The sequence below is a fragment of the Rousettus aegyptiacus genome, unplaced genomic scaffold, assembly GCF_014176215.1.
Source record: "Rousettus aegyptiacus isolate mRouAeg1 unplaced genomic scaffold, mRouAeg1.p scaffold_m13_p_1, whole genome shotgun sequence".
In the NCBI taxonomy this organism is placed as follows: Eukaryota; Metazoa; Chordata; class Mammalia; order Chiroptera; family Pteropodidae; genus Rousettus; species Rousettus aegyptiacus.
Genome location: NW_023416284.1, coordinates 112,721,369 through 112,865,547, shown reverse-complemented (window position 1 = coordinate 112,865,547; position 144,179 = coordinate 112,721,369). Strand labels below are relative to the sequence as shown.

The 144,179-nt window shown below is 34.2% G+C and overlaps 1 protein-coding gene and 2 pseudogenes across 9 annotated transcripts; 1 reads left to right on the top strand and 2 right to left on the bottom strand.

The window, feature by feature from the left end:
• Positions 1–27,695: 27,695 nt before the first annotated feature.
• PHF3 (PHD finger protein 3) lies at positions 27,696–96,730 on the bottom strand. 9 transcript variants are annotated; one of them, XM_036219080.1, is made up of 17 exons: positions 96,385–96,488; positions 94,480–94,608; positions 87,636–87,904; positions 60,380–60,541; positions 54,529–56,314; positions 48,490–48,790; positions 45,988–46,174; positions 42,761–42,908; positions 42,524–42,680; positions 41,275–41,391; positions 39,498–39,629; positions 38,781–38,916; positions 35,793–35,988; positions 35,163–35,310; positions 33,158–33,247; positions 30,873–31,068; positions 27,696–30,655 (listed from the first exon to the last, which is right to left on the bottom strand). In XM_036219080.1, the coding sequence occupies exons 2-17, from the start codon at positions 94,515–94,517 to the stop codon at positions 28,491–28,493; spliced, it is 6,228 nt and encodes a 2,075-aa protein (XP_036074973.1). In that variant the 5' UTR covers positions 94,518–94,608; positions 96,385–96,488; the 3' UTR covers positions 27,696–28,490. The 9 variants fall into 9 exon arrangements, with proteins under 9 accessions (XP_036074973.1, XP_036074981.1, XP_036074983.1 ...); XM_036219088.1 differs by having other exon boundaries at positions 45,991–46,174; positions 96,385–96,487; XM_036219090.1 differs by lacking the exon at positions 94,480–94,608 and having other exon boundaries at positions 96,385–96,497.
• On the bottom strand, positions 45,711–45,829 carry LOC118605245 (annotated as a pseudogene).
• On the top strand, positions 53,085–53,203 carry LOC118605548 (annotated as a pseudogene).
• Positions 96,731–144,179: the final 47,449 nt, after the last annotated feature.

Genomic DNA, 144,179 nt, shown 5'->3' with positions numbered 1-144,179 from the left:
CAAAAACACTTAATTTCTAATCTTAGCAGTCCCTTATAATAGCCATTCCTTAAGTAAATATAATATAGGAACTAACAATGTAGAGATAATATTTTATCAACAGTTATCATACTCCAATTGTCTAAGAAAGTTTAATAAAGGAGCAACATAATCATTAAAAACCAAATAACTTTTAAACTAAAATTTGTATTTAAATTAAGTCATCAAAGTCTAGGGTTTAAAAGAGCCTTAAAAATCACTTAGTCCCCATTCTTCCACCTTGAAAGAGGTAAAAATCAAAACCATGAATGAGCAGCACTGGAGATTTAAGTCTTCACACTGCCAATCCAGTCAGTTTTCCAATACACTGAATTGGTTATATTTCATAATCAAAATATGAAAACTAAAAATCACATGAAATAAGTGGAAACTTGTACATTCTATGGTATATAAAATTTGTTAATAAAATGTCCTCATCCTAGTATTTTAAATTGTCTTAATTATTTTAAAGTGTGTGTGTATATCTAAGAAGTCGGTGGCTGGGGGAAGGTTTCTGTCCCAGCATTATAATTTAAGTAGTGAATGAAATTTTATTTCATCTATCTCTTACTCTTAGGATGTCTGGCTAGTGGGAAAAAGTGGTCTTTCAGTTCTTAAAATCATTCTCCTATTTAAAAAAAAAAAAAAAAGGAAAAATCCATTTAAAAACAAGAGAAGGAGAATTCCCAGTTGTCAGATTTTCTTTTTATTAGGGCCCAACACCAAACTCCTTTGGAATTCCACTAAGGTATGGTGCTGCAGTAAGAAAAATATCAAGCCCACTTGAATCCAATGACTTTAAAGGTCACAGTCACCAAAAGTGATTCAAAATATATGATCCTAGTTCTAGAGATACAGGAGTCCACAATATTCACATTGTCTGTCCCATTAACTAGCTAAGACATGTGTTTTTCAAACACTCAAGGGCCCTAAACCAGCTTTAAAAATTAAACTGAAGATGAACGAGGATTGTCAGCAAACAACAGCATCTGGGTTGGATATTTCACAAGGACTATTAATCTTAATTTTTAAAAAAAAAAAAAATCACAACAGCTTAGTCTTTAAAATATTCTGTTCAAGAAGAATTCTGCTTTATAGTTATTTTGTGAGATAGACAACAGGTCCAGTTTCTTTTCTCATACACTCAAATCTTACTCATTTGCTCTTTTCTTCTACGCTATAGCTCTCTTTCCTGTTAGAATTTATGATTTACAACTATACATGTAACATTTGCTGAATCATAAAATCTCTCCTCTCAATTTATTTTCCCCCACATTATGGGTAAATTGCTTTTTTTCTTGGAACGGTTTTATACTAATAAACTCTAGCTATTGTGTATTGTTGACATTTAGCCAAATGAAATTTTGTAACATGTGTGTTTTTAATTTTTAGCCTAGCAAATACTGAAAATGTTTTCTTTTTCTTTTTCTTTTTTTTACATTCTTTCTATCCACAGTGAAATTTTTCTTCCACTCATTTCTTATTCTGTAGGGTAAAGAAACCCAGGCAAATGCTGGAATTTTGAATGGAACAGGCCAGGGTACTTTATGGTTCACCTAGCCTTAGTTTTCATTGAAATTAATTCAAGTTAAAGGAGCAGTGCAATTCTTCAAGCCTTTCTGACACATGGGATGTTACCTGTCAAATCTTTAGTTTTTCTAATAGCAGAGAAATGGATCCATAGCAATATGGATGCCAATTCAGAATCATAACTGTGCCTGTTCTCAGATGCTCATTTCAAGTGCATTCAGCCATGTGCAAATACATAGGTAATGCACGAGCTTTATTCGTAAGAGAAAAAGAACTTCAGTCTTTATTTCCCCAATTTCGATTCCTTCAAAATAATGACATGGTTACATGTGCACCAGATCTTCTATCTCTGAAATTTTATCGCGTTACAAAAAGTAAAAATTAAAAAGGCATTAGCCATGATTCCTAGGAACACGTATTTTAATTCTTTAGTCTTCTTTCTGTGCTTCCAATACAACCAGTAAATCATAAGTGCAACTCACTGAGAAAGTGAATTATATATAATAATGCTAAGGTTCATATGAACATTAAGCTTTTTGAATAAAGGAATAGATGTCGAAGGTAAATCTTGGTAGAAAGAAAGACACAATTGCCATTTCCTAACCTTGGACTTTGGGCAAGTATACTTTCCTAAATATCAGGCCTCTCACATTTGAAAAAGGGATGTATAAAGATGTGTTTTAGGTAAATTTTTGGCCGAAGTCTAGGGACAGTCCATTCTCCTTGCCAAGTCCTAAATTAATGATTACTACTTTTTATAAGGTTGTGAGTGAGAAACTAAAAACTCGAAAAGACAGACATCTATGAGAGAACATCTATGTTCTTCAACAAAGTCCTTTTTATTTTCCATTCAAGGTAACATTATGTAATAAACAAAAACTCAGATTGGATTTTCAGCCCTCTACTGCTAAAGTTTCCTCCCTTGAAATGGTTTACATGGTGTGCTGTAAATACCCTGTTCCTCATCTTAAGGAGGCAGACCAAAAAAAGAAAAAAAAAGTTTGCTTACAATTACTTTCTATGGACATGACTTGGTTGCCTCTTTCCCATCTTCTTTTAAGCTGAGATGATTAATGGTGATGAGATCCAACCACAAACTTTACTTTCTAATTTGGAGAACTGAGAGATAGGCTCCCTCTAGTTTCCAATAGAAATATTAAGAAGTGATAAGCAAACTAAAATTTTCATGACCATAGTGAAAGATATAAAGATTGCAAAAATCTCATTATTTCATTTCCATTGTTGTTGTTGTTGTTGTTAACATCTGTATAATTTATCTTAAGAAAAATAAAAAAAGTAAACCTTCCTGTTCCATGCTTTTCTAGTAACCAAGAAATATCACAAGATATTGGTCATGAAAGCCCTCTGGTCTGAGAGGCAGAATTCTCTGTCTCCTAGAACACCCTCATAAAGGTTATAATGAGGAGTCAGTGAAATAAAGAGACCGGCCCAGTACCTAGCCCTAAATAAGTACTCTATAAATATGAGCCCCTCCTATAGAGGAAAGAAAAAAGTGTTAGATTACACTCATGTTAAATGTAGGCCATGTCCACACAGATATTTAAATTATTTTCATTTTTAAAATATGGGTTAGTTTTAAATAGATTCTTAAGTCAAAATATTTAAGCTTCCTATTATAAAAAGACAAATTTTCTTACATAAAAGGTATAAAAAATTTCAGACTTATGATCAATGTAGTAAAAACAAACTTTTCAAAGTGACCAAATAAAAATTTTTTAAAAATCATTACTCACTCTTTATAGAAGTATAGCAGATTATTACATTTTTTAATAAGTATTTATTGAAAAACCACTTAGGTAGGCAATATGGGGAGATCCAACGCACTATAAGATAGGGTCCCTTCTTTCAAAGAGCTGGCAATTTGGGTGGAGAACAGGCAAAAGTCTGCAAAACTTAAATATGTAACTTAAATAATAGTTGAGGTAAAAGAGGAAGCAATATCCCAGGGTATTGAATGCTTTTACTATTAGACAAATGATACAATACATGCATTACTTTTGGATAGTCGGACATGAATAGTCATTAGAAAGCAATGAAATCAAATCACATATTAAAGAATGGGTAAAAGTCGGATAGACTCATATGCAATGGTGGGATAGCTTACCTAAGAGTGAGACCACTTGAGCAAAACCTGGGGATGAATGAAAGAGTACACTACAAATGTGAATTAATCTCTTCATCTAAAAAGGAAATTTATGCCGGGTAAGTTCCAAATATTAAAATACCTCTGAGAATAGGAGATAAGGGACCAATATAAGGCACACTGGATTAAAACATTATCAGGACTTGCTTACTGAGCTGGAAAGTGTGCCTTTCTCATAGTTGGTGCTCAGATAACACTTCTGAAGTAGCTGATGATTACTCAAGGCTTAGGATCTAGATAACATATGTGCATAATAAGCGCAGTCTCCCAGAGCTTCTGTAAGTCTTTGAGACTCCTAAAACAGCTATTGATCTCCTGACACAAGTTACTTGAATTTATTATTAATGATGCTTCCAAATAGCATCAATGAGAGCTCACAGTAGAAGATACATATATTTGAAAAGTAGCCAAGACAGTGGTAGAAAGATAAAATATGCCCGCCTCCCAAGGAAAGAAAAGAAAGAGAAGAGAAAAGGGAAGATAAGAAAAGGGATTGGGAAGGACCAGAAGAGAAGAACAAGTAAGGCAAAACAAGGCTAGTCTAAAACATGGCATGCTTGGAAGTTGAAGTAAAACATAAAATACTACGGGTTGCTGCTCAATTACTGCCTATGGTTAAAAAAGCATACCAGTTATCATATTAAAGACAGATAACTGTGTCCTGGCACTGGACTCCAATTAAAGTTTTCTACAAGCTCCAAATTTTTTTTTTAAGACAGCAGTTAAACAGCATAATATGTGCTATATTTGATAACAATTTTCTAGAAATGAAGAGACATTATATACGTGGCCATTTTTCATATTGACACACAATGAAGGCTAAAGTCATAAGTTAAGTCATGGTTCTGTAAAGACAATGATGTCAAAGCTAAATGAAAAAAGTGGTTTCTAATGATCTGGCATGTCAATAATTGGGGGTAATAGTGGTCTTGAGAAATTATTTAACAATTTTGTTGGTTCATTAATCTTGGTTATTAATTGTTATCGGTCGAGTTTTTGATAATCAAAGCATAGCAAAAATTAAAAATTAAGATCACTATAGAAGTCCAAGTATCCTGATTATTGATTGAAAAAAATTATTGCATGCTTTACTTTTCAGATTTATAGGTGGCAAAGTTTATGGGTTTTTTTATGCAAATTAAATAGTTTAACTTGGCATTTGCTCAAACTCCCAAATTCTGCTCCGAAAAACATGGAGTAGAACACTTAATCTTAGAAGTTTTTGAAAGCAAGAATCACCAGATGTCTCTAATTATCATAAAACAATCATGTGATTTTATAGAATACTTAAATTTTAAGCAACATGCCATCTTGATTTGTCTCCAAAGATCATTTAGAACAAAATAGCCACCCAAATAATTAAATGAGTTTAACAATTAAAGAGAGTTGTTTAGCAATATCCATCTGGGTGCTAAAAAAAAAAAAAAAAAAAAAAAAGTGTGCCTAAAGGGATGATTTTTATTTCTTCAATAATTGATACTTAACCATTCCTTCTGTTAGCAATTAGCCAACAGGTTCAATTGCTTATTCCCACCACTCCAGCAGACTCTGATAATAATCCAGCAAAGAAAAAAATATATTTAGCTTCCATTTTTGCTACAATAACAAAGTGTGTACTTAATTCATCTAAAATTTGTCAAACTGCTTAACTTGCAATGAAGAGGTAAAGTCTGAAGACTTCACATACTTAAGGATGGAAAAAGAAGTTATTTCCTATCCATTAAATTCTTATTGTGATAAAGCCTTTAAAGAAATATTTACAACCCAGAAAGCCGCGGTGACATCCTATGTACTTATCCATAGACTTTAAGGCACATAATAGATTAATAAATGTTGCAAAAAGTTTTGAATTATTTTTATCTTTTTTTCTTTTCTAACTGAATGAATAGAACAGAGCTGTGGTACAATAGAAGAGCTGTGGCTAAAATCAAAATATTTTGCTTTAAACATAATGAAATGGAGAGTGTAAATGGGGAACCCTAAATCTGTAATTTGTTAAGAACAAAGCAGATATGCATTATGAGGATCATCAGTTTAACCGTATGTGAATATTGAGAACTATTTATTTATTGAATAGACTATGGTTTGAGTCCATCAGAAAAACAATGCTCTAGGAATTAATCTATTGTAGAAGACTTGAAATCCATCACTCAGAACAGGAACATGTGGTAGCAAATGACCTTCAATAGGACTTGTTCGATTTAAAATGATTAAAGAAATGTGATGAAATAAGCAGTTACTGCATTCAGTATAGGGAGGTGATGAAATTTTTAATGGATGAGACATCTTGCAGAACTTTAGGTTTAAAAAAAAAATGTGTGTTTTAAAAGCAAAGATGTGGGTCAGCAAGATGGCTAATCGGGAAACTGTAGGCTCTCCTTCCCCCACAGAGATACCAAGTTAAAAATTTATGGACCATCATTCTTTTGTGAGCGCCCTAGAGACCTGTTGAGAAGCTATATTATCCAGGCCATAACTGTGGATGAACTGATAGAGCTAGAAAATTTTCATTTTGCATGGAAGTAAAAACTGATTCCAGCTAGAATCATCAATGGATATTAAATCTAAGAGGTAATTTTGATGAATAATAGATATTCATGATCTGATAGTATCTCCCCACATATTCCGTATGCATTACAAGAGGGAAAAAAAGCCATAATTATATAATGGAATATTATACAATGGAAAAAAATCAGTCAATACCTTGACCAAAATTAACTTCACCAATGAGGGACAAATAGATATCATGTGCCTCCATATGTGATACCCTAAGAACACATCATTGTCTATGTAGTATTTCAGTCAAGATTGTATAACTTGAATCTAATTATAAGGAAATATCAGTCAAACCTGAAATGATGAGCATTCTTTTCAAAAAGCAGAAGGAGGAAAATATCCTTCAAAAATATCAATGTCATAAAAGACAATGAAAGGCTCTGGAAATGTCCTAAGTTAAAAGACAATAAAGAGACATGACCTAAAAAAAAGAGAGAGAAAAAGAGAGAGAGAGAGAGAGAGAGAGAGAGAGAGACATGACAACTCAATGCACCATCTGAATTTAGATGAGGTTTCTTACTCTAGTGGAAAATATTATAAAGGATAGTATTGGATCAACTGAAAAGTTGGATGTTTAATGTTAGACAAAGGTATAGTATTAATGTTGAATTTATTAAAGATGACAACAGTACTGAGGTTATATAAGAGGATATCTCTAAGTTGTTAGGTATAAAGAGCCATGATTTATGCAACTTATCCTCAAATGATTGAGAAAAAATATCAGATAGATAGATAGCTAGATAGAACTAGATAAAGCTAGATAAAGGGATAGAATAGTAACAAAAGGTGAATTTGGGTACTCTTTGCACTATTTTTATTTTTTCAATTTTTTATAAATTTGAAATAATTTCCAAGTGAGTAAAATATAATTTTAAAAAGAATGTGTTCAATAATTTGATTAAACTGATAATTTTATTCTTAGGTTGGTTTAATATCGTGTTAATAAAGACATTTATGCTCTCATATCATCTGTGAATAATCCTTAAAGAATATTAAGACTTCTTCTCTCAGAGGAAGGAAAATAAGATACAAAATTGAAGAAATTTCTTCATAGCTGATGCTATCATATATCTCATGGGTTTCTTGTGTCAATGTTCTTATCCATTTATAGTAAACAAGAATATGGTAGTTTGTCTTCAGAATATTGACACTAAATGCATTAGTCAAGCTGTGTTTTAGTTTAGCAGAGATTGTTCCATTTAATTATAACATGACAGTTTGTACTTTTGAATATAAAATTTTCTTGTTAACGTTCTTATTTAGTCGTGCAAAAAAAAAAAAAAAAGGTCTCTTTTAATTCATGAGGCCCCAGGTTGACATATGACATAACTAACTGGCATAGGCATTAACCAAATTTACAAACACTGCCCTTTCTCTTATTATTGGATTCTACTATAATTCTGAGATGCCAACCTCAACTATATTAGAGAATCCTCTCAAATTGAAAGGATTTCAAGCCCAACCAATGGTTTGCTTATTTCAAGAAACATTTGATATATGAAACTTCTATGCATCACTATGTAATTTGAAAAATCGTCAGTGTCACTTTAAGGAACTCTTCCTCTAATAATGAAAAAATTAGAACTACCACTCTGAGAAAGACATGCCTAGAGATACATTTTGTAAACATAACTTTACCTAAACATGAACAAATGTGATTAAAACAAAAAAGACTGCATGCATTACAATGTACATTAAGACTATTCTTTTTTTCTGCTGATCTTTATAAACTCTTTGTATTAACCATATTAGGCTAGGTTATGATGCAATAAGAAACAACCCCCAAATCTCAGTAGTTTAACGAACAAAAATTTATTTCTTGCTCACGCTGTGTGTCATCAAAGAGACTTTTCTCAAACTAGCTACTCAGGGACTCAGGTGGATGGAAGCTCATTTTTGACTGATGCTTCTACGATCGCAGAGTATAAGAAAAGGTAAGGCAGCAAATCATACCCTGGTTCTGGCCCAGAAGTGATACGTGTCACTTCTGCTCACATTTCACTGGCCAGAGCAAATCACAAGAGCACTTCTAACCTCAAAAGGTGAGTAAAATAGAAATGTTAGATGAGCAGACTTATTGACTTCCATACTCCCCTATGTCAATAACAAAGATCAGGAGAATATCAGACAAGAATATCTTACAATGGGAATAATTAAGAGGTCTTTTTAATATTTTAGATACCTTTTAAACTTTTTAACCTGGATGGTTAAAAAATAAGTAAAAACCAAGACTATACATCCTGAAATGTTTAATGACTTCTTATGGGAATTCTGTCTTTTGAATTTTCTGAGTTTCAACTATGGGATCCTTAATACAAGCTTTGAAGGATCATGACCATCAGAGAGAGACCCTCAGAGATGATCTGATGACCAACCATACATAAGCACTTAAAGGGACACAGTAAATTAGAGCAGGGGTACAGAGTCCCTGAAGACAATGCACTAAATTATGATCTATTAGTGAATTATGTGCTAATTAGATTTCCATTCAAGTGCAGTCCCACATTTTGAAATTCCAGCGACATAAATTTTAAGAGGATCAAAGTGATCATATTTTGCGAATTTGAAGTTGACTAAAGATACTCTTTGATGTAGCTTCCTCTTGGATTACAGAATGGGGGTATCACCATCACTATCACAATTTTAACAAAAGACCAATACATCTTCTCAATGAAGAAATCTTAACAGCTTTGTTTGCAGCCATTGTTCCAGGGGACAAACTGTGAGATTTATAAATCAGTAAGAACTGCTGCCATGATGGCCCTGGCTCTCGATTCTGAAGCTGCAATCACCCCATGTTACTCTTACTACACCTTTGCTTCCAAACAGGAAACATGTCTTTCCACATAACCTCCTGCTGTGTCTTACTGAGCACATTTTAGCAACGAAATCAGAGAAGCTGCTTCCCTTCTAGTCTGCAGGAAAATATGTCAGCATGTGAGCACAGGAGAGGAACTCAGCCTCCAACATGCAGGCTGTGGTGGGTCAGAGGGCCAGGACAGCATGACTTAGTGGCAGGTGGCTGGGAGGCAAGGGAAGAAACAGAGTTATAGAAAGTGATAATAACACATTTTCTAGCAAATGAGAGTTTACAAAGCCCTGTGTCATCTCACCTAATCCTGAGAACCTGAGGTAATTCTATTATCAATGCTGTTTCATAAGTGAGGAAATAGAGGATCAGACGTGTCAGGCGACTGACAGTGGGTCACTGTAGGTAGCTAGCAGAGCAAGGGCAGGTTCCCAAAGCACAATAACACAACACAGAGCAAAACGAGTGACACACAGGAGGAACATGTTAAGTGCTACAGAGATCTTCAGCAAAGACTCAGCACTTGAGCTGTGCTTTGAAGAAAAGTAGAATCAGAGGTAGAAAAGAGTATTTATCTGTTTTCTAATTTGGCAGGCATGTGTAGATGCGAATAAACAATTAAAAATCTTAAACTAAAAAGGTCGATTAGGGTCAGAGTTTGGAAATATTTTTGTGTCCAGTTAGGGATTGGACTACGGACTTACTTTCATAAGTATTAGTACTGCTTATGCCAATGTTTTCATATGTACACTTGGAAGATTATTAAATCAAACTGGACAAGTTTGTAAATCTGGACAAATTTTACTTGATTTTTTATTTGTCCCATCAGATACTCATCAAACCAACTATTCCTAGTGACAAGGCATTTTTGTAATCTTCACTGTACTATTGAAAGAAATTCTGATATCTTTGCTTATTCATAATTCCCAGTGTGATTTTTTCTATATATGTGGAAGATTTTATATAAGAATTATTTGTTAAAAAATAGGTATAACTTGCTGATATAATCATCTTGGCCTAATGTGTTCTAGTGGGATAAATTTAATAACTGATTCAATTGCTTTAATTCTTATAGGTGTGTTCATGTTTTTTTATTTCTTCTTAATTCAATTTTAATAAGTTATATTTCTCTTGGATTTCAATAATTTCTCTTAAATCTTCAAATTTATTGCCATAAAGTTATTCATTAGTATCTCTGATTACCTTTTTAAAAACTGCAGAATCTGTAGTTAAGTCCCTATTTAATTTATAATATAACTTATTTGTTCATTGAAGAGTTGAACACTAAAGCTTGAGTTTAGGAGGTCTGACAAATACCCTGAAGGCAAAACCTGTGTTTGTCATTATACTTATTTATTTAGCTTCTATTTTCTTTTTTCACCTTTTTCCATTTTGTCTCTGAATATTTTTCTTTCTTGCCAGAGGCATCAATTTAACTAAAAAGATGTTTTAAAATAATGTATCCAACACTTCTAGTTGATTTCATGACAGGGATGGGGTTAACTATGTTATGTAGTCTACCATACTACGGGAAACTAAAGACAACTATTAGATTGATTTTAAAGAAACCCTTCTGACAAGTATGAGAAGAAAGCACTAAAAACAGTAGAAGAATGTTAAGCGTGCTGTGAATGGGGGCGCTGCAAATGGAAACATAATCAATTGGGTGCCAAGACTTGAGAAGTCAATACTGCTGGAGCCTGACCGGTGTTGTTGAGGGTAGAGTAGGAACACCAATAATAGTACATTTAGCATGCCAGCTTATAACCCACTCATCCCTCACTCCCAATCAAACAGCAAGATAAAGGTAGAGACGATGATTCTTTTTCCTTATTAAAACTGCACATGGCATTAAAAAAAAAAAAAAAAAAAAAGACAATGTATGCCCAGTATCATGGTAACTCAAAAACATTTCAATTGACAAATTAAAAGTTAAAGTATATTTGAACCTAAACAAAATATAGAGTACACAAATAGGAAAAAATATAATAAAAAATAGAAGCTGCCGAAATATGTTTATAACCAAGGTAGTTTCAGATTTCACATTTTGCTATGTAATACTTGAGAGCACTTTACCTCTTTCAAAATCAAAAATGAGAAAATGATGATGTGTTCACAAAGGATGCTGCCTCCTAATGCCTGAAACATCTGTTCATACCAGCACACACTGCCCCCACCCCCACCCCCACCAAACACACACACACACACTACTGCTGCCTCAAACTCTAGCCTAGTGGTTTCTACCAGTTTCAGACAACCATCCTGCTGGGGACCTCACCCATCACTGCTGGTGACATCAAGGTGCTATAGTTCAACTGTGGATTTTTTGCAGGAGTATGGAGACATCTCTTCCTTTTTATGTTGTGCTTGGTTTCAAGAGTATTCAAATGGTATACTTCATTGAACCTCAGTGTCTTCCAGAACATTTAGTAAAAAATGACTCCTCTAGCATTTTTAATTGCAGCTGCCTCTGTTTTCCCATGAGGGATTTGGGTATATATAGGCATACAACTAGCAGACCAATCCAATTGGCAAATATTGTACAGCCCACAAGATCTGCCCTGCTTTTACATCTGACAACTTGGAGTCTTGGTTATTAGGCAAACTTGTCTGCCTGACTCTTTTTTTGAGATACGTAACCTAGAAAACTTCTCAGTCTCTTATACAGATAGATTTCTGGCAGACACTGCACCATTTCACCAGATACACCCAACAGACATGAAAGCCATCAGAAAATAAAGCTTAGATTCAAGCTAATACTCCTGCAAAACTATATTTGACTTCTAACTAGCATCCTGGAAAAAATCTTAGCCTTTATTAACTCAGAGGTTATTTGAATCACTATGCAATAAGATATTACATTGACTGTTGTCTAAGAGTTTCAGCTCAGATCCCAAAGCTGAGAACAATAGTTGTCATTTATACTCACATGTCTATAAAAGAGTTTATGGATAATGAGGTATAACTATACACCTACTGAAAGAAACTAAAAGTTAAAAAAATAGTGACAATACCAAATGCTGTGTGGCTAAATCTCTTACACATTCCTAGTGAGAATGTAAAATGGTCAGTCACTCTAGAAAATAATTTAACAGTTTCTAATAAAACTAAACATATACTAAGCATACAACCTAGAAATCACACTCCTGGATATTTATACAAAAGAAATGAAAACTTATGTCCACACAAAAATATGTACATAAATGTTTATACTGGCTTTATTGTAATAGCCCCAAATTGGAAACAACCCAAATGTCCTTCAATGGATGAATGATCAAACAAACTGATATATCTATACCATGGAATGCTAATCAGAAATTTAAAAAGGTGCAAACTATTGATACATGGAGCAATTCAGATGGATTTCAATCAAGAGCATTATGCTGAGTGAAATGGGGTGATAAACGATCCATATCAAATCTGTCAAAATCTGACACTCCTGGCCCATCATTCATTCCCAGCTTATGAGAGAAAGAGAGAGAGAGAGAGAGAGAGAGAGAGAGAGAGAGAGAGAGAGAGAGAGAGAGAGAGAGAGAAAGGAAGGAAGGAAGGAAGGAAGGAAGGAAGGAAGGAAGGAAGGAAGGAAGGAAGGAAGGAAGGAAGGAAGGAAGTCCCTAAGTCCCTCCTACCAAGTCCGGCCTTTTCAATAAATCATCACATGTCCTTCTATCTTTCTCTTGATCTTTGATAATATGCCAACCTGTGCTCTCCTTGAAGCTATCTTCACTCATGCTAAAAATGTCTTCCTCTGATGTCCCGCCCATATCACCTAGTCTTAAGAGTTTTGAAGAGATATCTTTACTCAAAAATATTGCTTGTTTCACAAATCTATGGATTCCCTAAATCGGATAGTGGATCACTGCAGTCCAAGTGTGTCCATCTCACCAGTCAGCCCATACTGCTATCTTTTTCATCAGATCCTGCTGTCCTAGTTCCAGTCAATGCCATAGTTGTTAAACAGTGGTAAATATAAATATTAGTAATTTCTCTGTGGGTCCTGTTTATAGGAAATCAGATCATGAAAGTGGTGGCTATGAGTGCAGCTTATGTAATTTGGAAGTCTCCTGAATTATTAGCTATTATTCCTCTGAGAAAGCCATCCCTTCTGAAACTGCTCCCCCACACTGACAACCCTAGAGGCTGTTGGCCAAAGCCCAGTAGATCATTTGTCCAAGAAGAGAGGTATTGGTGTTTTCTTCTTACTTAATCTACATTGATTAGTAAAGTTTCCTAAAGATGATTCACAGTCAAATGATTGGATGAGTCACTGGAAAACCTGGACCCTTCCCAAATTCTACCTCAAAGTGAACAATAGCAGAAATGTTCTGCAGCTAATTTAGAGATGATAGCTATGACTTACTGAATCAGAGTTCGTATAGCTTCTACCTGTCTCCACAGGCAGATCCACTCACATCAGAACTTTCGGTACTCTACTTAAGCTATAAAAATTTAATGTACAAAATCATCATAATTCAGCAATAAAGGGTATCAATGGGATAGATAATCACTAAAACAGGCAAATATGTGCTAACGTCAAAATTTCATAAAGATAAACTATTGAGTGAAAAACATAGGTTATGCATAGTTTATATATAATATGGTTTCATTTATGTGAAGTAAAGCAGGTACTACTAGATACACATATTAATTGCATGTGCGCTGAAAACTGAAGTCTTACTACATGGTCAAAAAACTGTTAACAGTCTACGGCCATGCCACGCTGAACATGCCCAATCTCCTCTGATCTCGAAAGCTAAGCAGGATCAGGTCTGGTTAGTACTTGGTTGGGAGACTGCCTAGGAAGACCAGGTGCTTATAGGCTTTAAAAAAAAAAAAAAAAATGTTAACAGTGGTTCCTGAGAATGAAGAGAGGAGAAAGAATGATAAAATTTCATCTTTTTACTTTACACTTCTATATTGTTTAAATATTTATGACTTTGGTAATTCTTACAAAAACAATTTCAAAAGAACACTCACTTTTTAAACCATCCTTCTACTCTCAAAATAAATTCTAATAGTTTTTACGAAAATATGGTCTAAATAACGCTTGTCAGAAACACCTGGGTATTTATTAAAAATGTACTTCTTAAACCCTTTCTCAGCTTTAATAAATCAAATCCTCTAGGAGTGAGGTACAGGACTTTGCATTCTTGGCGACCACATCGCATGATTCTGACCTCTACCATTCTGAATTGCAGTAAGTCAGAATGAATGATGTAGTCGCTTAAAAATCAACAAATGCCAATATCTCTTGGACAAACACCCACTAGCTTCCCAGCAATCTAAAGTGAAAGACCACAGCTAGTATAGGCCTGTTCCAAAGGGAGAAAAAGTGAAATATCTAGATTAATGGCTCAAGGCTTGTGGTGAACCAGCACATTCTTAAGCACTGTCATATTATAAAATGAGGAAAAAAGGAATATAGATTTCATAAAGAGATAAAAACTGCCAAATGTGGATACTTTCCTTCTTCCTCTCACAATTTCCATCTAGTCAATTATACACAGAAGCAGCAAGTAATTAATAGCTGATGAACTATAAGTCGGTATAACGATTTTACTTCAATTCATATTGAAATTAATCTTCTCATACTTAAATATAAAGTGAAACCCAAGTGTTAGCAGTTTCTGAAGAGATATGGACCTAAGTTATTGTCAGGTAAACTGACATTTATTTCCATTTATATAATCACTTAAAATGTATATTGACCTGATTATACTTTATATTATAATCAGAAATATAGAAACTGAATAATTCATATATTGATGACTTCTATCTTCCACTATTTGAATCATCTTTATGAAAGCATTATTAATCTAAGACTTTCCCTGGAAGTTCATATTCTTCATATAAGAATAAGACATTCTCAGAATCGATGCATCTGATGCCTCTCTATAATGCAATTTAGAGCAGAGGATTTGTGTCACACAGTACCAGCCAAAAAGATCATAGTTACCAGAAGTAATAGAAGGCTTTTCAATAACTGGCCTACTGTTAGAGGGATTAGAATAGAGTTACCAAGATTCAATATATATTCATTCAGCTAGGAGCAACTCTTGGAAGATAAGGTAAGTGCTTAAATGACAAAATTGTAAGTTTACTGCATTTACGAGTAATACTGTTTTTTTTTTTTAACTTGGGTTTTGTTTTTGTTTTGTTTTTTAGCTTTATCTATAAGCGATCCATCTTTCAGAAGCCATGAATTATCCTGGATGTCTTTTTCTTCTTTTCATATTCGAAAAAAGACACATATTCAATTGCAGTTTCAGCCTCTTTCTGCAGATGGCATCCTATTTTATGTTGCGCAACACTTAAAAGCACAGTCAGGTAAAGTTGGCAGGATCTTTGATTGCAGGGGAAAAGAAATCCTAATGAATTTTTGATAGCCTATTAATAGGTGAGGAAGTATTCTTAATTTTTTAAATCACCTAGCCTATAAAAATGTAAACACTTGATACTTTTATGTTCTATCGTCACTGCAAGTATTTGTTTATGAATTGAGTCCCTAAATATAAATGTTAATATTAATAACTTTTTGGGAATTAAATTTAGCAAAATTCAAATATAACATATGCTCGACTTTATAACAATCTCATAAAAAAAAAAGGTTGAAGCCACACACACGAAAAAAGTTTGAAGCTATGCATGATAGTTCTATGTTAAAAGGGACAAAATATGCCTATATAAGATAAAGAAGGCACACCTGATATATTTCCAGTAAATTCGTCCATATTTACAGTTTCAAATTTTTTTAAGTTGTTCTGTCTTCTAATGGTAAAAAACCTAGGATCTGGATCCTTAAATATGTTTAAAAAATTAATTAAAAAAATTTAACTCTAAAAGTTGCATAATTATAAAATGATATAGAATAAAAAGATCCAAGTACTATGCTCATTTTAAAAATTGATATTTGAGTATTATTCTTGATTTTCATTTTCATAATATCTTTCTCCAGAACTTTGACAAAGACACTTCCATGTAGTTACATTTCTACAGAAAAATATTTTTAAAATTTTACATTTAGGCTTTTCTTTCATCTTGTTTCTCAGAACGTGAATATTGAGAAATAGTTAAGTTGGTTTATTTTGTTTCTCATAGTAAAGAACACAAAAAAATGTGCCCTGATTTTCACAATCTAATCTAAGGAGTTCTTTTAAAAGTGTTCTAATATGTTATTAGTTCAGAGAATTAGACCAAGGTGGTTCCATCTCAATGTACTGGTGAAATAATTTCAAGGAGAAAAGATGATAACTTCAATGAAAGAAGGTAACATGGTTGAGCTACAAAATATACTTAGAAGAGATATGTTTTTCTGAGAGTTGATATTTGGCTTTAAAATTATGATTAACTTAAATCTCTGTGGAAATGCTAAATGTGAGAATCATGTACAAACAGAAAATTTCTATTTAGAAACCAAGAGACAGTAAAAGTAATCAGCTTTAGTTATATTGCTCATCAAAAAAAAAAAAAAAACACTCAAGGTTAACTTTTGTATGCTAAGAGCAGAAAATTTAGGATATACAGGACTGCAACAGGCCAAGAATGTTGTACTATCGTTTTAGAATCAGTACACTGGATATGTTTGTGTTTATATATATATAATTAAAAGCTCATACAGATTAACACACATAAGAGGTAAAAACACATTTTTTTACATGTTATTAAATAGCACTGTATTTCAGTTGATGAAAGTCAAGATTTTCATCTTTTTTTTTCTGCCATTAGACACTATTCACAAAGAGAGCTAAAAATAGATTAGTTTCATTGGTGCTGAATGTAACCTATATGTAAGAAAATTATGAAAACTTTAAAATATTAAAAATCTAAGCTCTCCATTCATACACTTAGATTAATCTAAGGGTAATCACCAGATGAAAGGTATAAACTTATTTATTAGCAATCAAGCGGTATAATCAAGTGATGAAGTATGTTTCATTTAAATTTGCATAAAATACAGGTGACTGTCCCGTACTCTGTACTGTCTTGAAGAGCTACATTTTATGTAAACATTACCAAGTCTTCTAGTTGATCTTCTGCTAAGAGGAACTATTAGTAAAAAATGCCCAAACAACTTAACACGCAGTATCAACAATCACAAACTTAGATTTTCAGCAGCCAATTAGGTTTCATATGTGCAAAACCAAATTCTCAATTAAGATTTCTGTGTGCCTTTAGAGGTAAATAATTTGAATAATCCTAAATAGTGCAAAATTTAAACCAAAACAATAATTTGAAAATTATCCTAGTTGATTTTAGATCTCTGACTTTGGAAGAGATTTTAAAGAGATAAAACTTCAGCACCAGTTCATCTGTTTCAGCTAAATATTTAATACCTTAAAATGAGTGTTTGACACAAAAATTATCAGTGGTAAGCACAAATTAGTCAGATAGCTGAATTCATCTTAATATTGTCATAATCCTCCCAAATGTGTTTTTAAAAAGCCTAGTTGTCTACAATGTGAAGTTAAAGCATATTCAAACAACAAAACAATAAGCTAATATTATCTTTGCTCTTCTTTTCTAGAGGAAAAAAAAAAGCATATCAAATTTCCCTAGTAAGCTGTGTCCGTAGTCTCTTCTCAGTGTTAGGTCCTATGAGGTTTCTTTGGTATATGATGCATGGTGGGAGCAGCAGGTGATGGGGGTGTAGATAATGGCAGCACAGGGGTGCCGGGAGGGGAGAGCCCTGGGCATGGTTAAACAGACATTAAATAGCCAAAGTGAATTCATTTATGATCTTCATTCCATTTATGAGCTCTTTCTTTTAAGGCCTGTCCACTAGTGGTATACTTTTAATATGCATTTACCCTAATAATAGGCAGGATCCATAATCCATGACTGCAACACCGTATTCTAGTTAAGTAAAATAAAAGGGCTGCATGACAAAAAGCTGCCCATATGGCTACAAGAACAATTTTAGCTTCCAGGGCCACAGAGGAAGAGAAACGCCCCCCCACCTTTTTTTTTTTTTTTTTTTGGCAGTTTTTCTTCAGAGAAGAATGTACCAGCAAAGCAGTATTAAAATAAGCTCTCTTTGGCAGAAGCTGTTCTCCTTGCTCTTTCTTCTACTTGGCAACTTGACCAGTGATATTACAGATCACAGCTTTAGCTTTCCTGATCATTTTTTAGATATCTTTTATTTCGATGTAGCTGTTCGTAATAAGGACACTATAACACAAGTAAATAAAACTTCCTCCATAATCATGTGAGAATTGATTTGTGTCTACTTGCAGACCACAAAATATATTCAGAGCATTATAAATTTTTAAAATTTCCAGTTTCTTATGGTATAAAATATTTAAAGGATTCGATCTGTATTTTTTTTTCTTACACATCTCAAAAGCTTATAATGCTGCTTTTTCTTTAGACTTAAAATGTTGTTCATGTTAGAAAATATGGGAATAAACTGAATTTCTTCCTTTGGGGGGATTATTTATTTATTTATTTATTTATTTATATATCATTATAGGAAAGATGGGGGGTTTTTTAGCCTAAAACTAGTATTTGAGAAATAGAGTCATCTCACTCCACAACTATAGAAAAATATTTTTGCTTAATTCCACAGTTATTGAGCGCCTAGTAAATGTGCAAGGCACTATGTTAGGTGCTGGAGTAAACCATGAGGCCAAATCAGATACCTACCCCACTCTCCTGAAGCTTACAAGATAATGAATGAGGCAGCTATTAATCAAATATGTAATGACATAGATGTTCACTAGAAACTCTCTATGAGAAAAATGATTAAAGCAAGTGAGCCATCCTTTGCATGGTTTCATATACTTTTCTCAGGTAGAAATGAGAGCTACTAGGTCTCGTGACCATCCTAGACCACAAGGGGGAGTAGAAGGAAAGGACATTATTTGTAGAAAGGTGGTGAGACAGCTTGACACTGAGGAAGGAAGAAGAGGAAAGACTGGCACATTTCAAGAAATCTATCTGGAAAAGAAAAGGAAAGAAATTTATAGTGGTTGTAAAATAGTGGGGAGGGAAAATGCTGTTTTGGGGAATATTCTTGCAGGATTTATGTAAACCACTTTACTACCCTCTTGAAGCAATCTTACATTGAAGGGTTACATCCTTTTTCTAGACATGTAGTTGCATTCACTTTTCCTCTGAATGCCTCATTAAAATTCCATACACATGCTAGGTCACATTTCTTCACACATGACTGAACGAGGTAAATATTGTGAAGGAGAGAAACCTAGTGCTTTAATAAGCACTACTAGAAAATAAAAACCTGACCAACTCTGGGGAATTAAGAAAGACTTCTCTGAGGATGTGGCATTTGATCTGAGACCCCAAAGATGGGTAGGAGTTACCTAGATGAGGTGGAATGGGGTGGAAGAGTGTTCCAAAAAGGAAAAGAAAACAACATGCACAAAGGTTCTGAAACAAGATGAAACTCTAACAAGGGCAGTGTTGCTGGAGAGGCCGGGAACCTGCAGAGCCTTTATATATCTGTTAAAGATTATAAGTTCTTATCCCAATGACATTGAATACCATTAAGAGTAGTATAATGATGACACTTTCATTTGAAAAGATCATTTTAGTACAGTGTAGATGAGAAAATCAATTGGAAAGGAAGAATGGGGAGGCTCTTAAAATAGATGAAACTAGAGATGATAGCGAATTTAACTACAGTGGCAGGAGAGAAGTGGGCGGAATCAAGACGTTTAAAATGAACCAAAATGCTAATAAATCTGATTAGAGACCTTTCTTTGATCATGTATGGATCAAAGAAAGGATGGAATCAAGGATCACACCTAGATTTTGGGTTCAACGAACTGGATGGATGAGGGAGTGACTTCACTGAGCTTGGGAAGACTGGAAAAGGCCAGGTGTAAGGGAGGAAGTTCACAAACTGAGATGTGAACTTTGGAGCTTGAGATACCTTTAGAACACCCAAGCAGAAATTCCAACCAGGGTTCTGTATACTTGTAGACAGAACTTGATACCAAGGGCATGGCAGAAATTTTGGAGGGCATAAATATCATGTTTTCATAGCACCACTAACTGCTCTTATTTCTCTTGCCTACCTCCCCAATCTGTCAAAAACGATCTGTTTGAAGTAAAACATGTTACTTATTTTTACACCTTCACCCTTAACGAAAATTATTAAAGGAAAACCTCACTTTAACTCAGCACTACAATAGATTCATTCAGTGGGAAGTATTTACAACTAGGAAAAATTTATGCAGTCGATTTGGAAACAAAAGAATACAGTGTGTGGATGAATGCATATGCACATATTTTGATCTGTAAATGGGAAGAAAATTCTCTAACATAATTGTGACCAAGACGTGTTACCTTCTTTTCTAAAACCAACACTTATTCAAGTGGCCACAAAGAGCAAGTTTTTAATGGAGTAACATTTTACTGTTACTAATTAAACTGTTTTTTTTCTCAACAGGTGATTTTTTATGTATCTCTTTAGTAAATGGTTCTGTTCAATTTCGCTACAACCTTGGTGACAAAACAATCATTCTAGAAACTCTCCAAAAAGTAACTATTAATGGAAGCAGTTGGCATGTGATTAAAGCGGGAAGAGTTGGTGCAGATGGCTACCTGGATCTGGATGGGATAAATGTAACAGAAAAAGTCAACAACGTTAAAATGAACTTCCTGGACACAAATACTGACTTCTATATTGGAGGAGTGTCATCCTTAAATCTTGTAAATCCCATGGCAATTGCAAATGAACCTGTAGGTTTTCAAGGCTGTGTCCGAGGAGTTATAATAAATAATCATGAATTACAATTAACTGAACTAGGAGCAAAAGGTGGCTCAAATGTAGGTGACTGTGATGGGACAGCCTGTGGGTACAATGTGTGCAGAAATGGGGGTGACTGTATAGTAAATGGCACAACTTTTACTTGCAGATGTTTGCCACACTGGACTGGAAATACATGTGACCAGTCCGTGTACTGTTTGAATAACCGTTGTCTCCATCGATCTCTATGTATACCTGACCAATCATTCTCTTACACTTGTTTGTGTACTTTGGGTTGGGTGGGTAGGTATTGTGAGAAAAAAATTTCATTTTCAACTGCAAAATTTACGGGTAATTCGTACATTAAATACATTGATCCAAATTACAGAATAAGAAATCTTCAGTTCACTACCATATCCTTAAATTTCAGTACTACTGAAAGAGAAGGCTTACTTGTATGGATAGGAAAAGCTCAAAATGAAGATGATGATTTTCTGGCTATTGGGCTCCATAATCAGACCTTGAAAATAGCAGTTAACTTAGGAGAAAGCATCTCTGCAAGTATGATTTATAGCAATGGCATATTATGTTGTAATAAATGGTACCATATTATTATAATTCAAAATCAGACTCTTATTAAGGCCTACTTAGATGACAGTCTAATTCTCTCTGAGGATATTGATCCATGCAAAAAATTCGTTGCTCTAAACTATTATGGTATTAGTTATCTAGGAGGCTTTGAATATGGTCGAAAGGTAAATATTGTTACTCAAGAGATTTTTAAAAGAAATTTCGTTGGTAAAATTAAGGATGTATTTTTCCAGGATTCAAACAAAGTTGAGTTAATTAAATCAGAAGGGTACAATGTTTATAATGGAGATGAACAAAATTAGGTTACACAAATACCAGAGATTTTAATATACAAAATAGATATGTAACTATAGTTATTTTGGTAGTTATCTTTTGGCATTGTTTACTGTAAATCAACTGTTGACTATTACCTGAAATAGTCCAAATGTTAACCTATCTTTTTAAATAGGCATTAAACATAATCAAAGAAAGATGTTGGTCATTTTTCCTACATTCGATTCATCTGTAAATATGTTGATAACTAAGTTTTCATTCCATCAGTTCATCCGTGAATTGTTTTTAAATTAAATTTAGGTGGAAATGAATTAGTGGTACAAAGAAACATAATAAAAGTTACTAACCAAAGGAAAAATTAAAATTATATAAGGAAACATAACCATATTCTATTATGTGGATCAGCTATGACTATTTACATGATTGCAATGTGAAATTTGAATATGGACTTAAGCCAAAAATTATTGTGTGAATGTGGGAAGGCAGAAGGTGGGGAAAGGAGAGTTGGCTGGTGCAAGTTAAATCCTTACCTTCCACAGCAAGTCATCAAGATATTAGATTTTTTTGTAACCCTTTTTTTTTAAAATAGTATATACACATACAGTTATGAAGGCAAATATCCTAAGAAATGTCTAAAAAAATTGAAACTAGTTACTTCTGGAGAGAAGAGTAGTACAGATACTGTTTTGTTGTTGTTGTTGTTGTTGATAAACCTTATAGAATTATTTGATTTTTCAAGCCATGTACTTATCAAACTGATAAAATTTAAAAATTAAACTTTATGTTTTTCAAGTCTACAGGTCTCAAAATTCAGCACAAACCAGGTTCTAAATAATGGCATTGGAAATTATTGTCCTGATAACATCTGTACCATTAAAAACTTGAGAGTCCATTTTGCCCAAACACTAATTATTGACATAATTGTGAATAATACTTTCACCTCTACCCCACTCCACCATTGCACATCAGGAGGTAGTTATTGCTGTTGTTGTTACTTAGCATTTTCGGTTTGATATTCATGTCAATTTGCAATCAAGAAAGCAACTGACAACACATGACTGATACAAAGCACTAGTAAGTAGAACTAAGAGGGAAAAAAATCTTGGTAATAAGCAGCACACAAAGTTTAAAAGGAAAGACATGTAATTATATATTAAATGGAGAAAAGACGACAAAAAGACTGGTGCAAGAGTTAACTTCTCAATGCTATTAATAAGCAAAATCTATCTGTGAAGATACCACTGTATACAAAAAAACTAGGTAAACAATTCATCATTCGAAAAACTTTACAGATTTTTTCGCCTTATTTTTGCCACTCCACTGCAATCAAAAAACTGTAGACATTCTTGGAAAGCAGAGAACCAAAGAACTTTGGCACCATTCGATAGGACACGAATTGTTCCCAGACATCCTATGCCTAGTAACATTAGAAAGCATTACAAAATAGTCATGGGGGATGTAAAGTACAGCATAAGGAAAATAGTCAATAATGTCGTCACAACTAGGTATGGTGTCAGATAGGTATTAGATTTGTTGGTGTGATTGCTGTAAATTATATATCTAATCATTTATATAAGGTACCCCTGAAATATATGCTAGCTGTAATCGAAAAATTAAAAAATATTAAAATGTGAGGAAAATGTAAAGTAGAATTGCAGAATGTCTGTACATTGATTCAAGGTTTTTTTTCTTGTTTAACAGAAACCACAACTCTACAAGATAGCTCTTTCCAATATTTCCTTTAAAATTTGACCTAAATTATTTTGGTCTATACCATTTCATTTAGCTCTGTAGAGTTCTCTATTTTTATGTGAAGGGTCCTGAAACTAAAACCTTTGAGAATTGTTGCTTTCAAGTGGCTTCTCACAGCTGCAAATTTGCACTGATCAGATTACTTGCCTTCCACACTACACTGCAAGCTCCAAGAGTTAGAGGTTAATGGTATTGCCCACCACTGAATTCCAAGAACTCAGAAAATGCCTGCAGAATAGGAACAAAATACTGAAAACTGCTACCTAGAGATTCTCGATAAGTGAAAATGACTTGAAGTTCTTTTAATCTTAAAACCCCAAATTTCATGCATTCATTTCTGCTATCCTAGTGATAACGGTGTTGAAAATGTTCTGTGATATGCTTTTCCAGCACAAAATAATTTATACAGAAAGACCTTTAAGATACTTTTACTATGAATGTCATGTTTCTGAAAGTGTTGAATGTGAACAGGAGTATTTTTTAATTTTTAAAATTGTCAAAATATCAAGGTTGGGAGACGGCAGTATTTACCTTTTGAACACTCCTTTTAAAGAATAAGTTCCTGGGGGGAAAATCAAAGTATTTGGAGATACTGGGAGTTATGAGGATCCATTGTACACCTGCTGGAGTTTCCTCCCATGACTTTCTTCTGCAACTTATAAGATGAACAGTGGACTCATGTTTTTAAAGCATTTCTAGCTATTGACCCAGTATTTTCAACTCATCCATTTACATACGCTCTTGCTCCATACATGAATTACCTAAATTCTTTATGAAATAGGAATCAAAGAATTAGGATGTTTGGCACCTTTTTAAAAGAAGTAACCACTTTTGCTCATGATTTGATTTGGGAGACAAAAGTTGAGATGATTTTGTATGTTGCCCTTCAGTCATTAGACAATGGTGAGCTGACCAGTGTATTAGAGGGATCTGAGGAGCTGGTAATAGTTCAACTGGTATACTCAAATGTTAAAATTACTTGTTTTCCTCCGATCTGGTTCATTAGCAAGCTCCTATTAATGCATTTAAACTTGATTCATAGCCTTCTTTAAAAAAAAAAAAAACTATATTAAAAATTAAGGACAGCTGAATATAAATTTACCAATTAACAAGTACTTTTATAGGTCAACACACACAACACACAAATACGTTAATATCCATCTAAGTTTACTTTCCACTCCATTTTCTTCTCTATTGAAATTTTTCATAACTTTTGAATATTTACTATGGCTTTAGGTGTTTTTTTAACTCCAAAAACGTAAGATTAATTCATCCACCACTAAACTACAATTAGTGAGTCAAGAGCTGTGGCGTAGAATGCCCCCACCCTAGATTGCTCACATCCTAAACCCTAGAACCTGTGAATACATGGTTACAGGGCAATGGAAATTAAGGTCACAGATGGTATTTAGGTGCTGATCAGTAGCCCTTAAAATAAGGAGATTATTTTGGATTATCTGGGTGGGCCCAAGTAATCTCAAGGGCCCTTAAATGTGGAAGAGAGAGGCAGAAGGCAGGATCAGAAATGGCAACATGAGACTCAGCCCTGAAGGGAATCAAAGTTCTGCCACCCTGAAGCTGCCTTTTGGGATACTGATTTCAAGTTTAAGAAACAAGACTCAGAACCTAGCTTTGATCCCTTTGACCCTCCCTTCCTTTCCTGCCCAAGAGATTCAGGCAGAAAAACCTGCTTTGGGATGGAAATCTTAGGACTTCTGTCTTAGCCTAAATAGCTCAATTTTAATTAAGTATGGTAAACAAGAGGGCTTCAGGAAGGGCCCCATTAGCTGGATACCCCACGTGTCTCATAGTTGCCTAGCAAAACTTTGCCTGCCATTTGTGTTCCACTCTTCCTATCTGTAAATAGCTCATTCTCACTTTGAAAGTCTAAGATCCCGTCCTCCTCCACCCTCACCTATTTTTTCCTTTGTCTAAAATGTCTTATATACCAATGTTGTCAATCTTTGGAATTTTCGTGTTTTTCATGTTTACATGAATTCCCCATATCCGTGTATTAAAAATTCTATTTTATCCTGTTCTCGTTAATTTATTAGCCCAACTAGAACTTTGAAGGTGGGAGAAAAGGTATTCTTTCTTTTTAGTCCTCACAGACCCGTGTTGATTTTTCAGATGGAGAAAGGGTCCATGAGGCAAGGAGTGTATGGCCTCTACAAGCTGAAAAAGGCAAGGAAATATCCTCACCCTGAAGCCTCCAGAAATGGAATGTACCCTTATGACAGGCTGATCTCAACCCACTAAGATCCATATCAGACTTCTACAGAAGTGTAAGGTAATAAGTTTGTGTGGTTTTAAGCCACTATGTTTATAATTTGTCACAGCAACAATAGAAAATAAAACTGAAGAATACAAATTTGAAATGAACATAAACTTTGCAAATCTGTACACAGGTCTTTGGCTGTATCATCTTGCTCGCTTTGAGGACTTGGGTTGCTATGTGAAGGGTTTCAGACAGGTTGGTAGAATGGGGAGAAAGAGGCCTGTGAAAGGTATATACAATAATCAAGCTTTTGTCTCCCTCTCCTGTTCTCAATTCTCAGAGCACAACTGCCACACATACTAACTTTGAAGAAAAATAGAATTGAGCTAGGATTCCAGCTGATGAACACTGTTTGACCTGGGGTAAGTTATCAACTTTCCTAAAAACCAGTTTCCTCAGCTCTAAGATAAATCTTCACTTTTCAAGCACACCAAAGCTTATATAAAGTGCTCTACATGACACAAGGTTTACAATACAGAGGGCTGGCGAAGGCTTTCTTACAGCAGATTAAAAGGGGTGAACTAAAGGTACTGAGACACCTTGGTATGTTTTATTTAAAATAGGTATGTATAAACTGTATTAAGATGGTTCTAAATTTTAAAAAACATCAATTTTTTTAAAGACCAAGTTTTCCTTAAAACAGGAAAACAAAGAGAAATTTTCATGTAACTCACCAGTTTGTATCAGGCTGGCTGGAGGTGAGATTTAAGACTGAGAATGGCTTTGGATCTACTCCTCACTGAAAATTTTTCTCATTTCCCTTTCTTTCCTTCCAAGTTAAAACCTTGAACAGTAAATATGCTCATACTTTCCCTACTCACCACAATATTTCAGTCAACCAAGGATTAAGAGACCTGGTTCAAGTACTTTGTAGCCCTGTAATCCCAGGAGATGGTCATCACTATTTGAGGTCCATATGGGATATATCAAGATCCAACTAGATATGAAGAATTTTAAAGTACGCATCACAAAAATATGTGGAAGAAACTATTGGCTAAGAGGCAATCAAAACCTGACTTACAGGCTTTCTTCCACTGGTTAACCCAAGCAGATAAAATCAGTGAAAGCAGATTTACTGACAATATGCATATTTGAAATCAAAACGCTAATTTTGGCTTTTGGGGGGGGGACGGGGGGAGTGAGAAAAATTTAAAACCATATCTTCATAATGGTGCATCAGATAGTGACTGACCTTAAGCTTTGTTTGCAGATTAACTTGTTTTCTAATAAGTTAGTTTACAAAAGATCAAAATTAAACAAATTTTATTTAAACACAAGTCCTCTAAGAACTTTTATGATGATAAACTTCAGAGGAAAATGACCAAAAAAGGTGCTGATGTTGAAATTAGACAAAATGTTTGGGTAATTTCTACTCCTCTCTTCGGTGAGGACGGTGAACTGATTCTATTTCAAAATCTATTTTTAACTCTAATCTTTAGGCTTTTTAGGAAATTAAACTTCAACTTAATTTTGTAAGGCCATTTATATTTTTCTTCAATACAGATAAATAAAAATATGGTTTGTTTTTTTGGTCTCTAGTGTATCATTTTGGTAGCTACTGCTTTAAATTATATCAATCAATACAATATGTAGTTTAAGTAGTAAATAAATTTAGATTTGGATTAATAATCGCCTCCATGTGCTTTCTATTTAAAGCAAAACTAGCATATGAAACTGCAGTTACCCCTCTCTCCCAAAAATTTAGGGAGAATTACACATTTTACAGAAAGATTCAAAACACATTTCTCATAAACGAAGTTCTTAACAATGATTAATTAGTCAGTGTACCAAATTTTGATGGTATCAAGTTTTCAGAAACATATCTATAAAGTGGGCGATAACTGCAGTTTTTTCACTGGCAGTTCTAAATTCTAGTCTCTTCAGAACTACATAATTTACCTCAATAGCCTATAATCTAAGATGAAAAAATTGTTTTTCCCCTTATCTAATGACTGATATAGATATCTATGTCCGTATGCTGTTGGCTGAGTAAAAGAACAATGTCTGAAGGTAATTAAAGCTTTTAAGAAATTCTTTTACTACTGAATTTCAAATCACACACACAAAATAGGTGAGAAATTCTTTTATCATATTTAGAATCAAAATATCCCTTAAAATATTTACATTTTACAGTAAAAAGGATAGCAAAACACAAGATCATGTACAAGCTTAAGTATTCAAGTTTCTGAAGAGCCAAAAAAAAAAAAAAGGAAAATAATGGCCTACCACAAAGCTATAGTGTATATGGTAATAAATGCCTTCAATGAGTGCAGATTAAAGCAGTAAATGTCCTCCTTGGGCTTCTGATTCTTGGTCAAAAACTGCTCAACTAACTGATTAATATAATCTGATTATGAAGTTGCTTGCCTTTTTGTTGCTTCTCTACAGTTTCTTTAAAAACAGTGCAATTTAAAACAAACTTACAGAGCACACATTACTCTCAAATTAGTCATATAAAGAACATTCACTAGAGGCAGTAAATATATTCCATAGTTAACCATATTTACCAATTAAGGAATAAAACTAAAATTTCTAAGCCTTTATTGCGTATTAATAAAACAAATCTTTGAATATACAGCAATGTAAAACTTTTAAAAATATCAAATTCCTATAGCTAGAGACAGTTGGTATGAAGGGATGATGAGCACTGGTACAGAGCACTCTGCACCAACACACAGGATTTATTGTTCTGCAAACCACCAATATTAAAAATTTAAAAGATGGCACAATCCTAGCAGGCAATCATAAAGTTTTTAAGATACAATATTTAACAGTTACTTAAATGTAATCCTGAAGCAGCCTGCAAATTTTACCTTTTGCTTTTAGCTCTGTCAGTGTGGTCCCTATCTTTGTGATACCTGTCTCTGTCCTTTTCTCCTTCTCTATGTTTACTTTTCTCTCGTTCTTTGTCCTTTTCATGGTCTTCACTTTTAGGTTTATCTGGTTTCTTGTCTACATTCCTACTATCTCTGCTTGCTTTTCCATCTGCTCCTCGATCACTGTGTGATAACCGTGACCTCTCTTTATCTTTGTGCCCTTCCTCCCTGCTTTTTCTGTCTCTGTCCTTGTCTTGGGTTCTGTCTCTGCGTCTATGCCTTTCAGATTCCTGCTCCCATTCCTTTTCATGTCGCTCTCTTTTCAAGTGGTGCGAATCACTATAAAATCTCTGGCGATCTCCTTTGCCCCTATTAAATTGCCTATCCAGTTGCTGTTGGTCTTGCCTAGCCCAAGGGTCACTATGACGCCTTTCTGGTCTTCGAATGTCTTTAACCTGGTAAAAATTTTGTGGGCCTATATACCTTGATGTTTGTGAAAGGGGACCCATCATACGTTGAGGCTGGCCTGTCAAATGAACAACAGGTGGCCAGGGAACCATGGGATTTTGAGGAAAGCCAAAGCCTGGAGGGGGAAGTAATGGAGGTGGCAAATGTGGTGGAAATCCAAACATGCTTTGTGGGGGGAAATTAGGAGGCCCTGGAAATGGAAATCCAGGGGTGTTAGACTTGAGATGCTGAAGGTTGGGTTGCTGTGGCCTCATGGGTGAAAAGTTTGTACTCGTTCTGGGGCTGGTGCTTCTGGAAGTAAAGCTGATGCTTTTAGAAGAAAATTCTGATTGATTTGTGTTTCCAGCTTCAAAATGAGATGACGTTGCTGCTGCTCCTCTTCGAAATGCGTGCACAGTTTCAATATTTTGCATTAAAATATCCTCCTGTAAGGGTTTTACTTGTTCTGTTTGAGAAGTATGTATGTTTTCTACTGATGCCGAGTTTTGTGCAACCCCTGAATTATCACTCTGCTGAACACATGAGTTTTTCTCTGCAGAAGGCAACTTTTCCTCTGCATTGATTTGTTCTGTTAGGAGCTCCTTGTGTGACAGACCAGGCAGGCTGAGTTTTTCTTCATTCCGGCAACTATCTCCATCTTTGCTTTCTGGAGCAGTTATCTGCTGACTCCGTCCTGCTGCTTGCCTAGGATCCCTTTTCAAATTGATAAACTGTGGAGACCTTGCCGTACTAGCAACCGGATTTTCATTACAACTCACACTGCCATCTACATTTCCTTTTCCTACATTAGACCTGCATGGAGAACTAGTATTTGAAGTCTGATTATCTTGCAAATTATTCTCTTGATCTTGTGGCAGCTGTCTTTTTAATGTTCTTTCTTTACTCTCCACAGTTTCCTCTTGTTTTGACTGAATTGATAAATTTGTTAAGAATACTTCTGTTGAAACATCTGGTGGTTTACCTCTGAGACTAAGACTCGGCAAAGGTCCCGGAGTAATGGAAGAGGACCCCGTTACTGAAGTTTCTTCTACTAGTACCGAGTTACCTGTAGATTCTGAAAGATTATCTACCTTAACCTTTACCTCCTTGGCTTCACCATCAGTTACTTCCACTTTCTCTATTATCTCAGCTTTGGAACTGGCTTGCTCATTTATAAATGGAATTTCTTTAAGGGTATTTTGTTCTACCATTGACTGAGACTGTTCATATACTTGACCAGTAGTACCCAAAAGGCTCTGAAGTATATCGTCCACAGGAAGAGGTTTATTTGCTAATTCCAGAGTAGAAGGTTGATTTTCCCAACCAATCAATACCCCAGGAAGGAATCTTAAAGGTTTTGGTGGCTCCTGTTTGGCGACTTCCACTAAAGGTTCCATTACTGCTGGAAGGTCTTCCTGAAGAGTTTGCTGAGGTTTATTTCTCTGCTTGTGTAATACAGTTGTAAAAGAATTAAAAAAGTCATTTTCTTCTTCTGCTGCTTCCTCTGTGGAAATGTCTATTTTAGTTTTTTTATCAGGTGGCAATGCCATTGGTACACTTTCAGGATTCTCAGCAGTATGACTAGCACTAGCACCAGCACCAGTACTAGCACTAGTACTAGCACTAGCACCAGCACTAGCACTGTGCTGTCGCTTTAGTTTTTGACGAATAATTAAGCCCAACAACAGATTAGGTCTGTGTAGTTCAAGCCCTGCGTAAAATCAAAAACATCAATTAAGTTACTTTCAGTTATTATAACAAAGGGTAAGTTTTTGTATCTAATTTATTATAAGCTATTAAATGGGTGGCTTTCCCTGTCAAGTCAGCTCCAGAGGCCTGGATCCCAAGAAAGAAAGCAGAGTCAATTTTTTGACTCTGGTCCCACCTCCCACTTTTATTCACACACTGTTATTAAAATATATACCTACCGGGTCCATCAAAAGGCACAAGAGGGTGTGGAATTTTATCTGTGGCACCCAAGGGAATAAGGTACATATCTTTAACCTGCTTCATGTTGTTAGCAGCTACTCCATATCGCTTTCTACTACTGAAGTATGCAAACAGCAAAGTATAAGAAATTTGATCTTCTTCAGTTACGGGTGTGAAGCGAACCACACAAATTTCCTATTCAAGAAAATAAATGGTTGTTTAAAACAATAACCTAAACAACAATCGGTTTTGAACATCATTTCTCAACTAGTAATAATCTACTGAATTTTATAATGATGGTTACAAAATAACAAGATTTACCAACTTAAATGCAGATAAGAACACTAAAAGTAAACAACTCTTAGGAAAAGATCTTTGCTCACCCATTGATGGATTTATCTGAAAATATCCCATAAGAAATTGAGTCCCAAGGTAATTAATGTGTTCAAGGTGACACACTTCTCAGTGCCAGAGAAGATATCTGAATCCAAAAGTCTTTTGATATCTATCTATATTATATCCTTATTTCTAATGTTATTATCTCCACAGAGGACTGCCTATGTTCTCAGCGTACTGCAAATTAATAGCATCTACCACTGCCACCCTACAATGTACATATATACACAAACAACCAGATCCACCGATAATCCAATCTATAGGGACTAATTTTAGGAATAAACAGGCTGGGTGAAAAGACCTCAAAAACACATAGGCTATATATTTTGTAAAATCATTTGGCTTACTCAGGAACTAATCTGCTTGCCTTTAGGTTCCTGGCTTTGTTTCAGATAATAAAGAGAGTCCCAATTTGATATTAATTTGGTAATGTAAAAAAAAAGATGTTTTTTCCTGAAGGTACATAGTCAAAATATAGAGAGCCAGATCTGTTGCAAAGTTTAAACTGATGCAAGATCCTACAGGAAACATGTGAATGAGCTGAACTATGGCTCTACCTCTTATAAAAAAAATCTGTCATCTTAATTGTCCTCTTTTAGAGGTAACAACTATTATAATGTTTCAGTAAGTTCAAGATGGAGGCATAAAATAAAGTGTTGGGCAGTAATACATGGATAGATCAAGAGTAATTCCCAAAATATCCAAGAGTAAAACTTCTAATACTTCCCCATGACTTTTGCTATCATGAGAAAGTGACAGAAAATAAATACGGTAAATTTTGTATAGTGCTTCAAAGTTTATGTGTATTCTAACACTGTCAGTTTAAATTCTAAAATCTATTTTGGGAAAAAAATATTCTTTTCAGTTTAAGATTATGTATTTTGGATTACTTCTAATCTTACTAGAGGCTTCTAATAATTTTAAAGAGATAAAAAGTTAATGTTTTCTCATCCAAGATTTATTTTTTAAGTGTCTCTAATATGCTAGGTATTATCCTTGGAGGGGAAAATGATTTCTTCTGACAATTATTTTTTCCTGTGTAGTAGTGTTCTATTATTTAAGAAATGATAGAAAGTAGAGAGAGAGAGAGAGAAATATTATTGTGATAGAGGCTATTAATTATCTCCCAGTAGGTATTCTCCTTCTTTCCTCCTACTACAAAGAGAAGCCCTTAACTTTTTAGCTGGGTACATGGCCATCCAATAGATTACATTTCCAGAGATTATACTTCCCAGCCTTCTTAGAGGCTATGTAAGGCTATGAGACTAAACTCTTACCAATGGAAGATAAAGGAAGTGAAATGGTAACTGGAATTTCTAGGTCTTGCTTTAAAAACAATTGTATAGACATTCTTTGTATTTTCCCATTTGGTGTTAAGTTAGCTTTGAACATGTCTGACTGGCAAAGATACTTAGAACCAGCAAAACAACAAGAGAGAAGAAGGCTGGTCCCTTAATGATCTTGTAGAACCAGAGTCATTGAACCACCCTGAATGAATGACCTACCTAACAAAAAACAAACCATATTTTTTGGGACATTATATTTTAAGACTTCTTTGTTACAGTGGCTTACTTAGCCTATGCCCTAACTAAAACCAATGTCTATAATCAAAGCAAGGCAAAAATTCCAGGATGAATCTCAATATTTACTCTAAAATATTTCTTATAAAACACTGACTGAAGTCACTGAGAAAGCATACCATAAAGTGGAGGGGTACCCAGAAATGTTTTGAGCCTTAGCAAATGGCTTTAGCTCAGTTTTGTTAGGCATATTCTTTAGATTTAGAATTTGTACTGGTTCCCTCCCAGGAGACCTAGCATAAGAACTCTTAATGGTTTACTTTTCAAATATTCTCTCAGCCTTGTATAATGAAAAAAGTTTTCCTTACCTTCGTTCCTGATGCTTTAATTTTTTCCACATAATCCCAAACTGTCTGAGGTGATATTCTGCCACCTACTTGAATACTATCTGGTAGATCCTGTGGTAAAAAAATGGTGATCAATGTATACAGAATACATTTATTATAATATTCATGATTCATACAAATTTAGCTCTATGACTAATTTAAAATGGTAAAAAATAAATAAAATGATTATGAAATGTATCTGAGAACGTAAGAATGCAGAGAGACAGCAATTAGGCTTTACCTCAAATGTCAATTCCCAATTACTGAGATGAAACCCCAAAATAAAGAAACAACCTTAGGTCATGTCAGTTCTCAGCAGGAAGGGCAGGCACAGGAAAGAAAAGTAGTGGCAAGCATACCAAAGTGACAATCCAGCAAGAATACAACAGCTTCAAGAATATCAGGGGAGATTGTCTTTCCCCTCCCACCTCCCACCTTTTTTTTTGTTCTGGTGTTAGTGGGCAGGGATATGCCTTAATCAGTAACAGCTGATTTCAGAAGTTAAGTTTGATAACAGGGTATATTTTTGCACAGAAAAGGAAAACATTGAATAACATGTTTCATTTTTTTTAACAGACACAATTTTCCTGAAAACAGTTGATTACATATGAAATCAATTAAGAACTGTGCCATTAGGAATATTTCAAACTTTAATCAGTATACTTTCATTTTTCATGAAGACTTAGAAAAATCACAAAAAATATAATTAATTAATATTAAATTAGTTTATTTAAATTATTAATTGCTTTAAATATTTTTGGGGGGGTTGTCCCAAGCAAACTAAAATACATACAAAGTGGAAGAGGAATTCTGGAAAACAATCACATAGAAACTGACTCAGAAAGGGGAATAATAATTATGTTTAAAATCAAAAGGGTTCCAAAGTTCAGGACTTAATTCTTCATTTTAAAAAAGTGTTATGTTCACCATGGACTGATGAAAGAGTGAATTTCTAAACAGATTTGTTCAAAAAGAAGAGTATCGCCCATTTATAAAATTGACATTTCTAAAAAATTATTTGCCAAGAAAAACTATAAATAATAATTAGGTTGTTTATTAATCAAAAACACAACTGCTAAACCGATTAACATTAGATAAGCAACATTACATTGAGTTAAACTAATTTCGGCCTAATTCGAATGCATTCTTATGGTAATCTTAAAAAGAACAATCATATATATGATTTAGGGTTTCTGAAATATTAAAAAAAAATTTATAATTTTTGCCTTTATGGTCTCTGGACTGAGAATAGAAAAGGTTAATGTTAAATATGGACATAATAGCAAAATATAATCTCAACAAAAATACAGTACATTGAGTACTGACTTATTTTTCTTCTGTATAAACAGAAAAATACACTTTCTCAAAAATAGTTCAAATAATGTAATGTCTTACTTATCATAACACTACATCTGCGTATTTTCCATAAATATTGCACAATTAGTTCCTTCCCATTTCCTCAGATATAAAACCAAACAAGGGTACCACTGCAGCAACTATGGTCATTGGTCTCATGCGAATGTCAACTAGCTGTGAAGTTTCAACTATAGTCTAGATCTTGTTCACGGAAATAGGCAGGGAAGAAATATACTCATGAACCTGGGGAAGCATAAGTAGTAGGGAAATTAGAAGGCCTGTTAATAATGAAAAACCTTCTTAAAGGCAATAGTATGTATTTAAAGAAAAACTTGGATATCCATGCAGACTCTCACTAATTTTAATTATGTGACATAGTGAAATAATAAGTACATCTTGGAGAGTAGGACAAGTGGATTTAACATTTTCAGGGCACAGTTCTAAAACTCCATTTGGGAACTCATAATTCCATTAATTGACTGGTTTAAGGATCATTGTCAATAAATACTTATTATGAGTGAAAATACTTATTATTTAATATTTTTATTATTTTATTATGTTGTTTCCTTGCCTACTGCTTTCAGAAACACATACTTCAATCCAGGCACAAGGGCAGAAAAGTTAACAGTACCTCTGTCAAGTATTCAGGGGAACCAGACACTGGGTAGGCTTTGGTAACAAATTTTGCCACAGAAGGCATGTTGATAAAACCTTTCCAGATGAAGTTCAATCGAGCCAGGAATGTAGATTCAACTTCAACAGTTCCAGGCATCTCTGGACTAAAAAATGACATTAAAAAGTTTTCAGCCTAAAGATATAATCATAAATAAATGCATTTTCTACTAAGTCACCAATTATTTCTATTTTAGCACAGCAAGAAAGCCAAATAAAGGCTACTGATTCAAGAGTTTACAGTTTCACTTTATAAAATTATACTCATATTTGGACAGTTGGCTTAGGTGAACTAACGTCCAGAGAAGTGCAAACAATTTTTTTTCAATAGCCTTTCTCCTGTCTCCTAAGACTAACATAAATTAAGGGAGTCTTAAAGTCAAGTCCCTATCCATTCAAATCTCTGAACTAACTTTCACAGTCTTGTGCTTTTATCTCAATTAGTTTAAAGTATAAGAAGGTACAATTACTTTGTCAAAAGAAAGGTTCCTAAGATATACATTGCTTTTCATTTTTGAAGACCTCCAAGTATAAGTCGGCAAAATATATGTAGTGATTATTGGAGAAATTATGACTAAGAGAAAATTACCGTGGAGCAGGAGAGAATGTTGACTTCGGAGATTCTTGTTTCTCCTCCTCAAAGAATTCAGAAGCCAAAATATTTGAGGTTGAAGACAATGCATCTGCTATACTTTCTGCCTCATTGTCTGAATGTTTTCGAGATACTCCAACAACAACTTTCACTTTTTTTGGAGAAAGATCATCTACAGGTGGTGCCATTCGACCTAAAGCCAGAAGACACCAAAATAAACTATTTTTGAGGGTGGTTCCATAGAGTAGTGGTTAGCACGTCTACTTTACATGCAAAAGGTCCTGGGTTTGAGCCTCAGTGGAGCCATGGACCATAGCCCCAGTGCACCAGGACCCAGGTGTGCGCCGTGAGTGCGTGGGAAGAGACGCCCTGCCTTCAGTGATCTACTTCTTAAGCGGAGACGGCAATATTCGTAGGTCAGGGGTGGAAGTGTGTGTGTGTGTGTGTGTGTGTGCGCGCGCGCGCGCGCACGCGCGCGTGTGGCGGGGGCGGGGTGTTGGTTTAAAAAATAACAAAAATTTAAAAATGAACTATTTTTGCAAACCAAAATGTCTATAACTTAGTTTACCTTCATTTCTAAAGTTATTCAGTTTCCCTCACTGAATTGTTGTATAACCATACATTTCCTGAGGTAATTTTTAACCATCATCATTTCTCATACTGAGTTACATTACACCTCTCTTACTGATGTGAAAAATTAGGAAAAGAGGATGCTAAGCAACTCAGACAAGCTGAAATGGAAACATTTTAGCCAGAACCTAAAATAGGTTTCTTGATTCCCTAAAGATTTTTTTAATTAAATTACACCAAATTTCAAGTCTTGATAAATAACTTGAGGAACTGAGTAAAACAAATCTGTATCCTATTTTGTGTTACACATAGCAGCAGTTCATGACATATAGGCATAGTGCAGTGCTACTTAGTTACTAAACATGAAAAATATTAGTAAAGTTTAGCAAATGACATTGGCTTTCATCTACAGCAACAAGAAGGATAAAAATCACTCGAACGTTCTGAAAACAGGTCAGGTCTAGGAATATTTAACCAATGTTTTTGTGTGCTACTATTAAATATACTGAAATATTCCCATGGGGATGATTAAAATTAACAGAAATAACTATGAATATTTTTATTAAGATTTTTCCCAGATAAAACAACTAAATGGGTATACTTAAAATACTATTATACCATGGATAGCTTTCTTTAGAATTAACAATGTCTAAAAACACTCTGCCCTTTTAGTCTTTGCCATCGTACAGAATGCAAAATATGTGAATATACTTAATTTTGAAAAGATATAATTATTTTTATTACAGAAAAATTACTTAACTTATAATACAATGATGGAGAGCAGCCTATCAACTAACCTAAAGAATTTTTCATGTTATCGATCAAGGTATGTATCATTCTTTTAGCATACTACAAGAAAAAATTAAAATTGAAAGCCACATCTCTAGAGTCTTAAAAACTCTTGATCCTCTATCTTTACCAATAAACTAAATATAAATTTAAACTTCCTGAACACATCCCCTTTTCTCAGGCCCTAATCCAGTCAATCTCCAACATCAGTCAATATTATCTAACTTAATTTTCTCAAAGCTCCTACTTATTTCCATCTCCAATACTACCACACTAATGAAAATATCATCATCTCCCACTTGGACTTTAAAGCTTCCTCTTATCCAGTCTCCCTCTTTTCTCTACTGGCTTCTTCCACTGTAATCTCTACTCAAAGTCAGAGATATCCTCATAAAATTCCAATGTTATCATGTCGTTCCCCTGCTAAAAATGCTTTAGTCACTCACTATCCATTGCTTTTAGATAAAAGACCAAAATCTTTAATGTGGTCTACAAAAGTAGCTTTTTAGCATTTTTGATCATGATCTCTAAAGTAATATATCATGATCCATTACTTGCATTACTTAGAAGAGTATCTGTGCATCTGCATATACACTTTATGTATGTGTGTGTGTGTGTGTGTGTGTGTATATGCATATATGTGAGAACTTTGTTATGAATAACTAAAACTAAAGTTTCAAAAAACTGTACTTATCTTTCTAAGTACAGTTCACCGTAATATTTACTATTCTGTTTTTGTTTGTTCTTGAAATAAACAAACTTAGCTAGCCACTAAGTAGATTTCACTACTAGTATTAAGTTACAACCTGAAGTCTAAAAGGCAATATCTATAAGATAAGATACTATGAAATCTGATTTCTCAATACCTCTTCAAACAAAGCATGTGCGTCTTTCCTTCTCGAATTCAATTCAAACACATGCCATCCCCAGTATTTAGACTAGTCTTCTCTCTTTGCAGGCACACTATTCAGCCTGCAAATCTCAGCTTAAATGTCAATTCCTCAGTCAAGCACTCTCTAACACTGCCCCGCCCCCACCTCCACAGTCTAGGCTGGGTCTTCCTGCTACCCAAAGACATTTATAACAACTATACTTTTGTAACTAAAATCATCACCTGCCTTTCTTTCTCATTAACTATACAGTTTCTCTCAAAGCCTGGATAACATCTGACTTTTTCACCACTATATTCCCTGCACCAGAAAAGTACCTAGGGGAAGGAATAAGAACTCAATAAGCATTTATGGAATAAATGACTGAAGATAAGAATACTAGAAAAAGGTAATTTGATTTCTTTCATTTGTTATATATAATAATAATACAATATAAATGTTATTTCACCCCTTCACTTAGTAAACAACAGTACCATCACCACTGCCTACAATTTCTGATGTCCATTTAATGATTAAATTTTAGTTATCTGACCCTGAGTTGGTAAGTTCAGATCTTATTAAATACAATTAATTCTAGATAGTAAATACACCATAGTTTCAAAACTGTACACCAACTCTGAAAAAAATGTGCTACTCATCAAAGGGAGTGGGTGGTTGCTTCACTACCAATACTAGGAAAACAGTAGCCCCTCTCCAAATGACAGCAACATTTTAGGAAGAAAATATTTCCATTTACCTATGCAAATTTTGCAGTTAAGATCAAAAAGATGCTGTCTGTGCTGACTAGTAGTATCTTTGGACATGGAGTCAACCTCTTCTTTTTGTTTCTCAGATCCTTCTATCTTCTCCAATGACTTATTAGCTGTAGGTTCCTGACAAAAGTGAGAGTAAAATTAGTTTTAGCAGATAAAATTTGGCCTCGATTATTAAAATCAACTTATATTTCATAGTGACATTTTTCCAGTATGAAACTGTTCCATTCATAAGTTTTTCACCATTTCTTTAAAAAATAAATGTAGGTAATAACTGACTTAAAATAAAGCAAAACTTAAACAATCCTCATTCTTCATGGCATTTAACAAGATTTCATATTATTTTCTCATTGATATTTGAAAATAAGAAGCTGCGCCAGCTCTCAAACCTACAGTCCACCTAACAAAGCACCTACAGATTTTGAGGTCTACTAAGAAATTTGCTAAGTCATAGAGACCCTAGGAATCTACATTTTAACAAGTGCTTAACAGATGCCTGTGGAGCACATAGTCTGCATACTAGATAGAGAAATAATACTTTAACCACTCTCAAAAAACCATTGAACAAATAAAATAGGCTACTTTAAAATATATACGTTTTTTAAATTCTCCTTTCTACTTTAAGAACATTAGGCAAATAAACCTTTTCTGAATCTTCATGCGTTGAGCACTATAAAACATGACAGTTTTATTATCTTTACCTGAATCTCCATGGGTGCCTCCTGTTCTTTCATTGGAGCATCACTTTCAATTTCTATTTCGCCTTTATGAGTTATTTTTGTGATTGGCCGTCTTTCTACTTCTCTCTGCTCTTTCTCAATCATCTCTATGGTCTAACAGGAAATATTTTAAAAGAATACTTTACAATTAAAAATATAGTGCCAAATGTACAATTTTACATAATAAGAGCTTATCTAAAAATAGAAAGCATCATTATAGATGATTTTTAATCTTTAGGTGGTCTCTCAAACAACAAACATATACTGAGTACTTACATATACCAGAGATGATTTGGAGTGCTGGGGTTAAAAGAACTGGACCCCATGTTATAGCCTTGAGAAGTTCACATGTACATTAACTAGAGGCACCTGAAGTATGATATAATTTGCTAAATGATAAAACATGATATTTAAAATCTGCTTTCCAATTTAGTATTTTAGCAGCTGCCACAGAGACCTGAAAACTGACTTCTACTTAGATTCCTAACTTGATGTTCTAAGATTCCATACAACTGTATGAAGTTTACTTACTCAAAACATCAAAAATTATCAGGTAGTCCAATATCAGTTGTCTCCTGACTGAGTATACTTTATCGCAATCATAATTCACAGTTGAACAACCTCAGCAACAGAATACAGTAATTAAGCAAGTGTAGCAAGAACTAATAAAAGGTAGCTGAGAGTGGAATGGGTTAAGGAATGTAAAGATGGGTCTGGTCATTTATCTTGTCTTAAGTGCAAACCATCCTTTAAAGAAAGAAATGGCCTAAAGAAAAAACGAGCTGGTCTCCAATGCAGATGATACCCCCAGCCAGTTTCAAAGCAGAAGAGAGGGATACGGAGGGGAAAAATAAAAAAGGACATGATACTATTTTCAAAATCAAAGAACAAGAGAAATTACTCAGGGCAAAATTGAAGAAATATGTGAAGCGGTATAATACATCACATCAATGCCTCAGATGCTTTAAAACTAGATTTGGCAGCTTAATACCTAAGATGCAAGTAAATTTTATGGAGAAAAGAATCAGGTAAATCACATCTAGTTAACATAAACTCTAAGTAACCAGTGTTTTCTACAATAAAGGTCGAATATTCTGAGGACACTGTAATAAAAATAGTGGATGATGTGGCTAATCTCACTGTCACAATAACTCTAAGTCACAGATTAACTTAATCTTTAAAGGTATTCCAAGTTACAACTCCCAAATGAAAACTCTTGGCATTGGTGACTTTCAGAATTATTTAGTTTTAAAAATGCAATATGGTACACACATTATATATTATAAAATACTCCAGTTAGGTCTGGAACAGTGCTACTTAATTAAATGCACACTATTTCTGTGAATATAAACATTCAGACATGACAATTCAGGTCAGGTTTCATCAATAAATTTATTTATTATAGAAAAAAACTTATTTTTCAGAGTTTTTGGCATTGAAATTCTAATTAATACGAGATGATAAACCTGCAAAATTTTCATTCTGACTTAATCTGGCTCTACAAATTATCAATATTTATAATACCTTCAAATTGGCTCCTGAAAAATACAGATATGATTAAGGAAAGATGTGATTTTCTCGTCCTTCTGATTTATAAATTATATAACCTGATAATTTGAGAAAATGACAAAAAAGCAGCAGAGATCAAGCAAAATGAAAGACAGAATTTAAGAACCAACTTAATGAAGGATAAGTAACTAGAAGGCTGAAAAAATATAGGCTTTGATATAGTCAAACACAAAGTAATAGCCAATCTTACATGTCTGTTTTCTCTTCGTCTCCAAGCAGCTAACTCTTTAGAAGCCAGTTCTTCTGGACTCATCCTTATAAGATGATCAGGAGTTACTTCTCCTTTCAGTACTTTTTTAAATAATATCTGGAAGTATTTAAAAATGGAAAGGAAAAGGGAAAAAAAAATTTTTTTAAAAGGAAGAGAAGTTACTGTACAGAAACCTATAATAAATAAAGATGAAATTTTGAAATCTGATTTAGATATTTTATGATTTACATATTGCCTACTACCAAGAGAATAAATGACAGCCTTGTAGCCTAGGAACCTATCATATAAGGCAGAAAAATATATATTTCATATAACAATCAAAACATAAAGAAGTATGTACAATGGAATCACTACAATGCCTATGCTAAAGTTGTATGAAGTCTTCCCAAGGACACATTCTGTCATAAAAGCCAACCTATATAGTATAGCAAGGCACTGCATAAAAGAACTTTACTAAATGTGATGTCCTTTATATTTTAAAATTTTCATATGTTTACAATCTAACAGGCTTGGAGGGAACTCCAAAGCAAAGAACCAATTACAAGAAAGAAATCTAAAGGAAATATTTACTAACTGAAATAAAGTTTCCAAATAATATAATTTAAGAAATAACCTAAGCCCTGGACCATAATGGCATATTGTACAATGTAGAATTTTCTTAAGTAGCTGTTAGTATACTTCAAGAAAATAACTAAAATCACATACTACAGGAAATATCATTATACAAACTGACAAACTGCTATCACTTATGTGAAAACCTTGTAAAAGTTAAGCAAATATGCAAGTATACACACGGCTTTTAGATTCCAAGTCCCAAATAAGAAATTCCAGGAAAATATTACGGGTTCAATTAATGTTTACTCCACTGCTAATTTATGTAATTTACTTTCTTAAAGAGTATAGCTTTATTTTCAGGTTTAAACCAGAAGTATTAATACAGTGTTATCAATTTTTGTTTAACAGATTTTGAAAAATACATGAGTTTTTTTTTTTTAATAAACTGGATCAAACTAGAGATAAGAAAATTCACATAAATTGAAGATTTAGTTTTTTAAATTTTAATAGATTCATTGCATAACACTAGTCACTATCATGCAGAATTCATAATTCAGTTTGGTAACAAAAGACTTTATTAAAATTACATGATCTTACTCCAAGAAATAAATTATACATCTACTGTAACTTATGGAAGCATAAATTTCTATGAACATGAACAAAACATACTTACATTGTTTTTGGGATCTTTCAGATTGAACATCAAACTTCTGTATTTGTTCTTATATTTAGCATCAGTGTCCCGAAAAAAAGAGAAAAGCTCTTTTTCAATTTTTGTGGCAACTTTTGCTGCCTTTTCCTCTGGCACCTTCAGATTTGAGTCTGTAAGTCTTCAAATTAGAATAATTCAATTATTTTTCAACCACACGAAACTTATTATTCGATATTTTACAACAAGAATGTGTGTTACCTTTTCATAAGAATATCTTTAAGAGAATGTCTGACACTTTGTCTGATCTGGTCTGCAGAGGGCTTACAAGCAGAAGTAGCAGGAGGATGCACATTAGATACTCCTTTTTCAATTTTCTTCTTTTTTATCTCTTGCTTCTCATGAGCACCTGATTTAAATAAACATCAAAACACATTAAATTGTTCCTGAGAACATATTTTTCTTAATACATAATGTAAGTTTATAAACAAAATTGATAAAACACCACTATTTCTCAATATTCCATATTGAAATATTCCTGATATTCTAAATCTATATAGTGACGAATGTTAACTAGACTTACTGTGGTGATCATTTCACAATATATACAAATATCAAGTCATTATGTTGTAGACCTGAAACTAATATAATGTTATATGTCAATTATACCTCAATTTAAAAAAAAAAAAATCCAAGTTAAATAAATTTTAATTCGAAATTGAGTGATTAAAAAGTGGCCCTAAAGCTATAAAATATATGTATATACTTTTTCCATTTTAGATAATGCTTTTCAGAGCTAGTTACTCTTCACATATATACATTAATTAATTTTTTAAAAACTAGGTAATTTGATCTGAATTTATTTAATGAACAGACAATTTAATGATCTTACTAGTACCACAAAAATGATGATGAATCTCCTCTGGTTTTAAAACAATTGTGCTTGATACTGGTAAACTGAATGTTAAGCTTTCAAATGATTTTTCATTCAATCACTACTTTATGCGCATCTCCAAAATCTAATGTGAAACATTCCTCTACTCTGACCTCCAATCATACCAGTTTATTTACTCTAGAATCTTTCCAACAATTCTTAAATCTATCATTTTTACCATTCATGCCCTCACTTTCCCACATAATGCAATTCTGATTAGATAGTCCAACATGATTACCTTGCATACTTATTCTCTCTCTTTTAAATTATCTGCATTGGCAAAACCAGAACCCTGGTGAAAGCCAATTTATAACCTTCGTCCAAATGGTCTACAAACAGCTGAAGGTAACTGAAGAAAAACAAGCACTGTGCTGACAGATCTCATTTTAAATTTATAACCATAAATCTCAAGCAGCTAATTCAATCTGCTTCTCTAATCCTATTAAATTTTTGTAGTAAATTTACTCTCCCACTTTCCAAAACCTCTATTTTTATACATTTTCTCCTCTGAAATCAACAATACCGCCTTCCCCAACTTTGACCTCATGTCATTTTCTCACTTCATATTTTTACTGAGAAAACAGAAAATGTCAGTTATCGCATCTTCCCAAAATCAAATCTACTAACCCTACTTGCACCTGTCCTCCTCCTACCACATACAATCTTCCTTTTCTAAGACCTAACCTCTCTATGTGGATCCCACTCCTCTCGTCTCCTTCAGGGATATTGAATCTCAACTATCATGTAATCTCTCCTATGTCACCAAATGTTCTCTCTACGGGATTATTTCCATTAGTCTTACAAACATGCTCTAATTCCTTTTAAAAAGTCCTTGATCCCACATCCACCTCTAGCCACCGTATTACTTTTGTTCCCTTTAACAGCATAATTCCTTGAAAAAGTTATCTGTAATAAGTATGTTGTTTCTCGCTTTCCATTCTTTCGTAAGCCAATAAAATTGGCTTTTGTCCCCACTGCTCTACCAAAATCATTCTAACCAAGGTCACTAATTATCTCTACTTCCCTAAATCACGTATTTAATAATCTATGTTCATCTTATTAGATGTCCAGACCAGGCAGCATTTTGTGAAACAGTGTATCATTCCCTGCTTCTTAAAACTTCATCTGGTTTCCAAGCCACTAATATGGTCTCTTACCTCACACAGGCCATCTCTATCTTCTTCCTAATAGATGCACCTTAAAGGCTCTGCTTCTGACTCTTCATTATTAAGCTCTCTCTGTAGCTGTTAAGTTCATGATTTTAAATAACTTTAAACTAATAAATCCCAAATTTAAATACCACCTCCAAAATCTTCTCTAAGCTTGACTCAACAGCCAAAGGTTTATTCAAAAACCTCCACCTGGATGTCTAACAGGCATCGCAATGTTAAAGTGCCCAAAACATCATTTTTCAGTATCCCTCCCCAAATGTACTTCTATCTTTCTAATCTCAGCAAATACCACCAACACTTAACCTAATCATCTACTAAGACTCTTTCCTTCTACTACCTACATCTAATTTATCAAGTTTTGCCTACTCTACCATAAAATACATCTGAATCTGACCACTTCTCACTACCTCCACTGTACCTCTGTTCCAAGTTACCATCATTTTCCTTAGATACTGCTATAGACTACTAAATGCTCTACCCTCCCTCTCTCCTAACACCCTAAAGTTTAATCCCCATAGAAAAAAACAGAACGATCCATCATTCCTTTTATAAAATTTTCTAAAGCTTTCCCATTATACTCAGAATATAAACTCTCGGCCTCAAAGTTGCAATATAATTTTCTCTAAATTTATTTTTCTACCACTGTTTGATCCCTCATGTAATACCTTCCACTCACTTCACAGTAGTTTTCTTGCTCCTCAAATGTCAAGTTTATTTCTACCTCAAAGCCTTTGACTGTGCCACCTACCTAGTCCTTCCTCCAAACAATTTCACAATCCCTTCAAATCCCACTTCACAAGTTACCTCCTCCATTCTAAAACAAACTCCCACCACTCTCAACTGTGACTCTTTATCCCATCGCTCTACTTTTTCTTCACAGTGCCTAAATTCTATAAAACAGCATGCCAATTTCTTATTTGTATACTTATTGTCTTCTCCTATTAGTTGTTAAGTGCCACAAGGGCAGGAGCCTTATATTATTAAGTTCATTAGTACTTCCCCAGAGCAATGGTTTGTTTGTTTGTTTTGCGAGGCAACCTTTGGTTCATCTCACAGATTGCAAGAACCTTGTCAGTTTACAATCCCTTATTTCTTATTTTTTTTACTCCTACAGCACCTGATCTTCCTAGGTGGTCTCCCATCCAAGTACCAACCAGGCCCAACCCTGCTTCGTTTCTGAGATCAGACGAGATTGGGCTTGTTGAGGGTGGCATGGCTATAGCCTAGAGCAATAGTTTTTAATTAAAAGTAAGGTCAACCACCTAAATCATTTTATTGCCATTAAAATGTTAAAAAATTTTAATTTCCCTTAATATACTAATTGATAGCATATGAAATAAAATAAGAATACAGTAGTATATAACATTTTCTATTAATCTCACTACTTGGTTTTGAAGCTTTGTCTCCTGTGCACGTAACAGTTGTAGACTCTTTTGGTATTTTTTCACTTTTTTCTTCTGAGGATCTCCGAGGTAAAACTGGTTGTCCCATCTTTCGAAGAGGAGCTAGCTGCCATTTTTTTACTTCACTATCTCTACAGTCTGATGAGTTTTTGCTTTCACCAGATTCCTAGGGGGGAAAAAAGTACTTAATTCATTAGAATGAAAACTATTAAACTATTTTTAAATATAAAGTAAGCCTCAAGAGTATATAGATTAAAAAAATTAAACTTAATTAGTACTACAATTTATTGCAATATCAAACATATTCTATTCTGTAGCCCAGTAATTGTTTAGAGGGTTTTTCACAGATGCAAAAAAATAATTATTAGCAAAAAGGAGATTCACCTTTTCACTGAAAATCCATTTATTAAGTATCTATTTTCTACAGAATACATATTAGCCTATTTAGTTCTCCCATAGAGGAGAACTAAAAAATTAAGATAATGGTCCCAATAACAATACTAGAAAAAAATTAGCTATAGTAAGAGTTCTCTTAGTTGACTGTGGCTTTGAAAAAACAGAGAGAAGTTGTGGAGAAACAGTTATCATGTTTTTCACTTTATTCTAAAACAAATGAAGTTATAATCACCTATAATAAATGTATCAGTTAACTTCTCAGTATACCTATATGGGCAATTTTAACTCCCATAATATAGAACAAACCATAAGGATGCCTGCTACTCTTGTTCTAACATAATCCACAAAGAATTACTAGTGAAACCAGAATTGTGTCATTCTTGGGAGTAATCAATCACATCACACTAGTATTTGAAAGACAGGGAGAAGAATACTGTGTCTATACATATAATCACAGGTTTTAAGAAAGAATATATACAAAAACTGATTTTCTCTAGACTAGGAATTATTTGTTATTTATTATTTGTTTATTTGTTTATTTCCTACCTCTCCAATCAGATTTACTTGAGAGCAAGAACATATTTCAAATCAGTGGTATCTACCCATATAAAAGTCTGGTACCATTTTAGGCACACAAAAGGAACTCAGTAAATGGTTCAACACAAAATCTAAGGATAACGAGTGATAGTTAAAAAGCAGATTCAACTCCATAACTTAAAATCAGGTATGTCCAGATAAGATTCAACAGTTTAACATCAAAAAGAAAAGGAGACAATAACCACTTGGACAGCACATGCATTTACAAAATCATTTACAAAATCCAAATAACCTCAGTTATTTTTCTGATAGAGCTAGACAGAGGGTTTTCCCAATGTTAATGTTTTTATGCCTTTTTAGACCAAATGGGGATAACTAAGCTAAATGACAAAACAATTAGCTATATTTCCAAATGGCCAAGAAATTACACCCAAGAAGTGATGATTAATAGTTGACAAATAAAAGTTTTGCAAAGATGTGCTATAAACTTCTCAATGAAGTTTTCAGTTCTACATCATTAATTACTTTGGTGCTAATTAAATCAACAGACAAAGCAACAGCATATTAGAAGGATATAATTTGATTCTCAAAAAGTCTTGGCAGACAGAAAAAGTGGTTGCCACAAGGATTTGGTGAAGTAAAACTTAATCCAGATTTGTCATGTAAGAAGCATCTGAAAAAAAAATGAGTTTGTAAATAATAGGGATTTTGGAGAAAACGTGCTTATGGCTCTTAAATTTGAATGGTTGGAGTAAAGATTTCCAAGTTCTTTCAAACTCTGCAATTCATATTATTATCTTTTGGATTATCATATTCAACTATCCACACCCATTGTTGCCACTGTGTTTCCTCTCTAGCACTATCTTAAGAATAACAAATCAATGATTAGAAAAAACAAAGGTGATTAAAAGGTAAACAAAGAAAATAAAAATTTAATTATATAAAGTGCTGCGTCCTTTATGCATTTCTCCTGTAATTGACTAAATATCCTGAAATTTCTATTTAGAAAATACTATTAGAAGGTAGTTAAAAATATGAAGGAAAATGACAACTTTTAGAGAGTCCACATTTTAAGAGAAAAAGTATGAGGCAAGGGTTCCAAGCAAACACTGGGACAAAGGTCAAAAGAATTAAGATGACTTTCCCTCAGAGAGAAAGTAACTCTTCCACTTGAAAATAAAAATGCCAAATGTGGTTTAAAGACCAGTAGATATTTATGATCTGAAAACTTTTTTAAAAAATTAATCAACACGCACAATTTACACTTACTTAACACCAGGAGATCCCACCTCAGAAATCCAAGTATCCAATTAGGGAGAGAAATCGCATAAAAGATGCTAAGAAATAAGATCTCAATGATCTGAAGATGTCACTACCTAGTTTCACCAAAATTGCCAAAAAAAATTTTAATAAAAATCCATTTTTATAGATAAATAAGTTTGAAAATATATACTAGAACAACAAATCCCAAGAAGAAATTTCAAATTCTCATGGTCAGTCTATACAAATTCCTTAAATAACAAAAGAATGCGTTAGTGAGCAGCTCACCCGTTTTAAAATTTTGACCTTGTGCTTCACTGTGTCATCTATACATTTGGTTTTGTCATTTGTTGGTGTGTGCTTTGATAACCCAAACTCCATTGTTTTATCTTCACTCAGGCCTTCAACTTTAGCTTGGTTTTCCAAAATATCTGGATCTACTATTTCAGTCTTTTTATCTTCTTCAGCACAACATTTCACACACACATATTCTTTGTCTTCCTCTCCCATTTGTTGTGCTTGAGAAAGACTTAACCCAACACAATCACCATGAAACCAGTCATCGCATCTCCCACAGCCAACCATAAACCTGGAAAATAAAAAAACAAAAACTTTTATTTGATGCATTTTCTTAAACCATTGTCAAAAGACCAAATTAAAATTTTAATTTTTGACTTTTTGATATTTTGCATGTTTTCCATCTTAACTCATTCTATCAATTCAACATGGAACAACTTTTTAAAGAAAAGAATATTCTATGAAAATGGAACTTTTAATGTCAACTATTTTCCCTCTGCTATGAGAAAATACTGGAGGAAAAAAAACATTAGGATGAAAATAATGGGCAACTGAACTTTGTCAGTATACTCCATAAAATAACAAAGTGTAGAATAACAAAGTATAGAATAACAACATTTCTCCAAGAGTGGAAAGATTTGTGAAAGATTGATCACAATTAATCAGTTACATTTACCACAGACCTGAGCATAAAATTGGAAAATCATTTATCCAATGAATCATTTTAAGTGACAAAGGAAGACAGCAACAAAAATACAACTCAAAAACTATCATAATGGAGTCTCTCAAATTGTTTATTAACCATCATAACTATTCTTTGAGCTCAAAATATTCTGGTTCACGGTGTCACATTGATTTGGTTAGAAATTCTTTTTATGTAGACTTGACTGTGGACTTTCTTAGTATTGATCATGTGCTCTAAATAAACCTTTTTCCCAAATAAATATCACTGTTTTAACATGAAAATATTAATATTCAGGATGATTTAAAATTTCCAATCTCCTTGTTTTCCCTTTACTGCATTTTATCTAAAATAACTTCACTAACCAATGAAAAAGTCCAGAGACATGAAATTTATGACTCTAAAAAGCTTGTTTTTCTAACCTTAGAAAGAAAATCTGGAATTACTTTGGAATAAAATGGCAAATACAATATACAGCCATTAGATGGTGAAATTTTTTACATACTTTCAATCCATTGTTAGGAAAACTACATAGCTCAATCACGTTTAACATTTTTCTATCTTCTTCAGGTTAGTAATTCATTATATGTTTAGAAAATACGATTTAGGTATATTCTTTAATGACTTAATGGCTTTCTGCTCATTTTGATAATAGTAGCACCAGCAACGGTGTCAAAACACTTTTTAAAACCTGTGATCCAACAGGAAGATGTTAAAGACAATAGGGTGATATGGCCAACCAGCCCTAAATACACCAGAGGTTCTTTTTTAATGGTGGAACTATAAAGATCAGAACAGTTTCAATCTTTCACAGAGTATCTTAAGTCAAGCCAAATGCCTTACTCCTTAATGGCAGCACGGTTCTTCCTCACGTGCCTTTCTATTGAGCACCAAGATATTGCTGTCCATTAAGGAGCCTTGACTTCTTCGTCTGTATTTCACCATTCTTTACCCTAACTGGTAATTCCTGTGCTAGCTTTATCAGATAAGTAATTATTTCCCCCAACAATTCATTTGGTTCAGGGAAAAGTAAAAAAAAAAAAAAAAAAAGAAAAGAAAAAAAAAATCATGCCGTATGTAAAAAACAGACCAACCAGAATGTTTTGGAGTCATAAACCTAGTAAGAAAACCTTCAAACTACGGGGTATCTGTTTGCAAAACAGAAATGCTTTCTCTAGCTTTGGGGGTATTTCAGATGGGTCCATGTTTCAATGATACAGATATTCCAGCTAACAGAAAATTAAGTTTCAAGTTGCAAAGTCGTAAGAACTGCTATTTCTTGAAAGCAACTATCTTTGAAATATTGAAGGAAAGCAGTGATTCCCCTTTATTTCTACTATTAGAGCTACGATTTCTTCAAAGCAAGTCTTGAATACTTTCAATAAAACATTACTTAAAAACCTACACCATGACCATGGCCATGTTTTGCCCCAAATCCAAATCTAAATATCAATTTATAAAGCATATGTTAAAGTTTCAAATTTTATTTAGCCAAGAACTGCTTTATAATCATGAAATTTGTTAATTATTTCACCACGCCTCACTGCAAGTTTGTTTTGGAAATGTCTCTTCAAACTTAAGAGGCTCTGAAAAGCAAATCTTTAGTGCCAGTTATAAATATATCTTTATAGTTTAGATCTTACGTAAAAAATTATGAAGTTATATAAAATTCTGAGTAATCAAGATACTCACTGATAAAAATTATTTCACATTTCCAGGGGGAAACCTAAATAACTTGAAAACTGAATGCCCAATATGTAAATATATAACTTTTAGATTTAAAACTCAGAAGTATTGTGAACTTTATGAACCATGTTCTTTTAAGATGACTTATTACAAGAGATTATACATTTTATTTCCTTTTCATGTTATTCCTAATGGTTTAAGAGGGAGGGCAGTATGGGTCACACAACTAGACTTACTTTCCCATTTTCTGCTATCCTTGAATTTCTGATTACCAACAGGCAAAATCACTTCAGAAAAAGACTACAACTTGTATATTAGATCTTTCATTAAGAAAAAGAAAAATAAATATTGGGTGTTTATCTCTGGATCAAGTTAAGTGGACAAAGTCAGTATAAATCAGTTAAATGTGAGAGTTTGGAAGTAGCTGTTCTATGTTCATACACAAAATTTTTAAAAAGAACTAGGTCTACTCTAAGATAATTAAAAACTAATTTAAAACTCTAATCTTTCTGGCATAAGCCAAAATATATTCTTAGAAAATGTTCATGTTTCTTCAAAATAAACCAGAGGCAACTCCTGTTCTTAGCAAATTCATGTCATTAGTTCACTAACAATGCAACTGTTACAAGATGGGCCTTCAGCTCTGATAAGCATCTCCTTTCGGTGACACATCTAAACCACATTACTGTGAATGTGTGTATACTCTTTTCTAGGAAAGGATTCAATTCCACATAAACATTAAATAAAGGTTTTTGCCCCTGACAACCTAATATGCAGGGTGGGGGGGGGGGGGTTAATTTATCACTTGAAAGTCCTGAGGAAAACCAGAAAACATTTATTCTAGGAGAAAACTTCCTTCTCAGAAAAAGTTGAGTATAAAGCTATGAACCCATTCTGCTAAGATTTTTTTAAAATTTCATCCAATATACTAATCTTCTGTGAATGAGCAAGAAAGTGTAATGTCATTTAAAATGTAAATCTGTCTTCTGGAGAACTAGAAACTATACGGTAGAAAAATATGAAAAGACTAAAATTTCCTTCCAAAATACCGACTGGCTTATGTTTAAAAGCAGTTCAAAGACAACAAAAAACAAAAGTGTTAAATAGTTTGGTTTTTTAAATAATATGTATACTTTTGTTATAAGGCTGAATCAGGAAAATAAATGAAAGCAAAAAAAATAAAAAACAGCATGATGTATAAAATTGTTATAAAGTCAATACAAGTCAATACCTACTGTCTTTAGGATACAGTTGTTTATGGTGAAATATTACATTTGGCCATGCCATGAACAAATTTATATTAATAAATATAATCTCCAACTGGAGACACATCAGTTGTAATGCATGTAAAATGCTGAAGTTAAGTCTTTACAGAAGCAAAGGCTGTCAGTGTTAGAAAATGTCAGATTAACAAACAACTTTCACTGTGGTTAGTGTGTGAGATAAAAAATTGAGTGAAAATTATTTCCTGATGTCCTTCCTAATATTCATATTCTTATGCATGAATTAAAATAATAAAATTACATGCTGCATGACAGGTGCATCTTTTGAGTAACCTCAGTGTTTACGAGTACAATGTATTAAGGTAAAGGCTAATTAATATGTAAAGAAAAAAACAATCAATTATTTAGGGCTTTTTATTCACAAAATTGAAGTAATGTGTAATGGTACTTCCAAAATTGACTGTTTTCCAATGTTATTATATATTATTCATGTCAATTACATAAAAATGCACTTAAAACCCCTACACATCTAATATTCGAAGTCATTTTCCAGACTGGAACAAAGACTCTCAGTTTTATAGAGTAGATCCAAAAGGTAGCATTAGGTTTTAAAAAAAAAAAATCATATTAGGAAAATAACTGTTGATGTTGAAGTAACAATCATCATTAAAAAGTATGGGCAAATTCCTGAGGACCAGGCCATCATAATAGAAACTTATTCTATATATGAGCTACATTTTTAACATACTTAAAATGGCTTTCAACTTTATGCCAAAGGATCCTTTTAGACATCCATTCACTTTAAGGCTCCTATTCCATTACTCTGACCACATGTAATTGTGATCATTTTTAAATGAAACTCTGGCCAACAAAAAGGGCTGGCTTTAAAAAGTACATAAATGCACTGTCCCTCCCTAATTATTTTAGACCTAAAAATTTAGCAGGCCCACTTCAGAATATGTGAATAAGGTGTTTAAAATAAAAATCCATAAAGAGTCTACAGTCATGCTACCCTGAACAAGCCTGATCTCATCTGATCCCAGAAGATAAGCAGGGTCGGGCCTGGTTAGTACTTGGATGGGAGACCACCTAAGAAGACCAGGCACTGTAGGCATAAAAAATAAAAAAATAAGGGATGGTAAGCTGACAAGGTCCTTGTAATCTGTGAGGTCAACCAAGAGCTGCCTCACCTAAAAACAAAACAAAACAAAACAAACCATAAAGAACACGTAAGTGATGGCAAATGTAGCACTACATTCAAATAAGTCTCAATTTTTAAAACCTAGACTATGTTGTTGTTAAGTAACCACTGATGCTAAAAATAAGCTACAGGCCAAATCACAAATGAAGAAATCCTTTGATATAAACTTATTTTTTTACCAAAAAGCCCCCAAATCTCCTACCCACTCCCCAAATACCACTGCCCAAAAGCAAAATAATGTATTATAAAACACTTTACTAAACTGTCCCTTCCTAAAGAGTTTCATTTTTATGTAATCTGAAAGTGCTGGAAAAAGTCATTCTAACATTTACTTTCATGAGTAAGGACAATAGTACAAAGTTCAAGTTATAATGTTCTTTTATCATATCAACGTTGATAGAAGTTCCAGCAGGAATCTGACACTTGAACAGGATAATCTTGCAGCTGCGAACTCCACTTCATGTTTCCTTTCTTAAAAAGCTAGCAAATAAAATACAGGGCAGGAGGCAGTATCATAAAAGTAGGAAATATTGAATTCTAAGGAAAGAATGTCAAAGGACAGTGCTAAAATCACTTCTTAAAAGATTAGAATTCACAAGAAAGAAATCCTTCAAATCACTGAACATTCAAAAAGAAATACATGTTTTTACTCCATTCCATATTATATACAAAATTCACCTGGGTAATTTAACAGTTACTTTAGCTATCAAATTTCCTTCCAAGGTCATGTTTGATAGTTATGAAGTAGTGGCATTGTTAGAGTGTGTGTCATATTCCCCCCCCCCCAAAAAAATCTTCAAAAGAAAAATAAATTTGCATTATGACCTTCACACTTTATTACTAGGTTCTTCTCAAGCCGAATAAAATATATAACTTACAGACCCAAGACGGAGCAACAATTTTCTGATTAGCGGAAAGTTTTTTCCCCGGATGTAATCATTAAATTATATTCTCTAACTGGTTACAATGACAAAACATTTCCATATATATACTAGCTGTTGGTCAGGCTATGTTTTTAGAAATGTTCTAGGATGACATATTTGTAATTCAGTGGCTCCATGTTTCTATCATTTATCCAGGATTGATGTTTTGTTTCTGTAAAAGTCTTTGTATGTTAAATAATTCTTTTATAGAAATTTTTTCTATAAAAAAGTTCTCACATTAATCTCACTCTAATAAAAGCAGTTTCTCTTCAATGTACACATCACACATATACACACACAAACACACACACACACCTGTTACCATGTGGTTTTTTGCAAAACCCACACTGCTTGCTGGGAGTCCACATATATTTGCTTTCAAATGAAGAGCTATGATCTGAACCTTCTCTTTTTATGGTAGCTATGTTATCTGGAATGAACAATGGTGGCTCATCCAAAGAAAAACTTTTGCTGCTTCTTCTTTGGCGAGGTTGTAGGTTCTTCTCAGGTTTTTTTAGTTTTAGTTTATCCTCCTCCTTAAAATGTTCTATACCACCTGAATGTTCAAGTTCTTCCTTTATATGACTATTGGTTTTCACTGCTAGGGCCAGCTGCTGGGGTTTATGACACTGTTTCTGGCAGGCATGTAATAAATGTCCAGTCTGTGTAGGATGATGAAGTTCTTTAGAGCAACCAGGATGACCATGAAGTCTATCACTCAAAGAATGAGTTACAGGTTTAGCAATCTGTACTAAATTTTGATCTTGTTTTTTTTTAGATATAGCATGAGCTTGATTTTTCAAAGATTTAACCCCAGAATTGAAACTCTGAATCTTTGAATCCTTATCTTGTTTTTTTCTCACTTTGACTGGCCTGTGAAAATTTTGCTGAGATTCTGGTTCATCAGCATTTCGTTTCACACTTTTGACATTAACTTTAGTTTTGTTATGCATTAATTCATGCTTTGTTGCAACAATTTTTTTCAGAGTATCTGTGGTCATGTTTTGCTTAGAATGAATTACAAGTTTTGTGTGTTTGGACTTTATGTTTTTTGACTCTAAGCAAGAAACACTACTTGAAGGGCTGTTTCTGTCATCTTGAAGGTTTGCTGCTTCATGAGAATCCATTTTAATACTTTCAACAACATTCAACTGTTTTGAATTTTGGTCAGGCGCATCACAAAGAGTGTTTTCTAAAATATTACTTCCTGGTTCAAAAGCACTTGTATCAACCACCTCTAGATTTGAATTACCAAATTCAGTGCTCTCCAACTGCTTATGATTAGACTCTATGTCTTTACAATAACCTAATGGTTCTACTTCATTTCTATGAAGGGCGTTCTTAGCTTTATCAGAAGTTTCCATGGTACTCTTCAATTCCAAATTACATTCATTTACTTCATCCATAGAACTGGACAAACCTACAAGGTTTTTTTCAGTCTTATTTGGATTTGTATAAGCAGCATCACCAGAGAGAGCAACAGAAGATGCAGGTTCCTCAACAATTTGGTCGCCTTCATGGGATAATTTTACTGTTTCCTTTGATTCTTCTTCATCTTTTCCTTTTGCCCTCTTTTCTTCAACAACAGTCTCATCCATTTTATCTGAAGTAGAATCATTCTGGTCAGGTTCTTCTTTATCTGAAAACTTAAATAATGGGCTACTAACAGTCTTGATTTTACATTCCATCAGAGTTTCATTTTTCTTTTCTTCAATACTATCACAAGTCTCTGAAAGGAGTGGACAATTTAATTCATGAGATGGCACATTTGCCTTTCCTTGATTATTACACTTCTGCTTAGAATCTAATCCAGTATCATCCTCCATTTCAAGACAAGATGGCACTGAAGGATGACTTAAAGACACAGATACTTCTGGTACCGCTTCAATTTGTCCAATATGTCGGCTGCTCCTTCTGCTCTCTTTATGGTACTCAGATTTCGGTGATGTACAAGCTTCTTCTTTAATCTGACCCCTTTCCGGTTGTTTCACCCCTGCTTTAGGAGCAGATACAGTCTTCGCAGATGTTTTTTTTGTGCTATTTAAAGGTGCTGTATTTGAACGCTTGGCAATAGTGCTTTGTCGCAAACTTCTTACTTGTTCTATCACAAGGGAAAAAAATAAATAAAAATAACTTAGCTATTTTGCCATGTGTTTTTATTTTAATACAACTTAGAATATACTACTTTTTTATTCTGAGCTACAAAATTCATTTGATCATTTCAATGAAAATGTACTGAAGTTACTCATGATGGTGATTTTATATATATATATATATATATATATATATGTATGTGTGTGTGTGTGTATGTATATATATATATATATATGTATGTTTACCACAGTTCTATAAATTCTGGCAGAGATAAAAAAAAAAAAAAACCTCTATGAAATTTAGACTATTACACCTTACTACAGACAGAAATGTTTCGTCAAGTCTCTTTTCTATAAGAAGTAATCTAGGAGTAAAATGAGTTAAAGGAGTTTACATTAATACCCATCTTAAAAACAAAAAATAAGTTTACATTAATACCCATCTTAAAGTAAGACTACCAGAGAGTTTTAAACATTAAATATTTTTAAATATATAAAACCAAACAAATTCAGGTGCCAATGAAATTTGAACTAAACCACCTATTACAAAATGCATCTATGAGTTTTAAAGCATAGGCTCAAAAGAACTCTAATTCCTTTCTGAATATGCTTCACTTATACCATAATTTTTGTATTTGAGTTATTCCAAATATGAAGTATGCACTGGAGTATTAGACATAGGTCAACAAAAAGAAAAATTATAATTAAAAAGATTTAAACCAAGAAATTATATCACAAAAGAAAAATGAAAAAATATGAAAATAATTACAAAAGCTTCCCAAGTTTTAACAATGCTTCTAACAAAGATCTTAATTTGAGCTTTTCTTCCTTTCCCTATCCAGATGCATCTTCCAGGGGAAGGAGAAACATAAAGTAAAAAGAAACTGGAAAAAAATCTAAACATTAACTAAGTAGAAAAACAATCCACAAACTGAAATACAAAATAAAAAGTTATTTCCAAACCTATGCATATCCCATACCTCTGAATCAACTCTATATAAAAACTAAACAATACCATTTTTTTAAATCTCCTTTTTAATGCAAACCTTTACTACGCACCCATATTTACAACACTTCTCTAATTTGTCATACATCACTAAACTGTGAAACTCTAAAGTATCATATGTCCCATTTGTCTGTTAACAGTCCCAGGTGACTGCACACTTTCACTCTCAAGTGTTCCAGTTTGGACAAAAAATCATATGGCCATCCTAATCTTAGAGACCCTTCCTAAATCTCCCAGCACCTGGCACATTATTTAATCATTAGGTTAAGTACTCAACAACTTTTAAAAATTACTTAGTATATTATGAACATGTTCAGCTAAATAATATTTTTGAATAACTAAAATTTTAATGACATCAATATTTAGATGATTTTAAAGCTCTGAAGACAGCTTACAATAATTTACAGCTCTATTTTATTCATCTGCCCTGATATAAATGAACTTTTAACACCCATTTCCTAAGTGGTCGCTAAAAATGACAAATGAATAGCATATTCGACTGTGAAGGTATTCAGATAAAAAATGAGTTTGCACTGGTAACTGATTTATTGAGCAAAGGAAAAGTCACTTTTTCTCCTCTAATTATCAATTGCCTTACTTGGAAGCCTGGCTATATAGGCCAAAAATTATTTCTCTATAATGGTCATTTTATTTTTTTCATTTCTCAAAATCACAAATATAGGCCAAATAACTGATTAAAAATATAAATTGAGAAAAAAAACGATAAACTTAATATATGCATCTAAGTCAATCCACTTCTCAAAACCCCATTAAAGCAATAGAAAAGTCATGTATCTAAAAAGGAAAGAAAAAACAGGAGAAAACAGTGATAACTGTGGAAACCAAATAGATGATTAAGAACTAATGTAGGAGAACCCAAAAAAAGACAAATACTAAACTGACAAAGCTGGCAAGAACCAACACACTAACACTTCAAAAGACTTAGGAACTGGTGACCCTAGATGATTCTAAAGTAAGGATAAAAGCAAGTGGTTAACCTGAGGATGGGCTGAAAGCTATTTAAGAAGCAGTTAGAGCCCTACCACCCTCTCCCCAACTCCATCTGTGGAGCGACTCCCATTCCCTGGTCCTAATCCAAGACTGAAAGCTTATTCTCTGGAGAGTCTAAAACAGACTTTCTAGACTAAGGAATATCAGTTATAGATCAGAATGGAAGTAAATAAAATACACTGAAATGTGTGAGATGAAGCAAATGTGTATATACTAAAAACAGACATACCCTAGTTAACTTCTCTCACAGGCTCCCATAACATGCTAGCAATCTAATGAGCCAAAGAGGAATAATCTAAATTCTAACATCAGAGAAACCCCCAAAAAACAACACACCCAGATCACCACAGAGTGATGCTCAGGGTTAACAAAACCCAATCTACAAATTGAAATGTTCCTTAGAGTTTTAGTTTCTACTCCTAAACATGAGCAGACAATCAAGGATCAGCTATTCTGGGAGTCTCTTACAAAAAAAAAGTCAAAAAAAAAAAAATTACACCACAGAAAAAAATGAACTATATGAAAGACAACGAAAAACTTTTTAAAACACCATTAAGTACCATACAAAACACAACAAAAGTATGTGAACAAGACTAGAATGCTACAAAAAGGGATGTTCTCAAAACAAAAAAGATTCAGAAATTAGAAATGCAAAACTTGATGAAAAAGACAGAGTTGGAAAGTAGGCAAGATAAAAATAAAATAAAAAAAGGACTAGTCCATGCTATCAAACACTTGAATAGGAGTTTCAGAAAGCAAGAGCTGAGAAAGAAGGGAATTACCAATGAAAGAATTCAAGAAATTTCAACAACAGTTTTCAGACTAAAAGGACCTACTGAATACACAGATCAATACATAAACACACGTACACCAAGATACATTATCAGGAATGTCAAAACACTAGAGCTGAAGAGGAAGAGATTCTACAACCTTCCAGAAGAAAGTAGCTAACATAAGGGGCCAGGGGCAGGAGTGAACCTCTCAACAACACTGAAGTTAGAAAAACATAGAGCAACCCTTTCAAATATCTGAAGAAAAATGCTTTCTAACCCTGAACTCTATGTTCAACTGGACATGATCCCATTTCAAGAGCAGATTAAATACATCTGCAAACATACAAGATTTAAAAATATATATCATCGTGTTTCATTTCTCACGAAACTGCTAGAAGTAGTATGTCCCCAAAATGAAGGAGTTAAACCAAAATACTGAATGTAAGAATTGCAACACAGAACAGAATCCTCAGAATGGTAAAAGGATAAATAACAACTACACCATTAGGCTTAGAGGGCTAACACACTAGTCCAACAGGAACAGATATAAGGCTCCAAGATATTTCTTCAATAAAGTGAAAATGACATAATACTTAATACGCACAAAAATCTTTAAGAAAGATTAAGACAACTGGCAGAGGAGTTGGTCTATAATTACTGATATGTATGCAGAAAACTGTGTACAAATAAATGAATAAAACTATGAGCAAATGAACAAAACCTTATTAAATTAGAAATATAAAAAGCTGAAGAAGGGAAAAAAAGTAACTTTATTAAATAAATCATCTCTGATAGGATACAGAATCACAATAACATTAAAAAATTACTACTGCTCTGACAAAATTATATAGTAGATGGATGACAAAATGTACTTTTGTGTGATAGGGACAAAAGGAGAAAAGAATGCTAAATCTTCATCAACCAGAGTGGGAAGTCAATAAGTATCTACATAAGAAAATCAAGAAGTAGCAATATACATGCTACTTAGACACATGGAAATAAATATCAAAAAATTAATAAAACCGGCTAAAAGAGTTAATAATAGTTTCCTCTGGGGAAACCAAAAACAGGTAGTGGGGTGGCAAGTACTGGAGACTTATAGAACTAGTCAACTCTTTTAATTATGTGAATATATAATTTCAAGAAAAATTTTTAAAAATTATACCAAGAAATTCATTTAATCTCAAAATTGATTTTATCAAAATGCTCAGCAAGTTGATAATCTGTCACATCTGTCCCTACCTAAACCTTTGATGTTTCTAGGTAATCTTTGGAAGGATTACCTTGTGCCATTAAACGAGGTGATTTTCTTGGTGATCTCACTGAATTGTCTTCTACTTTGTCCCTCAAATTCCTGTTAGGTAAAATCAGTTCTTCTTCATCAATCGTATCATTGCCACTTTCTTTAACAACTCCTTCGTCCATAATATCGTCAAGACCAACAACTAGAAAAAAACAAAAACAATAAAAAAATTACTTCTAAAAATATGGGGGACATTAAATACTTAACCGCAGTACAGAAAATATGAGAGACAGTTTAATGGACTACTATGTAGTCCTGAAAATCTAGGTCTATTCCTAATATATGATATTGCAACTAATAAACTTCCAATTCAGTTTTACAAGCTTCTATCTTATGAGGTAACTAGTCAAAGAGAAGATCAGCTATAATCTTTCTTGATTTAACCTCCAATATCGCTCTCACTATACCTTTATAAACATCATAAGCAACTATACCTGAGTACTCAATTATTCCAATTTTGGTTAAAGTAATATAAGACTTTAATACCTTGAAAAGCTTGTAATATAGGTTTATGCTAACACCAAAAATTCTAGTTCTAACTGGAATTCTATTACTTAAAGACTTTATGCTACATGTATGAAAGTATCGTAGATATACTTCTTTAAGTAATTTTCTTTTTATTTTTCAACTGCATTTAGCATACGATATTAGTTTCAGATATACTTTTGAGCAGTAGTAAACAGACACACGGTTGGGAGAAGGCAGGAGAGGAAGAAAGGGAAAAGGAGAGAAATGGAAAACACCATGAAACTTCCTCCTCCCCCAAATGTTACAGAAAATGGTTAGGTTTAATATAGCTATGTAATTACGTTCTCCTAGTCAAAAGAGAGGTCCATTTAATGAGATGGGAAGATATGCAAAAGGAATGGGAAATACTGGAAAAAATGTAACACCGAAACACTCTACATTTTCATATAACTTATTTCTTTATATAACAAATGTACCTTAACTGACATACAGCAAATCTAAACGTGCAGTTGTATGAAATCTTATTAACAAAATGTGTTTAGATCAGAAGGCCTGAATTCAAATCCCTGCTAAAATACTTAAATAAAACTTGATCAAGTCACTTAACCTATCAGTTTCTTTATCTCTAAAATGAGAATAACAATACCTGTCCTACCTACCTCACAGGGCTGTTGTGAGGATCAAGTAAGATGATGTATGAGAACTCACTTTGTAAACTTTAGAGCACTATACAAATGTTAGTTATTATCTTCATCCTAGGGGTTAGAAGGAACCTCAAGAAGTTATCTAGTCCTCATCTTTGTATCCAAGTAGAACTTCATTTAAAAGAGCTCAACAAGATAGTGGTCTATCCTAAAATTTAAAGAGAACAAAATTCCTTATAAATACACTTTCAAATGATACAATCTTTTTGAAGAACAATTAGACAACAAACAGAATCACAAAACTGCTAATACACTTTGACTACAAAATTATAAAAAACAGAAGACAGAATGGATTATGAAAAAAAAAATACTGGCTAGAAAACATTCTATAATCCTTGTAACAAACAAATGAAATGCATGTGTATGTACATTTAGACACACAGAAAAAAAGATCAGCAGAAAAACATGAAAATTAAAACAGTTATTCTATAAAAGTATACTTTTTTTACTATTTTCTCATTTCCTGCCATATGCATGCATTACTCTCTAAAAACAGAGTATCACTATGCTATGCACTAAAAGCTTAAAGAAGAATACACTTTGATGGGAAAATTCATCAGGACCCATTTAAGATATATTAGGGAAGAAACAGGTGGAGAGTTGTTCAGTTAAAAAGCTATTGCACCATGATGGAATATTTATGTTGCCACACATTCACATACAGTCTCAAAGAATTTTTACCATTATATTAATAGTTCCGCCATGTTTACTTAAAGCAAAATTTAAAACTACTTTTCATCTTAATTTTATAGAAAAGCATATATACAATATATGCATTACAAATATTAATAGAAATGAATAGAGTAGGGACAAAAGCATCATAGCCTTCAGTCACTACCTCCAGTGGTAAGGTGGAAGAGGAATTTGGGTATTTTTTTATTATTGTTATATTGTCTGTTTTCCACATTTTTTACAATGAGCATGTATTTTGTATTGTATGATTAAAACTTGATTAATAACAGTGTTTGTTGGCAAGGAGTGAAAAGATATGTTATGAATTTTAGAGCTATAGGATTTACTAAGCCAAATCCAAAGATCAATTGTTAGGTTTTATCTTATTCTATTTTCTAGCAGCTTCTGAAATAGCTGATACTTCTCCCTTTCTTGAACCCCTTTCTCCTCACTTAGCTCCTGGACATCACATCCTCCTCTCTAGCCACTTCTCAATATTCTTTGATAGACTTCTTCGTCTACATGTCTACATGCTGGAGACATTAAAGGTTCAGTATTCCCATTTGTCTTCTTTATCTCTACTAACTCCTCCGTAAGTGATCTCATCCACTCCCATCTATACCTGGATAACTCCCAAAGTTATTTCCAGCCCCAACTCATAGCTGATCTCCAGAAGAATATAATTTGACATCTCCACTAGGTTGTATAATAGGTATCTCAAGCTTAACATACTGGAAATGAACAATGATTCCACCAATTTTCCCTCCCTTCAATGAAACTGCTCTTCCGGGGGTATTCCCAGCAATGGAACATCCATTCACTCACTCAGTTGTTCAAGCCTAAAACTAAACTATCCTTAGCTCCTCTCTCCTCATATTCCACATCCAATATCCTGCTAGTTCTATACAAAATATACCACTCGTCTGACATTTACTACCTCCACAGCTAACATTCTACTTCAAATCACCATCATCTTTCATCAAGACTATAAAATTCTCCTAGTGTCCTAGGTTCCTCTAGTGCCATCAACCCCTGCACCCCCCCCCTACAAAGTTTATTCTCCCAGTCATCACTGTGATCCTTCTAATATATTAAGTCATCATGCTATCATTCTTCTGTTTAAGACCCTCCAAACCCTTACCAATATCCCAAAGGGTCCTAAGAAGATCCTCCTCAAACAACTTCTCTGACATATCCCCTTCTCTATGACTCAATCAGCACCAATCACACTGGCCTTTCCTGCATACAGGAAAGCATAACACCATTTCAGAATCTTTGTACTTGACATTCCCTCTAACTGAAGAATTTTTCTCCCAGATATGCATATGGTTCACTGTCTTGTTTCACTAGTTTCACTCAACTATCACCTTCTCAGAAAAACCTTTACTAACGATTTATCCAAAACAGCACACTCTCTCTCTCATCGCTGCCCACTAATCCTTAGCATACATACTTTATCCCTTAAGACAGGCGTCTCCAACCTTTATGGCACCAGGAACTGGTGCTCCTATGAGAATCTAATTAATGCCTGATGATCTGAGGCAGAGCTGAGGCAGTGATGCTAACACTGGGGAGCAGTTGCACAGATGAAGTCAGCTCACTCTGCCTGCCACTGCCACTCACCTCCTGCTGTGTGCAGCCTGGTTACTAACAGGCCATAGACCAGTACCAGTCTGCCACCCAGGGGTTAGAGACCTATGCTTTAAGACATGTTTTGCCATACAATCAAATATTTGTTCCTTAACTGTCTTCTCCACTAGAATGTAAGTTCTACAAGTCAGGGACTTTATCTCTTCTTTGTTGCTGAAACTTCGAAACCCAGAAAAACCATCTGGTATACAATAAGACACTCCAGAAATATTTGAATGAAACACTTAAAGGAATGAAGGCGCCAGGAAAATGGAAACGTTTATGAGAAAAAATAAGGTCTCCATTAACCAAAAGATAAACTGGAAAGAAATTTAGAAATAAGGTTATGACTTCACTTTTTTGGATATATTTGGATATATTGATGTTTCTTTTGAAACATCAAGGTAATGTAACATGACAAAAGAAGAGTAAGGAGAATTTCAAGGAATTAGAATCAGGAAGGTTAACTGCTATAGAAATAAAAAAGGGAGAAAAATCCATTAATTGACACAGAAGCAGAGAGTCAAACAACAAGAGGTTTAAAAAGCAAATAAATGAAGAATGGCAACTACAGTCTTTTATTTTTAAAAAGTGTAATTGCAAAAGACAGAAAAGACGAGTTAAAGGGATAAAAGATGGTTTTTCTATATAAGTGACAGAAATGGGGAAAAAGGTGAAGTAGGCAGAATCACCCTCACAGTGAGATGAAGGAATAGGAATGAAGAGAAAATGGAGCAAAAGAGGGAAATGGAGAGAGGGAAGAAGAGGAGGGGAAAATCAACAGAGATCTGAGCACATTTGTGTGTGCTGGGAAATAAGTTATAAAGTAAGTGCTGCCTTGAGGTACCATCATCAGGCAAAATAAATCAACAACCTACAACTGGAATAATACTTAAGACCGCATTTGAGATGTTTCTCAGAGGTGTTTCCAAGAATACAGCCTTTTGTGTACTCCTCCTTCTCCTGACAAAATATTTCCTTCATCTCAAAAAAGGCCATCTCTACATTAAACCAAGCTCTAGACTGTATCCAACATTTCCAGGGCTCTCATGCTGACCAAGGCTTGCTCTCCTGCCAACAACTAAAGGACATAATTAACTTTCTGGTGTCTCAAATTCTTTTATAAAATGGAGGTACAAGTGGTCACAGGTTTGCTGATGATCAATTAATTTGTGTAAAGGGGGTTGGAACAGAATCTGGCACTTAGAAAGCCCCATATTAACAGTTAATTTTTGTTTCAGAGTCTCCCTGCCTTTTCTCAAGGACCTCTCACACCTCCCCCTTCCAGGGTTATAAAGCAAATTAAAATTCATTATTTGATCCAACTTTTATAAAAGGTGGCCAGTTTTGTTCAAAACACCCACTAAAATGGGAACTTTGGGTTATGGGGGAAAAAAATAATGTCTTGAATTGTTTAGGAGGTAAGTATACTGCCAGTTGGGCCATGCAGCAAAAAAACATGCTTCTTTTACTCCCTTCCACATTCCAGAATTAGGTATTATTCTCATTTGGAAGTTTTGGCATAAAATCTATACTTATACTCAGAAATCTTCTTGAGCCTAAATTTAAATCATTTTAAAATTTTCCAGCCCCCATCCCCAAAGAGCCCTAATTATATGTGCTGAGCTCTGATGCCAGTCAAGTCTATGTGAAGTCCTCCTAACACTGACTGATACTATTTTATTTCAGACTATTTGGATCATTCCAATCTATCGTTTTGGCAAAAGGGATAAATGAGATAAGAAGAAAATTAAACTATTTCAAGTTAAATTTCCTAAATTTCTGAACAACTGAGATTCATTTAAATACACAAAAAAGGAGAACCACACAAAAAAGGAGAACCACTGTACAGTAAGGAATTCTTCACTTTTGATATCCCTTAATTCATGCTGGCAGTACAAAGGGCAAACTCAACTCAACTACTTCTAAGACAGTTATGTCCTCTATTATAAAAGTTGGCATTAAGTATCAGATTTGAGAAAAAAACTAAAGAACATGGTATCTTTGCAGAGTCAATAAAGGTTAGATATCTATTTTATAGGGCTTGTGTGTTGAAATTGACAAAGAAAATACATAAATGTGTCTTCTTAACAGAGATCCACAGCATTCTCCCATTACACTGCAGAAGACCACTCAGCCTCTGCTTAGCCTCCCTTCGAGTTCTTTCTTTCATGGATGATTCATACAGTTATTCCAAGAGGAGGCTGTGACATAATATACCACAATCAAGTTATATGTTACAATTCATCACCTGGGGATAAATTTATCATTTTTAGATATAAGCATATTCATAATTTGAAAAATATAAGTAATACCATTATACATATTTTTTCCTCTTCGATTCCTTCTTTACAGTAAACTTTAAAACAAAGGTTTACTTAGTCAAAGAAGGCAAATATACATATTGTACATATACTTAAAATATACTTTACTATTTTATATATGATGACTTTCCATAAAGAACTTCATATTAAGTCTCAATAAGAATTCACTGGCACCAGCTTCAGATTTTTAAAAGAAACATGGTTACTAAAAAAGCTTGAACATTTCAGATGTGTATACTGTACTGCTTTCTTGTATTTGTTTAGCTTTGTCTACTCTCCTATTCGTCTTAATGTGTTTTTCTCTCAATAATTTATATGAAGTTTTTGTCATATCTGTTACCTATTTAATGCAAGAATTTTCCCTTGTTTACCTTATTTTAGTATTATTTGTTGTCAACCAAAGTTAATTTTTCTTCGGAATGCTGTCTTAAATTACTCCAACACTATTAAATTATCCAATCTTTATGCTGTAATCTGTATTTAACGCATTCTAAAGTCATATTTAAATTGCACAAATATTTCAACTTTTGCCAAACTCAACTTCATACTTTAGAAAAAACTGGCCACTATTTCATGGAAAGGGGTTTTTCTACCAAATGAGTCTAAAAGAAAAACAATGGGTTAAAACAAAATAAAAGTTTCTTTACTGCAGATTTTCAGTCTTCAATATGCTAAAGGGCATTATATGAGAGAAAGAACTACATGTGGTATAGTGTGACTGTTTCCCAAGCTCTACATCCTCTCTTCCCCACACTCTCATACCCCAAAACCACATACATCAAAATGATATTACTTCAGAGTAGCTTTTTCCCTTTCTTATTTGCATGTTCTAATCTGTCTCACCTTAAAAATATTTTGTTTAAAAAAATGTGTAATAACATATATTGAACGCCTAGAAAAAGCAGCTAGAAATATATATACTAAACAAAGGTTTTCTGTGCAGAAGGTAGTGTAATATTATTGGTGTCACGTGTTTTAAGTTCTTTTTTATCAAAGGTATACATGCATATGGTTTTAGCCATCTCTAGTTCCATAAAGTTCCCCTCCACTTCCACACTGATTCTCAATAACTTCACTGGGAAAATGTAGATTTTATCACCCTTTACTGAAAGGTTGCTATGAAAATTGAATAAATTAATGTAGCTTCTAAGACAGTGCTTAATATGCAGACAATAATATCTTAAATAAGTGGTAGCCATTATTAGTATGTCCTGGCAGATCTTTTCAAATAACTTTCTACAGTCCTAAATGCCCTTCATCTGACCCTGTTCAACTGTCTAAGTAACTGCTCTTATTGCCAAGATTATTCTATCAAGCTAATGTAAAAGTGAAAAAATTTCCTAAAAATTTAACATTTTAATTCTATCCTAAAATAATATAAATCATTTACCTTTATTGAGCACCTACTATGTGTCACATGCAGGCCTAGATTATTCTAGATACAAATGATACACAATTCTTATAACAAAATAGTCCAGTTTTTTCAACAAGTAAATATCAAGGTAGGGAAAACTAATATGGACTGAAATACAAACTAGCATTAACTTACACATCAACCAATTAAATATATTGACCTTATTTAAATTCTGATTCAAACTGTAAAAAAATAATAATGTTAAAGAAACCAGATAAAACTGAAAGCTGACTACATGTCTGAAATTAGTCTTTAAGTGTTTTAGGCAGGATATTAATGTAGTTATTTTTTCTTTTAAATAAAGAATTCTTTAATTTAGGGATACATGCTAACATTAACGTCACTGATAGGTTTTGCAACTTTAAGCAAAACCACAAGTAACAAAACCAGTTTACCAACAGACTATTTGATATAAACAAGAGTTAGGTTCCTACAGCATCTCATCAATATTATAACAAAATGACATTATATTAAATTACATTATTTAAGGACATACTATATATGATTTCTGGGCTATGCTTCAAAATAATCTTGGGTGCAACGAGAGGAGGAAAAATGAGTGGAGTATAAATGACACAAGACCAACTATTAACTGTTGAAGCTAAGTAACAGAGACATAGAGGTTCATTTATTATTCTCACTACTTTGATGTTTTCTATAAAATACATTTTTTTCAAAAAAGTTTCTGTGAAGCTTTAGTTTAATGAAGGTGAGACAAATAATATAGTATGTTAGATAAATCATATGCATAAAAGAAAAGAGTAATAGGGAGACCAGAGCGGGAACAAAGGATAGTTTGTAATTTGAACTAAAATCGTCAGGGAAAGCCAGGGATAACTGTCTTGGTTGTTCATTACACAACAGCTGCTGGCCCAGCAGAAAAGTAAAGACTGAAATCCAGGACTCTGTCTGCTCTTCAAGCTGTGCGCAGGAGAAAGGGTGCCTTTCCTATTTCCCAAAAGGTACTCTATAGGTTAGGAGGAGCCTAGCGATAACATTGCTGAGGTGACTTTTCAGCAAAAAGCCTGAACAAGTTAAGTGAACAGCTTTCTAGTTGGAAGGCACATCAATTATCTAGACCCTGAAGCAGGAGCACGCTTAGGCTATTAAAAGGAATAGAATGGGGGCAGGTCTATGAGGCTTGATTAGGGAAAGAGACAGGGAGAACAGCAAGTAAAATTAGAGAGGTATCCAGGCAAACTGAGGATGATCTTGTAGGCCAGAGGACTTCAGCTTTTTTCCTTTATGCGAAATGGAAAGTTCCCAGAGCACTGTGAAAATAAGAGCAATGGGGCCTAACTTTTTAAAGGATCACTCTAGGTGTTCTTTTGAGAATACACTGTAAGAAATCCCAAGGGCAGAAACAGGGAAGCCCCTTAAAGGCTAATGCAATGATCTAGGTGAGAAATGGTAATGGCCAAGACCACAGTGGCAGTGAAGAAAGTGAGAAGTGCAAATGGCTAGATTCTTGGTGTATTCTAAAAATAAAGCCAACAGGATCTGCTGACCAACTGAATATGAAATGTGAAAGAAAAGGATAAGTAAAGAATGACTGCGAAGTTTTTTGCTAAGCAATTCAAAGGGAGTTGTCATTTATAGAGATGGGGAAGTAGGCATCAAGAGCTCAGTTTTCAACATTAAGTTTAAGATGCCAAATAAACATCAAAGAAGTAAACAAAGGAGTCTAGAGTTTAGGCCAGAAGACTAAGGACACCCGCGCGCGCGCGCACACGCACACACGCACACACGCACGCACACACACACACACACACACACACACACTCGTGGATGTTAGATTACAGTTTCTTAAGTTACAAATTGGGTAATATCACCACAAAAGTGAGTAGGCAGAGATTTCTAAAATGATGCCTAAAATCTGAACCTTGAGATACTCCAGCGTTTAGCAGTCAGGAAGATACAGAGGAAGAGCCAAAGAAAACTGAGAGAAAGAAGACAGGAAGGTAAGAGAATAACAAAGAGAGCTGTAAACCAAAGATCAAGTGAATAAATAAATCACCTCAAAAGCAGAAATCAACTGAGTTAAATGACACTAATACATAGAATAAAAGAGAAATGGTCTTTGGATCTGGTAGCCATGATAGTAATGGGTAAGGGAGAAATCTGAATTTGAAGGAGAGATTTTAGGATAGAGCGCATAGAAAATTCTTTCCAGTTTCTTTTTTTCTTTTTCTTTCTTCCTTTCTTTCTTTTTGTTTTTGTTTTGTGAATGGAGCAGAACAGAGCAATATAAATATACTAATGAATAAATATAAAAGATGATGTGGAAACACTGAAATTCAATTGTAAGGATGATAGAGTATACACTTTCTTCTTTTCAATTCTACCAACCACAGACAAAACAAAAGGTAGAGCTGGATATCCGAATCATGTTAACTATAAACCATTTCTATGAAAAACAGAGAATAGAAACCTCAGTTCAAAACATGAAAACCTAATTTCATAAATATCTAATTTCGTAAATCTAAATAAATATCTAAATATACGATTATCAAGGCTATAAATGTACTAAATGTTTTTTTTTAACTACCAGACAACAAAGGTTATGAAATTAAGGAAAATACTGAAATATACATACCAATTTTTTCCCCCTCTTTAATACCCTGCTTCCCACTTCTCCCCCTGACCTACGGATGTGCCATTTTCCCTTAAGAACTGGATCTCTGAGGGCAGAGCATCTCCTCCCACACGCTCGCAGCGTGCCCCTGGGGCATGGTGCACCCAGGCTATGGTCCGTGGCTCCACCTGGAGTGCAAATCCAGAACCGTCAGTGTGTAAAGCAGACATGCTAACTGCTACACTATGGAGCCACCCCTACATACCAAATTTTTAATTGGATTAGCCCCACCCCATGTTTCTAAAAACAAGCAGAGAAAAGGCACCTGTACGCAAACTGGCCAGTTCTGGAAAACCTACAGTGACCAGGTCAACATTTGTTAATACAAGCTTGTGTGTTTGGGGAGTATCTGGGAGTCCTCAGTTGCTTAAGGATTTGCTTCTTGTTTTAACTTTTTATTTCTTAGGTTTTTCTTTTTTGTGGGCCAGTACATAATAAAATCATTGCCCCACAATTCATTTCCACAGTCCACTAAATTACAGACTCACTTGAGTGAAAAACTAAATATGAATGTAATCAAGTAAACCCAACCCAAAGAGATACTAGAACTATTCAGTAACAGTGGACTGCTTTAATTTGACAAAAAGGATTGACTAATCACCAAATAAATTAATATGTACTTTTCATTTGCTAAAATGTACTTCACTTAACCAATATATTCAAAAGGCTGACCATTACGTATCTCTACGGATGCTGACACTTAATGTCAGCTATACAGAGAGGTCTCCTGCCCTAACCAGCCCAATTCAAATAAAACACGGCCTCCACCATCAATCAAACAACCAGACATCCTCTTTCCCCTTCCACTTTACTTGGAAGGTCCGTGAGGACAGGTAATTTTGTCTCAACCATCACTATATCCCTCCAGCACTGAAAAGACGCAGCACATAATGGGAATGCAATAAATATTTGTTAAATGAACAAGCAGTACCATCTACTTTTATGCCAAAGCAAATCATTATATCTTATAATTGCAGAACCGTGCTATAAGTGGCCGATACTTGGAGTGCTATTAATAAGAATATTACCATAAAAAGAAATCAGTTGGAAAAAAATGTGACCCTCTTATAATATAGTTCTTAACCAGTATTTATTGAGTTTCGCATTTCAAAGAATCAGATCCCAACTAGGCACTTTGTTTTATAACACTTTGTTTTTACTCAAATATAAGAGAAAACCGAAAAAACAAAAAGTTCAAGGCTTAACAAAACGTTCTTAGAGAATTACATATTTATCAGTACGTAAGACTTAAATACTTAACATCCCTAATCCATAGCAGCTCAAGAAAAACTTTAATGGTATATGCAGCATTAAATAGAATGTAAACTCCCTAAGGACAGGAATTTGTCATTTTGCTTTCTAACATACCTTTAATTCTTAGAACAGCAGCTGAAAACATACAGTGTCCAGCCTTTAGAACAACTTGAATGAAAATGCACAAATATATACAAACATTTCATGGTTCCCAAGTTTCTATCTCAGATTAGAACCTATACATTAAACGAGACTCTAAGCAGGAGGTTACCCTTAGCAAGCAAAAGAATCAGAATAAAATACCTCTACTCCATCACAGTACTGTTTATTGACCACTTGCAGAATTCCAAGAATGCTAACAGCTTATAAAGCACAAATTAGAAGGACACATCCGAACATGGAACAAAGAAACAAAAAGCTATTCAGAAAGACAGCATTTTTCAGGGTATGTACATAGCAATCAAAGACTCTTTAGGAATATAACTAACAAAGTCGGTGTCTAAAATAAACTTTGATCAAGTATATTAAATAGACCTTAAAGACACAGTCTCCTATTTACGACTGTATCAAAAAGAATAAAATAACTAGGAATAAATTTACCAAGGAAGCGAAAGATCTGTACACTCTTAAGACACTAATGAAAAAGTTGAAGGCACAAAAAAAGAAAGATATTTCATGGTCATGGGTTGGAAGAATATTATTAAATGTCCATACTACCTAAAACAAAACATACTCAATGCAATCCCTATAAAAATTTAATGGCATTTATCAAAGAAATAAAATTTTTTCAAAATCCTAAAATTTATATAGAACCACAAAAGACTCCAAGTAGTAAAGTAATATTGAGAAAGAACAAAGCTGGAGGGCATCACATTTCCTGATTTCAAGCTATATTAGAAAGCTATAGTAATCAAAACTGTATAGTACTGGCATAAAAACAGACACACCGATTGACAGATAAGAACAGAGCGCCCATAAATAAACCCATGTATATATGGTCAATTAATTTATGACAAAGGAACCAAGAATATACAATGGGGAAAGGAAAGTTTCTTCAATAAACGATACTGGGAAAACTAGACAGCTACATGCAAAAGAATGACACTGGACACCTACCTTATCCTACAACATACACAAAATCAACTAAAAATGAATTAAAGACTTCAACATAAAACATGAAACTATTAAAACTCTTAGAAGAAAACACAGGGAATAGCTACTTGGCATCACTCTCTGGCAATAATTTTTTGACTCTGACATCAAAAGTAAAGGTAACAAAAGCAAAAGTAAAAAAACAAGGGGAGCTACATCAAACCAAAAAGCTTCTTCTATACAGCAAAGGAAATCATCAATGAAATAAAAAGACAATTTATAGAATGGAAAAAAATATGTGCAAATCATATATGTGATAAGCGGTTAATAAAATATATAAAGAACTCATAAAATTCAAGAGCAAAAAATAATATATGAAATATTTAAAAACTAATACAATTTAAAAAAATTTTTAAATGGGCAGATGAACAGAAAATAAATTTTTCCAGACATACAAATAACCAACAGGTACATGAAAAGAGTCTCAACGTCACTAATCATTAGGGAAATGCAAATCAAAACCACAATGAGATATCACCTCACACCTGTTAGAAAGAAAGACAAGTGTTAGTGAGGATGTGGAGAAAAGGGAACCTTTGTGCACTGTTGGTAGAAATGTAAACTGGTGCAGCCACTATAGAAAACAGTAGGGAAGTTCCTCAAAATATAAAAATGGAACTGCTATATGATCTAGCAATCCACAGCTGAGTATATACTCAAAGTAAATGAAAAAAAAAAAGGATATTGAAGAGATATCTGCACTCGCATGATCACTGCAGCATTAATCACAATAGCCAAGAGATGGAAACAACTCAAGCGTCTATCAACAGATGAAGGGATAAAGAAGACCTGGTATATATATACAGAATGAAATATTATTCAGCCATGAGAAAGAAGGAAATCCTGCCATTTGGAATAACAAAGATGGACCTTGAGGGCATTATGCTAAGTTAGATAAGACAGAGAGAGAAAGACAAATACTGCACGATATTATTTATATGTGGAATAAAAAAAAAGTTAAACTTACAGAAATAAAGGATAAAAAAGTCATTACCAGAGATGGGGGCATGTGAGAAATAGAGGTAGAAGGTGATAAAAGAATACAAGCCTTAAACTATAAGATAAATAAGGTTTGAGAATCTAACGGAACATGGTGACTGCTTGTTAATACCACCGTGTTATATAACTGAGATGGCTAGGAGAATAAGACTTCAATGTTTTCACACACAAAAATAAAATATGTGAGATGATGGATATATTAACTAAATAGAAGAATTCTTCCACAATGCACATGTATATCAAATCACCACAATGTACACTTTAAATGTCTTACAATTTTATATATGTCAATTATACCCAATAAAGCTGAAAATTTTTTAAAAGATGCAACCCTGAAATAATTTTAGAACACATAAAGAGAATTATTAGAACTTGGAACGTAAGAAGAGAATTCTAATAAACATAAATATACCCAATAAACTTAAATATACCTAGATAACGGTCTTTTCAAACTGCAAAAGGGTATAAGAGGCTTCAGTAATATAACTAGATAGTAGTTTCTTGATTACAACTTGAACAAACCAAATAAAAATGATATTGTGGGGACAAATGGCAAATTTGAATGTGGTCAGGATATTAGATTTTTGAAAACTGTTTATTTTGTAAGTGTGATTATAGTTGTTATGCAGAAATCATTTGGAGGGATGCATGATGAAGTTCAATTAGATAGAAAGATTGGATGAATGAACCCGTAAACTATAAATAGATGAAGCAAATACAGCAAAACATTAATAGTTGAATCTTCGTGATGGTTAAATATGTGTATACTATACTGTCTTTCTGTTTCACTATGTTTTAAATTTTCAAAATACAAAGTTAAATTTTTAAGAAAAAATTAACACTAAAGATAAAATATATCCTTAATCAGATATCTAAACAAAATATATGTGATTTACAGTCCACTTTGTTACAAACATTTAAAGTGACAAGAAAAAGTAAGTAAAAGAAAAATATTGGTAAGAAACTAGTAAGATGAAATAAAGGATGACATTAGTACTCAGAATGAGAAATATTTACATTTTATTAGGCATTCTGATTTCATGAAGCTTTGAAGTCAAAGTCTGTAAGGTTTAGCAAAACTTCAGGGGAAAATGTGGTCAGTATACATTTAAAAAGGACTACCTCTAAATAAAATACTTTACCATTTTAGTAGATACCCTTATAGCAGCTTTTATTAGCCCTGAAGTATACATTAAGCAGGTAGTCTCCTAAAGAGTACATTCGAAATCAGTGTCCAGGAAGAAAATATTATTATGTATATTAACTGTTACCAAAAAACAAAATGAAATTAAACTTTACCAAGATTAAATCAGACTGACACTAGTATCCTTGTTGGATACTCTTTAAACTGTCAGTCACAATATATCTAGACAGAGATATCCAGAAGGAAGAGCGAGAATTCACAAAGCGGAGCTGACACCTTTTATGTATTCGTTTGCCTTCAACAGTTTGCATTTTTACAGATGTCTGTCATCATAGTTCTTTTTACATTAAAAAAAGACTTACAAACATACTGTTTACAGTAGCTTTAATGAAATGGTAAACAACTATTAAAATCTTTATACCACACAGAGGTTCTCCATTAATTCACAGAATAAACCTTAAGAATTGTTATACTTAAGGGTGAGTTATACATTTTTTTAATGAGACAAATGTTTTACAAACAAGACAGTGCCTTTTCTATTATAAGCAGCTGTGATATGTCATATTGAAAATTAAGCACCCTTAACCTGTCCCTCTGAATAAAGGCAACATTTTAATAAGAAAATTGGTCTTCTAAAAGAAACAGGCAAAGGAAATTGATATTTAACAATGTTTCCATCATTCTGTGATTTATGACTAAAAATGAAATGTGCCACTTATCTATAAAAATTCTTACTGGACACTTTAAAATTTTTCCAAATAAAACCTTCAGTGTTTGAGCTCAAATGATAAATATTTTAAAATGTGATAACTTCCTATTGGCTTAAAAGAACAAAAGAAACTTTGAAGACAGCAGAAAAGTTCCAATTTAGCTGCAAATAAAAACCTTTGTATACTTGATAGGAACAAAAAACTAGGATTGTGACTTGATACTAGAGTAAATTTCTTCCATTTAAATATATGTATCTTTCTTGAGTTCTTTTCATTCATGACAGCCGTTAAAATAAAGTATCAAAATAAACCCAACTTAGAACCAGATGTATACATTGTAACAGAATGACAAGATAAAATTTTCAAAAACAAGTATGTTTAATCATACTATACTCCAAAACAGTTCTTGTACAATTGATGTTAATTAATAATTTTTATATGTAAATATCGCTTATGTTATTGATAGCTCATCTTTTTAAAATATATCTATTGCATGTTATATAACAATGTTTTAGCAAAGTAGGACAAGTATTTTTAAAAAATACAATTGATGAGTACTCAAAAATGTCTTACTGATAAACATGAACAGTCAAAAAAGTTTGAATATCATGATCTTCATGAAATGACATCTTAGATACACAACAAGCAATTATGACACACACCCGTTCAAGGTGAAATACAATAATCTAATCTCCCTCTAAAATTTCTGATATGAGATGATCATCATCTATGAATAGAGACCTGAATTTGTGAACTTAGACCCAAGCAAGTTTTATTAGTTAGAGGTAAAAAAACAGATATGCAGTGCAGAAAAGTCTTTGACAAGTGAAACAGAATCAGATCTGAAAACAGGCCCAGTATTCAAACCTCGCAGGACGATCTGTGAGCTAGGGTGAGCTTACCAATAAAACTTCTGATCTTAGCCTCCTCACAGAGTGAACAAAAGCCATGCCTGAGATGACTAGCTATTGCCCAATATTCGTTCAGTGATCCTTCTTCATTCATTAGAATTCCTGTTTTTTAGCTGGACACACTGTCAACTAAAAATAAAGACTATACTTTTCCATCTACCTTACTGCTAGAAGTGGTCACAAGTTATGGCCAATAGAATGTAAGGTAAAATGGTACATGCAACTTTGAAGATATGATCGTAAAAGAAGAGGGCATTCCTCCCTCTTCCCTCTTTCCTCTTTTACTGACTAGAATCCAACCTGATAGCTGAAGGAGCCACCTAAACTATGAGGTAGGTGAACCTGGAAACAGGGATCATACCAGTTAGTTCAAGTAGAGGAGCTCAAGTCACTGACACTGTGGAACTCCATATCAGCTATCCGTTACCACTTTCTGAGCTAATACATGACAAATTTCTTTACATCACTGTTATTTGGAGTTTTCTGTCACTTTCGGCTTAATCTAATCCTAAACCAAAACGTCAACATTTTTTATCAAGGCAACCCAGGGAGTTACAAATCTATGACAGACTAGGAAAAGAACAGACAGCCCGGAATAGGGAAGGCATTTCTGAGGTCAGCCAGGAGGATGAGGATGCATCATATAGACCTATGATTTGGAGAAATCCAAGCAACTAGCTTTCCAAATTCTCAAATAACAGGGATCAGGCAAGGCCAACGAATAATGAAATTCAACCCCAGCTAAAAGGTACACCTGTCTGTAGGATAGGGAGGGTTGGCCAGGGACAAGGCCCTAAACAAGCTAATCTCCCTCTTGGGCCACTAAGTCAAATATTCTTATCTTAGAGATCCCACAAGAAAAATCAGATACAGTTCTCTATCTTTTATTGGAATTCATTTTTAATCAACATCCACAAAACACAGCAAAGTGCTTAGATTTTATTATTCATTTTTTTCATGATAAAAAAAGGTAAATAAAATTATGGCGTTAATTAAACAAGGGAATAAAAGATCAAAACGAAGGTCAAGAAAGTATTTGATCAAGTAGCCTTCATTTTCTTTATACCAAAATTGTTTTTAAATTTTAAAGCAGAATAATTCACTATTTTAAAGATTAAAAAATCACCTATTCATAAACCATTTCATGTTAATAAATATGTTAAATACCAGCTTTTGTACATTTAATAATATTCTGATTATGAAAATAAGTACATTTGATCAAGTTGGTATCACATTAATAAATTAATCAAATTAAGAGCCCTAATTTTTCAAACTGCAAAATCATAGAATGTTAGTCTTTTTGCCCAAAGAATACCCATTATCCACAGAGAGTACCATAAAACTTTTTTTTATTCCACTAAGTTAAAACGTACTAACATCCAACAACTGCAAAATCATCTGCATTAGAAAACATCTTTTAATAATGCAAATAGTTCTGGAAATGTTAAAGAGCTATCAATCACCTTTAAATTAGGTGATTCTAATAAGCTTACTTGCTTAAATGCTGAGCTGAGATCACAGGAAATGTATAAAAACAAAGTTTGATTATAGATAAAGTAAGTAGTTAATCCTAGAGGGGGAAAAAAAACCTTTTTTCAGATAAAGAATGAAGCTGAAAGACATTCAGCTGGGAAGAAAGGAAGAGGTAGAAAGGTGAGAAAATTCAGAAAATAAAATATGAGCTGGTCAACAACAAGCATATAACACTTCGAAATGTTCCAGGATAAGGTGTTTAAAAACACTTTTCTTTCATGCGTCTGCACAAAACCAGGACTCAGAGGTCAGGCTCATTCTATCATTCTAAATCAACAAAGTTATGGTTTTAAAAGACAAATGAAAGCTAATTTGGAAATACGACTGTTCCTAACCTTAATGAGAAATGTAAATTCAAATTAATATATCTTCGGAATGTATTCATGTCTGTTAGGATCTTTTTAACTATTTCAGATATTTGATGTGTATTCTTTTCAAAATACTGTGCCAGCCCCATTTATGAAGTTTACATTTTTAAATAGCAAAAAAATTTCCTCTGATGACAGTTATAAAATTATCAGATTAAACTTAGCTCTAGGAAAATACTTTGTATTTCTGACACAAAACAGATTATCCTTCTACTTTTTTGTAATTAAGTACACCACCACCAATAACCACAAATAGAAGAAATCTTAGACTAGTTCTTCAAAGTTGTAGTCTTACAATGAGATTTGTCAAATATGCTGTTTCTCTTAAGCAAATTAAAAACTATTAAAATAACTCCGATGTAATCAAGTGACCATCAAACATCATTTTAAATAAAAAACATATAAATATACATTATTCTCTCTTAAACTATAGCAGGCCTCTGTCCACACAACATAAGGGGTCGTGATTTACATTTTATTCTCAAATTGGTACCTACTAGAGTTGTGCAACCCAACTAGTAAAATGCTCTCATCTTAATCTTAAGACTCTGGTTACAGGTAAGTAGCTTTACCAGGAAAAGAAGAATTAGATCAATTATATTATAAAAATGTTATCATTTTGGATATTCCTCTGCTTTAGTAAATTTTTAGTTAATTGTCCCATGACAATTTACCTCTTGTGTTATGTAAGTATATATTTGTTTAATTAATTTAGCATTCAAAATGCACTTAGAGACATAATAAAAAGTCTATGATAAAAAGAGATCAAAATTAGGGGAAAACTGTACTTCACAAAAGATGACAAAAGACAACACCAGTAGCTCCATTTTAGAAATCTTTTCAGGACATTCTCCAACTAAGACAAATAGTTATGGAACAGAGAAAAGTACAAGGAATAGAAGTACAAAGTCCAGACCTAAAGAGTTCCAAAGGAATCCAGGCAGTGATCATGGGAAAAATGGACGAAAACAGCAACAATAATCATTTGGAATTAAAAGGGATAATCTATGGATTTTACTCAACAAGTTGCCACTTTAAATATGGCCTTTAAAACAAAAATTATCTATGACAAAATGACTGCCATTTATGTTTGAAATTATGAGGCTTCTCCTGTCCACTTATGCATTATAAAGGATCCCAAAATCATCTTTTGAGGAAAACCTTGGCTCTGCCTTCCTCTGCCCAGGACAGGCAGAACACCCTCCTATTCAAACAAATGTCCCATCATAGCCTTTAAATTATATACACAGCCCTGGTTACTTATAAAGCTTATGTCTATGCACTTAATTGGCCCAAAAAAGGGGGGAAAACTGCATTCTTTCCCAACAGTTTTCAGACAGTATTATATAATTCACCTCCATATCAATAAATTTAAAAGCTCAGTATAAGAAATGCCGTCCAAGGCAAGTTGTTTAAAAGATAATCTAATATCTAACCTGCAATTGGGCCAGACCATTATATTAGTCCCTATAGTTCTATGTATACTGGGATACATATTGAGGGATATTTTAAGAAAAAACCCTATGTGGATGGACAGCATGTTCTTAAGGATTTTATTACACATCACGATAAAAATGTGGATGAAATTTCTAGTTTTAATGTCAAAAATAGTTTTCCTTTTCCAGGGTACTGCATTTATTTTTACTTCAGGGACACTAATTTTTTTGCTACAGAATGTTTTCCTCTTCCACAGTGACTACTAGAAATCTAAGACCCAAAGTTGTGCCCCACCTGTAGCAAGTATTTTACTATCTTAAATTCTGGTCCTACCACCTGCCCCTACACTTTTTTCCTGTTCTTCCCCCAACCCTCCCTCCTCCAGTTAAAATTTACTAACAACTATGTGCTGGACTAGGTACTATTCTAGTGCCTATATGAACAACATATACAGAATAATTCCTGCCTTCACAGAATTAAATTATTTAGTTTAAATGATTTTTTACCTTAATAATTAAAGTGTTTTGGTAAGTGCCCATGAACCACGTCTAAGCTTTAACACAATTAATGTCAAGAACTCTGAAGGGTCTAGGATTTTGCCCTACTTGCAAACTAACTAGCTGTTACCAATTCGTGGTGTTGACAGAAGACATGAGACTACTGGTTCTGAGACAACAAATTCTGTCATTATGGCAGACCAAGCAGCATGATCATGTTATATCAGTTCCTTTGCTTCCCTGCCCCCAAGTTCCATAGGGGCAATGAAGGGGGAACCTAGATAGATGCCTGTACATGCAGTAGATTGAGATACAACAGAACATTGTGGAGGAAAAATTTGTTGCTTTTATAAGTGAACAGTAAAAGCAAGTATGCTTTCTCTGAGGTAAGAGGTAGAGGTGAAGGAGCAAAGGTTACTTCATTTATTCATCAAATTCGCATGCTACAAAAACACAACCCTAACAAATGGCCCAGTTAAAGAGTAGTCAAGACCTTGCATTCTTGGCATACCCATCAGGAAAGTTCAGGGACACACAAGGCCCATGGCAGGCTATCTCTCCCAAATGTGTATGTTATTAAATAATGAACTAGTCTTATTAAGTTTCCTCAGAAAAATCAGAAGAAAATTATTTCTATACTAAATTTTAAGCTCCATAAGAAGAGACCAAGTTTTGATTTCCTCAATATTGTATATCTACTGTCTAGCACAGTACCTGATACAAAACAAATATTCAATAAGTAAATATAGCCAAAAAACAAAACATTTTAAACAAAATTTCTTTAGGTTATTTTTACATCTCAATTTCTTTCACTATAAAATTAGTGGGAAAATTAGATTTTTCCTTGTATCTAACTGAATACTATCCTGAATCAATACTTTACCTGATAAAGAAAGCTTTATGTAGATTATAGCACACTTCTACCTGTTGGAACTTAGTAAAGGCACATCCTTAGAGCATCTTTCTAGTATCATGATTAACTAAATCACTACTCGATGTCTATCTCTCCCTAAAATCCCTTCGTTTTTAACACAGCTATGAGCCAGTTTGGTGACTCATAAATGTTTGCTACAAATGTACACATTCTTTGGAAGGGATACAAAACTTTAAAAATTTTTTTTAATTTTTTAAAAAAAGTCTTTATCCTAATTTTGCTGATTATGAAGCCAAATAAAATTTGGGGTACGGTTTAGAACCTTGATCTTAACAGCACATGTACTTGAAGGCAGAATGACTAAGAATTTATTCCAGTCTGTGTACTATGACTTAACTTAGTGAACTTGGGAATTACTTAACCACTCTCAAAAAAATCAGTTTATTCCATTGTAAAATGGTACTGATAATAGTTACATACAGCTCTTAGGTTTTTGTGAAAAGTAAATGAGATAATGTAGGCAAAGTACTTTTGTACAGTACTTGGTACAACATCATCTACTATTTTATCAACTTCATTTATAATCTTTGTGAGAGAAAAAAACCTGGGGTCCTTATAAACTGCCTCTGCCCTAAAATCTCCCCATAAAACCACTTTCTCAAAAATCCTGAGATTAAAACTAGTTTCATGACAATATAAATAAACTAGCAGCAATAGTTCGAAGAATAATTTAACATGTTCTAAAGTTTGTTACCTTGCTCTGATGCTTAATATTATGTGTCAACTCGGTTATGCCAAAGTACCCATATATTTGGTGAAATGCCAATCTAAATGTTACTGTGAAGGTATCTTTTAGACGAGATTCGCATTTAAACCAGTGGACTTTGAGTAAAGAGATTATCATCCATAATGTGGGTGGGCCTTGTGGGTGGGCCTGTCGAATCAGTTGAGGGCCTTAGGGAAAAAAATAGAGGTCACCCAGCTAAGAGGAAATCCTGTCTCCAGATTGCCTTCAGACTCAAGTTGCAATATCAATTCTTCCCTGGGTCTCCATTCTACCAGCCTACCCTGCAGATTTTGGGTTTGCTAGCCTCCACAAACATACATATCAATTTGTTAAAATAAACCAATTTCGATCTCAATCGCTCTCTCTGAATTTTCTGAATTTACAAAGTGATATTTTAGTGTTTACATTACAGGGTTTGTTTTATCTGAGAGTTCGATTCTGTTTTTTGGTATTAAGGATGACTTATAGGGATGATTAATAAGAAGAACTGACATAATCGATTAAAAATGTCTAACATGAACAACAGCCTACGACATAGAGAAAGCATTAAAAAATGGCAGGAAAAAGAGTGAATTAAGAGCAATAAAAGCTGCTTACATAAAAGCTGCTCACTGTGCTTTCAAATTTGTTTCAAAGAAGCCATGAAATATAAACCCAGCCTGCAAATAGGATATAGGATTAAAGTAAACAGTCTAATTTTTAATAAAGAATAAATAACTGAACAGACCATAAAAGGTCATCTCGTAGAAACAACTGCAGGCGTACCTCAGATATATTGCAGGTTCAGTTCCAGACCACCACAATAAAGCAAATACTGAAATAAAGCAAGTCATAATATTTTTCCTGGTGGAGAGTCTTGCCTTCAGTTTGTAATAATGCAATACCTGTGAAGTGCAAAATGAAGTATGCCTCTATCTGATACTTAAATCCCCAATGAAACATCTGGGTCAAGGCGGTCATGTCCAGCAAAAGAGTAAATCCCATATTCCCAGGGAATCTATTATTCTATTTTTAGGGAACCTCAAGTTCCTTTTAGCTAGTCAAACTTTGCCACCGTTTAACGGCTATATTTGAATTTAGCTCTTTCCAGGTTATCCATAAAAAAGTCAAATCTCTTGCCAAAGTAACAAGCTTTAAGCATCTATGCCTGCTATTGTGTCCAACCCTTTTCACGTTCCAGCATTCTCTCTTTACCACTAGGTTCTATCTCTAATTCTACAAGGTGCTTGCCTCTTTTCTGTTTGCTCTCTTCTAAACATACTCCGCTTTCACCAAACCCCTTAAAACGTAATTCAAAATGATTATTTAATATCAATCATCACTCTTACAGAAAGGAAGTTTTAGTCTTAAAGACTGTGTATGTTCTTAAAAGGCTAATCAATTACTTTTCTCTAACGTTCAATTAAGAGTATACACTGTCGATATTTTCATCTCATTTACATGAATACGTGTATCAAATTTGTATTTTCTTGTTTAAATGCAATTCTCAGAAATAAAAACAAAAGCACAAAAGGTTCACTGAAGCACAGCAATAAAAATAAAAAAATAAAAAAATCAACAACTACTACTACTCAGAATAAAAACAGTGAAGACCCCAGTGCAAATAAGGAATGAATTTATATGTCCAGTTGGAGCCACATGTGATTGACTTACACAAAAAGTTTGCAACCCCCACAAATAAAATACAAATAATAACAATAAGTAATAACTGAAAACTGAATTTTATTGAACCAGAGGTCCACTATGCTTAGTTCAATGTACTACCTGATTGGAAATGTTGTCAAAGAGAAGTAAAAAGCCATAAAAATTTGTAAATACTTTTTAAACAAATCTCAGTGATGTACTAGGACACCAATCATTTCCCCAGAATAAGTGCAGTATAAATTTTCCAATATTACACAGATGAAATCTGCTCCTAACGATAAAGCCCCAAACTACGGAACTATGATTAAGTTAAAAATTTATATGCCAATAAAGGGGCCAAATCATACTACTGCTGAGAAGTTTGTAATATGTATTACAATACTTTGCCAGAAGGAAAGCAGCACAAACTAAACAAGCTAAACATCACAGCTTGATGTCACATGTTATCAATGTCATTCATGACAAAAAAAGCAACTATTACATATACATTCTAATGAATTTTCCTTTACAGTGAAAAAAGAATTAAGTACACAATATGAGTCAACATTTAGCAAATATGCAAAAAAAGGATAAGAATTCAATGACTTTTCGATGTGTTAAATCCCCAAAAAACATGCTACAGGAGGGTTTTGTTTTGTTTTGTTTTGTTTTAAATTTAGTGAATGATCATTTATAAGCCATGATGTAGCCTCCTGGAAAGGACATCCTGGTTTCACTGAAGAATGGAGCACACCTACGAGTACTTCTCAATGAACTGCTGCTTTGAATACCCTTATTATCTACAGTGTGTGTCTTCCTGGCCTTAAGGAATAAATCAAATTAAAGCCACTGATCATTTGTTTTCAACATACCATATAAAGAAATGGATCATTAATGCAAGATTTATTTCACATTTATGAATCATAGTTATCTATGTAAAAGGGGAACACATTTGTTTGTAAAATTAGAACTATTTCTTCGTGATACTATAATGCCAGTTTTTCTAACATCATTTCAATGATTTTGAATACACTTCTCAAGTAGTATATACAAAATATAATTGCTATCTTGAACTTATCAATCGGAAAATTATTTTTAAATATAATAGAATTTTTTAAGAACACCAATAATCAGTTTGATCATCAAAATCAAACATTTGGAGAAGGGAGGGGAGGGGAAAAAAGACCAAATATTTCCTCCATACTTAATGATTTTTGTCACTTACTGGAGTTAAAAAAATGTTAGAACTGCACACACTATAATTGCATACAGAAATACTTTACAGAGTCCAAAGCATTCAAAGGATCAGAAATCTACTATTTATCTCTCAAAATAAAATAATTAGCATCCTAACTTTTGTGCATCTTACAGAGCATTCACTAAAAGTAATCTTTTTTTTTTTTTTTTTGCCTATTGTCATGCACTTTAAAGCTACTTCCATGATTTCTGGAGACAGTTAAAATACAATGCAAGCCACTCAACTACGTCAACAAAAAATTGATCTCTAACAACTACAGCAAACCAACCTGTTTCAGCATTGTAGAAAAAGACATCAGTTTTGTATGCTAATTTCAGAACTGTCAAAACCAATGTTAAAAAATAATCATAATCTGTAGCTTTCATTGGCCTGAGGGAGGAATACTGATAGGGTCATTTCTCTGCTAAGCTTCAGTCAAGACAATTAGTAAAAACATAGAGCCAAGTACAAACATCTGGGTAAGAAATATGTCATTTTTATTTTATAGCAAAATGCTGAAGTAGTTTCTGACTATCTGAAAGTTATAAAAAGTTGTCCACATAGGGTTTTCAGCAAATAGTTTACAATAGAAGTTCTGTTTTGCAACTCTTACATCAAAAATTATTCCCGAACAAAATTTAAAAGAAAAACTTTTTAATATTTTCCATTTTGCTACATGGACCTTTTATTGAACCAAATATCCCAAAGGGCAAAAGAAACTTTGAAGCAATCAAGATAAATCCCCTGCCTGATGGCACAATGAAATCTAAACAATCCTAGACAGGAGAGCCTTACTGTTTTGTTTCTCTCACATATTCCCTTACCTACCTTTAAAACACATACTACACATATATTAATACAAACAGTTTTGCTTCAGAACCAAGATAGACAATTGTAGCAGATGAACTTAAAATAAAAAACAGAAAATTCTACTTAAATTATTAAATAAAAGTTAAAAGTTTACAAAATAATAGAATCATAAACAAGTATTCACCATATCTCAAAAAAAGCTTATTTCAATAAAGATGTTCAAAGGCTTCTATTAGCAAAAGAAATGTTCATCAAAACTGAAGAGACTTTTCACTTAAATAAAAATTTTTTCATATCACCAGAACTCAATTTAAAAAAAAAAAAAAAAAAGGGCGGAGGGAGGAGGGGAGTACTGCAAGTGAGAATTACCAGTATTACCAAAGGGCTGGAATTTTATAAATACACAAGTCTAAAAGGATGCTATATTTGTCAATTCCAGGCCCAATATAACATACTTGAGGATAATTATATTCCCAGTAACAAGCACTGAAGTACTGAATAAATGTTCTTCCTAAATTTGGACTGTGAAACTTTGTGCATACAACCAAACACTGTCAAAAGTGCTTGACAATAATTAGATATACTGTACTGACACAGGAACCAAAGTAAAAAACTTAAACAATGCATACATAAAACAAAATTTTTAAAGCTTTAAAACATTTAGAATACAACAAAAACAATGTAAACCTACATGATAACACAACACAATGTATATAATTCAGAAACACCATTAGCAAGCAATTCAACAGACTCAGTTAAGTCATTGGTAAAATTAAACGATTCCTAGTAGCCAGTATTGAGGTCTACAGGCAGACTAACCTGACAAATTTAGGGATGAACAGCAAGCAGCCCAATCCAAACTTTAAGTGTTATTATATTAAAATATTAAATAGAAAATGTTAAAAGAAAACAAAAAATATACTGAAAAACTGTACTGCAGAAGTATAGAGTCATTGAAAAACAGACCAACACCACCTAAATCTGTGAACTACTCTAGGGAACAGTGAGGGAAAGCCTAACTTGGTATGAAGCTGATTTTCCTTTATCTAATTTTAGCTTAGAATCAATTAATTGCTACAAAGTTTGTTGTAATATTTTCTTCACATTATAAAATAAAATCTACATATTTTTCCATATATTAATATATCCCTGAAATAATTTCTTATTAAGAATTAGTTTAGTCCTATAGGAAGTTACTTTCCTCAAACTTTCATTGACTTCAACTATAGATCTTAAAGCAATGCTATCTTAGAGAGATATAATGCAAGCCACACATATGTTAATTTTAAATTTTCAAGTAGGCACTTTTTTAAAAAAGAAAAAGTAAAAAGAGGTGAAATTAGATATATATTTTATTTAATCAAAAATATCACCTCAACATATAATCAACATTAAAAATTTTTTGATGCACTATTTTACTTTGTTTTTTATAACTTGAGCCCTTAAAATCTAATATGTATTTTACAACACATCTCAATTAAGACCAGATTTATTTCAAGTGATTAACAGTTACATGTGGCTAGTAGTTACTATGTTAGACAGCACAAGTCTAAAGTTCTTCCTCTGGTCAGTTACATATAAAAATACCAAAAGATCTGAAATGGAAGCACACAATATACTAAATCTGGAGGGCTGCAAGAGGCACCAAGAAAGGTCAATTCAGCTGCTGTTCCCTTGACTCCAGCAGGTCTAGGGTGCCATCATGTCCCAATTTGCTAAACAATCCCTACTTGCTACAGAATCCCAATTTACACCTGTTGCCATGACTTAATTATCAACAGCACCTCTTTCAATTCTCAAAAAGTGTCCCACTTAGGATGATATATGGTTGCCCTCTCTATATCCATAAATCCTTGAAGATAATTCCACACTCCTCAGAAGAAAATATATTTTAAATTCTAATTCTAATGCCTAGAATAGTTCTAAATTCAAAGGAAAGAACCCTAAATTCACTACCCTCATCAAAAAAAAAGAAAAAAGAAAAAAAAAGATGCTGCTAAAAATTCTTTTTATTTTAAATAGCAGACTAAAAAAAAAAAAAAAGTAAGAATTACCTGTTGAACAAGGCATCTGGAAATTGGGATCATTGCTATCCAAAACAGGCAAACAGAACTGGTTACTTGCAGATCCTAGCATAGGATCCTTATCGCTGAGCATGTTCTTCAGCGAGTCCTCTAAGACATTTTGACTTGTACTAAAATCCTCACAGACTTCATTCTCCAGGTTGGATCCTAGAAATAGGGCATCATCTAAGTGTTCAGTAGGAATTAAATGATTAAATGTATCAACTATATCCATGAAGACTTCTGTGTGTCTTTCAGCCCTATAGAAAGACAAAAAAAATACCATAAGAAATAAAGCTACCAACTGATAATCACCTAAAACCAAATTATTTTAATAGTTCTGAGTCTAAGAACACACTTAGGTATTTCTGATTGTTCAAAAAAAAAATCCTCATTGTTTTCGAATATACATTCGGACATGTAGAACGAACCTTTACTAAATGATGTTTCTTCATCATGCATGTAGAATATCATTTTACCAGAAATCCTATTAAATGTTTACTCAATTCACTATTTTCAGGGGGGGAAAAAAAACTATGTATATATAGTCTATTAATTTGACACATTTCAAAGATATACAAGGCTTAAACCATAAACACCATGTTTTTAAACATCATCTTTTCATAAATTAATAATAATCAGATACTGCTTTTACAAAAAGTCCATACAAAAGACCTAAAATCAAAGCATTCATTGTCCCATACTTATTAAAACTGTAAAAATAGCTTTGCTTTATTTACAAAGCCTTTAAATAAAGATAATAAAGTTTTTTGTGGGGTGAGGGGGAAAATGGAAAGAAACTATTAACTAAAACCTAACATATCTACTCAAAAAACCACATCCACACACACACACACAGGCATAGATTTGCACATACACACAAGGGGGGGTGCTTTTAAGATAAAATGAGATGACAAAAAAACAATGTATCAGAGATTTAAATTTATTTTAGTGATTTATGTGGGCAATACAAGTATGAAACTAGTCTCATATTTGAACTGTACCTACATACTACATATCACTCACCAAAGCCATCTTGTGCTCTAGAGGAGCCTCAATTATAAAAAGTTGAATTATTTTCAGTATTGGTTTCAGAGAAAACTGAAGCAATGTATTTTGGGGAAAATCAACAAAAACAAATCTAATAATATTCAGTAAGCTAAAAAATTCCACTAATTAAGCAAAATTCCAAGGTTTATTATATTAGCCTCAAATCTACCAAAATTTCCTCCAATTGTCCTTGAGTTCTCTCCCCTATAAAAATGAGGGAAGAGGAAATTTAAAGACACTCTACAATTTACTAAGCATATATTATATGCTGCTAAACATTTTATCTACAATTCATTTATTCCCAATAACGGACTCTATTATTATACTTGTTTTAAAAACAAAATGCATTTAAATAATTTAAATGTCTTTCCCAAAGTCACAAAACAGAGCCAAGATTCAAACACAGGTTTCAAGGATCCACAGCCCATGACCATAACTCATAACTCTTACACACTGAGCTATGAAGCTAAAAATTGACTAAATTTAAAAAAAGAATATCAGATAAAAGGCTTCCATGGTCAAATGTCAAGAAAGACTGATATAACAAAGTTACATTTCTTTGATAATACCTTTAATTTATTCAACAAACATTAAGCAACTATGACTGTGTTAAGAAATACCTTTAATAGACCAATGAGACTGGGAATCTTCCAAAACGGAACAGAGTATAAAGCAACTCAAATCTATGAGTGCAAAGAAGACATTTTCTACAGGACACATTGCAAGACTAGTATTTTGTGAAACTATTATAAATTAGTTTCATAACCAGTTCCAACTGGCTCTGGGGGCAATTTCAAAGGAATACCAAAATGATAGTATACAGCCAACCCACAAGACTATCATTAAAGTAACATTTAAAGGAGACAAAGTAATTTATTTTAAAAAATCAGTTGCAGATATCAAGTGCTCAGTATCAAAAATAAAATAAAAACTCTCCATGCTAAATAAAAAAACAAAAGCCAATTGTAGAGATACTAACTCACTTAACATGAACAAACTAATCAATATGGTCTCCCGGATTGAATGATCACAGAACAGAAAAAGGACAGTAGTTGGAAAACTGGTGAAATCAGAATAGAGTCTGAAATTTAGTCAATGTTAATCTCTAGTTCTGATAAAGGCACTAGCATTACGTCTGAATAAACAATCAGAGACCGTGGATAAAGGATATATAGGAACTCTACTATGTTTGTAACTTTTCTATAAATCTAAAACTATTCCAAAATAAAATATTTTTTAAAAAATGAACCCTAATATAAAATGCAATGACCTGAAATCACTAGCAATGAAAACAGAAAAAGCTAATCACATTTAATCAAGGAGAAAAATCGAGTTGATTCAGTATCTGCTCAATTTAAACAAATTCCTGTTTCTTACATTGCTTCCTTACACTTGAGGTTATAAATTTAATAAGTAAAACATAACAAACCAATCTAGGGTGTATTTTAACTGGCTAATGACATGTCTCTATCCAATTAAATCAATACTAATAATCTAAGAGTACATATATGCTAAAATTGGACATTATTTCTGGGTTCACAAGTCACATTTCATACTTACAAACAATAAAATGTATCCAGCTAAATCAGAAAATCAGATAATCTGCTTAATTCAAAATTTCTCATTCATATATTTATTAAGTATCTACCATAAAGTATTATCATAGGGACCAGTGAAACAAACCAGTCTCAAACTCGAGGAACTCACAATCCAAAACAGAGTACAGACGTCAACAAATATAACATGTAAACATCACAATAAAACAGGAAAGTGTCATACTGAAGGGCTGCAGATAGTATCAGAGGAAGGTGAAAATCATGAGGCCAATAAAGGCTAAACAGTTGATGGAGTAAGCTGGATCCTAAAAGTGTGGAGAGAACAGCATGTGCTAATTATTAATGGCAAAGTCTGATCCTAAAAGGACCATTTAGATATACTCAGATTACAATTAAAAACAGGTATTAGTACTAACATTCTGAATAAAATTTAATCTAAGTCTGAAGATAATTCCCACTTTAAAATGCCTGTTTCATCTGAACTCTCAGAAAATTATACTGCAGCCAAATTTAGTTTACACTGATAAAACTAGCATACAGTTTCATGTAGTCAAGAATGCAAAGATAAGATTTACAAAGCACAAACAACGAAAAAATTACACTTCTATAAAGATCCCCTTTAAATTAAGAGTACATTTAAATTTAGCAGCTCAACTTTTCAAAATATCTTCAAAATAAAACTGTATTTTATAATATTATTGCCTTCAAAATAGTACATTTAAGCCTAAAACTAAATCACTAAAACTGTTAAAGGCCCTAATAGGTTATCCTATGATTAAACTGTCTCACATAGTCTATAGTCTTGTAGGGGGTGGGGGGGCAGGGGGCATTTGGGGGAGTGGACAAATTTTATTAAGAGATTATAAAATCTATTAAGAAAAACTAAACTGAGTGATAGTGATGGGGAGATGAGGAGGGCATTCTGCTTATGATGGAAAATGAAAACCTTGCTAATAGGGCAACATGTAAGCTGTAACCTGAAATGAAGTGATCCATGCATAAATGAGGAAGAGCAATAAAGGCAAAGATCTAAATGCAAAAGCCCTGGGAAAGGAACAACAGCTTGGTAGCTTCCAGCCCCTACACCATAGTTTAAAATTTAGCCATCAATTAATCAGGGATGCTTACAAGGAAGGAATTTATAACAGGTAGTAGTAACAGTGGTAATGGTAGAGGTAGTGGTGGTGGCAGTGGTGGTGGTGGTGGCGGTGGCAGTAACAGTAGTAGAAAAATAAAAGTACCACCACTACCAATGATGATAAAATGTAAAACTTAATGTGCTCTAATTTCATGCCACACACTATATTCTACACGCTTTAGAACAGTAGTTTTCAGAAGTGATTATGCCCCTCCAGAATGCATCTGGCCATATATGGAGACATTTTTCATCATCACAATTAGAGGGCATGCTACTGACATCTAGTAAATATACCACAATGCACTAAGAAAGCTCCATAACAAAGAATCATCCAGACAAAAAATAGTGCTGAGATTAAGAAACTCTACTCTATATTTACTAATGTAATCCTTGCAACAATGCTATAACCCCAACTATATGAAAAAAATGAAATTGGGACCAGAGATTAAATTATTTGATATAGTAAGTGGTGAAGATGAAATGTGAACACAGAAATTTCATTCAAGAGTCAGTGCACTTGCCACTACCCTATACTATCTCTTTATAAAGTTAAATTCATTGAATGCTTATTACGTGCCGGGCATTGTGCTAAACTTAAATGCTTAATGTCATTTAATCTTCACAGCCACACAATTAAGCAAGTACTACTGTCAATTTAAGAGAATGTGGCCAAAGCTTAGCAACCCAATATTACTAAATAAATAAGTGACGGAGCTCGGACTCAAATCCACTCTGACAAAAAGGTCAAGTTCTTAACCACTATGATATGACAATATTTAAGATGAATAATAGGTTATCCTTCCAAGATACGGTCAAGGAAAATCACTAAATAGTAAAGCCATGTGGTTATGACACAAGTCTATAAAGCGATGCAACCTAATCACCTGCTCTACACACCCATTTCAAATTCTGGTCCAGTTTCATTGGTTAGAACTATTGACAAGACTTCATAAGAAAAAGCAAAAATCATAACTTCTTTTCTGAATTTATCAAGTAAAAAGAACATATGTAAGAATCCAAGGTGTTTGTATTACTAAGACTAAAGCAGACCTAAGAACCTAGAAAAAGAACTGTAAAGTACAAGTTGAAACTGGCAAAAGCAGAATTATACTAGCCAACAACAGTAAGAAAAAGTTAACTTCAAAGTTTATAACTATATCCTATTGCCATTATGGGAAGCATCAGTAGTTTGGATCAACCACATAAACAGTGGAAGTAGCTCACCATTAAAAATTATGGCCTAGATAGTAACAGCCCAAGTTAACATGTATTTAGCATGTGCTATATGCCAGGCCCAGTGGTAAGTGTATTGTATGCATTAGCTCATTAGTTCCTCACAACATCCCTGTGAGGTAGGTGCAATTATTATTTCTATTTTACGAATGAGCAAACCAAGTCCTAAACTATTACTTAATGTGCCTAAGGTCATATACCCTGTATACCCAAATCAGAACCTAGGCACGATTCCTGAGTGTACTTTTATACTACTATACTTTCTTTATGCACTCTACTTGCATAACATATATTAATTTTTGTATTCTTAATACACCATTAATATTTTAAAAACACTGGAAACAAAGTGACATACTCTTCTTTCAAAATAAATTTGGAAATACCCACTTAGCCACTCTCTACACATAAAAAAAAATCTATCCTCAATGTATATAAACATCATTTTAGAAATTATCAGCTACAAACTTTTCATGTGGCCAGCTCACAGAAATTATAAATAAATTAAAACTATTAAATTTAGCCTTTCTGTACAATCTACTATGCCATTCAAAACTAAAGTTAGACTGCCAAGAGATTAAAACTTCTAGATAATATTTGGAAGTTTTTACTTAACTATTTCTCTTCATCCCCTCTTCATTGCACAAATGATCAAAAAAATTTAAATCCCTGACCATTAAATGATGATTTAAATTAAATATATAATGCATGGCAGTAACTGTCCAGTCTACACATTTAGCAATTTCTCACCAATGCCTTTTGTAATTCTTGAAATATCCTCCACTTTTAAGTCTAATACAATGATTTACCATCCAAGTCTTGGAATCTTGTTTCTCAACCTAGACTATGTTCCTAGGTCTCAAATATTTGAATGAAATCAATACTCAATATTTTTCCCTTTGTAATCAAAGGGCAACAATTAATTTTTTTTTACTGTTATCAAAAACGGAACAGTATCATAAATGTGTAACAATCTGCCAAGTCATTTTTATAATTAAAAAAGATTATCTATACTTTTGAAAAGATATTCCAGGATTCTGAGGGTGCTCCAAGAAGAAATGAGAGAAATAGAGCCCAAAGAAAGAAACCCAGCAGCTACATGTCAGAAAGAATTCTTGAAATGTAGATGAATGAAAATATTTAGAAATCAGCACTCCAGGAACCTTGAATTCCCTGACACTGGATAGCGAAGTAGTTATGAGTAATCCCCAAACCTAAGATGCCAATAAATTTCTATCTCATATAAAAATAGAAAAGATCTTATCTCCAGACAAAAATTATGTAAAAAGAATTTGAGAAATCTCTCTAAAGAAAAAAAAAAAATGAATATTTTAGAAAACAAAATGTACCAAAAATACAAACACCATACTATCAGGTCAAAGAAGATAACCATTATCTATATTTAATCCTCCCCCAGCCCACCAACGAAACTCTGCATAATTTACATTCACCGATTTTTTCCTTTTCTTTTTAAATTTTTTTTTATGGTGACATCAGTTAATGAAATACAGTACAGTTTTTCAAGTATAATCCATCCTATTTAAAAATCTGAACTCTTAAGATAATTTTGCATTAATCCATATTGTTACTTGTTGCCTTCCAACTTTAAGTTTTAATAACTATTCCATAAGTCAAAGATTAGCAACGTTTCCTGATTCCAATACTAAATACAAATTAAATTTTAATAATGATTCTAAATGATTAACATAAAAACAATTTCCTTTCAATTTTTCTATCCTGAAATTTGTATTTGACCAAAGCTCTTTTTCACCTACATTTACACAGACCACTTCTCTTAGATTTGAAGTCTCTGAATACACAACAGGTGAGTGGTATCACAGGATCAGCGAGATAAAGTTACCTGAAGTCTATCCCAACAGCATGGAAGGCATAACTCATTCAGCGTGATAGGTAATGAAGTTCACTATCCTCCCAAAGGATGCAAAAGTAGTATAATAAATTACATTCTCATGCTCTTCAATAATTGGACCTATAAAGCATGCAAAGAATGGGAAAAAAGATCCCATCACTAACTCATTTGTTACCCTTTTAGCTATCAGATAAAGCTAAATCGAAGGATTCGGCACACTTAAAAAGCAGCCCACTTCAGTTGAAGAGAAGTCTTTCTGTTGCAAAGGAATCGACTGCACTGTGTGTGGCTTAATCAGAGCAAGGATAGCACATTCTCCCTTAAATTGTTACTATCAAGGGGAAATGGAGTATGTATTTAAAAACAGTAACAGTGATGATTATGATGATTGTGGTGGAGGGAAAAATGCATTATCGTAACATATGACCAGTAAACAGAAAAAAATGGGGAGAAAAAATAATAAATTAAGAAAAGATCTAAGTGGTAATGAATGTTTAAAATTACTATTTTAAATAATTATCGTTACACATCTTTTGTGCTCTGGAGTAAAACTATAAATTCAAAAATAAAAGAATGATGTAAAGATTTCCCAGTTTTTTGACTTATTTATGTCTCTTTCCTGGCACAAAAATCCACCTACAAGCATTTTCACAATCAAAAAAAATCAAAAGAATCAAACATTTTCACAATCAAAGAATCAAAAAAAAATGGTAAATGAGTGAGGCGTAGTTTTGGAAGACCTCAATCAGTTTAGAAAATGAAGACGAGTTCGATCCCCAAATAGTAACTAAATAGAACAATGTACTACTTAAGTACTAAGTAGTTTACTGTATCTTTCCTTTTAGCTTAAAATAAGGTGGTAAAGTTCTCTAAGCAAAGCTCGATTACCTATGTTCCATTTTAAATTATTTCTTCACGTAATGAAGATTAGGTCTAGGTAGATATTAAAGCGTTGTTGGCACTTATATTAATGATTATCTATGATCGAATTCTGAGAATCGTTCCTGATAGCACCCAAAATCACACGCTCAAATTACCTCGAATCACAAGTCTCTAGGAAATGGCATTTAAAAACCACAGAATGGGAAAGGGCCATTGGAACTGCCAATACATTGCTTTGGGGAAGAATGGACACTGGACTGTGCGCGGTACCAACATTCATTCTCTCCCTTTCTCCCTCCTCCCCGCCCCCTCTCCGTGTCAGGTGATCAGTTATTTAGCACCATTAACACGCACGTATCGACAAGTGGTTCAGTAAATTACATGTATTATCAGAAGGCCAGATTCTAGCCTTCTTCTTCCAAACTAAGCAAAAGGTGTCGACAGTTTGGGTCCCGAGCACAAAAGCGCGCGGTAGGATGGATGGAGCGCCAACTCCCCCTTCTCCAAAAGCGGGAACCAGACTCAACCTCTCAGTGACGGCCAGTCCCAGCTTCCCGGACCCAAGGCCCAAAGCTCGATGCCGAAGCTCCCTGGAAGGCAAGACGCCCGAAGGGCTGGGCCGGGGGCCTGCGGGCCGGGCCCTCCAGGCAGCGCCCGCCATGCCTCCCAGCCTGCGCGCCCGCGCGGTGGCGGTGGGGCACACTCACCCCCGAGGGCCCGGGAGCAGGAGGGGGAGAAGCCGCGGTCCCGACCCTCCGCCTGGCGACCTCACCGCCGTGGCTCCCTCCCCAGCCCGCAGTCCAAACGGTCCCGGGCGGCAGAGGCGCGGCCCGGACAGGCCGAGGACGTTGCGCAAGAGGCTAGAAAGCAGATTTCGCCGCCGCGCGGGAGAAAGGCGCGGAGTGTCCGCCACGGGAGGGGCGGGGAGGCCTGCCGAGGCGCCGTGCGTGTGGAAAGGGATGGGGGAGGGGAAGATTGCCCGTCTCCCTGGCCGCGGCCAGAGCCGCAACTCACCCAGCTCCGCCAGACGAGCGCTACCACTGGCAGCAAGAGGAAGATGGTGGCCGCTGCCGCCGCCGCCGCCGCCGCCGCCGCCGAGAAGGAGGAGGAGGAGGAGGGGGCCCGGTGGGTACCGCGGAGAGGGGGTACGCGCAGGACGTCGGCGTCGCTGCCACAGCCTCTTTTCCTCACGGGGCCGAACGGCTGCTGCTGACTACACTGTCCTGGTTTCTGCGCCGCCCTTCTTATCCTCGTTGCAGCCGCCGCCGCCCAAGGCCCGAGGGTTGCTCGCCTCGTGGGGACCGTGCGGCGGCGCGGGACCCCACAGCCCTCGGCGTGCGGCGACGGCGCGGGGGTAGGAGCGGGCCTGCGTCACGTGACCCCACTGTTTACCGTTCCGGGGCCGCGGCCTGCGCCGCCGTCGCGCCTGCGCACTGTGTCTCCCCCGTTCCCCCCCTACTCACCCCCGCGACTCGCGCGGTGGCTCCGTGGGCTTTTCCGCGCCATTCCCAATCTTCTGAGGACGCGGCACCGCCCGCAGATATCTAGCTTTCACCTTGCTTGCAGCCCAAAAGGGAAAGGCAAAATAGATGGTCGCTTTTCTCGGTTGTAATAAGCACTAAGGCTTCATAGTTAATGTAAAATCGGTGGTCATCTGCTCCTCGAGGTACTTTTCATCAATTGAGTGTGTGCTCAAAAATGGTAGAAGGTGGAATAATTAAGACCCTTGCCCAAGAAATTCTGCTGGCTCCGCACTGTGGTTTCATCATTAACCACCTACACCCTCACCTTGCCCCCGAAATAGCTGGTCTGCTTCAGGGCTCAAGAGCCTCCAAGAAACATTCCTGGCCTAAGCAATTCTCAAAAGTGTGGCCAGAGGATCCCCTGAGGGGTCCCCAAGACCTTTCAGAGGATCTTCAATAATTTTGCAATTATGTTTTTATAAGGCCAAATTTTTTCATCTTCAACCAAAGCAATGTATAGCAACCGATCAAATGCAGAAGCAGATATGAGAATTAAGCCATCTTCTATTAAGGCAGACATTGAAGAAATTTGCAAAAATTTAAAACAATGCCACGTCATTAAATTTTGGGAAAATGTATTTTTCATAATAAATATATTATTTGTGATAAAATGAATTTTTTATACTTTAAAATTTTCTGTTATTCTTAAGTTTAATTTCTAACAGGTTAAATATAACTAATCCATGTAAACAAAAGCTCTTGGAAGTCCCTGGGTAATTTTTAAGAGTCCTGAGACTAAAAATTGAAAAACCGCTGGTCTAGGTTATAAGCTTCCAGCAGCAGCTTGAACTGGCTCTTATCTCCGCTCTTAATAAGCACTGTGATGTAATAATACTCGTTAGTCATCACCCTGACCTAAATGAGCTTCTCAAGGACAAGAATTATGTCTGCTATCTGCAAGGACCATGACAGTACCCACTAAAGAATGATAGCCAGCACCTGCTGTGCTCTTCTAAAACCTTTATTTGTTGATTTAAGCCACAGGCCAACCACAGGCCACAGTTTAAGATTTGTGCAGGGTAGAATAATAGCTCACAGGGATGTTGTGAAGATCTCTTCTGTACTCTTTCCAGTATTCTGGTATTTCAAGCACTCCCAATACCAAATGCGCTTCCACAAAGGAGTTTCAGACTGTCCTAATTCTACTGGAATTCTAGAATTCCATCGCCAACCTTGACTCATCAATCCCTCAAAACTTTGTTTTACTATCTCTTTTTTTTTCATGTTTTTTGAAAAAGGGAAATAGACATGAGTAATTTTAAATGTTTTTCACTTGGAATGTCTGAGATAAATTGCAAAAATATATCTCATTTTATCTTTACACTTTTGGACCTCAATGTGAAATTTGAAAAGGGCATTGAGAAAGAATAGTATTATTATAAACAAAATCCAACCCCAAAGGAATTCAATAGAATATAGCTAGAATGGAAAACTGGTAGCTGGAAAATACTCTTAGACAAGCTGGGGAAAAACTTACCTTGTTAGAGAAATTTTAGTAAATTTATGAAAAATAAAATGTAGGTTTGAAAATGTAGGAACCATAAGCCTGTCATGTTTACAAAACAAAGATTTTTAATCCTGAAAAAGCCAATGAGCTTGCCACAAATCATGTTTGGATTCTATTATTTTGAACCAGCCAAGCACCCAAATTCACATTTGTTCATTAACGATCTTTGCTTTTTGCTTCCAGATGTAAACACAAGCTGTCTTTTACCCAATCCTCAGAAAGGTTACTAAAAGAACTAGCAATATAACAATGAGAATGGTTCTAACTGCATGTAGTACACTTTTAGTCAAAAGACCTTTGGGAACACTGAAAATTCCAAATTAACTCAGGAAAAGTAAATTTGATAGAAAACAAGACAACTAACAGTGCTGAAACTGACATATTCATAATTGCCTAAAAAATTATGAAAGAATAAAAACTGACAAAATTTGAGTCTTGCAAACTTTACCCAGGAAAAATGAGGCTGGAGTAGAGTAAGCCATATAAGACAGCTCACAGCGATGCAGGACAGAGCAAATTACCCCAGGTAGGGGGAACTCAAGCCCTGCACCAAGACTTCTTTGCTGAGTGCAGGAAAGAATTCAAATGCACACCAGGGTTAAAGTCAAAAGGAAATTTTATTAGAGAAGGGTTAAAGCAAAGACAAGATTAAAAAAAAAAAAAAAAAAAAAGCCCCACCTGTCAGGGAATCCAATGTATATATCATTCTTAGTTTCTGTGAATAACAACTTAAAGACTTTGTTTACCCATTTTCCTTTGATAACCATATGTAGTGTGAAAAGATACAAATATGTAGCATGAAAGGCCTGCTGACAATTCCCAGCCTTTGATCCATAGGTATCCATGATTTTAGTCTTAGGAAATGAATGATTTTATTTTGTGGAGGGCACCACTTGAAGACTCTGTTTTCCCTTCATGTTGCAGGGAAGTAGTTTGTTAAAAATCCCAGCAGAAATCTTCCTTTGTTCTGTAGGTTGCCTCATGGTCTGGCTGTAGGGCTGATCAGCATATTGCAGTCTCCGAATATAGCTTGATTTAACATTTAGTTCTCTTGCCTCCTCCCTACATTAACAATGCAGATACAAAAGTTAATTTCAATATGAAAAATGTGTGCTGTCACTGAAATATTGGTCCTGACAGTATCAGTTGTCAAAAAAATGGGGGGGGGGGGGGGCGAGGAATGAAAGTTAACTTCAGTGAACAGAAAAATCAATAAAAATAATAATTTGTAATGGGTTTTTCTCCAGAAAATATTTTCTATACACACAGATACACTTTCATGTGAATTTAGGATGGATGAAAATTTTTTTTATTCTTAAACATGCCATCAAAACAGTGGGGACAAAATATTTTGAACTCATTTTACTAAGATCATCATGGAACTTCGAGGCTTAATTCAGAACGCTTTGTTCCTCATGTCAGCTTGCTCCCTTCCTACACATTTCTTTACCCGCTTTCTCCCAAAAGATGGCTCCCAGCCACTCAAGCTTCCAGAGGAAAACAATGGGTGAAAAGGAAATGCATGCCCTATCCCAGGGTGAATAATTTGCACTGCATACCAGAGTTCAGGGGAGCCTACAGAGGCTGGGCCAAACAAGGCCAAACAATCTAATAAAACTTGTTCATCCACCAGGACTGTGCAAGGCATGAAATCACCTTTGCAGAGTTCGGCAATTCTGAGGTACAGGGAAGGAGCAAAGAGAGACCTGAGGCACCATTTTTCTAACCAATTCTGTCATTACCTATCCACATGACCTACTGCCTTTAACCCCTTTGTGTTACTCTCCCTGCCAACCCACAACTATTTATTTGTACCTTTATTTTCCTTTGTATTAAAGATCCCAATTGGTTTCAGAAACAAAGGTATTGTTCCTGGCCTTAAGAAACTCAGAATAGTGAGAAAGATAGGCCATTGGACAATTACAAGGCAACCTAGTAAATGCTTTGACAGCAGTTTGGTACACAGAACATGTATATCATGCTTTACCTGACCTGAAGTGGGAAGAGGGCATTTTTGATAGAGGGGATGCCTTCAAGGGCAAGAAAGTACCAGAGAGCCAGGTGTGTTACAGGAACTGCAAATGATTCATAATCCGGTTCAATATATTGCATCTATTAAAAATATTTTTTTTTAACAAAGAAAATGTTTGTGATAATATTCCTCATTGACAGTGTTTCTGTGGTTCCCTAAATCCTTCCAAGATTTCCTAAAATAAAAAGAATAAAATCAGAATTTCTTAATTTGGCCATCAAAACTTTTTAGGATTGGTCCTTGCCTAACTCTTCAGCCTCTTATCTCCCTATTCCCTGCTTTTGTAATTTATGATACAGCAACATCTAACTTCTTACTGTGTCCTACACCTACCCATATTGTCTCTTAACCTAAAGTCTTTGTTCATCTGTTACTCCTGACCAATATCTTCCTCCCGACTGTCCCCAAACACCACCACAATCCTTCCCATCACTTTATTTGGATTGTTCCTGCATCCTTTAAAGATGCAAGTCAATGATAACTGTCCAAATCTATCACACCTCATGGTGCAACATTAGAAGCATCCCCACTCAAGCCCAGGATGAGCAAGCCTACCACTATGACCACCATTATCCTATATTGCCCAATATGTAGGTACAAGCGAGATAAGAAATAATGGATATAGAAGCAGAAATACAATGACTATTATTTGCTTATGAGACATGCCTACCAAAGAAAATCAACTAAACAACTACTAGCATTAAGAAGTTGCCTGCATACTAGGTCAGTTATTTTTTTTTTAATTATTAAAAAGAAAACAAAACAAAAAAACCTTTCCTATAAACAGCAAATGCCAATTACAATACAGTTGGAATAATAAGTTCCAAAAAACATATAGACTACATAAATCATCTATTACTCTATCCTTCTAGGTTTGTCTGACTGGTTGAATCATTAAATCTCTTATGGGACAGATTAATGAGAGAAAATAACTCAATTTAATTACATACACATGTATAGGAACCCCACATACATGAGAGGGTAAGAGACCTCACATACATGAGAGGTTCAGAAATAGAAAGTTAAAATGAACTGAATATGGCATTCTGAGCTCACAATGAGGTAAAGTACCTTGGGGCTTCAGAGGGGGGGAAAAATCATTCACAGGATGATAAGAAGAGTAGTTGTTGAAGAATAGGTGTTTGGTAAATTAGAAATTTGCCCTGCCCTATAGATAGGTCATAAACAGTTATTTCTGCTGATAGCTTTTATTATGGGCCAGGCCCCAAATTTAAATTTTTTAAGGAAGAGGTGAAAGATTCTTATAAGCCCACAGGGTCTCATTGCTTTTAGCTCAAAATAATTTACATTGGCACATTTGGGGAAGGCTTGTTCTGAACTCCTTCACTAAAAAGAAAAAAAAATGTGCATTTTTCATGTATATAAGAAAAGAAAAACTGTACTTAAAAGGAATCTTGAAACAAAATAGTCAAAAGAATCTTGAAAATGAAAAAGAAAGTTGGAGGGCACACACTTCTGAATTTTAAAACTTACTATAAAGCGACTGTAATCAATATAGTGTGGCGCTGACATAAAGATAGACAATTTAATTAGTGTAACAGAATTGAGGATCCAGAAATAAACCCATGTGTCATGGTTAACTGATTGTGAACAAAGATCTCAGTATTATTCAATGGGGAAAAAAAAATTGTCTTTTCAAAAAATGGTACTCGAACAACTGGATAGAAACAGATGCAAAAAAAATGAAATTGGATCCTTACATCAAACCATATATAAAAAGTAACTCAAAATGGATCAAAGACTTAATTGCAAGAGCCAATATTATAAAACCCTTAGAAGAAACTTTGACAAATTCTCATGACTTCAGATTTGGCAAAGGATTACTAGATGTAACGCCAAAAGGAAAAAATTGATAAATTAGATATCATAAAAATTAAAAACATTTGTGCTTTGAAGGGTACTATCAAGAAACTGAAAAGACAACCCAGAGAATGGGAGAAAATATTTGCAGTCATATATTTAATGAGGGGCTTGTATCCAGAATATACAAAGAATCCTTACAACTCAACAATAAAAGATAAATAATTTTAAATGGGCAAAGAATACACACATATATATGTATATATATGTATGTATCCAGTAAACACCTGAAAAGATGCTCAATATTAATCATTAAGGAAATTAAAATTAAAAACCACAAAAGATTTTACTTCACACTCAGTAAGATGTCTATAATCAAAAAGATAGATAATAATTATTGGTGAAGATTTGGAAAATCACAGCACTCATAGACTGTTGGTGCAAATGTAAAATGAAAAAGTCTCGCTGTTGCTCAAACTCTTAAACATCAAATTATCATATGACCCAGTAGTTCTATTCCTAGGTATATACTAAGAGATATGAAATCATATATCTTTGCAAAACCTTGTCCTTGAATGTTCATAGCAGCATTATTCATAATAGCAGAAGGTAGAAGCAAGGGAAATGTGCATCAAGTGATGAATACATAAATATAATGTGTTTTTTCCATACAATGGGATATAATGTGGTGATAACAAAGGATAAAGTATGAGTACATGCTACAACATGGGTGAACCTTGAAAATATTATGCTAAATGGAAGAAGCCAATCAAAATACAACAAATTCAATGAAATGCTCAGAATAAGAAAATCTACAGAGTCAGAAAGTAAATCAGTAATTGCTTAGGAGTAAGGGTAAAGGGACAATAGAAAGGTGATGGTTAAGTTTGTAGAGTTCCTTTTCAAGGTAATGCAAATGTTCTAAAATTGACTGCCATGATGTTTAAAGCTATCAGCGAATCTACTAGAAATGAATAAACTCTACACTTTAAATGAGTAAATTGTGTGGTATGCGAATTTCTCTTAATAACGCGATTATTTCTTTTTTTTTTTTTTTAATATAATGGACCAGGGAAGCCTTGCAACTCTATTTTTAATTTGGGCAAGAATTTTAAAGTTAATCTTGGAGACTAGAAGAGCTAATATAGCCATGAAAGTTAAAAACAAAATGCGCAAGAGTGGGAGGTGGGCTGCTTAATCAGAGCATAAGAATACATAAATTTATCATAGTAAAAAGGGCATGAGCCTGGGTAACAGAGATGTGGACAATTAATAGCACAAGAAGGCCAGAAGCAGGGGAAATGGGGGTGTTGTTGTTTAATGGTTACAGAGTTTCTTTTAAATTACAGAAATGTTTTAGAATGGATAGTGCAACACTGTGGGTGTAATTAATGCCAGTGAATCCTACTCTCAAAAACAGTTAAAATGGCAATTTTTATATTTTATGCATTTTACCACAATTTAAAAAAATTAATAATGTAACATACCAAAAACCATTAAATTGGACACTTTAAATGGGTTGTTTGGTATATGAATCTACATCTTTTTAAAAAAGCTATAAAAACAAAGGTCTCAAAAGGAAAAATAAATATAAACAAAAATTTTATCTCTAATAAAAGTGACACCTTAAGTCTATAGGGAGAAGTTTATTTACTACATGGTGTTATAATTGACAACAATTTGGGAAAATAATTAAAGTTGGATTTCAATCTCACAATTTATAGCAAAAGAATTTGCGGATATATTCAAGACTCAAGAAGAAAACAAGCATTTAATAAATGTATCAAAATATCATCAACTTCATATCAAATATCATTTGGTAGATAGGTAAAATCTAAAAAATGTCACTCCTGGTATCAATGCAGGCATGGATAAACTGTCATCTACTGAATATAGAATGCAACTTTATAATTTTCCAGTGAGATATTTGTCAAATGTATCAAAAGCCTTTAAATATGCATACTTTTGGATGCAGAATTTTCATTTTTAGGACTGTATTTAAAGAAATAATAAGAGAGAAATCTAAAGGTTTATGTGCAAGGACACTTATAATACCATAAAATTGAAAACAACCTACAGGTCCTATAATTGCATTAGCATAAACCTTACAGACTTGTTCTACTTGCACACATATTCTGTCTACGTCATATAATTTTAAACTTTAAATCCTATGATACTGGAATTCAACCATTGGAAATTTAAGAAAATAAAAGGTTGACATCAAAATTTAAACTAAACTACAGGACAGCCATCATTTGGAGTCACCTGAATTCTAGCTGAATAGAAGTTCTACAAAGAGGACAAACATAAGAGGCCACCTTGAGATTGGTAGGAGGGGTGGAGATGCCAAACAGGCTAGCCCCACATCCACATGTGGAGGCTGAGAACCAGGAGGGATACCTCTGCTATGGAGGTTTCTCCAGAGGAGCGAGGAGTCCTGACCCCACATCAGGCTCCCCAGCTCAGGGGCCAAGTACCAGGAAGAGAAGTCCTCTCAATTTCTGGCTGTGAAAGCCAGTGGAGATGGTGGCTAAGTGAAATGCAACGTAGCTGAAGTTGCAGATATTTCTCTTAACGGGGCTGTACACAAACTTGGTCTCTGAGGGACTCACTTGCTATGGGCTCCAGTACTGGGGCAGCAGCTTGAAAAGGCACCAAGATCATTAGGGGAGGAATTGAATTGTCTGGCTTCAGGAGAAAGCCTGGGGGGGTGCAGCTTCTCCAGACAAAAGTGCTGCAGAGTCCATGGTTTTTTTGTTGAATGAAAGCTCAATATTTAGACACAGGGGGAAAACATATCTGAGTCTCCATCAACCTCAATAACACTGGTCTGGTGACAAGTCCCCTACTCTGGTGATTCCCTGAGACCCCATCCCACCCAACTTATGGGCCCACCTGAGCCCCTTCCAATGGCTTTTTCATACATATGGCTTGCCTTGGCTTATGCTGCGAACTTTCCTAAAACCTCTCAAAGATTCACAAAACTCAAACAAGCCTCAGTGTGCCCCATTCCTCTTGCAGAGCAGCTGCAAGCCCTGCACCGCTGGCAGCCGACCTTGGCTGTGGCTTGGCTTCTTGAGGCATTATATACATGCTCAATGAACTTAGGGGAAGAAGAGATGAAATCAATGAAAACCTTAATGAAGAGATAGAAAACATAAAAATGAAAATATAATTTTTTTTATAAAAAGAACCAGTCAGAAATGAAGAACACAATAACTGAAATTAAGAGTACATTATAACAGTAGATTAGACAAAGCAGAGGATCAAATCAGCAATTTAGAAGATAAGGTAGCAGAAAACACTTAATCAGAACAGCAACAACAAAAAAAATCCAAAAAGATGAGGATAATTTAAGGAGCCTCTGGGGCAACATCAAGCGTATCAACATTCGCATCATAGGGTACCAGAAAGAGAAGAGAAATAGCAAGGTGTTGAAGACCTACTTGAAGAAGTAATGAAAAATGTTCCAACCTTCCCTCTAAGATCAGGAACAAGGCAAGGCTGTCCACTATAGCCAGTGTTATTCAATATAACATTGGAGGTCCTAGCAAATGCAATCAGATAAGAGAAAGATATAAAAGGCATCCTAACAGGAAATGAAGAAGTCGAACTGTCATTATTTGTGGATGACATGATTCTCTATGTAGAAAATCCTAAAGACTTCAGAGAACACTATTAGAAACAATAAGCAAATACAGTAAAGTATCTGGATACAAAATCAACGTTCAAAAATCCATAATGTTCCTATGCTATAATAATGAAATAGCAGAAAAAGAAGTGAAAAAAATAACTCCTTTGCAATTGCAACAAAAAGAATAAAATACCTAGGAATAAATTTAACGAAACAAGTGAAGGACCTATATAATGAAAATTATAAGACCCTATTAAAAGAAATCGAAGAAGATACAAAGAAATGAAAAGATATTCCATATTCTTGAATCGGAAGAATCATCATAGTTAAAATGACCTTACTACCCAAAGCGTTATACAGATTTAATGTAATCCCCATCAAAATCTCATCGGCATTTTTTTTAAAGAAATAGAACAAACAAAAAGTAATCAGGTTTGTATGTAAGCACAAAAAAAACCCAAATTTCCAAAGCCATCCTGAGAAAAAAGAATGAGGCTGGAGGCATCACTCTGCCCAACTTCAAATTATACTACAAAGCCACAGTAATCAAAACAGTATAGTAATGGCAGCAAAACAGACACATGCACCACGGACTCAAGAGTCCAGAAGTAAACCCATATTTATATGGGCAAATAATTCTCAATAAAAAAGCCAAAAACATAGTGTAGAAAGGAATACCTCTTCAATAAATAGTGCTGGGAAAACTGGAAAGCCACCTGCAAAAGAATGAAACTAGACTGTTGTCTATCACCGCACACCAAAATTAACTCAAAATGGATTAACGATCTGAATACAAAACCTGAAACAATAAAATACATGGAAGAAAACGTAGGAACTAAACTCAAGGACCTTGGATTTAAAGAGGATTTTATGAATTTGACCTCAAAAGCAAGGGAAGTAAATGCTAAAATAAATGAATGGGACTACATCAAACTAAAAAGCTTCTGCTCAGCAAAAGAAATCATAAACAAAGTAAAGAGATAACCATCTGAATGGGAAAAGATATTTGCAAGCAGTGCCTCCAATAAGAGCCTAACATCCAAAATATACAAAGAATTCATACAACTCAATAACAACAACAACAACAACAAAATGATCCAATCAGAAAATGGGCAGAGGACGTGAACAGACACTTCTCCCCAGAGGACATACAAATGGCTAACAAATATATGAAAAGATGCTCAATGTTGCTAGCTATTAGGGAAATGCAAATCAAAACCACAATGAGATACCATCTCACCCCTATTAGAATAGCTATGATCAACAGGACAAGTAATTACAAATGTTAGAGAGGATGCAGAGAAAAAGGAACCATTATACATTGCTGGTGGGACTGTACATTGGTACAGCCACTGTGTAAAACAGTGTGGAGTTTCCTCAAAAAACTAAGAATTGATCTACCATATGATCCAGCAAACCCACTACTGGGTATTTACCCAAAAGACTTGAAAACCCATATCTGAAAAAATATTTGCTCACCAATGTTCATAGGAGTACTATTCACAGTGGCCAGGACATGGAAGCAGCTGAAGTGTCCTATGATAGATGATTGGCTAAAGAAGCTGTGGCACATATATACAATGGAATATTACTCAGCTGTAAGAAGAGATGAAATACTGCTATTTGCGACAGCATGGATGGACTTCAAGATAATCATGCTAAGAGAAATAAGCCAGACAGAAAAAGTCGAAAATCACATGATATCATTTATATGCGGGATATAAACCTAAAAGCAACAAATGAGCAGGACAAACAAACAGAGACTCATGGACATGGACTATAGACTGGTTACCAGAGGACTATAGACTAGTGGTTACTACTGGATTGGGAGAGGAGCAGGGAGGTAAATGGGGTATAGGGGGTCAAATATAGGGGAGTAGGGGGAGAGCAAAGTTGGTAAAGGAGATTAAATATATGGTAGCTGGAAGGAAACTGGACTTTGGGTCGTAAACACAATAGAATACACAGATGTCAAATGATAGTATACAACTAAAAATTATATAGTCATATTAACCAATGGTACTCCAACAAACTTAATTTAAAAAATTTTTTTAAAGAAAATAAAAGTAAATACTCAAGAACACAAACAAAAAGAATAAAACAAACAAACAAATAAACAAACAAACGAAATTTAAAAGTCCCTAACCAGGTGAAGGAAATAGACACACAAGTTCAGGAATTGCACAGTCTCAAACAAGATGAACCCAAAGAGGCCCATACAAAGATACTTTATAATGAAAATGTCAAAAATTATAGGCAAAGAGAGCTCCCAAACAGCTGTTGGCTGATTTCTCAACAGAAACTTTGCAGACCAGAAGGGATTGGCAGGAAATATTCCAAATGATAAAAAGTAGGGAACTGCAACTAAGACTACTCTACCCAGCAAAGCTATCATTTAGAATCACAGGACAGATAAAGAGCTTCCCAGACCAAAAAAAAAAGCTAAAGGAGTTCATCACCACCAAGTTAGTATTACAGGAAATGTCAGAGGACATCTTTAAGAAGAAGAAAGCAAAAAAAAAAAAAAAAAAAAAAGAAAAGAAAAGATCAAAAATATAATAAAATGGCAATAACTATATATCTATCAATAATTACTTAAATGTAAATTGATTAAATGCTCTGATCAAATGGCTGAATGGATAAGAAGACACTTAAACATGCTGCCTAATAGAACTTATTAGGCTGTTGTCTTTCCCTTTAGAATTTGAGCTCTTGGAGGACCAGGATGTTATTTCCTTTCTTTGTCCTTAGCAAGTAAGCACATTGCCTGGTTTATTTGGTTAATGTTGCTCCACACAGCACTAACTTTTTTACAATGTTATTTGATTCTGAAACATTTTTATTTAAAATTATGTCTATTTAAAAGAGTCCATTATAATAGACATTGATATATTTTGTATTTATGTATGTTCTGAATGCTGCTGAACCCTCTAAGACACTGAAAGGGGTAGACTGAGCTGTAAACTTTCAGTCCATGTGCATTAGCACAAATCATGCTGAACACACTCTAGTGCATTGTAAGTTTCGCTGCTCTTTTCATAATTATGTTCTGCAAAAGGTGTGCTTTGCTTTGCTGGGATTTTCTTCTGTAATTCATTTTAGGTTATTGAGAACAGTTTTTCACTCATTGTGTCTAGCAAACATATGCAATTCATAGTGATGGTTTTGCAACACAAGGAACTAAGGAATACTATAAAGCTTGATTTTAAAAAACAAGCTAATCTGTAGCTAAAGCAACCTCCATGGAAACAGAAGAAAAAACAGTAGGTAATGCCCACTAAAGAGATATGGAAGCAGAGACAACACTATATAGCAGCTGTTTTGAGAAGTGTTGTTATTAAGGGGAGCACAGAAATAGAGCAACAACAGGAGGTAACAGAAGTCTGCTTAAAGAGAACTTATGTGTTTATGAGTGTTTAGTTTGTTAGTTCGAGTGCTAACAATAAACTTTGGAGGCTTATTACACCTTACATACTCTCACCATTTCAACAGGAGGGAAAAGCAGGTAAAACTAGAGTTAAAACTGTTCATTTCTTGTGAGATAATGAGGAAGTTCTTTCCTAATGACTGGGAGTAAGCAAATAAGGTATATTGGAAATATTTGAGGAGAAAGGAGAAGAAGTGAAGTTGATGTCTATAAGAGTGGAAAAGCAAGGAAAATGGAAGCAACATTTTGGGTAGTGTTGGGTGCCTCTTTATGGTTTGTGTTGATAAAATGAAGCCAGTTAGCCTGGTTGCTTGATTCCCCCCAGCAACAGTCCACTGATCAGTCACAGGCATTGAGAATGTGTATAACTGAATTCAAGTAGAGCTGAGATTTGCCAGACAAGTATAGTGTAAGAAAAGAGAAGCGATAAGTTGAAGATAATTTTCAGAGAACAATAATAGTGATGGACCTTGGAGTATAAACTGGGTAACACAAGAGTTAAAGACAGTAAAGAGATGATAGATAATGAGAAGGTGGTGGGGTTAAACTGTTTGACATCTGAATGAGGTAGGAACATTTTAAAACTTTGGAGAGTAAAGCAAGTATGATGGGAGGCCTGGCTGGTGACTAAATTGTAGGATTTCTGAAATCAAGACTATTGGAAGTAATATAATACCAGGTGATGGTAAGTTCTCAGATATGACTATGGGAGTGACTAAGGTGAAGTGGAAGTGAGTGTCAAGGATCTGAGAGATCAGTTGCTAAATGGGTCATTTACATGAAAATTAACATCACTTGAGCATGATGATAGACGAAGAATGCAAAAGCTGAATGCAGAAGCCGGCTGAGCTAGAAGCTAAAATCATCACGGATGGAATGAAGGGACTAGGAAGAGGTAGAGGATGACAATGAGGAGGGATACCGAGTGGTGAATTTGAAGAGCAAGAATTTCAAAGGAACAGTTTAAAAAAAAAAAAAATTCCAGAAAGAAGAGAGATAAGTGGTCTAGAAGTAGCTGAAAGGGAGAAATATAAGCCTAGGTAAGACGGGTGTGAAAAATATCTAGTCTCTACTTGAGAGGACTGCAGAGCAAATAAGGTCCTCTAGGGACCAACCAGATTCCAGTTAAGTCAAGGAGATGAATGTCATCTGCTGAGAGGCAGTTAATATAACTTTTGACTGGTTAAATACTCATCTCCCACTTTCAAGAGTAGCTATTTGTATTCTGAGCACATAGAGAAACAGATTAAGGTAAAAGCAGGTAGAAACACTGTCTTCACTTAGTCCCAGGCACAGTGGGAAGCAAAAGGGTAGATCTTTAGCCCAAAGGCATGGGAAGAGTTTCAGGTCTCCCCCTCCCCAAAGGCAAAAGATAACCAAGTGGGTGGCTGGTATCCTTGCAACTTGCAGTTTCCCATGATGCATTCAGTCTACGTCACCCGGTCCAGAGATGGGGAATCAACTTCAACAGGAAGCTCAGCAAGTTACAGCAATAGCAGAACCACGTCCATTAGGCAAGACTGTCTTGGAAAAAAGAGTTAAGGAACTTCTTTTTTATGGCTTTTCTCAAGCCATAACGGGTCTCTAGCATTCCTGGGCTAGGTTGCCCACTCATAATTCTTTCAAATTATATCCCTTGAAGCTAGTAATTCGTTTATAATTTGTGTTTGAATCAAACTATTGCTGAAGAAAAAAGTTACAAGCTCTTGTGTTCAGCTTAATGTCAACAGAGAGAATCTTAAGAAAATGTAGCATTTTCTAGGAGTGCCCAGGCCCTTGGAGAAAAGTTCTCTCAGGTATTCCTATCAATAGAAATATGTAGGAAACTTTGCTGATCACAAACTGGAAATCAGAGCACAAAATGGAAAGCCTAGATGGGAGGACCCGGGAAGAGGATTTCATCAGGCTAGAGGAAAGATAACCAAGTGGATGGCTGGTATCCTTGCAACTTGCAGTTTCCCATGATGCACTCAGTCTACGTCACCCGGTCCAGAGATGGGGAAGGACTGGGAAGTAAGGGGATGAGACGGTGGTTTTTCACTAATAACCAAGGAAGTTGTGGAAAGGAGAGTACTCTAGGGGAAGAAAAAGCTAATTCTAAGACTCTATGGTGGTAACAAAATATGGGATGTTCTAGAAAAGTAAAAAGCTAGTGTGACTGAATCATAGAGTGTGAGACAGAAGGCTGAGAGAGTGGCAAGAATCTGGTAAACTAAAGCAAGAAATTTAGAATCTGTTGCAAACAAAATTGGAAGACATTGGGGGGATTTTTTAAGAAAGGAGTGACATGATCTGTTCTTGTTTTTGTTTTTCTATTAACAGCTTTGTTGAAAAATAATTCACATATTATAAAATTCACTCATTTGAATTGTACCCATGAATGATTTTTAGTACATTCACAAAGTTGCACCCCACCACCACAATCAATATTAGAAAATTTTCATCATTTCAAAAAGAAATCTCTAACCTTTTAGCCATTACCACCCAACTCTCATCCTTTCACCAACCCTAAGCAACCAGTTATTACTTTTGACTAATCTACTTTTTGTCTCTATAGATTTGCCTATTCTGAACATTTTATATAAATGGAATCATAAAACCATCTAATTTTTTGGTTTCAGTTCAAACATCACTTGGAACATATTCCTTAATTCTCTACACCATAGATCCCCCCATTATATTCTCCTGGGTACCCCTCAACTTTTTCCTAACTCTGCTCACTTGTAATTATTTAATTAAGCATGTATAAATTAATTGTTTAATGTTCTTCCTCTCTCCTAGATTGCACACTTCAAAACAGCAGAGACTACATACTGCTTAAACCTTTTCTCACCCTGAGCACTATGTTTGGCTCATACTAGACATTCAATAAATATTCCTTGGCTTGATTACTTAAATCTTCCAAGAGTGGATTTGCATGAGGACTTTAACCTCTAAGGAAGGATTTTTGTTGTGTCTCATCATCATCCATTACTCTTTCCTTACCACCGATACCTCAATAACCCCACTCCAACACTACCCAGGCCAAGGGTCAAAGGGAGTGGAGACCGAACAGCATAGAATATGGGTTCATGGCCCAGGTCCAGTATAATGTTGTCCTAATGCTTCTGCAGGCAGAAGCCAAAGGAGTGTTGTATTCAATGGAAGGAGTCCATGAAATGTGAAGAAGCAGTGCACCACTCCTTTAGTATTCAGAAGATCAAGTATAATGCAGAAGAGGGAGGAAGTATTTCTTCAATTTATGCGGTAGAACATAGACAGCCTTGGCACCTACCAGACTTCAGGGAATGTGGTACTTAATTGGTAACTTAAGGGTTCATAGTTTTGACAGCTGTGAGAGACGTGACCTTCATCCTGGCCATAACCAGTGACACAATGCAACTCCATCCCCAAACACAGTAGTGGTGATTTAGTAGACAATGAACATCTGGAAAGCTTGGACAAGATAATAGGAGAAGACTCTGAGCTACTGCAAAGCCCAGCAATCTTCATATTGAGACAAATATATATAAACTAAAAGCTTAGCCATTGATATTCTTTATGGAATCACTAGACTCTTGTCCCTCCACCTCACCCCCAATGAAGATGGTGAGAGAAATGTTTGGTTCAAATATATTATCACTAACTAGAGGATGAGGAGGTCAAATTCCTATATATATATTAAAGATGGGCCAGAGCATCCCAGCTCCAGATAGAAGGAGATGGGGGTAGAAGGAGGTGGGGATCCCTTTCACATTACAATAAAATGAAATAAGTATTTAGTCCTGAAGAGATTAACATTTCAGGCAAATGACAAATGGGTAAATAAATGGTAAAGTTAATATTCAGCAAAAACTGACACCATACCCAGTGGAACTTAAAAGAATAACCTTCTGGAAAATGATAATTCAAAACAATAAATTTTAGTTATTACGAGTTTATTATAAAAAGTATTAGTAGTTCAATTTCAACAGTTTGATCTTATAGGGCAGGAAAAATCATTGTTTGACACAAAGCAACTATGTTGCCCTTATGGTCACTCTATGTGCATTTGTAATACTAAGTATAAAATTGGAGTTTTTTGTGATTTATTTTCAATTGAGGTCCGTAGGAGCTACATATTTTATGGCTAGTTCTGTCAGCATGGGTACTGCTGATGGTGATGTTGCTACTAAAGGGATTAAGCTTTCCCTCTTCTGTAGTAGTAATTGACTAAAGATTTATTTTTACTTCTGGACTTGAAGACAAGGTTGATACTTTTGAGATACACACACACACACACACACACACACACACACAAAGCTTTGTGTACTACCTCAAAAAGATGCTTCTAATAGTTGTCATCACAAGGAGAAGTTTGTCTTTTTTCTTTTCTTTTTTATTTATATGATGTGATGGATGTTCACAAAACCTATAGTGGTAATTATTTCATAATATATATAAAGCAAACCATCACACCTTAAACTTACACAGTGATGTATGTCAATTATGTCTTAATAAAAATAGGGGGTAAAAGATGTTTCTGATTATTTTTGGAAGCGATCTTAAAATTGTTGTTCTCTTCACTGTGAAGATACAAGGCAAATCTAGAATGTGGGAATTTTGATAAATCAAATTACCCAATTTCTTCACTAAGTTAACAACATTAAGAAAAGGAACTAAAAATGAGGGGTAAATATTATTGAGAAAAGAAACTTAAAAGACACATGAAACGAATACAATGCGTGGATTTTATCTGGATTCTGATTTGAAGAAACTAATAAACAATTGAACAGACTAATACTGAACAAACTAATAACTAAACCATAAAAAGACTTTTAAGGCAATTGGGGGAAACTGAACACAAACTGGGTATTTAAAGCATTTTAAAAACTTAAGATGATAATGGTATTTTTAAAGAATCCTTATTCTTTAGATATACATGTGAAGATTGATGTGGGTGAAACCATATAATATCTAAAATTTTCTTTTAAAGACTCCAGAAAATATAAATACAACTTAAAATTAATGAATGGAAGTTAGATAAAAGAAGAATGACAAAATGCTGGTAATAGTAGATGCTAGCTGACAGGTACAAGATGATACAAGTTTATCATATTGTTCTCTCTTGTGAATATTTGAAAAGTTTCATAGTAAAAAGTGAATTTAAAAACTTTGCTTTTACATTTATACATTTATTTTAATATATTTTCATAAGTTGCTTCCTTTATACAAATATTTTTGTCCTTAAGCTTTAGATCTAAAAATGCAGCAATGGAACATGGATTTGGCTTTAAGGAAATAAAATCACTGCTGCATTTCCATCTCTTTCTCAGTATTTATTACATGCATATCGATTCCAAAATCTTTCTTGGAGTTAAATGATGGGAAGATCTTTATACCAGGTATTATGTGAGAAATGATGCCTTCTCCAGACACATCAGTTTACTTCTTTAGCAGCAAATGAAGTTTTACCATGGGTTGTTGGTAAATCCTGCTATGCTAGTATTATAATCTGCAACGTATAGTAAAAAGGCTCTTTTTTTGTTCCAACAGACTTCTGTGCAATTACATATAACAGCAAATATTCCATCTTGCTTGAACCATTTGTTAAAAAGCAACTCTAAAATTTGAGTGACAAAATTAATACTCTTTTTAATTCTTTCTCATTGAAGTAAAAAATTCCCAAAAGGAAAGGGAATATTTTTTCTTCAAAACTTTATAATATAAATGAAATTAAATAGTTAAAAATAAAATATAATTCTTGAAGATGATTTCATTTGATGATATAAATTCTAGTATATCAAATGGTTCTACAAAAGTTTACAGAGATTATAATTATGATGATTATAAAATTTAATCTCTATTATTATTTAAATTCTTATAAACATCTGTTGGAGCAAATGGATGTAACATTCTTCTTAAAGCAATCTAGCATATATTTTCTCTTAATATTGTATTAAGTTGATGCGGCTGGCCATCCTGCCCCCAGCCCCTCTTGCGCTGCATACCTTGGGAGCTTCAGCAGTGATATGGTGTGTAGTTCTACAGATAAGAATCCCAAGAAAAAGTCAGATGACATCCAGCGATTTCTGCTCACCTGGAGAAAGGATGGAAACACTTCAACAAGTGTGCAGCAAACAGCTTCCTCCTTGTAACCTAAGTGGAGAGGACTTGTTACAGAACCCCACACTTTAGCAAACTGCTACTGCGTCTCTCACAACACATGGACAACAGTGGCTCAAGCCAAAGGAGCAGGCTCAAGCATGGAAGGAAATTGGACTGCATAAGACAGCATGGCTGAGGTCTGAGACTTTACAGAGAGTCATTCAGGAGCTGCTTGTGGGCTACTGTGTGAAGACATAAGACACAAATTTAACTTCTGAGAACAAAACTTTCATGAGACCCTTGAACAGCAGCTACTTGTGACTGAATTGACACAGCTCTCAGGTCTGACTAAACCCAAGAGGGGAGATTAGTGCAAATAGTAGCTGGTTTGGAGGCTCACAGATAAAAATGGAGTAAAACAATGCTCTAGCTATTGCAGTAATCAAAAGGATTATTGAGTAGCATCTTAGACAACAGAAATAGAGTGGCATCTGATTCAGGAGGCTTCCTCGTATCTTAGGGAGCCATGTCTCAGTGGTAGGATAATGGGCTTGCCTCTAATTTACCAGATGATAGGGAAAATAGTGGCAGCCTCTTTTGGGCACCGTGAGTTGGGAACCGGACTTCTATCTGAGTAAGTTCTTCTAGGAAAAGTGGTACTGAGTCCGGGTCCCCATTTACCCCTAAGTGAACCAACACTCTTTAGCCAAAAGAAATCCTGAAATGTGAGATTTGGCTGAATTCAAGACAATTGCTGTCTCTGGATCACAAGCTTCTGAAACCTCCTATTTCCTAGTATTTTAAGAGCACATATCCCTCCATTTCCAATCCTGGCTTTACCAATTACGCAAATCATATTATGCTGTGTAAACTAAGGCAAGCTGCTTAGTGTCCCTGTGTGTTGGTTTTCTCCTCTGAAAAAATGAAGATAATAAGAACACTCATCTCCTAGAAACATTGTGAAGATTAAATATTGTAAGGCTTTTAGAACATCGCTTAGTGTTATGGACCAAATTGTGTCCCCTACAAGATTTATTTGTGACAGCCCTAACTTCCAATGTGACTGCACTTGAGGATAATGTCTTTAAAGAGATGATTAAGGTTAAATGAGTTGATAAAGTTAGGGCTATCCAATATGACTGATGTCCTTATAAGAAGAGAAAGAGACACAGGGATACACATGCACACACACAAAACGACCGCATGACAATAAAGAGAGAAGGCAGAGACATCTGCAAGCCAAGCTTAGAAGCCTAAGGAGAAACCAACCTACCTGGTACCTTGATCTTGGACTTTTATGCTCCAGAACTGTGAGAAAAAAATTTCTGTTTTTAAGCCACCCAATCAGTGGTATTTTGTTATGGCAACACTAGCAGACTAAAATATTAGGTATACAGTAAATGTTCTGATTCTGTCAGCTCTTGCTATTATCTATTACTTTCCAAGTCCTTGAGGGGCCGAACACCTCTCTTGTTAAGAGGTGTTAAGATTAAAAAGCTGTTCCATCTTCCCCACTTACTCACCCCCAGGTATTATTTTTTATAGTTTCCTATTTTAAAGATATAGTCAGTCCTGTCTTTCATTTCTTTAAATGGTCAGCATAATGTTTGTAATAAGGCTATCTCAATATGTAAAGTCTCTGATGATCTGATTCTTGGTTATGGAGAATAGTTTGGGGGTGCCTGATTTTCGATGGTTGTCAGGCATTGTGTTTGCAAATAAAATACTTTGCAATTACTTTCCTCCAGGAAAATTAGCATTTCTGTCTGGGTATGTTATAAGTTCCAGACCATAGAAAACCAAGTTCATATTTAAAATTTTTTTTGGACGTTCCAGAAGATTGGACTGGGCTGTAATTTTCATGAGCTCTTTCTTAGTTTGAAAGTACAGCCCCTGTTTATTGCAGGGATGATTCTTTAGAGCCCTCCAACTTCCTAACCCTTGTTCAAGACCTGGGTGGATTTATCTCCCTTGTAATCTATAAAGATGTCAAATTCTACTCTCACCCTAGACCTTGAGAAAATGTGGTTGGCCAAAAGCAGTTTCCCTGGTAGGATAACTCTCTCAATTATTGTTTTTTCCTTCAAATTTGGCCTAAAAATTTCTTAATGTCTCAATGTTTATTTATACTCTTAAGAACATGTGGAAACCAGACTAGAAGGGGTAAGAGAAACGCAAAATCATCTAAGGAAAAAGTGGGAGAGGGAGTTTGGTTTGGAGTTCAGTCAGAGTTAATCAGCTCTATCTAGTTTTCCTTCAGTGGAGCTATGATTAGAGAGTAGGCTTTGGGGCCCTTTATGTCTCACACATATGAAATAAGAAAAAGGACCCTCCAACAATGGGAAACTCTACAGCCCAAGAAAACAATCCCATGTTAACACTGACACATGATATGCACTCAGTACATATTTGTAAAACAAATAAAGCTAATAGCTTGAGTACACGTATTTAATGCTCCTTGCTCCCCAAATTATCATTGAAATGACAGTAAAAAATACAAATAGGAATAAACCTACAGCAGTAAATAAAATAAGAACATGATTGATTAACCAGAATTTTCAATAAATTTCTGGAAGATGGAAAGTGGATGGCAGTTTATTGACAAATAACATAAAGCAGAAGCAGAAACTTAAAATATGAGGAAGAGAAAGCTATGGTGAGATAAGATTTTCACTTTCCAGAGCAACCTAGGGAGGCTGTAGCTGTAGAATTGGAATGTTCTAACAGGGTAGTAGTAAGTTTACTTCTGGAACAACCATTCCTCTGACTTCCTCTCCTTGTAGGAGCAGAGCAACTAGAAGCCCTAAATTTACTTACAAGTAGGGCTAAGAATAGAGGCTCTTTTCTAAAGTAATTTTTAAAACTTCCTAGGGGCCTAAGGCTTCTGCTATTAGAGTTATAGCTCAGAGCAGTTTCATTATCCTCATTCTAAATTTTTGATGGATCTCCAAACTGTCCTCTTGCTCTCTACCTGAAAACCTTAACACCTCACTCATCTACATATATGTTGCTACTAGTCAGGGGAGAAGCCTATTGGAGAAACACATAGCAGTAGAAACTCATGTCAGTATCTACACTAATAAACCTAGTCTTTTATTTTATAATGTAAATAGACAAATAATATCTTCAGAAATATGAAGAAAAGTAATAATCAGAATGTAAAAGGCCAAGATATACAAACAAATAGTTATTTTAAATGGTGAAACAGAGCCAATTTGGGATAGAAAACTTATAATGCTAGTAAAACTGAAAGTATTCTCTAAAAAATTCAAAGTGATATTTTATCCATAAAACTATGTTAAGACACTGTGCTTTTAGAAACTATGAAAAACAAACAATCAGAAGTCACGAAAAGCTTTGGAAACAAAAATAAAGATTGTTAAAAAATCAATAGGACTACGAGGCCCTCACAGAACAAAGAAGAATAAGAGAGAGATGGGAAAATGGTATTTAGATGTTCATTTCAGGAACTCCAACATTTGACTTATATGTATTTCAGAAAGAGAGAATTGAAGAAATAAAAGAAAATTAGAAAAGAAAATAAATTTAGGGGTACTAAAAACAAAGTTTTTTAACTGAAAATAGCTATAAATAATTATGTAAATGATATAAAAAATAAAATTTTACATACATTTATGTCCTCATTATATTTCAAATTACAAAGCATAAAGATAAAATTCTAAAAGCCTCCATAAAGAAAATCCACATTCACTTACAGTAATGAGAACTGGCATCTGTCTTCTTCTTTCTTTCTGTTTTTTTTTTTTTTTTTTTTTTTTTTTTTTCTCCAAATGCATTTGATTCCAGGTGGTACAGAACCTGGGATAAAACAAAGACTAAAGAACACACTTTGGCAGGATTCTGAAATGGGTTTACTTTCATCTCACAACTAAGGTAAAAATGGTTGAGTGAGAAGAACTAAAGAGAACATGAACCACTGCATGATGATGATGATTTTTTTTTTTAACAAAAGTTTGCAACAAGTCTGAAGACAACACTTCATTTTAGCTTAGGTGGTAATAGATATTATGGCAGGGAATCCAAATGTTAAAACAGGAGCGTAATTAAGGATCACTATTGCCCCAGGCACAAGGAACAGCTCACTTTTTGCCAGATTTCATAATTCTACCTCTGACCAGGGGACTCTGTCCCAGGGCCTTCGCTTTTAGCTCCTTGGGGTTTCTTCGCATATTTTTGCTTCTGCTTTAATGCCTTATCTTCTTCATCCATCTCCTTTACCTGCTTTTTGGGCTGCTTCAGGGACTTCTTGCCACCATCGTGCCTGGACATGGTGCCTATTCGACATCTGTCTTCTAATTAGCAGCAACATATACAAGAAAATAATGAAAAAATATGTTTCTAAATTTCCAAGGAAAATAATTTTGAACTCAGTATTTTATTCTCAGTTAAATTATCAGACAATTGTGAGGGCAAAAAAATACATTTTTAGGCATTCAAGAATTCAGAAAGTTTACCTCCAGATCATCTTTTTTGAGGATGCTATTTGAATATATAGTTAGGCAAAACAGGAATAAAGTGAAAAATGAGGAAAGTATGAAAAAAATGAAGCTAAACCAGAGATAAATCAGACAAAAGATTGTCCAAATGGAAGCAGGTAATCAGAAGAATTCTGGAATAGTATGGCAACAGATAGTAACATGTACAGAGTAGATAATTATCAGCATACAGTAAAAGGTTATGTTCCTTTTATCAGCAAGGCAAAAAAAAGAAAAGCAATTAGAAATACCAGCAAAAAGTAAAAGGTTTATAAGAAACAATGGTTTAAATATAGCAATCAAAAATATGGGGATATTTGAATAGTTGATTGAACATGAGAAGAGAAAATATTTTATTGATGTTGGGAACACTATCTTTTGATCGGCACTTGGTAATGATGTTGGTCTTACAATGAACTATAATCATATCATCTACTTCATTATATAATGAACATATTTATGTTGTCAAAATAACATAAATACTATCTTTTTGGAGAGGTTTGATTTTCGAGATTCTCCACAAAACACAGAAACCTTAATTTATGGTTACAAAACGGAATTAATTATTAGATCAAATTAATACAATAAATTAAATTCATTATTTAATTCCTATAAATTGGGAGGTGAAAGATTGAAGGACAGATGGAGGAAAATGCTATATAGCATAGGGAGCCAATATATATTATCTAAGCTGATGAAATGAGAAATTAATATTTAAGAATATAATGTTAATTTATAAATGTAACCATTTGAAAAAACACCACCACAACAATACTAGTCATTACTTATATAAATATATAATATTATTTTTATAATCTAAGTGCTTCATAGGATTACCGTGAATATTAAATGACTATGTCATTTAATATTTAACTCATCACTTTCTTCTAAACTTTCCAATCAGTCACATTTAATAAAAGGTCTCAACTGAAAAGATGGCTTCCTCTCAATTTTAGGCATTAATATGTTCATAATTATTAAGGAAGATTGCAGATAACATCTCCCAGAATAAAGTGGTCTTGACTCACTCTGGTTGAAAGTGCCTCATCTGCCTTATGTCTACATAGTAGTTCATTTTATGTTCATAAAAAATAACATTTAAAAGATATTATGAAGCTATTAAAATGTGTCATATCATGACCCTTATAAAAGCAGTGTAGAGAAGAAAGGTCTCATACCCAAAGAAAGTAAAGATGCTGGAAGCATTATAGTGAGAGTTATATAGTAAAAATACTTGAATTAAAGATGCTAAATGAGAAAATAAAATAAGATGCCAAATGAAAGAGGAACCAAAAGCAGAGCCATCACAGAAAGAGAAGAGAATATTTCTTTATTCATACTCTTATTCAACCAATACTTATTGAATATCTATATGTTCTTAATATATATCAGGCTTTAAGTGCTGAGTTTATCAAAAATTGAAAATGCTACTTACTAGATAGCTTTACGGTCTAGCAGAGAATATATAAATACCTTTTTGTATATGACAGAAACTGATAAGAATAATCATTTGATAAAAATCTGGTATGGTAAGAAAAGTAAGGGAGAAATGTTCCAAGGAGATAATAAAGACGGCAAGTTAGCGATTATGTTAGTGTTGTGTGCTCCATTACAATCAGGAAGCTAACACCTAGGTCCATCACCGAGGTTGAGAAATATGGATCAGGAGATAAGGAAATACTGTGATGTTGCTAATGAAACAATTATATGAAAAAGTAACCATGTATTCTTTCTTGGTAAGAGACCCCCACTTCCCACCAATACTTTTCTGGGACAGGACCATTACCCACAACTCTGCTGGGATATTGCTCACCCTAAGCCAGGATAACACAAAAAGAACAAGATGGAGAAAAAAAAAATACTCTAGCAAAATCACACACTAGATTCGATATTAAAAAGAAAGATTTGTTGATAATTTTGACCTTGAGACTGAACCAGGTGGTCAATTTTTCCTCTTCTCCACTGTTTGTAGGATCTGATAGCCTACAGTACTCCCCTAAACCTCTCACGCAATTTCTTTTCTCATTCTCCAGCTTAGTTAGGTAGGTAGATAGATTCAGAAGGACTCAGAGTCAGAGAGTGAGGGAAAGAAAGTGGGATGATGGGGATGGAGAGGGAAGTTGTGGTAAGGTATGAAAAAGTTTATTGGGATCTTAAGAAAGGAGAGGACAAGAGAGAAAAACCAAGAGAAAGCAATCTTGATGCCCATCCAGGACAGACTCAGGATGATCTGACTGATAAGAACTCAACTCCATGTGAGTGTTGGTCATGTATCTTTAAATTTTATTTCCAGTAATGGCTCGGTGTTCTCTACCTTCCAAATGTGGTTAAAACTTTCATATTTTGTGGTGTAATTAGTTACCATAGAATATTTCAGAGGATTTTGGAAATTGTAACAGTGGACTTCAAGTGAAGAGGTCAGCGTCTTTTCTGACTGCATGGACAGTTTAACGTATACCCTTCTGTCCCTTCTGTCCTTTGGGTAACAAGTCTTGAGCACATTCCTCATATTTTGCACATAATGATAGGAAGGTAGAATTGAAATTGATCAGAACAAGGTAAGAAATTGTTGCCCAAAGAATACATTCGAATTGAATCAAGGTGCTCTTACCATATAGAAAGTTGGCCTTGAAAGGATAAAAAGAAATGGTGTGAAAGCCAAAAAACATATCTAGATAAGGCAACTCTACAGAGTTAAATGTATTAGTAGAGTAACTGTACGGATTTTGAGATCAAACATAGCACATTCAGTCAGTTATTCATTGTATTTATTCTTCTCTCTAAATTACAACTTGAATAGTTGAAGGTAGTTAAAAATAATAAACAAATTTAATAATTATGGATATGCTTGCTTTTGTATCATCAACTCTGGCCATTTACCTGTTTGATGCCCAAGTTCTCCTTTATATCTGTTAATATCTCTTACATTTTCTAGTAGGGACCCAGGCTATCTCATGACTTTATAAGATACAGTAATAATCACAATACATGGTTTTACCTTATTAAGAAGTTATTGTCCTATTAATATTTATTTTAATTTAAAAAATGCACCAAAAAATCAATTTAACAAAGATATTAATTTATATTATTTGTGGGCATAGTTCTCATTTATTCATTAATTTATTCATTAAACACTAATAGTAGCAGGCATTATACTAAATTCTAGGAGTTGTCATATTTACTAATTTTTTCCCCAAAACTCAAAGCACTTCTCAACTTATATTTAATACCAATCTCACCTGTGAGGTAGGGAGGAGTTGAGAGAGACAATTTTTCATGGGCCCTGGGCATCCTTGTACATTCTTCCTGGATATGCCATAAATGCAAGACTTTCTTACTGTTCCTTACCTGGGACATTTCTCAGGGCTATGTTTTCAATGGGCAACCCTGAGGTAATGTCTCCCCTAGACAAAGAGTAGGCTTGCTTATTGCTTATTAAAAGTGGTGAATTACTGAAGCTCGGTATTCCCCAGCCTCTATGTAAACTCGCCACATGCATACCATCCATCTGAACATCATGTTGCTTACTGAGCTGTGACTAATAAAGTCTTTTGTCTCTGACCCATCAGTTTTGTGTATCTGGCCAGTATCCACAAAACAGTAAGTACCAACTTGTTTGTTTGTAAAAAGGGTAAAATTGAATTCCAGACTCTTACTTTGGTAGGTAACACAAGGAGTATAATCTCTATTTTGCCAATCACTTTCCAGGTCCTCAAGTCATAGACATCATTGACTATTCAATTATGGACATTGCTTAAAGAAAAGACCATAAAGCAGTAGTGATTTATTCAGTGAGTTCTATGTCTCAGATACAGAAATAAGTGCAAACAATTACTATTATCTCTATTTTACAGACGACAAAAGCTGACTCACAGAAGTTAATCACCTTTCAGGTCAAACAGCTTGCTAGGGAGGGAGCAAGTTTCCAGATTCAAGTCTTCACGACTCTAAAATCCAGGTACACGTTACATGTTTAGGAGAGAACATATGGAAAAGATATTGCAAATTAACTGCATCAATGTTATTTGCAATTTGAAAAGTTATAATTACAGAAATTATTTTTCAATGTCAGTTTAGGATAATTACACCAAAAGAGTGAACAGTTAAAGAATCTTCTATTAAAAGCAAAACAAAATAAAACAAACAAAACAAGAAACACTTTGGGTCTGTTTTTTTTGAACACACTTAAATATTCACTATACTCAAATCTACTACCTCTTTTAGTGGACTTGAACAGATTTTAGAAAGTGTGCATATAATTGAAAAGCATTGAGTGGAACCTAAATGTTCAAAAGCATTTTATTTTAGAAATTGAGAACATAGATGAGCCTTATCAAAGTACTCTCACTCCGCTCACCGGGAAAAAAGAGTCCAAAATTTTGGCATCAGAAATTAAGAGGGTTGTCTGAAACTTTCTCCGGATGTTGTGCTCCATATCTATGGTTATCATGGCAGTGGAAAACACACGCATCACTTTTTATTGTAAAGGTTTAGCTATCTAACTCTCTCAGGAAACAATGAGTTCCACAGGGATAGAGTCAGGTCTTACTCATTTTGCTAATAGTATTACTCTGTGGTACATCAGGTTTCTTTTCATTTTGGTCTTTCTTTTTTCCCCATCTTTTTCCTGCTTTCTTTTTTATAAGAATGTGATAAAATGTTCCCCACATGCCAAAAAATACAATGGGAAGAATTCTGACATGAACAACAAGCCTTCGTTTTATATTCATTAGGTCAGTGTTTTCATTTTCTGTGATGCCAATGAAGTCTTAAGTGTAAAGCTATAAAACAAAAATTTTATGAATTAGTGTTAGATGATTAAGAAATACTATAATATAGTATAACAGCTAATAGTTGTTCAAATTCAAACAAGGGGAATTCTTTTAACTAATTCCCCTTACTTTTATCATTCTAGAATTTCAATTTATTGATAACATGGAGAAATATTTATAATTTTTATTTTTTAATTAATTAATTAAATTGAAGAAATGATTTAAATTTTTTCCCTATCTCCCCCTCCCTCCTAATATTTACAATTTTTAAAAGTAATGAACTACATATGCAGCAAGACAAAACATTTACTAAGCAAAAGTCACATTATGCTTCACACGCTTAACACCAATATTTTGGGTAGATAACTTTTTTGAGTTCAAAATGAATAAGCATTCTTATCAGCTTTAGAAAATCATATTTGAAAACAGTATATCAGGAAAGTGTAAATCTTTAAAAAACATTTTTGAAAAAAATGTTAAGACAGCAAACTCAAGTTCATGTGTGGTTTTGTTTATTTATATCTGAAAAGAAATAGACAAGTAAATATCTGAAATACCTAGCTGATTGCAATGTGCGAGTATAATATATATTCTTCTTAAGTAAATTGTATATCTATATATACAGTATATACAGACACACTTAAACGCATATATAGAAAACATTTTAACCTCAGAAAATGCTTTGCTTTGGTCTCTATTAAAAGCATGCAGTTACTAACGAGAATTTTTTTTCTATTTTCAAATTACAGGGCGACCTTCAATTAATTCCTTATTAGTAGAAAGATAGGCAAATACCAGCTTTATTTAGGGTCAGATTTATTTCTTTGTTATATGCACAGTCATGTCACTTAATGATATTTCAGTCAACAATTAACTAAATATACAATGGTGGTCTCATAATATTATAATGGAATTTAAAAAGTTATATTGTCTAGTGATGTAATAGCCCACGTAACATCACATAGCACAATGCATTACTCATGTGTTTGTGGTGATGTTGGTGTCAACAAGCCTTCTGCACTGCCAGTCATATAACAGTATACCATGTACAATTATGTACAGTACATAGATAGTACTTGTAATGATAGTAAAAAACTATATTATTGGTTTACATACTTACTGTACTATACTTTTTACCATTATTTTAGAGTGTACTTTATTTACTAATTAAAAACAAACAAGTTTTCCGTAAAACAGTTTGCCATGTTACACCGGTAGCAGCCTAAATGAATCTCCTGTTTACCGTGTCTCTTGATGCATCTTTTTTTCTTATGCTTGACTTAATCTCATGTTGTTTTATAAATGTAGTATAGCCTAATATGTAATTCTTTTATAGCCTACAGTAGTGCACAGCGATGTCCTAGACCTTCACATTCACTCACCACTCACTCACTGACTCACCTCGAGCAACTTCTAGTCCTGCAAGTTCCATTGACAGTAAGTGCCCTACCTAGGTGTACTATTTTTAAAATTCATTTATACCATATTTTGACTGTACCTTTTCTATATTTAGATACACAAACACCATTGTGTTATAATCGCTTACAGGGTTCAGTACAGTAACATGCTATACAGGTTTGTAGCCTAGCAGTAATTGTCTATATTATATAGCCTAGGTATGTAGTAGGCTATACCATAATGTAGGTACACTCTCTGATGTTTGCATGACAATGAAATCACCTAATGACACATTTCTCAGAATGTCTCCCCCTCATTTAGTGGCATATGAGTGTAGTTATTATTGATTACTTTCTACGTTAGCTTTTTTTTTTTTTCAATAATAGTTGACATTCAATATTATTTTAAATTAGTTTCTGGTGTACAGCATAAACATTTATATACCTTACGAAGTGATTCCTCTGATTAGTCTAGTACTCATCTGACTATGCTAGCTTCTTAAGAAACCAAGGAGTATTTTAAAGAGTATTGTGGATAATACTAAAATCTAGTGAACAAGAAGAGGCAGGAAACATTCTATAAACACTTTTTATAGAACGAAAGACATTTAGAACTCATAATGTGCTTTAGAGTAATTAACTACTGTTTAGCAGTCATAACATTACAACAAACCAAATATCAGGTTTTAAATGATTAAATGTATAAATAAACTGTTGTGCTAGCTGCTGTCATGAGCTCAACAGTCTAAGTGCTTTTGGCACTATCTTGGAAATCATTTCTAGGGTTGGGGGTCACGTTTTCTCCTTATAATGCCTATATTTTATGTGATTAAGAGAAATCAAGTTGAAAGTAATAAAGTTTTAGTGTATTCCTATTACAACTTCATAGGTTTTTTCATATAAACTACTACAGTATAAAAGTTAACATATTAGGTTAGGAAGGCATAGTACATTATGGCTATTAATATTTTAAAAATCTATTGTATTTAATTTACACTCATTATTAGATTCCTTTTAGTGTTGTTGGGATAACTTTGTGGGTACTGGCCTCCGGATTATGTCCAATCTGCTTTACTTCACTTATCCTTTCCTTAGTGACTTTTTGAATTATTTTCATCACAAATTTTCTTGACACAATAACAGCAAACTGAGGTAAGAATTTTTTCAATTGTCTTGTTCTACCAAGACCCTAAAAAATAAGTAAGTACATTTTAAACAACTGCAAATTCTTGGTATCACATTTAGGCACCACAGATAATAACTCACTTAAAGGAAAGGTGGTTGGGAAATTCACTTTTAACTTGACTCACAATACAAAAAATGTTGAGTTCATTTTCAGGTATTCCCAGGAAAAGGTGAAATCACAAGTTTCTAATAATTTTTCTAACCTTTACAGATGAAGACAATCACTTTTATTATGTAAACACTACTCAAGAGTACATAACAGACACGAAAGGGCCAAGCAGAAATCTACTCATACCTCCCTCTCAAGACAGATTTTCCAGGGCTGAGTCTAAGATTTAGGCACAGGAAAGAAGAGATGCCAAAAACTTGGCACTTGTTCCTGCAACTAAAGAGACTGCTCCATTGTTCCTGCTTCTTGTGCTATTAGCTCCCAAGTCAGAGTCAGGAAGGGGGCATCTCAAGGTGGAGCCCATGGCCCTACTGAAATGGGTGTTTGGGAGGAAAGTATCAGGCCTCTTTAATCTTTCTAGAGTGCTCTAATCTCCACTAAGAACCCTAAAACGGGAAATTTCCCAAACTCAGGAAGTGGGTTAAGATTCTGATATGCCAACAGAAAATAACATATGTCCCCACTATAAGGTGTGAACAGATGTTGTAATGGCACATGTACCACAAAGGTAATTAGCACAAATAGTCTGTTTTTGAGGCAGCAAGATAAAGCTTTTTCTAAGCTCATTACTATCAGAGAAAAGATATCTACCTTGTTCCAGGGAACTTAATATTTGAGGTAAGAGTATCTCTCAGTGAGACTCTTGCAATTCTGACGTACCACTAGAAAAAATTTTCAAATTAATTCAATGCACATTTATGTGAGTCTACTCTGTGTGAGGCTCTGAATCTCACTAAATACAAAAAAGATGAATAAAATAGATACTTCTTTCAAGAAACGTGTCATTGCAAAACTATCATTTATAATTGAAGGACAGATAAAGAGTTTCCCAGACAAGAAAAAGCAAAAGGAATTTATAAACACCAAACCAGTATTACAAGAAATGTTAGAGGGACTTATTTATGAAAAAGAGAAAATAAACTATGAAAAGTATGAATAATAAAGTGGCAATAACTACATTTTCAATGTAGTTTTTTAAATGGCAATATTTCTCAATAATTACTTTTTATGTAAATGGGTTAAGTGCTCCAATCAAAAGATAGAGTAGCTGAATGGATAAGAAAACAAGACCCTTACATATGCTTCCTGCAAGAGACTCACTTCAGATCGAAAGACACAAACAGACTGAAAGTAAAGGGATAAAAAAATATATTTCATAATAATGGGAACAAACAAACAGCTGGTGTAACAATACTTATACAAGACAAAATTGACTTTAAAATAAAAGCTATAAGATACAAAAAAGAATTCAACAATCTCACTTCTGGGTATTTATGCAAAGAAACTCAAAACACTACTTCCAAAGGACATACATCCACATATTTATTGCAACATTATTTACAATAGCCAAGATATGGAGGCAACCTGGGTGTCCCTCAACAGATTTATAGATAAAGAGATGGTACATATATATAATGAAAATTACTTAGCCATAAAAAGAATGAAATTTTGCTATCTGCGACATGGATGGACCTTGAGGAGGAGACAGAAACAGTGTGGTTGGCAGAGTGGAGTAAGTCGGACAGAGAAAGACAAATGCCATATTATTTCACTTGTAAGTGGAATATAAGGAACAAAATAAAAGAACAAATAAAACAGAAACAAATTCATAGATACTGAGAACATTTTGATGTTGCCAGATGGGAAGAGGTGGGGGTAGTAGGTGGGTAAAAATGGGTAAGGGATTAAGAAGTACAAATCAGTAGTTACAAAACAGTCATGAGGATGTAAGGTATAGCATAAGGAATATAGTCAATAATGTCATAATAAATATGTATAGTGTCAGGTGTGTACTAGACTTATCAGGGTGATCACTTCGTAAGCTATATAAATGTCACTATGTTTTACACTGATAATTATACCGTATGCCAACTATAATTGAAAAAGTAAAAAATTATTTAAAAAATAAACTTATCATCTATAAAATTTCCCACATGTCTAATATAAAAAATATCTAGTAATTATTGAGCTATGAGATTCTTATAAGGAAAAAGAAGTCTCTGATAGAATCTGCTCAAGCCATGGTTTAAATTTGGAAACAAGGTTAGTTTAGAAAAAGAGAGTGTGATTATGAATAAACTTCCACTAAAGCATTAACCAATTTAATTTCCTCTCAGACATGGTCAGAATGGAAAATATCTCTCCTTCATAAGCAAGAAGTCATGATATGGTATAATATTGAAAGAGAATGAAAGCCACAAAGAGCAACTTTCCAGGGTACAACTAGAACCAGAGATCTTTTAGCAGATGTTATAAATTCTTGGCATCAGGCCATTCTTTGGCTTGACACTGTCTTTGGAAGAAATTTTCAGAGACTTCAGCTCATGAAACATTTGGGATAGAGCAGGGATTGACAAGAGAAGTTGTGAGAATTTGGTAGATGCTGGCACAAAGGATTCAGATAATTTTGAAAAATGGAATACTTGCTGTTCTGGGTAACATCACTTGGTGTTTGATGGTAATGTGTTTGTGTGAAATGACTGGCCTGTTTAGGAGACAGAAACAGTGTGGTTGGCAAGCCTTGGCTTTTAAGAGTCATGGAGGAAGATGTTAATTTCTCAAAAGTGGTACAATGCATGTTGCTACTAAAGGTGTATTTTTCTTGATAGGAAACCAGCCAACAACCCAGGAATACCAACTGCTAATGGTAATAGGTCTAAGAAGAGTTACCAGGGTCTGAGACTTTTTTAAATTCATTGCTCTGTCAGAATCTAGGTTCAATTAGTCGCTTGGTAGACTAAACCAAAGAAGGTTGGGTCTCAATTCCAGGTAGATTTAGAGGTTAGGAAAATACTGTAAACTAAACGTGAAAGAAATGCCAGGTATTATTTTGAGTGACACTATGGCAATATATCATAATTATCTGTTTGCTTCTTTCTCTTCTCTACTAGACTAGAAATTATTCGAAGGCAGAAAACTCTTGTCTTTGTATTTGCCTATCACAGTATCTGGGACAGAATAAATATTTTTCCAGTGAATGAACAAATTAAATAGCTAAGAACTGAATCAGAGGTAAATCTAAAACTGGAATGTTAGTCTGTTAGAAGAGAGGACTGATTAGGCCTAAGTTATAATTGCAGCTACCACTTTGGAGCTCTTCTAATTTGCCAACCAATGTAAAGCACTTTATATAATCCTAAAAATAACCATCTCTGGAAAGTACTATTGTAAGTACTATTAAAACTCTTATGGTACAGATAAGAAAACTAAGTAAGAGGAAAACTAAAATACAAAACAAAACGGAGCATTGTCCAAAGTCCCACTACCACTAAGAGTTGGACATCATAGTTTAAGGATTTTTTTCCCCTTAAATAATATATTTTAGTTTTTCAAGCAGCTTTAGATCTACAAAAATTGAGCAGCAAGTACTGAGAGTTCCCTTATACTTCCTCACTCACTGGATTACAGTTTTTCTTATTATTAACTTGCTATACTAGTGCAGTATGTTTGTTATCATTGATGAACCAATGTTGATACATCATTATTAACTGAAGTTCATAGTTTACATTAGGGTTTATATTTTGTGTAGTACAGTTCTATGGGCATTGTTCAAGTTTTTAACCCCATTTCACAATAAATAGATCCTCTAGAATCATTAGAAAGATGTTCAGACCAATATCAAGATCTTATATGACGATTCTTCCAAATCAATTTACAAATTTATTGCAATTCCTATTGAAGTCCCAATAAGCTTCTCACGAAACTTGAAAAACCCATTCAGGGCCAAGAAGAGGCAGGTCATTTTTGAAAAGGAAGGATTATTAAGACAATGATAAATCTATAATAATGAAAACATGCCCTTGTTATAATCAAATAGATAATCAAATAGACCAATTAAGAGGACCTAGAAACAAATCCATGCATATATGAGTTTTGACTTATTACAAATGTGGTATTATGAATAAGTGGGAGTAGGGTAGACTATTCAATAAATGATGCTGGAATAATTGACTCTCCATATGGGGGTAAACACAAAATTTTGCTACCCCCCAAAAAAAAATTGAGATGGACTATATAATAAATATGGAAAATGAAATTATAAAATATTCAGAAGTAAACATGGTGAAATGTCTTCATTACATCTGGGCAAGGAAAAATATCTTAAATAAGGTACAAATAGCACAATCCATAAAAGAAGACTAATAAACTGGATTACTACAAAATTTGAGACTTTGTATAACAAAAGGTATGAACAAAATGAAAAGACATAAACAAAATAGAAGAATTTTACAATTCGTATAGCCAAAATAGATATAATAGGTAAGTAGAATTTATGAAGAAGTCCTACTAGATCAATAAGAAAAATCTGGGGGATAAATGGAGCACCTGATTTAAACGAGGAAAATATTGGATGGCAAAAGCCATGTAAATGGTGTTAATCTTATTATTAATCAAATAAATGCAAACTAGAAACACAATGCTAGCCATTACATACCCATTATCTTGAGAAAATGGAAAAGTTTGACAATATCAGGTGTTAGTAAAGGTGTGAAGAAATAGAAATTTTTATACACTCCTGGAGGAAATATAAATTAATTCTACTACTTTGGAAAATGAAGGAGGCAGATATTTCTAAGTCTGTCAAATCCATTCTCATCTTCTTCCTGGGCACACAGCCAGATTACCTTCCCCAGCTTCTCCTGCAGTTAGATATGGTCATGTAACTGAGTGTTGCCAATGGAATGGGATTAAAAGTGATGTACTTCTCCATATAGTTTTTCCCTTTCTGGCCAACTGGGATGGCAATGCACAGGTAAACTTGGAAACCACATGTTAAAAATGGCAGAATGCCTGATAGCATGATTTCCTGAATAGCTCTGGGGAGCAGAGTTCCCGTGGCCTAACCCACTCTGTAAGTTATGTATTCATTTAGTATTCATTTAGGTAACTATAAAGGTCTGAGCACATGCTGTCTTAGGCTTTTAGGTGAATGAGAAGTAAACTGTTATTAAATTGAAGTGTGATATTTTAAGGTCTACTTGTTACTGTAGCCTAGTCTACCCCAGAGATGCATTTGACAGTATATAATATTTACATATTCTAGTTGCCAGCAATTCTGTTTCTAGGTGTATTTATTCCTTAGAGAAAATCAGTTATGTCAATAGGGATATCTTTTCAAGGATGTTCATTGCAGCACTGATAGTAATAGAGGGAAAAAATGGGAAAAGGTTAACTACTCTCATAGGGGAATGAATAAATTATGATTTGTTCCATAAATTATGGAATACTATAGAGTAGTAATAGTTGATTATTTAGACACACACTGATTAACATGGATAAAGATAAAATATTACGAAATAATTACTATATGATAACATCTACATACAAATTTAAAGATCAGCGTATAAAGAGCTTTTACATATCATCGTCATTTGTAGTGAAACTACAACAATGAAGATTTAATGAAAACCACTAACTTCAGTACAGTAATTTTGGGGCTGCCATAAATAATTTTGTTCTGCATTGGACGACTCTCTGGGGGTCTACTCATGTAAACTATGATGTTTACACAGTCTGCATTCTTATGCGGCAGAGCTAGAAAGGGAAGGGAAGGTAGAAATGCGGGGATGATTTTTATATTACACAGACAGACTTGTATCTGTAATTTATTTTGAGAGAGAGAGAGAGAGAGAGAGAGAGAGAGAGAGAGAGAGAATGAGGAGAGGGAGGAGGGAGCACATATGGTCAGATGTCAACTTTTGTTCCATCTTGTGATTCATCAGTAGATAGATACCTTTTTATTTTTATACTTTTTGATACATATGCAGTCTTTTATAATTTAAAATATAAACTAAAAAGGTAACTAAAGAAAGCTGTGAGCGCTATTCTCTTTATTATTTCTCTATAAAGTATTTTTGGAAATGTTAAGAATATTTGGAAGCCAACGAAAAAAATAATAAAATTTCTATTAAAAATCGAGTATATTCTGAGATAATTTTATGCTTGTTAACTGCAAAATTCTGTGCATATAGCGCAGTTTGTCTACAGTATATGTGAAATAAAATGGGACTATAACATCCATAGGATACAAAATGACTGCTATAGTTTATAGAGATCTCTGCTCTATCAAAATACAACACATTATTTCCAGCTGTTTTCAAATAGGGATAGAGAGGGGATTGGTGGGAGTTTATAGACACTTTTCTCTGGGCATGGATATTGCTAGTAAAATGTAGTGTCTGAGACATAACACAGCGTGTTTTTCATCTGCCTTATTACTTGCCCATCAATATTTATAAGAGTGAAGATAAAATCTGGTTCAAAAAGTATTAAAGTCAATCTAAAAACAGAAAAAATGAAGTACACGTTAAGGAGTAGGTACAGCATGGCAGATTATATTTTCCAAAGATGGCTAGATCTCTCATTCCAGCTGCTCTTCTTACAATATGTCTTTTTCTTTCCTTCCATTGAGAGGTGGAAGTCTAGGCTATGACTCTTCTCTAACCTGGATAAGCCCCTGTGACTGCCTCGACTAAGGGATGTTGTGTAACTTCCAAAGACGGGTCATAAATATGCCACATATTTTCATTTTGATCCCTTGGAATATTCATGCTCAGGGATGCCACCATATGTAAGTAACCAAATGCTCTGAGGCTGCCATGCTGTGAGGAAACCTAAACTAATCCACACGGAGGGACATGGAGAAACCCTGAGCCCTCTTGGAGAAACACCTGACCAATCCCCAGCTGATCCAGCTCTTCACTGTTCTAGCCGCTCTCTGACTGCAATTGCATTAGAAACCTAAATGAGAATCACTAGCCAAGCCCTTCCTGAATTCCTAATCCACAGAAACCATGAAAGATAAGAACATGGTTGGTACTTTAAGCCACTAAGTGTTTGGAGTGATTTTTTACACCATGATAAATAAGTGGAACATGTAGAAGGGTAGGACCAGTTGTGAGCCCCTAAATTCTCAGAATTTATTAGTACCAATTGAAAGCTTCCCCTTCTTTCTACTTGCACAGTCCCTTGGCCTGATCCCTAGCAATGCTTTGTTCAACAAGAGGGCGCAGTCAGTTTTTGTAAATGAATAGTCTGAGACAGGTGAATACTCTCAGCCCACCTTTAAAATACTGCATTTAGAGAAAATGAACCAATATTGCACACTCTTACATTCTAGTCATGGTTCTTCCCATAAACAGGAAATATACATATTTTGTAAAGTGGTCCAGAAAACTCATCACCCAGGAGTTTTGTTTTGTTGGAGTTAAAAAATTAATTCTCTTCCTCTCACCTTCTAAGCTTTTCTAGCTGGGCTAATAATCAAATAAACAGAGATTAACAGGAGAAAATCAAATTTTGATACATGTTCATGGGGAATACACACAAACATAAAAATTCTAAAGATGGTGAGGCAACACTGGGTATATATGACATTTTGGACAAAGGAGAAAAAGGGAGAAATGGGTTCTTGGAATTCAGAAGTGAGAATGGGCCACTTACAGGTAGTTGAGGAAGAGTAAACATATATGGCAGGCAAATTCTCGAAGGCAATGCAAAAACAGTGGGAAACAGCCTATCTAGCTAAGATACCCCTGACCGAAGCCCTTCTATTTAACATACTTAATTCAAATTAGGATAAGGGGAACATCCTAAGATTTTCTTCCTGTAGCAGCTTTTTCCCTCTTAATCTTCTGGGCAGGAAAGGTTCTTTCCAATTGTTTTGTTTCTTAATAACTAGTTTTAAATCAGGATCCTAAAAGGCAGCTTTAGGGTGGCAAAACTTTGGTTCCCTTCAGCTTCAAAGTTTAACTAACTTAATTTTATTGAGTCATGGTGTTTTTTTGTTTTTGTTTTTGTTTTTCTGGAATAAATATTAATGCACTGTTTTCAAAATGCTATACAATTTATATGAATTTTTCAGCCCCTGTATACATGAAGAAAAAATGTGTTTAGTTTTGAGGTATCACATATCTTATGGTCCTGGGAATCCTTTCTGTGTATTACTATTTCTCATCCTTCGCATCATGGAATAATGACCCTCACATGAAGGATTTCCAGGAAGGATTAAAAGTTAGCTTTAAAATGACCTACTCTAACATTAAAAAATAAAACTAAAACATTAGTTGATTAACTAAGATTAATTAACTAAGATGTATAGGTGACCCTTGAACAACACAGGTTTGAACTGTACAGGTCCACTTAGACACAGATTTTTTTTCAATAAATAATGTATTTTCTCTTCTTTATGATTTTCTTAATATTTTTTCTCTAGCTTACTTTATTATAAGGATACATTACATGACACATATAATATGCGAAATATATGTTAATCGTTTATATAATTCATAAGGCTTCAGCAGTAGGCTGTTAGTTATTTTGGGGGAGTAAAAAGTAAAATGTAGATTTTTGACAGAGGGGGGCAGTTAGTGCCTCTAACATGCATGTTGTTTGACTGTAATCAGTAACTGGGTAAATTTCCAAAGAGTATCTGTCTAATAAGATTCATTTGACTTGTTTGTAAATCAAAAAATATATAGTTTAGGGAAGGGAACTAATTTAGGCAAAATAGGGAATTTGTTGGCTCATATAAACAAACCTTATTAAATTCATTATGCAACTAGCATCAGAGGTATCTGCAACCAGGGACTCAAACGTCATTAGGGTCTCATGACCTCTTACTCTCATTCTCTTTTTCTTTCCTTTTCCTGTTTCTTGGTGTGTTTATCTTTGGTACCCACACTGCTCCCAAGACTCACTTTCTCATTAGGGCTGGGAAAGTATCTGCTAGTAGCTATTGAGCTCACATCCTCACCTAAGAGGAATGGATTTCAGATACCTCCAATCACAAAAACCGTTTTTCTCTCATTATGTCAAACCTAATCCTTTCTTTTGAAATAAATATTTTTATTCTATTTACTGGCATAGTACTTTGTCAATTCTTCTTCTAAAGCACTTTTCCTTTCTGTCTGCTATTGCCTCTTTAGGGAGCTTTTTTCCCTAATTAGACTATAGATTCTATGAAGTTGGTGATTGCGATTTGGTCTTATTCATTGTTATTAGATGTTATGGTGATTTACAGTGTTCATAGTAGTAAGATGCTTAAGAATATCTTTAACGAGTTTTTATTTTAAAACAATATTCATTGTTCGATCCATTCATCTAGGAGATAAAACACTGTACGTAGTTTGGTGAAGCAACAGTTTTTTTCAACAGCACAGGGAAAGGTACATGCAATCTAGTAGGTATCTCACTGCAAAGAGAGTAAAGTAGAATAATTATTGACCACTGTGTGAGGGATCATTGTTGGAGAGGAGAGATGTGGGTAACTGATAGGGCAAAAACAGTAAGGAGCTACAGTGGGTGATACAAAGAGGTTCAGACAGGCAGGCTTTGGGTAGCATGGCAGCACTGAGACTCAGGGCCATGAACTCAGACCTTTGAAGGGGACTGACAAAAGCAAATGTCTGAAGAGAGAGTGAGGGTGCCAGAGAGATGGCGAAGAATGATTCAACCTGGGTCTCTGTCATAAAGTGGTAAGACATTCACAGTAGCAGAGAAGTGTTGAAGGGGATTTGCTCTTAATTCATAGAAATCAGAGCTGACAATGCTTAAAAATAGTGATTGGTGGTCCTGGGAAGTGGGGGAAAGATTGAGTTTGAAGCTGCAGATCTAGGGACTGTGTGGGGAAAATAGAAACCAATTTGGGCCCCACAAATAGAGTGTAGAGGCAATATCCAGAAGCAGGTTTGAGAAACAAATGGGGAAACAGATGGCACCTCCAATTCCCCTGTGTTATATCTTCAGAATTTCACCCTTACGATGAGTACAGAAATGTCATGTGTGGTGGAATGAAAGGAGAACAAATAATATTTTTATTTTGATGTACTTTTATTCCACAGGATAATTATTTCTCTGAACCCCAAACTCCATCTTAAAAAAATTATATCTTCACTATATTGACAGATTGTGAACAAAAAATATTAGACTAAATGCTGTCTCTTACTACTTTTTCTTTCCTTCCTTCCCTCCCTCCCTCCCTCCCTCCCTCCCTCCCTCCCTCTTCTCTTCTTTCTTTCTTTCTTTCTTTCTTTCTTTCTTTCTTTCTTTCTTTCTTTCTTTCTTTCTTTCTTTCTTTCTTTTATCCTGATTCAGAGTCTAATGCAGTGCCTTGCAGAGTCTAGTAAAATGTGGAGCATAATATCCATTTTAATGATTAAAGCTGAATTTTAATTAAGTTCTATCAGTTACCAAAAGAAAAGTATTTCATGTGTTCTGAGATGTGGTTCTTGTCTATAAAATAAGACTGATGATAAATATCAGGAGGTTTGTATTGAAGATTAAATAAAATAGTGTATTAATAACATGCAATATAGGGCCTATCTTATATTTGACAAAATGAATGTCAGCCACGAATACATTGTCTATAGAATTAAATTTTTTTATTTGTTCTTGTTTCTATCTAATTTTTAGAGACAATAAATTTAAACATCTGTTTTGTTAACATGTTTCATTTATTAAATTTATGGTAACTTTGAAACTGCAACAATATTTTCATTTCAAGCACATGAAAAAAAAAATAGTGATCATAGAAGTTCAGCTTTAGGTACTAGTAGACTAGGCCATTCTAATCCATTCCTCCCACTAAAAACAATTTTAAAATCTGAGGTTAAGGTGAACATAAAAATTGTTAGTTTTAAGGCATTAGAGAGAAACTGAAGAAGTAAGAATTTGTGGATCAAGACTCAAGAGAAGAGGGAAGCCAAGAGAGGTGAGCCTATCATTTGAGACTGCTTTTTTCCTTAAGGCAGTTGTCAATTTCAGAAGCAGAAGCTGAGAAACTGAAAAGTTTTATTTTAAAATTATTTGTGACTGGGTAATATATATATATATTGTAATATATATATTACAACATTTTCATTGGATGCAGCGGGAAGAATAGTGAGTTTCTTTCTTATCTCTGTCCTCCAGATACTACTTCACTTTCCAGGAGGCAACTGCTTTTTGGTATGTCCTTGTTTCTATGAAAATGAGACTATTCTCACAGTGCAAAGTGAGATGTGCTTGATATATTTCCAAAGAGAAGCATGGCAGATCTACCAGAGCCTGTTTGAAGCCAGCTTACCACTCAAATAAAGCTATTGATTAGTTTTGCCTCTTTTAACATTCTTAAATATTTGTTAATATTGATGAAAAACTGATTCTTAAGTATTGTATGTAAACTCCCAATCCACTTATTTATTTCTATTTACTATTCAGTGTTTCAAAAATTCTGTCAAATATTTTTTGTAAGATTTGTAGTTTTCTTCACTCTCCAGTTTTCTTCTATGAGTTTTTCAAACCAGACAAATTTGTGAGAGCCAAGATAGACATGGCATATGGATCTTGCAAAAATACTCAGCGGAGATATGTTGACATGTTGACGTAATGAAGATTTCTTAAAACCTCCAGTAGAATATTTGTATATGTTAGTTAGAGTGGGATCAGTTTAACTTTTTTTCAGTGTTAGTTGTTTCTGGGAACCTGAATTAACTATAATTTATTCCAATGATGACTCAATCCTGTTCGAGTTACCCTCACATTGGTTTAATTAATATCCTTGGCCTAATTTTTTCTGTTTTTTTGTTCCTTTTTAGTATTTTTTCTATTTTATCATTTGGCTTTAAAATAGAAGCTTCCTGTTTTTATTTCACACCTCACCCTATTTTTTTCTATTTATTGAATGTTTTTCTTTTTAATATTAATCTCCTTTTTAAATTTTTAATTTATCCCATTTGAAAAATTCTGCTTAGCCTTTTGAATTTTTGTCTTTACTCCATTATTGTTTATAGTCTGTGCCTATTATTGATATATCTGTATAAGAAAGATGTACCAGAATTTAGTTAAAAGAGGCATGGACTTACTACTTTAAGGAAATTGATTTTAATTTATAGTAATAGGGAAAGGCAAGGTTTTGAGGGATAGTCAACTAGTATCACTCCAAATTTATCTTTATCACTAAGTTTTAACAACCAAATTTAGGCTTTCCGGAAGGATCACACCTTGTTCATTTATCCCATTTCTTGACTAAGGCTGGGAACTACATTTCCCAGAACCCCTTTTCCCATATGGTTCCAGGTTAGAATTGGACAAAAGAATATGCATGAGATTTAGAAAGTGCTTGAAATTGAAGCCATTTTGCTCAGAAGTCATTGCTGTAAGACTGGGTGGCAGGAGAGGGAGAGATGCCTGGTCAGTCCCTTGTTCGTCCTCATCTCCATTCTGTATCTTGCCTCTCCTGCCACCTGCTGGTTCTGACAAACAATAGCAGCTCCCGACCTACTACTGGACAGAGGACCCAGAAATGATAGCAACTATTTCCCCAAGGAGACAATTTGAAATCATCTCTTCCTGAGTACTTACACTTCCACTTTGGCAAGAAGTTGAGCTTTGTTTCTTGGATTTTTCTGCCAGCTCCAATTTGTTCACTCACACTAGTGTTTCAGGTGGAATATTTAGTGCCTGTTCCTCTGACTCCTTCACCAGACTTTACTTTCGCAGCTCTTCTAATTTTTATGTAAGCTCTAATATTCTTATAATAAATCCATTATTCTCATTATGTTTACAGTGGTTCTGTTTTCCTACTGATGCACTTGGAATTTTTTGATCTTTCCACTCCGCCCTCTTTATTGCTTCAGTATTGTCTTTCCTCATGGCTGCTAAATGGCCACCACAACCAAGCATTATGCCTTCATATGACATTGCCCAAATACAAAGCAGGAGTGTTAGCACTAAAAAAAATTTCTCTTTACATTTTTCCTCTATTTCAAGAAGGAAATGTTTTTACCAGAAGCCCCTAGAAGAACTCTTCTTAAGTCTCATCAATCAGAATGGGGTCACGTACCTTGCTCTGAATACTAATGAAGGGGCTGGATTGCCCTGATTAGTTTAGACCTCAGGTCCTGCTCCCTGGCTGCATATCAGAGTAACCTGAGAAACGTTTAAAACATATTTTCACCTGCACCCAACTTGCAGAGATTCTGATTTACTTGCTCTGGGGTAGTGCCCTGGCATCAATATTTATAAAAGTCCCTCACGGGGATTTAATGTTCAGTCACAGTTGAGAACAATGGCTTGGATGAACATGGTTCATTCTCTGGAGCTGTTATACAACAAGAGCAAAGAACCGGGGTGCTTTACAAGGAAGAAGGTAGAAATGGCTGTGGGATAGGAAATCAAGAGTGTCAGGATATTTTTTATCTGTCTGGATCATCTCATCTAAGGGCGACCTGTACAATAGATAGAAATGTGATTAAAATTCCCACTACCATTTTCTGTATGTTACTTGATTCGTATGTTCCATTTTGATTAACTCTTGAAATGGCAATAGGACAGCTATTCTTCCATTCTTTAGTTATTTAAGATAAAGCCATCTTGAATGTGCTACCAAACCATGCTGCATAGGGCTCAAGAAATAACTATTCCTTGATGGGACGCATAATCTTAGTGATTTCCAAAAATTTCGCCTAGACTTGTCAAGGATTTCATGAAAGATGTTCCAGTTAAATAAACCACAGAATGCTAAAGGACTTCTGAGGTTGAATTAACCCAGTCCAGCTGTATGCTTTGTTAAGAGCTCCAGAAAGAAAAAAAAAAAATTACAATTTTGAACGTAAGGAATTGTTTGTTCCAATATGCAGATTACTTGAAGAAAGGGAAACCTACCACGGTACTTAATTTTAGGATCAAATCTAGCCATTAATAATATTAGTCACTGGGAGGTACACCACAGAAATCTACCAAATCTAAAATATTGGCTTATATACTTTGACACTCATTAGCCTCATAGTGTTTACTAGACCAGTTTTCCAAAGATTGACAAGCATAGTTCACCTTTTAAAAGGGAAATCATGCTTAATCAATGTCTGAAAATTGGAGATGCTGCAGGCTATACTTGAGCAGCAAGTTTGTTTTTATCTTACAGAAAGAATATTGGTTTTAAAATTTTATGTATTAAGTAGTCAATATATTCACATGATTCAAAATTTTACCTATCTTATTTCTGACAGTCTGGCACTGTCACCTGACTGCTAACACTCCAATATTTCATTATTATCCTGGACAATCCCTTATGGTCTAGTGGTTAAGATTCAGCACTCTCATTATTTCCCTGGAGTTGGGTGACCCAATTTTTTTGTGATATCCTGCAATATGATTTCTTATATGTAGAAGATGTCCACTACCAGGCTCATCATGGATGTTGGTGTCATAATCCCCAATCTATTTCCTAATGCCTTGGTAGGTGGCCAATCCTCTGAGTCACTGAAGAGGCTATGGTTCAAGTTGCACATAATAGACCCATGTCAACATTCCCATTTCCTTTAGCACTCAATCACCTTTCTCTGGAGAGGTTGTCCCAGGACTAGCAGTGGCACGTGAGAACTTGTTAGATATTCAAATTCTCAGGCCCCACTCCAGACCTACTAAACAGGAATTCTGGGGGTAGGGCTTAGCAATTTGTGTTTTAACAAGCCCTCCAGTGATTCCACTGCAGGCTGAAGTTTGAGAATCAAATCTTAATGAATAAAGATAGAGTAGAATAATCATTTGACTACTCTAGTCTCAATATGTCCTATTACTGTTTACTTTCAAAAATTAAAATAAGTTATAACTCACATATTTTGGGCATAACCTAAAACACAAGAAAACTGTGGAAAGAGGTAAAAGACATAAGATGTTGGAAGTTCTAGAAAATTATGTTACTTTTTATTGGGCTTGGAAATTTATTTTTGTTTATTTCAAATAAGACCACCCCATGAATTATTGATTTCAAAGGAATAGGGTACTATTTAGTTTTATAAATTAGATCTGTTAATCATTCTTGTGCCTTCCACATCATGGGGGAAATGATTAGCTCCTTCAGGTGATTGCAAAGCAGTGAGTAAAGCAAGCTGCTTCTCTTTAATGTTCCAAAAGCTGAAAAGTACTGAGAAGCAAGCTGTATCTAAAGTGAGAGTAGTGAGGACTTCAACAAAGTAAGTCACCAAGAATTTTTTTCTCTTGTGATGAATTTGTAAGCAATATTTGTAACTAATATATCACAGGTGCTTGGAGTTGATGACATCATATATTGTCAACAAATGAAAAGTTGCTAGTACTAGTTTTGCCTGTATCATATAATCATAAAAGGTGAAATTTCCGAAGAAACAAAATAAAAATGTCAGAGAGGTGGTCTTAATTGTTTGTACTGTCAGGATTGTTAGAACTGTCATAATAGCCTTTTTTTTTTTTTTCCATAAACCAGGAGGTAGAATTAGTGGACAGAGTCATTTTCCAAGGAGAAATTGTTGATAATTTTAGATCCTCCACAAAGAACTTGATTTGTATGTGCAACAGTCAAGAAACTCAATGCCGAGTCTTATACTTGGAAGTTCATCTTGTCAATTTTTACGGTTTGGGGTGCACTACTATGATGGATTGAGTATTTAGATGCACCAATGAACCCTAACAAAGCTGGAAGTATTCATTTCCATGCAGGGCATATGTATCAGGCATAAGTGCAACTATCATTTAATGAATGTGTAAATGCTTGCTTTCTTTGAATCTGTGTTTTTTAATGGCATTCAGCTGATAGCTACCTATGAAAATTGTTTGAAAATGCTTTTGCAACAGAGGCATTTTAATATACTTCTTTTGTAGTCCAGAACTTTAGGAAGAGGTTGTTTTTGTTTAGATACACTTGTTTTGATTATGTTATACCCAGCAGGTCAAGTTTAAGTTTTGATCAGCTAATTTAAATTCTATGAAGGCAGGGGCCAAGTGTGTCCTCATGACTTCAGTGCCAAATACATGGCATGTAATGTTCACTCAATGAACACCTATGGAATTAATGCATATTTCCTGATTCTAGTCAATTGAAATATTCAATAGCTTTCATGACTAGAGTTTTGTCTCTACTTTTGCCCCATCCCTGCCAACAAACCAGACACTCTCTACTTTCTACAAATAAAAAGTCCTTATGTATATACATACATGAAATATGTATATATTGAATTGACAAAAAGCATCTAATAACCAAATTTGGCATTTAATGCTTTAATAAACTTTAACAAGCATGGTAACACATCAAGTATATAAAATACTACATAGTAAAGAGAGGAAACTATCTTACAGCATTATTTTCTTAATATGCTGTCTGATTTCCTCATGATTGAATTCAGATTAGAAAAATACCCTCACAGAGATTTCTCTAAATCACTCTTCCTTGCAAAGGAAACATGTATTTATATATGTTGAAACAGAGAGCAAGCCTAGTTACAGGTATTATCATGTCACAGAATTTGCATTTGAGAATTAGAGAAACCAACTGATGAGTTGTTTCCTCTCAGGCTGGATTCTTGGTTGACAGGAAATGGGAATTATTGATGTAGTTCTGTGGGATCACCTTATTAACAGTATCGGTAGACTTCTAGTGTGAGCAGGTTTTTAGAGACCACAGACAACTGAATGAAATAATTAGTGAGCCACACCTATTCAGTTCCCATTAAATCAAATGGGAGCTGAACTCTTGCTTATTCCTTCAGACTTAGGACTCTTTTTAGCTATATAGTCATTATTTGAGTTCCTATGTAAACTGAGTTCTAGGGAAGCAAGAGTATAATATTTTAATTAATGAACATCCAATCATAAAATTAGTTTATTATTATTTATACCGAATTTACACTAGTAGTGTATATTACATCCAAACCCATTTATGTCATTTTCTCACCAATGTAGACAATAAAACAATGTAAACAAATGCAACTGAAATCTAAGTTTCATGATGTGTGAAGTCACTGAGAGTGAGTAATGATGGAGAACT

Coding starts and splice junctions, on each gene's coding strand:
- PHF3 (XM_036219080.1), bottom strand. CDS start 94,517: ATGAGTTATGCCTTCCATGCTGTTGGGATAGACTTCAG. Junction 35,989..38,780: donor TAACTGCAAAATTTGCATAG/GTAAATGGAAAT, acceptor TTCTGGCTTTAG/GTCGAATGGCACCACCTGTA. Junction 35,311..35,792: donor ACATTCTCTCCTGCTCCACG/GTAATTTTCTCT, acceptor GTCATTTTTTAG/TCCAGAGATGCCTGGAACTG.